This window comes from Pongo abelii, chromosome 22 (genome assembly GCF_028885655.2).
Source record: "Pongo abelii isolate AG06213 chromosome 22, NHGRI_mPonAbe1-v2.0_pri, whole genome shotgun sequence".
Lineage (NCBI taxonomy): Eukaryota > Metazoa > Chordata > Mammalia > Primates > Hominidae > Pongo > Pongo abelii.
The window spans coordinates 40,701,737-40,845,915 of record NC_072007.2 but is presented as its reverse complement, the minus strand read 5'-3'; the positions used below and the strand labels follow the sequence as shown (position 1 = coordinate 40,845,915).

The window sequence follows — 144,179 nt, the reverse complement described above, 5'->3', positions numbered from 1 at the left end:
AAAACAGGGATGGGATGAAATCAGTAAAGACAGCAAAATTTATTCTAGTATTCTGGTTCCTACTATGAACCAGACACCATTCTAAGTGTCTGGTATGTATCAAAAGATTTGATTCTCTAAATTTCCTTGTGGGGTAGGTATCATTATTACAATCCCATTTGCAGATAGGGCAGCTGAAGCATGTAGTTAACAGTGGTCACACAGCTATGGATAGTGGAGGTAAAATTTGAGCCTAGAAAGCTCATTACAGATATTTTACTCTTATTTACTATACTCAACTCACTCTTATAAAGTCATCTTACTAAGAATATATGTCTAGAGGGCTATTTGACTTAATCATTCAATTTAGCTCTGATCTTCACTGCTTTGAAAAAAGATTAGGCTATAGTAACATGTTCCTCATGGTCTCATATTTTGCCAAAGACTTCTTGTTTGATGGTGGAAATATACTAGGTTGCATGAAAAGATACTTTTGCCAGTATTATTGTTTTAAATATGAAAATACCTATACTCACTTTTGAGCCAGAACACAAATACAACAAATGCCTTGAAATTTCAGGAAAATTTTTTATAAAAATACAATTTTATAAATAAAATGAAATCTCATTGATTACGAATTTGAAACTATGGGAAACAACTATTGTTTTAAAACAGTCACAAGAGGAAATATTGATGTGAGAAAGAAAAGTATAGTTTTCTCATGTCTGGTATTTTAGAATTTCAAACTATTGGCTTTGTGTCAACAGTCTCTGGAAGCTGAGTGACACTTTCCGGCTTTTAAAAGAAAACCATCTCTCATGTGAAAATGAGAAGAATTCCTAAAGGAAAACAATGGGTTTGGAGCAGCAGGAAAGAGATGGAGAAACTCAAGCTCAAGGGAGATTACCATGACCTATTGAATGTCAGCAAAAATAAGGTAAAATTATTGATTGTTTAGAACAGGTCAGTTTGTTTACTAAAATGCTATTTCTTGCCGTAAAGGCTGGTTGGAAAATGGTAATTTGAATGTCTGGTATGAGTAGAGTTTTAAAGATCAGACAGCTGATGCTCATTAAAGATGCACAAATGTTTCAGATGTGGCTAAACAATAGAAAATGTTCTAAATGCCACAAGGCCATGATTGAAAACCAAGAGTCAACAAATTACTCATGCTGCTCCTTCAAATTAGCCAATGGCATGACTTGTGTGTGGCTCCCACCCACATTGAGGCATATAAAAGGCTCTCTGCAAAGGAAGTGTTTATATTGAAGTCACCTACACTTCCTCCTATCCAAGAACAACCTCCACAACCAACACCATGTGTGGCAGCTACTATGGAAACTACTATGGCACCCGTGGCTATGGGTGCTGTGGCTATGGAGGCCTGGGCTATGGCTATGGAGGCCTGGGCTGTGGCTATGGAGGCCTGGGCTGTGGCTATGGAGGCCTGGGCTGTGGCTATGGCTCCTGCTGTGGCTGTGGCTTCCGCAGACTGGGCTGTGGCTATGGCTGTGGCTATGGCTGTGGCTATGGCTATGGCTCCCGCTCCCTCTGAGGCTATGGCTATGGACACGGCTCTGGCTCTGGCTACTATTATTGAGGATGCCATGGGAGACTCTCACCCTCTATCCTGTGATACTGAGATTCACTAATTCTGAAGCCCACATGTTCTCAGATTTTCCCTTGAGTGATGATATCCTGCAATGGAAGTCTAATATGGTCTGTTGTTGAGCTACCATCTAACCTACAAATATCTTGAATTTCCATCATGAAACGGGATGAAGTAAAATTCACCTGTCAGTTCTCCTTTCATCAGAATGATGGTGTCACGGCATCTGCCTTGATGACTTTTATGATGGAGCTTTTCTCTGTTCACCTAATAAACACATTTAATCCAGAAGAGAAACCTGGTGTTTATGTCAATCATTTAATATTTAAAATTTCTTACCAATAGTTTTTGTTTCGGTTTGCATGAAAGCTAACAATTAAATTCTTTGGGAGATACTTTTCTTACAATTTCTAGAGAGGTTTCTTTACCAATTCAAAGTTCAATTGTTTTAGATAAGTAACCTTTTTAATAAATTTCAGTTTCCTCCTTTGCTTCTAGGGGAAGAATATATGTTGTGCTGAGTAATTCTCAATACTAAATTAAGTACATATCATTTATATGTTGGGTTATGCATTGCCTGCTGTCTGTCACATAACAAAGAAAAAATTTAATTTTCCCAAGCTTGCTTGTGCATATCTCCCAAAATAAATGAATGCTTGTTACTATATCCTTCATTTGAATCTTCCATTTTAAAGAAACTATTTTTTAATGAGACATAACCAAAGGAATAATTTTATAATCTAGTATACTCTAAGCTAGTAATAGGTTATAAAGCTATTTGACCTGCATGGTGGGCCATAATAATTAAATAAAAACACTATTTCAGGTATAAACCAAGAAGCTTCAAAGTCTCACAAGGCTGCAATTCAAGATCTTAAATGGGGCTGTGATTGTACCCAGGGCTTAGCTGGGGAAGGATCCATTTACAAAGTCATGCCTTTGTTAGCAGAATTCAGTTCCTTGCAGTTGTAGGACTAAAGGGCTCAATTTCTTGTTGGCCATTTGTTGCAGTGCCTTGCAAGCTATCTTTTGGAGGCTACCCTCAGCTCCAAAAGGATGCTCACAGCTCCTTGTCAAAAAGGTTTTGAAACATAGTTGCTTGTTTTTCAAAACCAGCAAGGGAGGGCAAGAGACTCCAGCAAGATGAGTACTATAGTCTTATGTAACATAATCACATAAGCACACATAATCATAAACATTCACCATATTCTATTGGCTAAAAGCAACAGGTCTCACCCTCACTCACAGAGAGGGGCTTACACAAGAGTACTGACATCTGGAGGCAGGAATCACTGGGCATGTTGATTCTTCTCACTGCAAATTCAATGCATACAGTAGTTTTCCCTTAACCATAATTTCAGTTTCTGTAGTTTCAGTTACCCAAGATCAGCCACTGTGAGAAAATATTAGAATATTTTCAGAGAGAGAGAGAGAGAGATGGGTAGGGCGAGAGAAAGACCGTATTTACATAACTTGTTTTTACAGCAATTGTTATACATTCCTTCTATTATTAGATATTGTTGTTAATCTCTTACTGTGACTATTTTGTAAATTAAACTTTATCACAGGTGTGTATGTATACAGAAAAAACATACTATATATAGGCTTTGTTACCATCATGGTTTCAAGCATTCACTGGGCATCTTGGAACTTATCCTTTGGGATAAGGGGGGATTACTATACACCCTTCATAATAGGAATTAGGAAGTTGTCCTTCATTTTAAGTGCTCTTTGACAATTTGTACAATATTGGGATTGCTTTGTCTTTAAATATTTGGTAGAAGTCTCCTGAGAAATCATCTGGGTTTGGGCTTTTTTTGTTGTTAATTTTTATTTTTCTTCTTTATTTAAAAACTCTGTCCCTTAAAGTCTTTTTTAAAAAAACTTTGGCCGGGCGCTGTGGCTCATGCCTGTAATCCCAGCACTTTGGGAGGCCTAGGAGCGCAGATCATGAGGTCAGGAGATTGAGATAATCCTGGCCAAGATGGTGAAAGTCTTTCTCTACAAAAAATACAAAAATTAGCTGGGTGTGGTGGTGCGTGCCTGTAATCCCAGCTACTCGGGAGGCTGAGGCAGGAGAATCGCTTGAACATGGAAGTCGGAGCTTGCAGAGAGCCGAGATTGTGCCACTACAGTCCAGCCTGGGGAGAGAGTGAGATTCCGTCTCAAAAAACAAACAAACAAACAAAACAAAACAAAAGCAAAAACAAACAAACAAACAAAAAACACTTTTATTTTAGGTTCGGGGTACACATGCAGGTTTGCTACTTAGGTAAATTTGTGTCACAGTGTCATAGGGGTTTGTTGTACAGATTATTTCATCACCCAGGTAAGAATCTAGTACCCATTAGTTGTTTTTCCTGCTTCTCTCTCTCCTTCCACCTTCCACCCTCCGCTAGTTCCCATTGTGTGCCCTCTATGTGTCCATGTGTTCTCATCGTTTGGCTCCTGCTTATAAGTGAGAACATGCAGTGTTTGGTTTTCTGTTCCTGCGTTAGTTTGCTGAGGATGATGGCCTCTACCTCTATTCATGTCCCTGCAAAGTGCATGATCTCCTTTGTTTTTATGGCTGCATAGTATTCCATGGTATATGTGTACCATATTTTCTTTATCTAGTCTATCATTGATGGACATTCATGTTGATTCCAAGTCTTTGCTATTGTGCATAGTGTTGTAATGAACATATCCATGCATGTGTCTTTATAATAGAATGATTTATATTCATTTGGGTATATACCCAGTAATGGGATTTCTGGGTCAAATAGTAGTTCTGTATTTAGGTCTTCTAGGAATCACCAAAGTCTTCCACAATGATTGAACTAATTTACATTCCCACCAAGTGTATAAAAGCATTCCTTTTTCTCCACAACCTCGCCAGCATCTTTTATTTTTTGACTTCTTAATATTAATAATAGCCATTCCGACTGGTGTGAGATGGTATCTCATTGTGGTTTTGATTTGCCTTTCTCTAATGAACAGTAATGCTGAACTTTTTTCATATGATTGTAGGCCACATATATGTCTCTTTTGAGGAGGGTCTGTTAATTCTTTTCTTTAACTTTAAGGAAATGAATCTGTTTATGATTTCGAAGTTGAAAGGTGTCCATTTTGGTCATCTGCACTTCGCCAGGACATTATCAATTTCCGTACATAGAGCTCTGAAACCCAGTCTCATATAGTATTTCAAATGTCTTCTGTTTCAATGTTTATCTCCCTCTTACTATTAATTGTGCATATGGTTTCTCGATTTTTTTCCTTGATCAAGTTAGCAGGTAGTTTACAAGTTTTGTTAATCTTTCAAATAATAGCATTTCATGTCATTACATGTATTTTTTTCTTTTTGTACCTCACTAATATCTCCTCTATTTATTATTTTAATCTTTGTGTATTTTTCATTTACTTAATTGTCCCTTGGGAAATATTTGAGCTAAAATATAATTCATATTACATAATTAATGAAATATAATTAATATTTCATAATATTAACTTATTTTCTTCTATTTTTACTGATAACATGTCAGTGCTATGAATTGTTCCTAACCACTTTAAAAATATTTCTCATAGGCCCTGTTACAGATTATTTAAACTATCATTAATTATTGAAAATCTGTAATTATATTTGTTTGTCTTCTTTCAACCAAGAACATTTTTTTAAATATAAGGCTTGTTACTTTCCAGGTTAAAGAATTTTTCTGTTCTTTGTTCTTGTTAGTAGTTATTAATATTGTTGTGTGACATCAGAGAGTACCTTTCCCATTATTTCTGTTTCATAAAATGAATTTTTTCTGCCAGACATTATGTATGACCTTTGTGTGGATGTTCTATGAGAACTGGAGAAAAAAGGTATATTATTTATCATCAGGGCATAAAGATCATTATTATCAGGGCATAAAGGTCAATCTATATAAATGAGAGCTACCTTTTGAATATATTGTTTAGATCTTATCTCTGCTTGTTTATTTTTTCCACTTGATCTGTCTTGTTCCAAGAGTGTTGCTTATTAGTGTGTTTCTACTTATATCTCTCAGTGGCATGTATCTGGTATCTGCGTCTTCATAAAGAGGGTCTTAGCGTTATTTGGTGCATAAATATACATATATATAATAGATATCTTGTGATTTGCGTGTCTCTTGCTTGGTAAGTTTTCTTCTTTATCACTTTTAATGCCTTTTCCCTCATTTCTATCTATCTGATAGTAGAGTTGTTATGTTTTTTATTGGGACGTTTTTCCCAGACACCTTTGTGCATGGCTTTAATTCTGCATTTTGAAATCATTTTGTTTCAGGTGTTTATATAAAACACATAGTTAGGCTTAGTTCAGCAGCCAAATTTAAAATGTTTATTTTAATTAATTAAATTCACATGTATTGCTATGACTGGTATGTTTGGTCCTATTCTTTATGCTTTAATGAATACCCACAAAAATAAAAAATAAATTTAAATGGTATTTTGATGGTTGGTAGTTATATTAGTGGCTATCTGGTTACCTTTGTATATATACTAATTTTAATGTTCTCTGTTCCCTCTTTTTAAATTTAACATTTTATTATCTGACACAATAGCTTATATTAATATTATTTAACTTCCTCTCTTGTCTATGAAACAACAATTAGCTTGTTCTCTTTTCCTCTTCCATTCTTATTCTATTATCCCTTTGTCATTTAGGTGGATTATAACTACTTTTCCATCACAAAATATATTATTTACATATTATTAATCCTCCCATCTAATCCCTATATTTGGTAGCACACCAAATTCATATCATCACACACATACATACACACATATATTCATACCAAAACACATATGTTTGTATCCCCACACACTGACAGACACACACGTACACACATATATATTCAATACTTTGCTTAACACTTCCCATTCATCCCTTGATTGGATTATGCTCACCCTCTAGGGTGTTACTGTATATGGGCTTGTGGATGCAAAAATGTCTACTTTTTGTATGTAGGAAACTGTTGTTCTAATCCATTAACACATGGAGGGCGGCTTTGTTAAATATGAAGATCTTGGATAATGCTTTCTTTTATTAGGTTCTTTAAAATGCTTTTCTTTTTGTCTTTCTTTGAATGTCACTTTTGAAAATTCCGATTAATAGCCTAATTATTTTCCTATTGTAAATTATGTAATTGTTTTCCTGAGAGCTTTGAGTGTTTGTCATTAAAATCTAATATTTTAATAGTGTTTATATTATAATTGGTAATTCTAGATTAATATTCACTGTCCCTATTTAGGACATGTCAATAAGTAATTCAAGTGAAAGAATAAAACAAAACAAAACAAAATTAACACCCCAAATATCATAGTTAAACCGTGAAAAGTAAAGACAAAGGAAAAGATCTTGAAAGCAGCAATAAAGGCCAGGTGTGGTGGCTAACACCTGTAATCCCGGCACTTTGGGAAGCGGAGGTGGGAGAATCACTTGAGGCCTCGAGTTTGAGACCAGCCTGTATAAGATAGTAAGACCCTATCTCTAGTAAAATTACAAAAATTAGCCAGGCGTGGTGGTGCAAGTCTGTAGCCTCAGCTACTCGGGAGGTTGGGGCAGGAGAATTTCTTGAACCTGGGAGGCAGAGGTTGCAGTGAGAAGAGATCATGCCACTGAATTCCAGCCTGGGTGACAGAATGAGAACCTGTCTCAAAAAACAAACAAACAAACAAACAACCCAAAGCCACAAGAGTTTTGAGTTTTACTTTTAAGTCCTTAATCCATCTTGAGTTAATTTTTGTACAAGGTGCAAGGAAGGGGTCCAGTTTCAATTTTCTGCATATGGCTAGCTAGTTCTCCCAGCACTGTTTTTTAAATAGGGAATCATTTTCCCATTGCTTGTTTTTGTCAGGTTTGCTGAAAATCAGTTGGTTTTAGGTGTGTGGTCTTATTTCTGAGTTCTGCGTTCTGTCCCATTGATCTTTGTGTCTGTTCTTGTACAAGTACTATGCTGTTTTGATTACTATAGTTTTGTAGTATAGTTTGAAGTTGGGTAGCATGATGCCTCCAGCTTTGTTCTTTTTGTTTAGGATTATCTTGGTTATTTGGGCTCTTTCATTGTTTCATATACATTTTAAAATAGTTTTTTCTAATTGTGTGAAGAATGTCAACAGTAGTTTCATGGAAATAGCATTGAATCTACAAATTACTTTGGGCAGTATGGCCATTTTCACATTATTGATTCTTCCTATCCATGAGCATCAAATGTTTTTCCATTAGTTTGTGTCCTCTCTGATTTCTTTGAGCAGTGATTTGTAGTTCTCCTTGAAGAAGTCCTTCACTTCCCTTCTTAGCTGCATTCCTAGATATTTTGTTCTCTTTGTAGCAATTGTGAATGGGAGTTCATTCATGATATGACTGTCTGCTTGTCTGTTGTTGATATATAGAAATGCTAATGAATTTTGCACATTGATTTTGTATCCTGAGACTTTGCCAAAGTTGCTTATCAGCTTAAGAAGCTTTTGGGCTAAAACGATGAGGTTTTCTAAACAAAGCCTCATTCTTCAGTATGCCAATTGTATTTTTCAGCTCCAGAATTTATGCCTGACACTTTTTAATTATTTTAATCTCTGTTAAGTTTATCTGATAGAATTCTGAATTAATTCTTTGTGTTATCTTCAATTTCTTTGAGTTTCCTCAACCCATCTATTTTGAATTCTCTCTCTGAAAGGTCACATATCTCTGTTTCTCCAGGCTTGGTTGCCAGTGGCTTATTTAGTTCATTTGGTGGTGTCATGTTTTCCTGGATGGTGTTGTCGCTAGTAGGTATTCTTCAGTGTCTGGGCATTAGAGAGTTAGGTATTTATTGTAGTCCTCACTGCCTGGGCTTATTTGTAGCTGTCCTTCTTGAGAAGGCTTTCCCAATATTTGAAAGGACCTGGGTGCTGTGATCTAAGCTGTTTCTACTTTTGGGGGCACCTCAAGCCCGGTAATGCTGTGGTTCTTGCAGAATCATAGAAGTACTACCTTGATGTCTCCCAGACAAGATCTGGGAGAGTTCTCTGGACTACCAGGCAGAAACTCTTGTTTTCTTTTATTTTTTTCTCCCAAATATACAGAGTCTTTGTTTCTGTTCTGAGTCACTAAAAGCTGGGGGTGGAGTGACACAGGCACCACTATGGCCAACACCACTATGACTGCACTGGGTCAAACCTGAAGCTAGCACGGTGCTAAGAGTCTCACCCAAGGCCTGCTGTAACCATTCCCTGGCTACTGCCTATGTTTGCTCAGGCCCTGGTGCTCTTCAATCAGCAGGTGGCAAAGCCAGCCAGGCCTGTGTCCTTCCCTTCAGGTCAGTGAAGTTCCCCAGGCCTCAGGTGGGTCTGGAAATGCCATGTGAGAGTCAAGGACTAGAGTCAACAACTTTGGAAGTTTTCCTGGTATTCTATTGTATTGTGGCTGAGCTGGCACTCAAACCACAAGACACAGTCCTTCCCACTTTTCCCTTCCTTTCCAAAGATGAGGAGCCTTATCTTGTAGCCACTGCCACCCCTGGCCATGAGGAGTATTGACAGAGTATGTCCTATATTCCCCTCAGGCTCAAGTTTCCTTAAGTCAGCTGTGGTGAATGCTGCCTTGCCTAGGACTCACCCCTTAGGGCAATGGATTCCTCTCTGGCCCGGGGCAGGCCCAGCAATGCCATCCAAGAGTCAAGTCTTAGATTCAGGGACCCCCAAGAGCCTGCTTGGTGCTCTATCCCCTTGTGGCAGTGTTGGTACCTAAGGTGTGAGACAAAGTCCCCTTTACTTTTTCTTCTGCTTTTCTGAAGCTGAAGGAGTTTTGCCCTGTAACCACCACAGCTGGGAATGTACTGAGTCTCACCTGAAGCCAGCAAATCTCAGAGGCTCACCAAGGCCCTCAATGTAGTACCTGGGTATCACTGCTAGTTATCCAGTACTCAAGGGCTCTTTAGTTAACAGGTGATAAATGCTGGGTCTTTTCCTTCAAGGCAGTAGTTTCCCTTCTGACCCAGGGTGTGTCTAGAAATGTTGTCTGCAAGCTAGGCCCTGGAAAGGGGGCCTCACAACTCTGCTGCCCTATTCTGCTGTGGTTGAGCTGGCATCCAAGATACAAGACAAAGTCCTCCCCTCAAAGAGAAGGAAGAGGACTCTTTTGGAGCTGTGAGCTGTGTAGCCCCTAAGGTTATGGAAGAGATGAAGCCAGCATTCCCTTCGCTGCCCAAGCAGTGTCTCAGTATGTTGCATTCTCCCCTCCCCTCCAGTCCACTGGCTCTTGGCCTGGTTCAGCCCTAGGACTTTCCTAGAAGTTGCAGTCCTTATGGCCTTGATTGCCTTTCAAGTTTACTTAGAGAGAGAGAACACTTTGGCCCTTGATGGAGAGGTTTGCAGGCACTCAAGTTTGGACCACAGGGATCGGCGATTCCTGTCTGGTCAGGGCTGGTGTAAATACTCCCTTGTGTCTGTGAGTGTCAGATGAGTTTGCCCTGGCTTTCCTTTCTGCTCTAACAGAACAGCACTGAGTTTAATGCCTCACAATTGCTGTGTTCTCAGTCCTCCAGCACCCAGAGAAGCTCTCTGCACCAGGCTGCCCTTGTTGGGGATGCGGGGAGGTTGGCATCAGCAATCCAGGACTGTCTCTTCTATCTGTTCAGTACCTCCTTCAGCAGTATGAAGTTAAAACCAGGTACTATGAGTGTTTACCTTATTTTTGGTTCTTATGAAGGTGTTTTTTTTTGTGTGTGTGTGTAGATAGTTGTTAACTTGCTGTCCTTGTTGGGGGAGGGGAGGCAATTGGTGGAGCTTTCTATTTTGCCATCTTGCTCTGCCTCTGACTCTCATTTATTTCTTGAAGCATTGTTTCCTTTTGTACTTTGAACATATGTAAATGGCTAAAATATTTGTCTGGTATGTCTAACATCTGGATGCTCTCAGAGACAGTTTCTGTTGCTTGATTTTTCACTGGCATATGGGTCACATCTTCCTGTTTCTTGCATCTTCTCTCTCTTTCTCTCTCAACTGGACATTTTAGATTTTATATTGTATAAACTATAGATTTTTCTCTCCCTCCTGCTCCAGAGCTTATTGTTTCCTTATTTGCCTACAGACTAGGCTGGGCTATGTTATTGAGTTAAGCGTGAAACTTTTGATGTTATTCCTTAAAAGGCACAGCTACAGCATGTGTACTGTATTTCTGAAGTTTTGTCTGAACCCTCTTAGATTTTCTCTTTCCTTCCTCTCTCTGATAAGCAGTTGGACTTTGTTGGTATTACACTCAGCTGTTAGGCACAATAATTTTTAGGGGATTGTGTCATTATTTTTGACAATGCTCTTGGATGTAAACCGCTTCACAATCTGATTCAATTACATTTAGACTCATAACACAATTTTAGTATAAAATACATAGTTATTGTTTATAGTAGCTATACTGTATATTAGATATCTTGAGCTTATTCATCTTATAACTGAAGGTTCATACTCTTTGAATAATATTTTCCATTCTCTCAACTTCCAGTCCTGGCAGCTACCATACTACTCTGTGTCTTATCAGTTTACTAACAGAGTAGATATTAAGGGTTCTCACCACAGGGGTGGAAAAGGTAATCATGTAAGGTTATGGATATATTAATTAGGTTGTTTGTGGTAATTATTTTAATATATATGTGTGTGTGTATAAAATCACATTGCATAGATTAAATACATACATTTTTATTTGTCAATGACACCTCAGTAAAGCTGGAAAAAATGAATAAATTTGAATTCTTTGTCAAAGTTTTTGAGCCCAGTCTGAAATCTGCTCTGAACCCAGAAGGGCTTCTCCTGGCTATCTTTTCTGGTTCTCTCTGATACACTTGCTGGCCTATGGTTTAGTTGGTTGCTTTCAGGGTATATTAGTCCGTTCTCACACTGCTGATAAAGACATACCCGAGACTGGGTAATTTATAAAGAAAAAGAGGTTTAATGAACTCACAGTTTCACATGGCTGGGGAGACCTCACAATCATGGCAGGAGGCAAAAGGCACGTCTTACATGACAGCAGACAGGAAAGAATGAAAGCTAAGTGAAAAGGAAAACCTCTTATAAAATCATCAGATCTTGTGAGACTTATTCACTACCACGAGAACAGTATAGGGGAAAACACCCACATGATTCAATTATCTCCCTATGGGTCCCTCCCAAAACACATGGAAATTATGAGAGCTACAATTCAAGGTAATATTTGGGTGGGAACACAGCCAAACCATATCACATGGTGAAACCAGTTTTCTCTTAATTACTTATCACCAAAATCGCCATTGTTTCAAAGTATAAACTTAAGTTAAATCTTCTACACACTCTTCTACATCAACTAGTTCACTTGAGAAAAGATTCAGATCTCTATGTTCTTATGGCTTGCCTTTTGCCTGTGCAAAATATTGAAACAACTACTCCAGAACTGGGAATAGGAACAACTACTTGCTTATTCTCTCATAGAGACATAGCATCATTACTAGCACTCTCTGGGTTTGGGCAGCAGCCTCTAGTTTTTTAGGCTTGCAATATCTGTCACGAAAAATCTCTCTTATGAATGATCCGGGTGGTAGAGAGAGTGATAGGAGCTTAAGATAACGGGCCTGTCATACCTTTGGTAGATCCCTGGCACTACAAGTGGGAAAAAGGTAGAGGAATGGAGACACACACCTCTTGGTCAGATTCACTTGGACTTTAGCCACTGCTACACAGAACTGGACAGCCTGAGATACGCTAATCACCTGCACACAGAGCAGAGATACTGTAGCCCTTCAGATGGGGAGAGAAGAAGCACTATAAATTGTTCTCACTACCCAGAGTGGTGGGTCTGTCATGGTGAGCTGGAGGAGGAAGTATGAAAAGAGCTGATTGTGAACAAGTGAATGAAGTCTCTCACTAACCCTGTATTTAGTAGATTTTCTTGAATAAATGTGTCTTTATTTGCTGTGTGGCCTTAGGATAATTACCAAAGACTTAATTTTTCTAAAGTATATAATAAGTCTGATGAGGGCCTGATATTTGATGAGCAGTTTTCTGAGTATGATGGGTTATTGAGTCCAAAGTCATAGGTTTTACAGAGTTCTTACTCAGGCTTTATTGACCATGCTAAAATAGGATATTATGGGAATCTGTCTCTTAAGATTCCTGCCCACTATGGTAGGACAAAAGCCAAGGCTGTGACAAAGATGCTTTCTTCAGTCTCCCTTCAGTTTCACTGCCTGTGAATACTTGGAGATGTCAGAGTGACATGGCTCTATATGTTGTCTGTCTTTAATTGATGAAGATTTTAAAAAAATTCTTCATTATTGTTTCATCTAGATGTTTTAAAAAATCAGGTATTTGGGGCCGGGCATGGTGGCTCACGCCTGTAATCCTAGCACTTTGGGAGGCCGAGGTGGGCGGATCATGAGGTCAGGAGATCGAGACCATGGTGAAACCCCGTCTCTACTAAAAATACAAAAAATTAGCCAGGCGTGGTGGCAGGTGCCTGTAGTCCCAGCTACTCGGGAGGCTGAGGCAGGCGAATGGTGTGAACCTGGGAGGTGGAGCTTGCAGTGAGCCGAGATCATGCCATTGCACTCCAGCCTGGGCGACAAGAGCGAGACTCCGTCTCAAAAAAAAAAAAAAAAAATCATGTATTTGGAAGCTAGTTAAAGAGTTTAGCCAACTTCATACTGTAATAGCCATTAACAAAGTAATTTTAGAATTACTCCAAATTCTAACATTAGTCACTAACAGATTAGAAGATACTTTTGCTTTATATTTTTATCAATGTCGACTGATAAATAATAAGTAGAGTGAATAAAGAACAGCTTTGCTTAACTGGAGCAAGGCTGGCAAACTGAAGTCTATATTTTTCAGCTTGCATTTTGGGTCAGACTTGTGTTTTCAAGAAGAAAGTATTACCTGAGGTAGCAGATACTGACCTTGATAAAAGGTTCACAGTAACATACTTAAATTTGATGGACTCTCTGTGGCCACACGGGAATGACACTTGCAAGTGCTGTCTATGCAGCCACCAGGCATAGGATGAGTTCAAGAGTATATTTTGCCAGAGTTAAAGGAAACAGCCATAATATAGGATTTAGAGAAAAAGTTACAGCTATCTAGAGCTAAAAATGCAACTAAGTATCAAGAAATGTAATGTATGTGCAACAGAATAAAGTAATGAGAAAGGAGGTACTATTTTTGCCAATGATTTTAGTCAAACATTGGATACACTGAAGATAAGGCATTGATAGATCAAAGTAAATTATAGTACCACTTGGCTCAGCCCATGAAAACACATTTTATCAAAGTACTATTGGTCAGACCTAACACATCCACATAATCAACTGTAAGTTTCCAATCGGTCAGCAACTTTACATATGTGCTCATGAACACACACATACAATCACAAATAATATAGGTAGTCTAGATAAATAAATATAGGTAGGAAAATGCTGTAGGTTTGCAAAATAGATTACCTTTGATGAAAAATAAATTTAGACTTTTTCCCAAATTAAATGCTTAAGATTATTTGTACTTAATCATATACTAGTAACACAACATCAAAGGTTCTTTTTTTGTTTGATTAAATTGTTGGAACTTCCAGCTAACTGATCAAACAAATTCTGACATGGCAATGTGGGCTAAATTTTAGTTGTCACTCTTTGAACAGAAAAAAACATCGTTATTATAAATAACACGGGAAGAAAACATAGCTTATAAGGGAATGGCCTAAACAGATCAGCAATCTCTAATTTCTCAGAAGCAGCCAGAAAACCAAGATCTTTCATAACACCATGGGCAGTAGCAGGCATAGCCATAGCCGCTATGACCACAGCCATAGCTGCAGCCCAGGCCTCCTTTGGCATAGCCCTGGCCACCATGGTAGTTGTTATCAAAGCTCATGGTTTCAAGAAAGGTAGGCTCAGTTGTATAGCAGGATCAGATTCTAGAGTTTTAAGTTTATAGAGTTTTAAGTTTAAAGATTTAAGCTTATAATAAGGGGCTTAAATACCACATGAGTGGTATGTGGGACAAATCACAGGCACTGTTATATTCACATTCCACACTAATTAGCATTGAAGCCATCTAAAATATTCCTTGTAACCAATACATCCAAGACAACATTGCTGTTTCTCAGGAATGTTGAATATAATGAAATAATGTACCTTTAATAAGAGATCCTTCTCCTATTTTGATGACTTGTTTATTTCAGATGTCATATTTAAACTACATTACCAGCAACCAAGAGTAACCCACGTGGCTTCCACTTTTTGTTGTTGTTGTTGTTGTTGTGAGACAGAGACTAGCTCTGTTGCCTGGCTGGAGTGCAGTGGCACAATCTCACTGCAACCTCCGCCTCCTGGTTTCAAGTGATTCTCCTGGATTCTCTGCCTCAGCCTTCTGAGTAGCTGGTGTGTGCCACCACGCCCAGCTAATTTTTGTATTTTTAGTAGAGATGGGGTTTCACCATGTTGGCCAGGATGGTCTTGATCTCCTGACCTCATGATCCGCCCACCTCGGCCTCCCAAAGCCTGGGATTACAGACGTGATGGCTTCCATTTTTTAAAAATCCTACTTTCACCCAATAATATCCTTCAGCCTATCTACATATATGCAGACTTGGGAATAAGAGTGTAGCTCCAAAGTGATAAGGAAGAATGATAAGCGTGTAAGAGAAGTCATGGTGGCAGCATTCACTTGTAAAATGTTGAGTGATAAGGTGTTTCATCACTTTTTGTGGAGCAATATCATTCACTTTGGTTTATACTTCACATGTAGCTATCATTTTATGTATGATTCTAAACCGTGGCAAAGACTTTGATTTTTGACTTCATTGATTCTGGGTATATAGTAAGAAAAGGACTTCTATTAAAAATCTGAACTTTAAAACAATTCCAGAATTACTCAAAGATTTATTGGCATCATGACTCCCTGAGATGGCACATGACAAGAGTTACATCTCTTCCCAAATGTATAACCTCAATCTACATATGAGGAAACCTCAGACAGATTCAACTGGGGAATATTCCACAAAATATCTGGCTCTCTAAAATTGTAAGGTCATAAAAGCCAAGAAAAGACGAATGAACCATGAGCAATTGGAGGTGACTAAGAAGTACAAAAACCAAACGCAATGTGAATTGGATCCAAGAACAGAAAAAAAGAACATTAAAAGAAAAATGTGAATAGTGCTACAATGAACCATGGTCCTAGAACTTAAAATGAGTTAATAAAAACAGAAAAATGGTAAAATAAAGTCTGCAGTTAAGAATACTGTACACAGTTAATTTCTTTGGTTTGATAAGTGGATTATGATTATGAAAGATATTAATATTAGGGGATGTTGAATGATGGATATATGGAAATTTTCTATACTATTTTGACAACTGTCTCTATGCCTGAGATTATTTTAAGATAAGAAGTTAAAAGAGAATATAAAACTATTGTTCCATTTCATTGACTTGGTCATTTATTAATTCTTTTATAAATCAAGAGAATAACTTACATTTTCTTGTTCTTCTGTAGAGGTTGAACATAAAGAAAAATTAGACTCACTGGTATAAGTAGAAAAATACAAGAAATTTTTCTCAGATCTGGTTTTCTAGAATTTTTAATTAGTTGAATTATTATCAACATCATGGCTTTAGTATAGAAAAGACACTAAATCCCTGAAAAAAGTATTATTTGGATAAAGAGAGAAGAAATACTAAAAAGGCAAAGTTATTCTTTGTTGAATGTTGTCAAAAGAGTAAAATTAATCGGGGCCTAGAGCAAATAAGAGTGTAATTAACAAAAGTCTTTCTTGATGTAAAGGATGGCTATAGAAAGTCTAGTTTGAGGCAGGATTGTATGAGTGTGAGTGTGTGAGGTCTCCTTTCATCAGAGCCCTCAATCAGATAAGGGGAGCCCAAATTGCAAAGCCAAACAAAACAAGCCTCCTTAATACCTCTGCAGCATTATCTTACAATTGAGAAAAAACAAACTAATTTTATTAGTCAAAAACTTAGCCAATGGTATGCTACCTCTGCTGGATCATTCCCATCCTGAGGCATATAAAAGGCCTTCTACAGGAAGTATCCATACTTAAGTCACCTACAGTCCTTCCTACCCAAGGACAACCTCCACGACCATCACAATGTGTGGCAGCTACTACGGAAACTACTATGGCGACCATGGCTATGGGTGCTGTGGCTACGAAGGCCTGGGCTATGGCTATGGAAGCCTGGGCTGTGGCTATGGCTCCTGCTGTGGCTATGGTTATGGCTATGGATGCGGCTCTGGCTACTACTATTGAGGACACCGTGGGAGACTCATCCTCTATCCTGTGACATCGGGATTCACCAATTCCGAACCCCGTATGCTCTGAGCTCGGGGCTGGATGAAGATCATCTTATATTAAAAGTTTCTGATGTGATTTATCTGAAGACTTACCCCCCACCCCCAGTACCCTCTGGATCTAATATTTTCAACTTCCTTTTCGGCATTTAATACATGAAAATTAAAATGATGTAAAATTCGTCTTATGAACTCCTGTGGTCTCTCATCAAGATGATGCTGTTATAGATCTTGCTTTTTGATTTTCATGCAGGAACTCATTTTCTGTTTTCCTAATACACTTTTTCAATCTGGAATTACCATCCTGATTTTCTTTTCATTAGTATCCAGTATTTATCTTTTTAGCTTTTTTCCCTGTTTATTTTATCCTAACAATGTCTCAATGTAACCCATGTTATCACTGCTTCAACAGAATAAAAAACCGAGCATGAACAGAGCAGAAAACCATGCATCATTTATCGGTTGATTATTTGCATATGAAAATCATTTACTGTCAAACTTGTTCTATGTTTGACTCTACATAAATAATTTATATTTATAATCTAAATAACCATAATTAAGTAGCATTTATTAGCCGTTTAGCATAGAGCAATCACTGTGCCAAGTTTTTAACGTACATCATCTCAAATGAGCCTCAGAATGAATGTATGATGCGTTAAAATTTTCTCCATTTTCCTGTAATCCCACCACTTTGGGAAGCTGAGACGGGTGGATCAGTTGAGGTCAGGAGTTCAAGACCAGCCTGGCCAATATGGTGAAATCCCATCTCTATTAAAAATACAAAAAACCAGCCGGGGGCCGTGGTGATGCACACCTGTAATCCCAGCTACTTGGGAGGGTGAGGTGGGAGAATCGCTTAAACCCGGGAGGCAGAAGTTGCAGTGAGCCGAGATTGTGCCACTGCACTCCAGCTTGGGCAACATCTTTTTCTTTTCAAGAAAAAGAAAAAAAAATTGGCTGGTCATGGTGCCTCACGCCTGTAATCCCAGCACTTTGGGAGGCCGAAGCGGGTGGATCACAAGGTCAGGAGATCGAGACCATCCTGGCTAACACGGTGAAACCCCATCTCTACTAAAAATATTTAAAAAATTAGCTGGGCTTGGTGGCGGGCCCCTGTAGTCCTAGCTACAGGAGAATGGCATGAACCCGGGAGGTGGAGGTTGCAGTGAGCTGAGATAGCGCCACTGCACTCCAGCCTGGGTGACAGAGTGAGACTCCATCTAAAAAAAAAAAAAGGAGAGAAAAAAACTTATCCCCATTTTAGAGCTGAATAGAAGTAAAGAGAATGGAGTAACTTTCTCATTGGCAGGTGTGGCAAAAGAGATATTTCATACCCACCTGTTTGTTGTCTCTTTGTAGATTCATCTAAAGTATTTATTTTCCTTGACTCTAGATAATTGCAGGGATTGCTTAACCACTAAATGCAAAGTTATCTCCCAGGATAAGCTTAGTTATTACTGTCATTTAATGTTATTGACTTAAATTAAAATTATCTGAAGAACAATTTTGTTTTTTACCTCTTTACCCAACGAAAATCTTTCATTCCACTTTTCTCTACTTTTTAAATTTATGCTTACCACTCTATTTATGAAATTTCAGCTCACACATTAGACTTTTATAATCTTTCATGCACATCTTTTACTTTTTGGCACAGTCTTTTTATGCCGTTTCTCCAAATTCTAGGAAAATTTCTCAATCCCTTTTCCCCATCTCATCTCTTATTAACTTTTGTCCCTTCAGCATTTTTTTCTTTAAATTAACTTTATCATGACAAATACATATTGCCTCTTTTCAGATTTTAATAATTGCTTATATAGTTGCTGTAGCTCTATGCATTTCAGGGCTCTCAAATATTATACATTTTAGAATTTGAAAAAAATGTGTTGAAGAGGTTTTCCTCCTTTTGCAACAGTACTATTTTTGAAAAGTAGGCTCATTGTGAGTGCTTAGACTGATCTTTTGATTTTCATAGCTACTTATTTCATATGGTTTTACCGTTAAAAAGAATGATCTACTACTTAGGATAAAGATTTGTTCCATCAGAACGTTTGTGTAGATATGCTAAATCTTTTGCATACAAACAATTGTAAAGTAAAAGTGTTAATACTTCTAATTTCATTTTGCCTGTTTAGCAATACCCATCACTTTCAACGGTGATCATATAGTGTGAGCAAGTGAAGGTAGTCATTTCCAATACCATGTAACAGGTCTTTCTGTACATGTTTGTTGTGACTGATCCTGGTTACACGTTGGTGACGTTCTACTTCAAATTCCTTCAATCTTCTCCCTAGGTGTTTATCTTTCTTATATGAAATTCTAATCTATTGGCATTTTTTCTCATCCAATCTTGTCAATATGTCAAGAAGAAATACTCTCAAGATTATTATTTTTATTTAATGGATTAATATCCATTTTATACTATATGTAGACTTATGGTAAATACTATAATTTATTTTTAAATATTACAATAGTTTTTAGATGTATTATACTGAGTCTTTAAACCACTTTATTGAAGTATTATTGACATATAATAAGCTGTACATAATTAATATATACCATATGATGAGTTTGAAGATAAATATACATCTGTGAAGGCATCATCTCAATCTACGTTATAAACATATCCATGACCACCAAAAGTTTCCTCCCACACTCTCTATTATTATTGTTTTGTTTTGTGATAAGAACATGTAACATAATATCTACCGCATTAACAGATTTTCAAGTAAGATAACAGGAAAAATTACAAATCCATGGAAATTTAAAAACAAAAATACACTTTAAGATGATTCCAAACACCGTTATTTGAAATAATTAACATTTATAAACCACTTGCTAATGTTCTTAAGAAAAAAGAGAAAAAGCACATACAAAATAAAAAATAGCAAGAAACAAATATTGAAACAGAAGAAACTTTAAAAATTATACGAGAATACTTCACAGATCTTCAGGAACATAAATTTGAAAACCTAGTTGTAAAAAAAAATCTAGGGGGATGCATATTACCAAAACTGATAACGCTGGATTTAGAAATTGACAAAGGGACTAATTTCCTTAGAAGAAATACAGAAAATCATTAAAGAAATGTCTTGTAAAAATGCCCCAGATTCATATTTCTCAGGAAAGTCTACCGTCTACCAAATCTTCAGAGAAAGACTAATCTCTAAATTCCATAAATTTTTCCAATGCACTGCAGGTAAAGGAAAACTTTATAATTTCTATGATGAAGGATGTACAACATTTATTTCAGTGGTGGGCAGACTATTAAGGTGCCTCCAGGGTTTCTGTTCGTTGATGTTCAATGACCTTGTGTGATCTCCTCTCCTTGAGTGTGAGCAAAGCCTGTGACTTGGTTCAACCAAATAGCATATAGTAAAGGTGATTGAATATGCAGATATATGTACATATATATGATTGTATGTTATTGCCACAAAAGATTGCAGCACCCATCTTGTTAGAATCTCTTTCTCCCTCTATTCTTTGATTTGAGAAAGCAAATGACCATATTTAGCAACCCACATTGTAGGGAACTAAGGAAGCCTCTTGGGTTCTCCAGCAGACAGCATGCAAACACCCCCAGACAACAGTCAGGGCTGAGACCTGCAATTATTCAACCACAAGGAACTGAATTCTGCCAACAAGTACATGCGCTTGGAAGTGTGTCCTTCCTCAGGTGAACCTCAAATAAAACTGCAGACCTGACCAACACCTTGATTGCTTCATTGTGAGACCCTGAAACTTTCAGTCTATACCTGAAAATGCTGCTTTTATCCAGTTATTATGGTCCATCATGTAGGACAAACAGATTTACAACCTACTACTACCTTATGAAATAATAGATTGTAAAAATATTCCTGAGGTGGTTTTTCATTAAAATATATTTTCATATTATAAAACAGAAGGATATCACAACAACATTCATTTATTTTGGAGATATCATAAATATGAAAATTGTGGAAGTTATTTTCTTTGTTATTTACCATATGCCTTACAATACTTAACCTAAATTGTACCTAATATTGCATATAGTGGTAATACTTATTCATATCACAAATATTATTCCTTGATAAGGAAGGAATAATAAGAGAAGGAAATGGAATTTTACAAAACTTATGTTACTTTTCTCAGACAACTTATTTTGGACCTGAAAAGAAACTAACTTGGAAATAGTAAGAAAAAAAATATCTCCATAGGGGGACAATTCACTTTTCTGGCAAAGTCAGTCCAAAAACTGTCAGAACTGGAAGTCCTAGCCAGAGCAATTAGGCAAGAGAAAGAAATGAAAGGTATCCAAATAGGAATAGAATAAGTACAATTATCTCTTTTCTTTAAAGATACTATTCTGTGCCTAGAAATCCCTAGAGACTCCACCAGAACCCACCTACAGCTGATAAATGACTTCAGTAAAATTTCAGGCTACAAAATCAATGCACAAAAAATCATTCTATACACTGAAAACGTTCAATCTGAGAGACGAATCAAAGATGCAATCTTATTTACAATAGCCACTCGTACAAAATAAAATATCTTGGAACACATTTAACCAAGAAGGTGAAAGATCTCTGCGAAATATTGCTGAAAGAAATAATAAATGATACAAACGAATGAAAAAACATTGCATGCTCTTGTATGGGAAGAATCAGTATCATCAACATGTCCATACTGCCAAAAGCAATCTACAGATTCACTGTCACTTCTATAAAACTACTAACATCATTTTTCACAGAATAAGGAAAATATACTCTAAAATTTATGTGGAATCAAAGAAGAGCCTTTCCTTTCTTTTCTAAGGAAAAAGAACCAAGCTAGAGGCATCACACTACCCAACTTCAAACTATGCTGGAAGGATATAGTAACCAAAACAGCATGATACTGGTATAAAAACTGATGCATAGACCAATGTAATAGGATAGAAAACACAGAAATAAAGCCACACACCTACAACCATCTAAACTTCGACAAAGTTGATAATGACAAGCAATGGGGAAAGGACTTCCTATTCAATAAATGGTGATGGGACAACTGACTAACCATATGCAGAAAATTTAAATTGGTGACCTACATTCCCCCATATACAAAAATTAACTCAAGATGAGTTAAAGATCTAAATGTGAGACCTAAAACTATAAAAATCCTAGAAGAAAACCTAGGAAATATGATTCTGGACATAGGCTTTGGCAAGGAATTTTTGGCTAAGCTCTCAAAAGCAATTGCAACAAAAACAGAAGTGGACCTAATTAAACTAAAGTGCTTCTGCGCAGCAAAAGAAACTGTCAATAGAGTAAACATATAGCTACAGAATGGGAGGAATTATTTACAAACTCTGCATCCAACAAAAGTCTAATATCCAGAATCCATAGGGATCCTAAACAAATCAACAAGCAAAAAACAAATAACCCCTTAAAACATGGGCGAAAGGCATGAGCAGGCACTTCTCAAAAGACTATAAAATCAGCCAACAAATATATTTTTGTATATATTTGTTATATATAACAAATATATATATAAATTATATATTTGTTATATATACTTGTTATATATAACAAATATATATGTTAATGCATAATGTTAGTGACCAGTCAAAATAGTTATTATTAAAAAAGTCAAAAACTAAAACGTGTTGGTGAGGTTGTGGAGGAAAGAGAATGCTTATACACTGGTGATGGGAATATTAAATTATTCGAGTCACTCTGGAAAGCATCTGGAGATTTCTCAAAGAACTTAAAGCAGAACTACCATTCGACCCAGCAATCCCATTACTGGGTATATACCCAAAGAAAAAAAAATTGTTCTACCAAAAAGACACATGCACTTGTCTGTTCATCGCTGTGCTATTCACAAGAGCAAAGACATGGAATCAACCCAGATGTCTAACAACAGTTGATGAAAGACAATGTGTTTCATATGCACCATGGAATGCTATGTAGCCACAACAAAGAGTGGAAATCATATTCTTTGCAGCACCGTGGATGCAGCTGGAGGTGATTATCCTAAGCACATTAATGCAGGAACAGAAAATCAAATACCACAGGTTTTCACTTATAAGTAGGAGCTAAAAATTGAGTGCACATGGATATAAACATGAAAGCAATAGACACTGGGACTCTTGGAGTGGGGATGGTGGGGGGTGGTAAGGGTTGAAAAACTACCTTTCACGTATTACCTCAGTGGCACGCAATTCACCTATGTAACAAATATACACATATAACCCTTGAACCTAAAATAAGCGTTGAAAAAAATAACGATAAAAGCAAAAAATGAAAGAATACGAAATTTTGGACAATAAATAAGATACAAACACCAAGATTTCTCTTGTGGATTAAATGTGTTTATTAGATCAGCAGAGAAACAAACTGCAGCATGAAAGTCATCAAAGGAGTCACTGTGACACCATCATCCTGATAAAAGGAGAAGTGACGGTGAACTTCACCTTATCCCACTTCATGAAGGAAACTCAGGGTATTTTTGGGTTAGATGGTAGATCAACAACAAATCATATTAGACTTCCACTGCAGGATGTCATCAATCAAGGGAAAGGCTCAGAGCATGTGGGCTTCAGAATTGGTGAATTGCAATGTCACAGGATAGAGGGTGAGAGTCTCCTGTGGTGTCCTCAATAGTAGTAGCCAAAGCTAGAGCCACAGCCAGAGCCGCACCTATAGCCACAGCCACAGAAGGAGCAGGAGGCATAGCCATAGTCACAGCCATAGCCACAGCCCAGGCCTCCATAGCCATAGCCCAGGCCTGCATAGCAACAGCCCAGGTCTCCGTAGCCACAGCACCCATAGCCACGGCCGCCATTGCAGTTTCTGTAGTAGCTGCCACACATGGTGTTGGTTGTTGAGGTTGTCCTTGGGTAGGAAGGAGTGTAGGTGACTTCAGCATGGACACTTCCCCTGCAGAGGGCCTTTTATATGCCTCAGTGAATCAGAACATAGCATGCCCCCTGCAAAAATATCTCTAAAGGCCTTTCATTGTGCTGACAAGTTCTGGCCCTTAAGTATCTCTCTGATTTCATATCCTGCTACCCTCCTCCATTTATCTATAATGCTCAAACTCTGCTGGCTTTTTGACTTTTAAAATGCAGCAGGTTTCTTCTCACAATAAGGCCCTGGCCTCTGCACTTACGATTTCTCTTTATTAAAATAATACCAGGAATATTTGACTCATTTTCTATTTCAATTGAAATGTTAACTTCCCAGAGAGACTTTTAATGGCCACCTTATATTAATTAGTCTACCTCCAGTAACTGAATTTAATGTAACTCACTGAGTTTTATTATCCTCACAGGATTCTTCACTGTTAGGATCTATTTCATTCATTTTTAAAATCAGTCTCTCTACCCCTTCTGTCTCAATTGTAACCTCCAGAAAGTAGAGACTTTGCCTATTTTGTTCATCTGCTCAATCTGCATTTCTTATAACAGTGCCTGATACAGCAGATTCTTAATAAAGATTTGATGAATTAGTGAAAAAATAACCAAATGAATGACGTGATGCAACTTTCTATACTCAAATTCTGTGTAGAATAATCACAATCTTTGTTCTATGCTTGAGGTAACTGGGGATAAATTCATGTACTCTGGGATCCTTTTGGATCATATGCAAACCAGTGGAGGAATTTATCACAGTGATTTTTTTCTGATTTGAGAATCCATGCCTTTTCCGATTGTTAAGGTGGTGGTATATATCCACTAAGTTTATGAACTACTGTGTGCAGTTCCGAAATTCTGACTAAATGTTCTACTTGCCTCTTATTGATATGATACTTTGCCAGTCTCATATTGATCTACAAAGTGTGATCCCTATGTTGATCATTGGTAGTTCTGCTACATTTAAGAGTAGCAAATGAATGAATATGTACTATTATTTGTTTATATTTTATTCTCATTGCTTTATCATAATTAATGACTAATAATTCATTAATAATATTTAATAAGTGGATAGAATAAACATGATAAATTATCACAGGGAGCTTCATAGAAAGTCAACTCTCATAATTAAGGCTATCACCAGAATGCATTTGGGCCAGAAATGTGGTTTGCAAGATGTTATTCTATCCAAGTCACCACTTTAAAAAATAGTAGCAGGAATTCTGTTAGACGATGAAAAGTATCTTTACAATACTTTTGGAAATTTGGAATTAATACATTTTAAAATAAGCAAATTCATTAAATATAAAAAGAAGTTAAAATATGTGAATATTATGTGTCAGGAGAGGAAAACATGAGTTTTGAGACACAGTGGGTAATTGTAATTGCTTTCTCAGATGCAAAGAGAACACCACAACTAATAATATAACCAAAGTGAGGATGATGGAAGAGGAAAAACTTTACTACTCCAAGAACATAAACTACATATGAACTTGGAAGAAAATTTTTAGTCCCATTGATTAAGAAATAAATTAATCAAAACACACAGGCATATTTGCAAGTAAATAAAAACATTTTCATCGGCTTCCTCACTGCATAGCCAACCTTCCCTAACCATTTCTGGCCACTCTGTGGTTTAAGGACTGCATTTATGGAGGTAGAGGAGGATAATGAAGAAGAAAAAAGAAATGTTTCAAGAGGCAGGAAATATAAGCTTTATGTGATCACACAGAAGCTAATCATCAAGTTTAAATTGGGATTTTAAGTAAGCAAAAGCCACAAAATTAAGAGAATATCTCCTTAAGGCTCAAGATTTTACTTGTTGGCATCCTGACACATAGCAATATTAATATTTTCCTGGACATATGGCTAAGAGATTCTTGAGGTTTTTTTTATCTTAATGCAAATTAGTTGTGAGAATGAGTCCAGTGTAGATTGTGGTTTGCTTCACATATAACTCAAGTTGGATAAAATCATTTGTACAAATCAGGAGAGTCAAATTTCAGAAACTACTATCTGCCTCAATTGAACTCCATCTTCTGACACCATGTGCTACTACCACAACTAGTATGGTAGCCTGGACTATGGTTGCAGCTATGGCTCTGACTATGGTAACTCTGGATATGCCTGCAACTTTCCATGAGTCAAATTTCAGAAACTACTATCTGCTTCAATTGAACTCCATCTTCTGACACCATGTGCTACTACCACAACTATTATGGTAGCCTGGATTATGGTTGCAGCTATGGCTCTGAATATGGAACTCTGGATATGCCTGCAACTTTCCATGCTCCTATGGAAGATTCCTATTGGCTTCTACAAAGAAATTCTGATTGCCGATCACTTTGAGCTGTTTTCCTGTGATGCACTAATTGCATCAACAGGGTTATTTATGGATTCATTATTGTCTCTCCAATTTTAACTAAGTCTAATTATTGATTACCAAAGGTCATATTTGCATTGGATTAGAGGAATTTCCTACCAGTTAGTGGGAAAATCCTTTGATATTTTGTTACTTTTATGTGTTTGTTTATGTCTGTTATAATATTAACAATTTCCATGCAGGAAAACTTATAAATTTGCATTTTAATAAATATAATCACTTTCACAATATGTATTGCTTATCATATATATTCATTCCTCTTTAACATTTGTGTATTTGTGTGTGTGAGAGAGAGAGAGAAAGGGAGAAACAGAAAGAGAGAGAGAGTAAAATTGCTACGTGGCTATTTTAGTTAGTGATGTGACAAAACAGGCAAGGCATGACTGATGTTTTTCCAATGTTTGTGTAAAAGTATTTGCAAGTGCAGTTTCAAGAATACTGTTCTCTATATTGATCTAATGCAAGTTTCATTTTAGAAAAATTCAATGTTTCACCTAGGTAATTGGCAAAACCAGTAGCACTATTACCCACCAAGCTATTTTCTACTGCAATTTTCTCTCTCCTAATAGTCTACATTTAAACATGTGCTTCTGTGCTGATACAACTCCAGCCCTGCATTGGGTACTGTGACCCCTTTTCACTCACTCTTATAGATAAGAATCCTCTATATGAAGCTGGTTGGTATGCCTGATAATCCTGTGTTTCCACAGCAAAGATTACCTCATTTAGAGATCTAAGTGACTCTTTTGAGTTTTTCTAACTCTGATCATCTTCTAGCAGAATTCCTGCTACTATTTTTTAAAGTGGTGACTTGGATAGAATAACATCTTGCAAACCACATTTCTGGCCCAAATGCATTCTGGTGATAGCCTTAATTATGAGAGTTGACTTTCTATGAAGCTCCCTGTGATAATTTATCATGTTTATTCCATCCACTTATTAAATATTATTAATGAATTATTAGTCGTTAATTATGATAAAGCAATGAGAATAAAATATAAACAAATAATAGTACATATTCATTCATTTGCTACTCTTAAATGTAGCAGAACTACCAATGATCAACGTAGGGATCACACTTTATAGATCAATATGAGACTAGCGAAGTATCTGCCAGCCCCCAAGTGCAGGCTTTCTGAAAGCACACAGAAGTGAAAACACTGTATTGCTGTCTATTCCTTCCTCCCTGGAGTGAAAAAGTCAATCCATTAGCAGTTCCAACCCGACTTGCCCAACCAGTGGGGACTGGGCAGAGAAGTTGGTGATCATTCCTCTGGTGAAAAATGAAAATAAGAGGGAAGTGATTCCATTTTTACTAAGATATAGGTTGGGCCTCTGCTCATTATTTGCATAAATTATCCCATTTAATGGATTAACAAATTTAAAGGTTAAACATTTTAATTTCTATTGCAGTCATGCTAAATTAAATCAACTTTTAGAAAGGTAAAACTGAAAGATTCTTGGTGAGATTGTGCAGGATTGAAAATTTGTGTTTAGTCCTGTACACAGTTCTGATTCTCGATACAAGTTAGTGCTCTAGAATGATGGAGGCTGCTATATTTTGTATAGTATTTCATAATTATTAACTTATTGTGCAAATGGGTATCAATGCATTCATTCTGGCAGTTTGGAACACCAGATTTAAAAATCAATAAAAAATTATGTATCAAAAATGAAACAACATGCATATCAGTACAAAATACACACACCATATGTTGTTATTTATTTAGAGTTATGGGAAGCTCAAAAAAAGAACAAACTAATCAGTAATAAAAGTGAGAATAGTGGTACCTCTGGGCAGGAGGGTATTGGATAAGAAAGGGCACAGTGGAATCCTCTGGGTGGAGGAAATGTTTTGTATTTTGATCTAGCTAATGGTTATATGAGTGTATACATACATAAAAATCCATTAAGTTGTATATGTAAGATTAGTGCACTTTACTATATACATATTAGGAATGAATTAAAAACTGAAACAGTGAAATGAAATGAGAGATTTAAAACTATGGCACTATCATAGGACAGAAAATTAAATTAATTAATATAGAAATTCCAGGAGAAAAAAAGATGGACATTTTGGTAAATAATGTAAGAACTGTCCAGCAGTTTGATAAAGTGTGTGTGTTTATGTATGTTTGTGTGTGTGTGAAAAAATATTTTTTTCTTCCAGTAACAACCATGATTTTCAGGGGTAATAAATATCTAAACATAAGAAAATAAATATTAACATTGCTAAAATTCTAGGAGTGACCTGTCTACTGAAAATGTAAAATCCAATCACTCTAAGTTATTGATTGACTTTATTTTATAAAAATATTAACTCTTTCCTCCATTGCAAAAGTCAGTTACACAAGACTAAAAGAAAATCCTGGATTGTAAAAAGTTAATTATTATGTATCAGCTATTTTTAAAAGGGGAACAACACACACTGGGACCTTTTGGAGGGTAGAAGGTGGGAGAAGAAAGACGACCAGGAAGAATAACTAATGGGTACTAGGCTTAATATCTGGGTGATAAAATAATTGTACTACAAATCCCCATGACACAAATTTACCTATGTAACAAACCTGCATTTGTACCCCCGAGCATAAAATAAAAGTTAAAAAAAGATAATCTCTATAACATATAAAATTTACAAAAGGAAAAGATGTGAACAACCAACAATTACATGCAAAGGTTTTTACTCTATCTAGTAATAAAATATACTGATATTGAATCACAGTACAAATTTTTTTCTACTGACTGGTTAACAATTAAAATAACTGATAATACATAAAAGCACAGAGAGAGGAAAATGAGTGTTTTACTGTATTTTTAGACATAGAATTTTATAAACAGGTGGAGCCAATTTTCAATAATTATAGCTATTTTATTTATTATTTACTTATTTATTTATTTTGAAACAGGTTCTCACTCTGCTGCCCAGGCTGAGTGCTGTGATGCAATCATAACTCACCACAACATCTAACTTTTAGTCTCTGGAGATCCTCCTGCCTCTGACTCCTAAGTAGCTGCAATTACAGGCACAAGCCACCATGCCTGGCAATTGTACCTATTTTAAAGAAACATTTTAGGAAGACCTTCCAGAGGAGCATTAACAAAAGAATAAATATTATATATGAACACATATATATAATATATACATATATAACACATGTTATATAGACACATTATACACCGTATATATGTCTATAAATGTATATGTATGGCTTATTCATTTAGGAAAATACCAGAAATTTGAAAATAAACTTTATTGGAATATGGTTTATATAAAATAAAATGCACTTTAAGATCAGATTTTTCTGAACATAGACAAATATATAACTGTATAACTGTCACCACCAACCACCACAATGAAGATATCAAAATTTTCCATAATCTCAAACTTTCTCTGATACATCTTAGAAGTAAATCCTTACCCTAAACCAGTCCCCAAGTAGCCACTGATATGATTTGTACCACGATAGATTACTTTGGTCGCTTCGAAAAGGACATAACAATGATATAATGCATAGTACTTCTATGATTTATTCTTATTTTGGTATGTGTCTGTACTCCTTTCGTTATTATGGTTGAGAAGCATCCCATTGAATGGATTAAATATTTATCCATTTACCTGTTTCTGACTTTTTTTTAAAGGTTGAAGTTAATATGAATATGATGGACATATGGTTTTTTGGGGGGTGGATCGTACGGTAAAAGTATGCTTGACTTTACTTGCTAAGTTTTTATTCAGAGGATGTACAATTTGCATTCCTGAATCAATGCATGAGCATTCTAATTCCTCCACATTCTCACCATCACTTGGTATTGTCATTCTTTTGCATTTCAGTCATTTCATAAAGTGTTTAGTGTTATTTCATTTTGGCTTTAATTTGAAGACTCAAAATGTTGTGCATCATTTCATATGCACATTGGCCACCCACATATCATCTTTTGTGAAGCACTTGTTCAAATCTTTTGCCCTTTTTTGTTGAATTGGTTTTCTTCTGATTATTTGGTTATAAAAGCTTTAAATAAGGGGGAAAAAGGAAAGAACAGGTGAGCCAACAAATAAGTATAGATTATTTTCTAAGTCTGTGGTTCATCTGTTCTTTCCTTTTTCCTCTTTTTCCTGTTTTTATTTGGCTTAATTGATATTTTAGCATTTTGTTTTTGCCACTATTTATTTATTAGATATGCCTACATTTATTATAGTAATGTCTGCTTTAAGAACTATGATATGCATCTTAATTAACACACTGTGCCATTTCATGCTTGATGTATTAACTTTGTAGCAGTATGCTTACTTCCCATCACCCTTTGCTATTGTTGTTATAAATTTTACTTTTATATGTCATAAACCCCATAAATCATGATTATTCTTTTTGATTAAGGTTGATTATTCAAGAAACTAGACATTTTATAAAATGTTTTCATTTTACCTGTATATTGATTATGATAATCTCCGTGTGTGTGTGTGTGTGTGTTTGTGTGTGTGTGTGTGTGTGTGTGTGTGTGTGTGTGTGTGTTCCTGTTACTTGGTTCCTGTGGAGCTTCTTTGGTCTTCAGAATTATAAGTGTTTTTTGGGAAATATTTCAGCCATTTATTTTTCAAGTACTTTTTCTGATCCCCCTCTTCTAAATATACACAATGTTTCATTTTGTGTGTCAAGTTGATTGGGTTAAGGGATACTCAGCTTACTGGTAAAATGTTATTTTGGGTGTGTTGATGAAGGTTTTCCAGAAGAGATTAGCATTTGAATCAGCAGACTGAGCAAAGAAGATCCCTCTCAATGGATCTATGTCTCAATGCAGGTGGACATACATCAGTCTGTTCAGGGACTAAATAGAATAAAATAGCAAAAGAAAGGCACATTCACTCTCCGATTAAGCTGAGACATCTGTCTTCTCCTGTGCTTGGACATGAGTGCTCCTGGTTCTCAGAGTTTTGGACTCAGACAGAGACTTATACCGCGCCCTCTCACCCTAGTTCTCAAACCTTTAGACTTGGACTAAATCTTGCCACTGGAGTTTTCTGACTGTCCAGCTTACAGATGGCAGACAATGGGACTTCCGAGCCTCCACAGCTGTATGAGAGACAGTTCGTACAATCAATCTCTCTTCCTCATTCTCAACTATACATAAATAAATATATATGTACATATATAAATTGTCCTGTTTCTCTGTCCTGTACATGTTTATACAAGGTATAAACACATAGTCCACTAGTCAATATTGTTCCACAGATAACTGTGGATCTGATCATTATTTTTGTTAAGTTCATTTTTTCTCTCTGTATGTAAGTTTTGGTAATCTCTGTTGCTCAATTTTCAGATTCACTGATCTTTTCTTCTGCAGTGTTAAATACAATTTTAATATCATCATTTGAATTTTTGTGTCAGTATGACATGTATTTTTGAGATGTAGATTTAAAATATTTTTATCTTTCACTTATTTTCTCATTTTCATGAATTCCTTTACATCCTTCAGCATATTTATAACACTTCTTTTAAGGTCTCAATATACTCATTCTATCATCTCTGTTATTTCTGGTTTTGTTTTACTGACTTATTTTGTTTCCAAACATTCACAACTCTTTTCTGTTTCTTTGCTTGCCTAATAATATTTAATACATGCCAACGTTAGTGATACGTTGTTTAGAACGTAGATTTTGTTGTCTTTCCTTAAGTAGCGTGGATGTCGGTTTTGCTGGTAGTTAAGTTACTTTTGTATTCCTTGATAGTTTCACAACTTGGTGCATCCAATGTAACCTTCACTGCAATGCCAGTTGACCTAACTAGTTAGGTGCCCTTTTTTGGGGGTCTGCTTTTCAATAAAGTCTCTCCACTCTGATTCGAAGAACTCATATGTATCTCCCAGTCTTCCATGAGTTCTGGAGATTATTTAGCTTGCACACGCTCAGCTGTTCTTTTCTCCTTCTCAGGGAGTTTCGCTGTTCACTTTGTGTCTTAGTGTTCAACAAAGCTTGCTCGTGAGGACCACTCTGTAAATAACTAGATTTCTTTCTTTGTGCAGTCCTTTTTTCTGTTCTTACTTTAAATGTACAGCCACTCTTTAGACTTTGACATCTTTGTCCTCAACACAGTAAGATCATTGTGCTGTCACTGGGTTTTCCCTCCCTGAAATGTAGGTGCTGTGATTTGAATGTGTCCCCTGAAGTCCATATATTAGAAACTGAACCATCAATGCAACGTTATTGCGAGGTGGGACCTTTAAGAGTTTGTCAGGTCATGGGGGCTCATTGGTTGATGAATGCTGTTATTGTGGGAGCGGACTCCTGATAAAAGGATGAGTTTGGTGCCCTTCTTCACTCTCACATGCCCTCTCGCCCTTCTGCCTTCTGCCATGGGATGGTACAGCAAGATCTTCCTTGCCAGCTCCGCGACCCTCAACCTTCGACTTTCCAGTCTCCAGAACTGTGAAAAATGAACCTCTGTTCTTTGTAAATGCTCCAATTTCAGGTATTCTGTTAGAGGAGCACAAAATGAACTAAGGGAGTAGGCCTGAGAGAATTATGGGTAGAAAGCTTGGTGATTTTAGGACTTAAATAGCTTGTTTCCCTTTTTAGGGCACTGTTGTCCTAAACTACCTGAGGTACAATTTTTGAGAACAATTATTTCACATATTTTGTCTAGCTTAATGTAGTGGGAAGGCAAGTCCAAGACTAGTTATTCTGATGTGGCTGTAAGTTACAGTTTTTCTTCTATATACTTTTTAAAAAATAATGAGATAGAATTCTATTATCATTATTTTGAAAATTACATTCTATTTTAAGTCAAAAAGCAAGTTGAATAATACTATGTAAAATCACACAATTTTCATAAAACAAATGTAATATTTAACATTTATTGAGACATAATTCATATGATTGATTCCTTAAATGGTAATAAGATGTAATTCTTAGAACAAGAGGGTAAATGTCAAAAAGTATTTTTTTGTCCTTTATTGATACATTATTTCTTACCAATATTGAGCCTGTTCTCTCTTTACTTCAATAACTCTGCATGAAGACTGGCTTTTCCAAATGTGTCTAGCATAGGAACAGCATTTATCCTTCATTGATTAGGGTTGTCAGCAGAAAGACTTTCACACTGCAGCTGAGACTCTGAAAGTTAAGTGAGTTCATGTTCTGAATAGGGGGCCTTTGTCAGGCTCTCCTCATTACCTTCTGTTACAACAGATGTGGTGTGCCCTTGTTGACATCCAATTTCAACTCTCTTATTTCATGTGGTATTCTAAAGAGCATCGTTAAAATTCTTTAACAGAAAAAATGTATATAATCTGCAGGTGTTTCGTTGTCTTCTCCCTCAAAGTTTTCTGTCTTCTGGGAGAAGGAAATGCCCATCTTGGAGCAGCCTGCTAATTAATAACAGAAAATTGTCACAGATGTTCGTCTGTTTAAATGAAGCAACAAACATGGCTCAGTGTGACGACGGTAGGTACTGTCCCCAAAGGGTCATTTCCTTGTTGTTTGAGATATAATGGTATTCCACAATATGGGATTGATTCAAAAATCATTAAATCATAAAATATTTTGGGAATCTTATACAGTCAACAGAATGATCGTTTAGAAAATGTTGATGCCACTAGAAAATATTAATACCAAAGAAAAAGCCCAGCCTAAAAATGTGTATGCAGAATAATTTCAAAATATGTTAAAATAGAAATAGAAAAATATAGGAAGAATATACATGAAAATATTGGTATTGATTATTGTAGGGCAATGGAAATGTAAAAGTTTTACTTCCTTTTCATTTATTACGTGGTGCGAAAGTTCTTGAGGTTTTTGCTATTAAAAGTAATGACATAAAGCGCAATAACTTTTGCACCAATCTAATATTTTCTATTTTTTCCTAAAATAAATCTCCACATTTTACTAATCATAAATTGTACTTATTAAACTCACACATCAGCCTTAAATTTTATTTGAATTTAAATGACAACACATTACATACCAGAAAATATAGGAACCACGATATTACACATTAAAATGAGATTCTTCTTATTGATACTAACAGTTTTTTAACTCTGTATAAGCTGATATGAGCAAAATGAATGTTGGTTTGTACTTATTTACTTCTTTTTCTTATAATCTTTTTTCTTGGGATTTTAAAGTTCAATAAAATATTTATAGATGTAAAATATATCTTCTATTTATTCACCTTTTCCTCCAGAGATAACATCACAAGAAATAATAGTGGATAAAACAAGGAATTTAATAGCTGGGCATGGTGGTGCGTGCCTGTAATCTCAGTTACTCGGGAGGCTGAGGCAAGAGAATTGCTTGAGCTCAGGAGGCAGACATTGCAGTGAGCTGAGATTGCATGGCCCTGCACTCCAGCCTGGGCAACAGAATGAGACTCTGTCTCAAAACAAAACAAAACAACAACAAAATAACAAAACAAAACAAAAACAAAGGAATTTCATTTGTTGACATAAAAATGAAGTTAATTACATAAAGTTTTTAACAATTTAATATCTAATAATTTATGATTTATTTCTAGGACGTTAGTTATAGCATATTAACCTCTGATAACACTTCAAAAAGTTGACTAAATGGAAAAATAACAACAAAGGCACAGTAATGCATTCTGCTTCATGATCTCTTCATCTGAAGCCAGAAGTTCATTTCCAGCTTTCAAAATTATTACAAACCAAAATTCTACCAAATATTTTGTACTGTGTAAAATGGGTCAACATTTTTCCACCTTCCACTTAGAGCTTTCTCTCCTGCCCACCACATTAATCTAAAAGCACTTACAGATATCTCTTTTTAAATATATGAACATTCTACCTTTTGTAACAATTTCTGCATAGTAAGCTTTGCTCAGGTGACAATTTCAGCCTCACAGCTAACTACAAAAACAAGTCATTGTTTTTCACTCATGTTACATGTTTGGGTCAACTGCTGTGTGTCTTCTTTTCCTGTTTTCCCTTCCTGGGACCCAGGCAGAAGGAACAGCCTTGCTTGAGGACATTTTGTGGCAACAGAGAAAGGCAAGATTGCTGGCAAAACTTGTGGTATCTCTGAAAGCGTGTGTTCAGATGTGATGTCAATTACATCTCCTTGTATTCCTTGAGCAAACAGGTCACATAATAAACCTAGCTTCAGCGGAGTTCTGAATGTATACTTTTTTTACAGAGCAAACAAGATAGAATACTTGGGAATAATGATACGATTTACTACACTTGCACCTTCATGTGCAGCTGTAGATGATGGTCTGGTGAAAGTTTGATCAAATACACTTGCGATGTGGGTAGCAATCTGTCTACACAGCGACTTCTTACTGTTCACTTAAAAAGCAAATCCTCCAGGCATCTGGGCCTCAAGTGCTCCTTGGTCTCTTCTCCGCTTTTTCCCATCTAATCTATTCTCCAGCTGCTGCCTTCTCTTCCAGCCCTTTCTACATTGACTTTGGGTATTCACAACCCACTCAAACATAACTCCCTATGTGAGTGGCACATGCAAACTCTAGGCTAGCGAGAGGGAAAGGTTTGCAGACCCAACACTCAATGTGTGATGACAAATGATGGTGATGATGATGATGATAAATGGTAATACCTGCCACATGGCACTTACTATTACATGCAAATCTCTCATCTAAGTGCCTGACATCTATAAACTCATTTTATATTTTCCATAACCCATTAAATCCAAGTATTATTGTCATTTTATAAATAAGAAAACCAAAGCACAAGTGTAAAAAACAATGGTCCAGATGACACAGATTAGCAACCTGTGGTAGGAGAGCAGAATGGAGAATGATTGTTTTGTTCTCTACTTTTAATGTTTACCTCTTCAACCACAAACTAGCTGCTTTCTGTACCCTATGCTGAGTCAAAAAGCAGGGAAGAAGGAACAGTACGGGCTAGGACAATCTTCTTTGGCTGGCTGCCTTTGTTTTCTCTGTGCTTAGCAGATGGATAAAGCTGGCATACAGGCTTGGGTTTCCTGGCAGATAACAAAGATGACTTTCTGCTCATTGGGCACTATCAGGCTTTTCTTTTAGGTACCTTATATATTTACTTTATTTGATCCAGCACCTTATCACAGTTTCCAGTAACTGCCATCTGTTATACCACTATCACAGTCTCTAATTCACATACTTCAAAAACTATCACACTGGGCTCCAAATTCTATTCTTACATTTAGTTCATCAAATTATCAGGTAGACAACCAATTTAAGCATTCTGGCCTCAAAATTCCTCAATTTCATCACCTCTGTTCTACTTTAGCAAGTCATTCCCTGAGCCATACTTAATATCAGACGGTTCTCTTTTTCTAAAAATGAAACCCAAGTCAGTAAATCTCTAATTGTCCCAGTTCTTCACACCTCTATTACAGCCATGCCATTTTATTGAAATAATATAGATTGATTGTTCCTTATCTGACACCTCTTTTAATCTGTCATGTTCTTCACTTAATTTCCTATGTGTCCTTTGGTTTATATCTACTGTCCTGACATTATTTTTAATAGTGCACCACTCATATCCAGTTTAAACCATAAACTATATGGCCCTTGATCTATCCTATTTGTCTCATCAATCACACTTCTTTCAGCAAACTATCTCCTCTTCCTATTCCCTTACCCTGCAAACCTTCATCTGTGCATTAATTCAAGGCTTCTCTCCTCCAAACTCAGGCTCCTCACTGCTATTGGAGGAAATCCCAGAACCTCATGGAATGTTGCCACCATGCGTTTACAGGATTCTTGTTTTGGCTGAGTCCTTGGTGCTATTTGGGAATCCTTTCACTTGTTTTCAGGACTCTTTCTTTCTTGCTTTCAGTGCAGCTACTCCACCCCTTCACTATTATCTCTAAAGCCCCTTGTTCAATGCTTACTTCTGCCTTCTGCTCCTCGTTCTGCTTGTAACAATTGCCTCTTATTTCATGGAGAAAGGAGAATCTATCACGGGAAAACTCTATCAACTCCCTTCCCACACACTTATCTATATTTGCACCTGTCTTTTAGCCTTTTATCTTAGTCTCAGAAGAAACTATATCCTCTCTCCTCTTCAAAAAAATCATTCTTCCACTTTTGCTTTAAATGCCATCTCCTTCAACACCTTGCCTGATACATTTTCCTCTCTGTCTACTATATTTTAGCTTCTTTTTTTTCCACTGACACCTTACAGTCAGTCTATAAACATGCTCAAGTCTTTTGATATTAAAAAAGCCTGTCTCAACACCAGATCACTCCTGGCTAGCTTTCTCTAACCTTCTTTAAATCTAAGGTTTGATATAGTTTTCTCTGATGCTTCTCATTCAGTCTTCAATACACTCTTACTTGTCTCTTCCTCTCACTGTAACCCAAGGATTGTTCTCATTTAGGTCACCAATGGCCCACTAATTAGTCTTTTTGATATCTCATGTTTGCCCTTCTTGTGTCATTTGGCACTAACAGCCACTTCATTCCTTGGCTTCTATTATATGCTTTTCTTACTTTGGTTCTCTTGCATTTTTGGTGCTTCTTACTAGTCTACCTTAAAGACTATTTTCCTTCTGTCAGCTGGAGGTCTGTCCTTGGTCTTTGGCTCGATCAATTAATGCACAAAATCTGACCTTATAAGCAGGGCATAAAACTCCTTCATGATCGTCTGGGTTAGTGTTTGTATTAGTCTGTTTTCACACTGCTATAAAGAACTGCCCAAGATTGGGTAATTTGTAAAGGCAAGAACTGGCTTAGTCTCAGAAGAAACTATATCCTCACCATTCTATATAACTATATAGAAACTATTTAACACAGAAACTGTAGAACTCACAGTTCTGCATGGCTGAGGAGGCCTCAGGAAACTTATAATCATGGCAGAAGGTGAAGGGAAAGCAAGGCACATTTTACATAGCAACAGGAAAGAGAGAGCGCAGGGGAAACTGCCACTTTTAAACCATTAGATCTCATGAGAACTCCCTCACTCTCATGAAAACAGCGTGGGGGATACCGCCCCCATATCTGCCTACTTCCCTCCAAGTTCCTTCCTGGACTCATGGGGATTACAACTTGAGACGAGGATTGGGTGGGGACACAAAGCCAAACCATATCAGAGTCTGATGTCATTTTCTGCTTCTCCTTCATACACCAACAGTCATTTTATCCTGTTTTTTCTACTAAAAATTTGCTGACCATGGCATGCATTCTCAGCCCTTCTTATCTGTGGATAACTCACACCATCTATGAGAACATCTATTCCGTCTATCTGATGAGCTATAGCTGAGTCAACTGTGAAGTCTCCACTGGAGCACTGCATTATCTGAGAAGTGTTTCTTTGCCCGCCTCCCACAGAACCTACTTAGTCATGTCAGGCAGAGCCAGACAATCTCTTCACTCATTGCCCACAGAACTCTTCCCTTACTTAATTATGGGACATAGACTTTGTTTTTACCTGTTTATTTTAGGTCTATCCCAATAAGATTTATTCATTTGTTCATTTACACACATGATGTAAACTGAACATCTATTATAAAAAGAGAAGCAAGACATAATCCCTGCCATGAAAGAGCTTATAGTCTAGTGAGTTAGTAGACAGGTGAGCCTACATTACAGGTGAGCCTACATTACAGATGAAGTCAAGATGGAAAGTCATTTCATGTGGAGAAAACTGTGTACATAAAGGCACAAATGTACAAAGCAGGAAGTAGAACTCATAATTACGAATTATTGAAGCCTTTGTTCTTGCCTGATAGATGTTCATATTCTCAGCACTTAGAAGAGTCCCTGTAACAGTGTTCTGGCTCCTGAATTTGTTAACTCCTAAAGAATGAATTAACACATCAATTACAAATTATAAATATATAGGCTGGGTGCGGTGGCTCACGCCTGTAATCCTAGCACTTTGGGAGGCTGAGGCGGGTTGCTTGCCTGCTCTCAGGAGTCTGAGACCAGCTGGGAAACATGGCAAAACCCTGTCTCCACCAAAAATTTAAAAAATTGGCTGGGCGTGGTGGCTCACACATGTGGTCCCAGCTACTCAGGAGGCTGAGGTGGGAGGATCACTTGAGCCTGGGAGGCAGAGGTTGCAGTGAGCCAAGATCGCACCACTGCACTCCAACCTGGGTGACAGAGTGAGAACCCATTTCCAAGAAAAAAAAATACATATATATATATGTATATATAAAATTATATGTCTGCTAAAATACCAATACATGAATGAATGCTTTCTTCCACAGAGTGTGCATTGTTAAGAACCAGGTCCTTCATGGTACTGCAATAATTTATATTAATTAATTTTAATCATGGTAGATTTTCAATCTCACTTAGTCATTTTTGTCACAGCACAACCAATGTTATTATCCAAAACAGTAGCTTTATTTTCTTTACATACCCTGGCTTTTGGTCTTTTCAGTCAGGCTGTATGTTCGCTGCATCATTTCATGTTGAGCTTCCCTGCAGCCATAATTCATGTTTTGTACTTCACGTCCTTTTGACTGTTGTTCTTCAGCTTATTAGCAGAAGATCTGAAAAACCATGCAGTATGTCTCATGGTTTATAGCTGGTCAGCTTGTTGTAATCCCTGTTTACTCATGCCCAGTGTGGTATTCCCTTATTTGAAGGTGATTTTTAGTGAGTCTTTATAGGATAGGTTAGAAAAAAAATCTGGTATCACTCCAATTTCAATCTTTCTAAATGGTGAGTGGAGTAAATTTCAAGGCACATTGTGTTCGTGTCTGCTCTAAAGAGGTGTGCTGAGAAAACATCAAATATTTTAACCCTTGATTTTTCCAAGGAAAGGACAAGTGATATGAATGGTAGTAGGCATTTTTTTAAGTTAAAAAGAACAGATAAAAAATTAGTTTTTATAAAGCAATGCTACCGTCACATAGCTAGGTAGATTTGAATTTGGACTATCACTGTTCTCCTTACTTTTCATGTGACTTTTAGCCAATTACTCGACTTCTTTTTGCCTCAGTTTTTTAATTTGTAAAAGTGAGGATATATTTATCTCTTTGGATTGTGTGATGTTTTAATGATATAAGAAACAAAACTGTACTCAACAAGTGTTAGTTCCCCAATAGTTCTGGGCATTAATACAAATTTTTAATAAATTCAAATCCAGTGGAATAGGGAGATTCATTGTACCTTACATGCCAAGTTTGCTGTCATCGCTTCCATGCCAAGGGATAGATGACTTTGGACTTGCTGTATCACTAATTAACCACTATGGTAGAACTTCACTTTAGTGGGATGCACAAGAAGCTACTATATAGATTTTGTATTACATTCGTAAACATATAGTGCAAACATGCATCTGTTGTTTCACATGTCCTTCTTCTTAAATCAAAGCACCCCTTCTCTGTTTTGCCAGAATGAGCTGTCTTGTCATTAAGGGCTGTTAAAGGAGATGGCAAGCTGAAAAGACTCTATGAATAAAATCCAGCAAAGCCTTAGGGTCTCTGGAGGAGAAGTTACTTGCAAGAAAGAACTGCTCTTGGTCAAATGTGTTGACGTAAATAAATCAATTAGATTGAAAAGGAACCTGGGCTCTGACCAAAATGTTAGTATCTAAAGGTATGTTTCTTTAAGAAATTAACAAATAACAGACTAGAATAAAATTATTGAGCACATATTTAACAATAATTATATTTATCTTGGTCCAAGATATTTCCTTTTTGTGCCAATTACAAGTCACATTAAAATACTATGAAATGTTTTTATTTTTAAAGAAAATTATCTTATTTTTTCTGAAAGCTTTTAAACAATCTTTTTCTAATTGTTTTTATGTAAATATGTTTGAAACTTACTGAAGTATCTAAGCTGTTTAATCACAGCTATCCAAGCACCTGTCTCTTGCTTTTATCCTGGTATTAACGTCCAGGAGCATAAGGTAATGGGCTTAACTAAACATTCTATTCTCCAGATAAAAAATGACAGTAACACATTCACAACAATAACAATTATGCTTTTGAGTGTCAAAACATGGTCAGCATTACTGGAATCCTAAATATAAATTACGTGTATATCAAGATCTCATAAATGATGTTGGCCATCCAGGTCTTCGATCAATACTTAAATGTCTGAAAAAATAAGGTCACACAGGTGGAATTCATGCCAAGTAATCAATACTTGTTAAAATATAAGCACAGAGGAGAATCTTCTGGTTGTACAACAATTTTGGTCCTAATGCTACAAAACTGTTTGCCAAGCTTAGCTTTATATGCCTTCCTTCTACCTATAATCAAATAAGTACTCTAAGCTGTAAATCACCTTGTAATCTTGGATGTTATTAACACACTGTCTCCTTAAAACAGGGTTATCAGGATACATGTAATGCTGTGAAAACTACTAATGAATTCAAAAATTGAAATCTAAATGACCAAAACTTTAAAGGAGGGAAGTAATCTCATTGAAGGCACATGATTTAACTGTCAACATTTTACTACAGAGATTAGTTAATATTTAGTTACCCAGTATAAAAGATTTCCTTTTGTTTAAAATCATTCTGAGCCATTAATACATTTCTTGTAAGAATTCATCTATTCATTCACACATCCATGCATTAATTCATTCAGCAAATATTTGTTTATTTCTTTTTCTTTTTATTTTTTGAGACAGAGTCTCCATCTGGCGCCCAGGCTAGAGTGCTGTGGCGTGATCTCAGCTCACTGCAACTTCTGCCTTGTGGGTTCAAGCAATTCTTGTGCCTCAGCCTCCTAAGTAGCTGGGACTACAGATGTGTACCACCACGGCTGGCTAGTTTTTGTATTTTTGGTAGGTTTTGCCGTGTTGGCCAGGTTGGTCTAGAACTCCTGGCCTCAAGCATCCACCTGTCTCAGCCTCCCAAAGTGCTGGGATTACAGGTGTGAACCACCACACTCAGCCCACTGAGCAAATATTTAAGTGCCTATTATGTGCCAGATGCTTTGGTAGGCAATGGGATATAGGGATGGATAAGATAGAATCTGTGCCCTCAAGTAGCTCATAGATTTTTATGTGAGAAAAGAATATAAACAGTCATAACATAATAATATTAAGGTGTCAGAGTGACACAATGTCAACATGTTGAACTGTTTAAAGGAAAGAAACAGAGAAGAATTCAGAAACAATGGGTTATTCAAACAAAACATTAGAAGGCCAAGATGCTGTACCCACTACTGAGATGATGTTCAAACTAAGGAAACAAATTCCTGTCTTGGAGTTAATCCTCCACTTCTGATACCACGTGCTACTGTGGTAACTGTGATGGTGGCCTGGGCTATGGGCATGGCTGTGGGTATCGTGATATTGTTACAGTTGCTGCTACTCTTCTTGTGGTGGCAGATACTATGGATTCTACTGAGGAATCAGCCCTGAGAGCCACTTAGCCCATTGGACTCACCTTCCTGTGAAGTGCTAGCTCTCTTTCTGCCGTTCTTCATCCCATCAATGTTATCAAAAGTTAGCTTATAGCCACATTTTAAATGACTTTAGAATATTATCTGCAGGATCTGGATTGAGCAAGAGAAATTTCAAATTTTGTATCTATTCTTCTGCAATTATACTATTTTAATAAGTCCATATATTTCCACTTAAATTATTCATTTGAGAAAATTCATGTTTTTTTAAAAATGTAATATTATATGATCTTATGAAGGTGAATTTGATTTTATTTATATTTGTTGCAATAATTTTGCTTCCATGTTTTTATATTTGTTTTTGCGTGACCGATGATATTATTGGTACTTCCAAGTCAATTTTGTTTAATTACACAAGTATTTATGGAATGCTTGCTTGCAGTGTAAAGTTATCATTCAGACACTAGAAATGTACAGATGTACAAGGTGGATATGGTCTCTCTTCTCTTGGATATACAGTCTACATGGGAGGATACTGTTAATCCACTAGGCAATACAAGTTGATATTTGTTATTCTTACAATCATATAACACATCCTGTGATCATTGATTTTGAGAGGGTGAAGTGGAGGGAGTGATTTCTGACAGATAAATAGTTGAGTAGAAGCATAGAAGTAGAAGTAGGTGAACAGAAGTGAGTAGAAGCTAGATGAAGAAGATGCGTACTGTGTGTGTGTGTGTGCATGCATGCATGTGCGTGTGTGTACAAGTGTAAAAAGAAAAAGTGACAGGCTTCTCAAGAGGAAGTGACAGGAAGTGAAACAGAAAACATAATGAGTTCTTGTAACTTAAAGACATTCAATGTGAGTAGACCCTAAAAACTTCATTAAATCCTGGGCACCTATCAGGCTCTTCTTACTTTAAAGTCGAAGGGATACAGTAGAAAGAAAAGGCTGTGGTCTACCAGGCCAGATGCCGATACTAGGTAAGCACGCCAACTGCCTGAATAAACGCAAGTCCACGAGGAAAACCAATAGCCAGGACTTTCATTGTTGGCAGGAATCAATCAGAACAACTGTCTCTTAATCTTATCAAATGGAACATTTACTTTTCTTCCTTTGGGGAGTTTATTAGTCTGAGAAATCTAACTGATAAAACAAAGCCCCCATATCTCAGTGATCGCTTTCATCTTAATGAAAAAAAACTATATCTCTGTGCCTATGAATTGTGTTTCTCCTTTCCAGCCCAGGACTCTCACCTGAGAATGAGACATGTATCTATCTATCGCTACAAATCCGACATGTCTTATAGTCATCTTAAGCTGAATATGTATAAATTAAACTTCTCATCTTTATTCTAGCGAAAATTTGCTGTTTTTACCCTTTTGCCATATCAGTTTATGACATTTCCATATCTTTAGGTATTCAGGCCCCAAACTTTTGATTTTCTTGACTCTTTCTCTTGAAGCCTACTTCCAACCCATCAAAAAGTTACATTGACTGTACTTTCAAAATATACCAAGAATCCAACCACTTCTTGCCACCTCCACCATTACAAACATCAGAGTCTTTGTTCAAACTACACATAGTAGATGCATTTAAAGTTCTGCCCATATCTCCTTGGATCTCTTTCCTAGTTGTTGTTCACAATTGCTCCTAGATTACCTTCATCTCTCAACAGTCAGCACGTGTCTATTTGTAGGCAGTTGCTGAAACCTATTTTTGCCTACCCAGAGGGAGAGCTAGACTTGCCTGGTAGTTTATGCAGACTCTTCCCCACCCCCTCCTGCCACCCTCCTCCACCATGGGACTTCCTTGACCTCACCTCTTACCAGTGCCCATTCCTCTGACCACCTTTGTCCCCCTGCTAATTCTGAATATGCCAGACATATGCTTCCCATCAGTGTCTTAATGCTTGCTCTTCCTTCCAACTGGAGAGCTCTTCTCTCAAATATCAACAGAATTTGCTTTCTCATCTTTCCTGACAGTTGTCTCAAAATTTTCTTCTCTGTGTTCCTGACAGTTGTCTCAAAATTTCCTTCTCTGTGAGGTTTCCCTGACCACTCTGTAAAATTTTAACTCCCTTGCTGCACTTTCTAGCCCACTGCTTGCTGTTTTCTTCGTGTACTTTAACATCTGGTATTATTGTTCTCACTTGGAATAATGTACGGTCCATAGGAAAGGGACTTTTTTCTCTTGATATTTTTTTTTTCATTAGCGTATCCCCAAAGCTTAAAATGACCCTTTTCAGTACATGCACAATGTATATATGTTGAATGAGTAAACTTGAGAATGACTTAATTGAAAGCTACTGTAGTTTGCTCATTTTATAGTATTTTGTATTAGAGGCCAACTTTTGATATTAGCGGATATATTTTCAAAATGTCATCAGAATTTCAATATTTAATCCTATGATCTGAGGAAAAGTAATTCCATGAGTATTCCTAATATACTGTATAAATTATATATATAAATTATATATATATATACAGTAAAGAGAACACAATGTGACAATACAAACTCTTTGAAGTCAGATATTATTCTCCCTGTAACTACAAAAATAAATCGCAGGCCGGGCGCTGTAGCTCACGCCTGTAATCCCAGCACTTTCGGAAGCCAAGGCAGGCAGATCATTTGAGATCAGGAGTTTGAGATCAGCCTGGCTAACATGGTGAAATCCCATCACTACCAAAAAAAAAAAAAAAAAAAAAAAAATTAGCCTAGTGTGGTGGTGCGTGTATGTAATCCCAGCTACTTGGGAGGCTGAGGCAGGAGAATCTCTGCAACCTGGGAGGCAGAGGTTGCAGTGAGCTGAGATCATGCCATTGCACTCTGGGCTGGGTGACATAGCGAGACTCCATCTCAAAAAAGTAAATAAAAATAAATAAATACATAAATAGCAGAAAACTGTTTCTTCACATAATCCTCAACAATGGCAAATGGTATAAGGACAAATAAGTAAAATTCTATTGTGGCTGGAGAAAAAAGTTATAGTACAGACATTTAAGTCTGGTACTTTGAATTTATCTTAGGATATATTTTAAAGAACATAAAATATATTTTCTACATAAAAAAGTTGGAGCATCACATTCAAGAATCCTGTAAAATTTTGTTTCTCTAAGTTCAGACAACTATTTCAGCCCACTAAATGCGAAGTTAAATTTCTAGAGGAGTACCAGAAATTGAGGAATCTGATATTGCCATTAACTGGAAAGCCATGTACTTCAACAGCTAGTTACATTAACTGCAGAATTTTATGAAAGTCTCTGAATCTAACTCTTTTAAGAATATGATAATTACATTTGTAATACTGCAATACTGTGAACTTTGAACCAATCTGTTTTTAAAGAAAACTCAAAATTAACAACTGCGCTAATGATTTTGATGCAGTTTATATTTTGATTTTATGACACCATTTAAATGTGAACCATCTCATTATTTACTTAAGCATAATTAGACTACCAGGATACCAACATGGGAGTAATTGTCCTGGTTACAGCATAAAAAGCTTCTAATTAATTAATAGAGAACAAAGGAAAATTTTCAAATATGTAAAGCAAAAACTGAGATAGTTCTGATGGTTCGTTTATGAGGTTAAAAAGAGGCAAAGAAAGATATAAATCAGCTTCATAAATTAAACAAAGACGTCTAGTTGCAGAGTAAAATATGATATTTAACCTACAAATATTGAAATGGGAGAGTTCCCTGAATCCCCTCACAGGACATGTGACAGTGGGTGTGACTTGCTCAAACCCCAAGGGGGAGCATGCAGAGGTACAGGTGCAGAGGTCTGAGTGACAACTTTTGGGCCCCGGCCCCATAGCAGTGCCAAGGGCTGGGTGTCTGCAACTCTAGAAGCCCAAATGGGCATGGGTTACAAAGCTCTTTCAGATTTGCCATCTGCAGGAGGCTTGTGTGTTAATCAGTTCAATGGACCCTCTGCTTTATCACAAGGGCGGAGGGCCAGTGTGACAGCCTTCTGTATCCCAAGTTCTTGTCCCGTATCTTGAAATAATTGGATCACACGTAGGCTTGAAGGATGAGTACAAGGTTTTATTGAGTGATGGAGGTAGCTCTCAGTGAGATGGCTGGGAAGCTGGAAGGTGGAGGGGTTGGGGAGATAATCTTTCCCGGCAGTTCAGCTGTTGTCAGATGAACTCCTCTTGACATTCAGGCACGTCTTCCCTCCTTCTCTGCCATACTGCCTGGCTGCTTTCTGCTGCTCTCCACCACTCGTCTTGACGTTCAGCTGCTTGTGTGTGTGTCCGCTAAGGTCTCAGGTTTATATGGGCACAGGGTGGGGGTCATAATGGGCCAGAGTGGTCTTGAAAAATGCAACATTTGGGCTTGGAAACAAGAGTGCCCGTTCTTAGGTCCACGGGCACAGGACCACAGCTCTTGCCAGGGACCCCACCCTTCTCTACCCAGCACTTCCCTGCCCCCATCCCATATCAACATTTGAAAGGAGAAACTAGTAATAACAAGAGCAGAAGCAGTCTGTGGTTGGCATAGAAGCTCAGGTAATGAGACACATCAGTAAAGCGTGTACAAGGCACTGCAATAACAGATCACCTTTATCTTCGTGGTTATGTATCTTGGATAGCCCAGAACATTGCTCAATAGATTCATTAAAGAAATGAGCTGGGTAAGGATATTTTCTGGAATACCACTGATACAGAATTTAGCCCCAGGTATCTGTTGACAAAAATAATTCCATTGCATAATTAATTCTTATCTCATGGGGAACAGAGAGAAGTTTCCAGAATCTCCAGAGAAGAAAAAGTCAAATCTCTAGGAGGAGCCTCCTAGGAAAACATTAATTACGCTGAAAAATGTATCCCTATCCAAAGTCTAGCTCTTTAGCTTGTAGAGTTGCTTAGATGGCTCAGTCAGTACACTAAGAACAACTCCGTCTCTCAGGGCCTGACTGCCATTAACAAGTTAAAGTGGCTCATCTATAAAACAGAATGCCTATTCATTAATATACAACATTAAATCATTGTTACAGGAACTATAACATCTGCGTTAGCTTGATTTTTGAATTATCCCTATAGTTAACCTACGTGGAAATCCAAATTATAATCAGATCATTTTATTAATTTACAGAGACAAATTACTATCACGGGGAAATGGAAATACTCAAAGCCTATTTTATCAGCATGTCATCTTTATTTTATATGAGAAATGAAATCATAATCAGAGGCCAATTTATTAATTTACCCTGAGAAATCACTGTCAGAGTGGCCAAAGGGCTTAAACTTAATATAATTAACTTACCCTTTTCCTGTAAGGAGTGGTGAGTGTCATAGTAATCAGAAAGCTGTGTACCTGGCAAAGAATCAGAACAAGGGAAGTTATGTAAACTGAATATTTAATGACATCAGGAGAAGACAACTTATTTAATTATCCCAAGGTTATCAGGAGTATTTGAAGCTTTATTAAGGTCACCTTTGCCCTGAAAAGCACTTGAGTCCCTCAATGTGACTCCAATATGCCAAAAACATCACTAAAGCCTTGATGGCCCCTTATCAGCAAATATTTTGACTCTGTTAAAAGAATTGTTTGCCCTGTGTGCCCAGGAAACTAGTCAAGACTTCCCTTACCAATTAGAGCTGTTACTAGAGTTAAGATCCCAGTCCTAAGCTCATCAAACAATAAGAGCAATTTTCTTTCTAATAATGACTTAGATTTTCAAATGGCTAATCTACATAGTTCTTTCGGGAGGTAATGTATCTCAAAGAGTTGACTCTTAAACTGTATATGAGAATGATTATCATCCTTTTATCTATGGGTAAAGAAAAATTAGAAATAATAAGGTTATTAGTTTTTGCTACTTAGTTAAAAAAACCCTTCAATTTCTCAATCCTAATAATTTCAATGTCCCACACTAGGCATCAAGATTTCCGGCCTATGAAGTCATCTAACTTAGCTTTTAGGTTTGGATTTCAACACATAAAGCAAAATATGGGCAGACCGTTAAATATGTTTATTACTTAATTTTATGTGCCTTGAATTTTTGGTGTTCATACAGATCTCAAGATTATATTTAAAATGCTGTGTAGATATATATTTTTTCTGACAATATTCATAATTTTCAATGACTTGACTCACTGAATAACACAAAAGCTTCAGAACTTTGTGACATTGCCTAAGGCATCATTACTTTATTGGTCCGAATGTAATATTTATCTAATTTATTTATCTAATTAGTATTAGCTCTAGCCAATAATACATTTTCTCACCCACTTGTACTGTGGCCACCAAGTATCAATTGTGGTCATCTGCTTTAAACACACAAAAATAGTTAAAACAAGAAAAAAAATTGGCCAAAGATATAAAAAGCAAAGCAGGCTGAAATCAAGTGCAACAAAAGTCTTATGAAATAAAGTGTAAATTAAAAGTATTACATTGTACAAATTTTAATTATACATTGATAAGACTGCTACAAATAATAAGGTTACAAGAGCTATTATTAACTGTGAGTCAAAAAACAGAGATTGACATAATTGAAAAGCAAATATTAGAAATAAGCAAATTTAAGAGGAATACAGTGGATATTAAATAATTTATCACACTTCTATCAATTTAAGAAAACGCTATATAAAAATAATAAACATAGGTCAAATAAAAATGACAAATGATTCTGGAGAAACAGATATGTGCTTAATCATAGGTCTTTTCAACAATTTGTACAGTATTTAGAAAAACAGCAAACATAGTCTACATTCCAGAAGAATTTCAATACTTTACCAAACATTGCATTGCCAACCCACGATGCTATAAAACTAGAGATTAGTTTAATAAAATTATATCGAAATATGTATTTTAATTATGTAATGCATAGAAGAAAAAAGCCTAAGACAGTAAAATACTTATAAAATAAAGAAAATAAGAACACTGCACATGAAAATCTAGGTTGGATTTCAACATATAAGGCAAAACATGGGCAGGCCTTTAAATATGTTAATCATTTAACAGTAACAATTAAAAGAGCAAAACTGGAGATATGTGCTCATGGACCTGGCAAGTTAGGATGAGGCCAAATAGGCAACTATAAAGTACATAGAAAGATGAAATAATACAAATTAAAGCAAACACTAAAGCGTTAAAATATAGAATAAGAGCAGAATTGGTAAACTGATCAGTTGATGGGAGGAATCATGAAAATAGAAATAAATCTTGTGATGCAATGTGTATATGTGTGTGATGAAATTAAATATGAGCAAGAAGATACAACAATGGCCACAGACTTTTCCCCTGAAATTGTAGGACATTATTCAGATTGCATGCTAAGAAACTGAAACTATCTGACGAAAAGTCATACTTTACTCCAACATATTAAAATGCCTTAAATATTTCACTAAGAAATAAATAAACTTAATTAGACAAGCGATTCTGAGTCAACAAAACTATTCTCAATAAACTTTTCTAAGTTAATTTTTTCTAGACTTTCAAAGAACAGATGGAGCAATATGAAAACAACATTTTAACAAAAGTTAACATTTTTTCTTGTACTTAAACTTAAAAGAATATAACAAAATATAAAAATTTCATCTCCTGTATATTTATAAAATTTCTAAGAAAAATGAAGGATATAAACAAACAATAATAAATTGGATTTTTTACATTATATTTCAGTAAGCTGCTAATTTTAACAATTACACCATGCTGTTTAACTATATTTTAATATTTTGTGTGGGAAATTATCTTCTTTTTATCAGATAAATATTAAGATACTTTTGTAAATTTCCAAAAATCATGCTGTGATATTGACTGGGATCCTATTACATTTCTGAATTAAAATAGGAAGGATTGTATCATTTCTGTATTTTATCTTCTCATACAATAAAATGAATGTCATAATTCTTCATTCATTCAAATCATCTATATCCTTCCATAAAATTTCTGCACCAATGCCATGCACATTTCTTGTTAAATCTATTGCTCTATTTGACATTATTGAAATTGGAATAAGCTATTATTCAACTATATTTTACGAATGGCTTTTTTTAGTAGTGCATGAAAGCCTTTAACTTATGATGTTTATCTTATAACTATCCATCTAATTGTACTCTTTTGTTACCCTAACGTACAATTAATTTATTTCCTTATGTTCTGCAAGTATGTGACAATACCATCAGTTTTATAATGATATTTACTATCCATTGTTTCATCTCTAGATCTAGTTTCCCTTCCAGACGTGTTGACATACTCTACAGATAAATGATCAATAACAGTGTCAATTGTGGAAATTTTTGCCCTTATTTCAGTATTGATTAACAAATTATATGCATGATTTTCACAGTGATGGTAAGACCTGTGAGAGTAAGAATATAAACATTTAACAGGACTCTTAAACTGAAGTGATCAGCTTACACAATATAAGAATAAAAATATGATTTAATTTTCCTATAGCAAAATGTTTACATAGCTATTTAGTAATAAAAAGACATGTCTTTATCTTTTTCAATTATTATCACAATTGGAATTGTGTCAAGAAAATTATCTACAGATTTGATATTAGATATTTACAAAATCTTTATAGAAATTTAATGTGTTTTGCTTTAATAATTCCATTTTATAAGTCAGGAAACCACAGGTGCTGGAGAGGATGTGGAGAAATAGGAACACTTTTACACTGTTGGTGGGACTGTAAACTAGTTCAACCCTTGTGGAAGTCAGTGTGGCGATTCCTCAGGGATCTAGAACTAGAAATTCCATTTGACCCAGCCATCCCATTACTGGGTATATACCCAAAGGACTATAAATCATGCTGCTATAAAGACACATGCACACGTATGTTTATTGCGGCATTATTCACAATAGCAAAGACTTGGAACCAACCCAAATGTCCAACAATGATAGACTGGATTAACAAAATGTGGCACATATACACCATGGAATACTATGCAGCCATAAAAAATGATGAGTTCATGTCCTTTGTAGGGACATGGATGAAATTGGAAATCATCATTCTCAGTAAACTATTGCAAGAACAAAAAACCAAACACCGCATATTCTCACTCATAGGTGGGAACTGAACAATGAGAACACATGGACACAGGAAGGGGAACATCACACTTCGGGGACTGTTGTGGGGTGGGGGGAGGGGGAGGGATAGCATTGGGAGATATACCTAATGCTAGATGACGAGTTGGTGGGTGCAGTGCACCAGCATGGCACATGTATACATATGTAACTTACCTGCACGTTGCGCACATGTACCATAGAGCCTAAAGTATAATAATAATAATAATAATAAAAAAAAGAAAAAAAATAATAATAATTCCATTTTATAAAGACTCTGATTCTTTCTTGGGTAAACAGAGCTTCCCTACCGTACCCTGAATTATCAGCAATGATTAGATAAGGATGGAAACATATTTTATTAACAAAAATAAATGTGTTATTGGATATTATATATGGCAATAAAAAAACAAAATGTGAAACTATGAAGCAGCTCTTGGACTATTTTGTCAGGTATTTTTGTATAACAATGTGGCATTGTTCATAATTTTTACACATCTTATCATCTCTAGAACTTAAAATAGGATCGACTCTTCTCATTGTTTAATCCATATTTCACACAATCTTTGCAATATCAGATAAATACTTTTTTTTTCGCTCTTGTCGCCCAGGCTGGAGTGCAGTGACATGATCTTGGCTCGCTGCAGCCTCCGCCTCCTAGGTTCAAGCTATTCTCCTGCCTCAGCCTCCCAAGTAGCTGGGATTACAGGTGCGTGCCACCATGCCTGGCTAATTTTTGTACTTTTTTAAAGTATACACAGGGTTTTGTGATGTTGGCCAGTCTGGTCTCTAACTCCTGACCTCAGGTGATCCACCCGCCCCAGCCTCCCAAAGTGCTGGGATTACAGGTGTGAGCCACCGCACCCAGCAAGATAAATACTTTTCAATGTCTTTTCTTGAATCTTTAATATTACTAGCAACTATTTAGGAAATTAGTCAAGAGAATACAAGGAGCAATTAATTAACGTAAGGATAGGTATATTTTAGATATTAGTATACTAAACAAACATCTCGATAGACAATTTTACTACATACCTCTTGAATATACATGTTATACTAAATATAACACATATGGAAGGTGTCATATGTCTTCATATGGGCTGCCTGGCCCATATGAATCTCTCAGTAAGTATTATCTGTTATCTTTGTTTACTTTTAAAATAAAAGTACAAATTGTGTAGACAAAAATCTATCATCTTATTTGGCTTTTTGCCAATTAATGTATCATTTACATGTGTACTCTCCAGGAAGAATCATCCATAAAAATGTGTTTTTTTCTGGATTGCCAGTGAAAATACTCTGTGCTAGCTTTTGGATGGTTTTAGATGGTTATTTCACTCATTTTGCAATTATTGGGGGTACAATAATGAGGAAAGAAAAGCTTACGTATGATGACCTCATTAAAGTGGCTGATGTCCACAATCTGTTGAGTTAAAAGACATGATGAGGGAATTGGGTCTTTTCCCTTACATCATGAAGTTTCTGTTTGACGGTGTGACTGTTCCACAGTAGTTTCACAACCACGGAATAATAATGTTGACATTTACGTGAATATATTTTGTAAAATATATGCTCATTAAAGAAAAAAAGAATTGTTTTAAGAATAAGAGAAGTTCCTAATATTGATATTTGGCAAAATCTTAAAATGTGAATGCACTAGTATCTCAGAGAGATAAAAGACTGTAAAGCGTTTCTTCTCTACAGAAACCAGCGTGAGTCATAGGGTGACTGGGGTCAGTCTAGTCCTATCAGTGCCAAGTGGGAGGTCGTGTGAGCTGAGAATGAGAAGAGGCAGATGACTTGATGCTTCGTGGACAGGCAAAGCTCACATACATGTTAGCTTCACTTTTAGGAATCAAATAAAGCAGAGGACCCTAGAAAATAATTCCTAGATTGGAGGTTCTGGGATCTTCTATTACTGATAATAATATTTTCCCTACCAAGCAAATATATCTGGCTTTATCTGGATTGTGACAAGTGCTAAAGATAATAGTCTTTTTAAAAAATTACCTAAAATTATGTTGAACCTACATCTTCTTAACTGAAGCAAATTCAAATAGAGCAATTCTTTACCATTAATAATTCTCTTCAACTTGTAGGTTGCAAAGTTCCCTCAGGATGGAAATATGTAAGTACCTAGTTATGTAGCACTTTTAATAAACTGGTAAAGGAAATAAGTTTAATCAGTATAACAAAGTTCAAAAACAACCTGTATTCTTTGAGATTCCTGGATAAAGAAAATGTGGCACATATATGCCATGGAATACTCTGCAGCCATAAAAAAGGATGAGTTCATGTCCTTTGCAGGGACATGGACGAAGCTGGAAACCATCATTCTCAGCAGACTAACACAAGTACAGAAAAGCAAACACCGCATGTTCTCACTCATAAGTGGGAGTTAATCAATGAGAACACATGGACACAGGGAGGGGAACATCACACACCAGGGCCTGTAGGGGAGTGGGGGACTAGGGGAGGGATAGCATTAGGAGAAATACCTAATGTAGACGATGGGTCGATGGGTGCAGCAAACCATCATGGCACATGTATACCTATGTAACAAACCTGCGTGTTCTGCACATTTACCTCAGCACTTAAAGTATATATATATATATATATAATGTATATATAATATATATAATGTATATATAATATATATAATGTATATATAATATATATAATGTATATATAATATATATAATGTATATATAATATATATAATGTATATATAATATATATAATGTATATATAATATATATAATATATATAATGTATATATAATATATATAATATATATAATGTATATATAATATATATATAATATATATAATGTATATACACATTTTATATATATATATAAAGCAGAAGTAGCTGAGCATATATGCTAACTGGTTTCATGTCGTTTGCTTTTATTTATATTGATGATATGAAACAAAAATATAAGGCAGCTGGACATTGTGGGAGAAGATACACCCTAACCTGCAATCCTTGATTTCAAATGCATCTGCTGAACTAAGGCCAATAATCAAAGTGCTTAGGTTTTAGTCCTAATCTGCCACTAAGGTTCATTGTTGCATAATTCTGCTTGTCTCTCTGAATCCATTTTTCTCATCAGTAACAGGAACACTGAAATAAATGATGACTCAAGTCTCTTTAATTCTGTAATTATATGATCCTATGATAGTATGAAATTTAGAATCTGGACTAAGAATAAATTTGTGGAGAGGAAACTATTCATAAGGGATTGGCAGGGACTTTACGCACTCTTTAATGGTATCTACTAAGCAGGTTGGCTCTACATGAAGCATAATATTTGAGAAATTCTTTTGACATTAATTTGTGACTCTTTTAAAAATTAAATATCATCATTCCACTATAAAATGTGGTTCCCAGCTGACTTTAAAAGCACATTGTATAAAGACATACATCATAGTTGATTGCTATTTCAGAGAACAATAATGTTTCAATTTATGTGAATTCTTGGTAGAATAAAGATGACACCCTTGGCTTAGAAAAGGCTCACCAGCCATGGACTGTCAAAGGAAAGGGTACAATCAGAGGGTAAATGTAATTGCATGAGATGCAATTTGAAGAATACTTGAAGCTATAGAGATTTGTTTATGGAGTTTGAAACTCAGAAACTCATACATGTACAGTGAATATAAATGCAACTTCATTTTATTAGAGGCAAAACACTTATCTAGAAATCCAAATAAAGCAGAAAATAAAACACGTTGTATAATTTCTAAATAACTAGCTTCATAAACAAGGAAGAGAGTGGGATGGGTGTTACAAAACAACATAGTTGGCATAGTTTTCAGGTAACACTTTCTAAGGGATGACATTTAAAGGTGTGGCTTTCCACATGCATCAGAGTATATATAAATGTTCCTGTCCAGTCACAGTCACCAAACTGACCTACAACAGCTAACCACACACACCACTTCTGACAACATGAGCTACTCCGGCAGCTACTATGGAGGCCTAGGCTACGGCTGTGGAGGATTTGGTGGCCTGGGCTATGGCTATAGCTGTGGATGTGGTAGCTTCCGCAGACTGGGCTACGGCTGTGGCTATGGAGGCTACAGATACAGCTGCTGCCACCCATCATGCTATGGGGGACACTGGTCTTCTGGATTCTATTGAATAAATACTTGACATACAGTCTTCTGTGAGATTCCCAATTCTTCCAAGAAACTTTATTCCATAACCGTATGGAATTCCATATTCCATAACAAAATAGCTGCTTGGATCACCTGCCTTTTGACAATAGTGTGAAGAAAACCTGATCAACTAGATATTGGCATTTGATTAGTGATGTTCTCCAGATATTCACTTCTTTATTGGCTGGAGAGCCATTATACTCTAAGAAAGACTGTCTTTCAATATCTGATATCTAACCGTGAACTTTTTCTGATGTGGTAAATGTGTTTTGAGCCTCAAATTTTTATCACAATAAATGTGCTGTGATGCATTAATATAATCAACCATGGTAATATTTTCTTCTTATAGATAAAAAAATTACCAATATATTATATGTCATGATTATCTCTTCCTCCTTCTCCTCCTCCTCATTCTTCCTGTCCCTTATACCTTCTTCCTCCCTTTCCATCCTTTTCCTCCCCTTTATCTTCTTTTCTTTATCCCCTTCTCCTTTGTCTTCTTCCTCCTCCTCATCTTTAACATTATCAATATCTATATTTTCTTGTCCAGGCAAACAGGAATTCTACACCTAAAGGTTAAATATGCTTCTGTGATGATAAACTTCTGCTTAATCTTTTAATTCACTATCTCTTGGAGAATATCTTGATAATTTCAAAGCAATATAATAAAAGGTTTTAGCTTGCACATAGATTATTTTATAGCATTGGAGAACAACAATGTGAATGAATTATATCAAAGAATTAACAATAGCTTTATCTAGGAGATGGGAATATGATGGTTGGTGTCATAGTTATTCTTTCTTCTTTTGTGTATGTTTAAAAAATTGCATAGAAAAACTATAAAACAAAGCTCGGGCCAATTTATTCCATCCTCAAATACATATTATCTGATTAAATTAAATGTATAAAAAATGGACCCAAGAAGAAATATGAACCTGAATATTTCTATATGTCATATTCTCACTCATAGGTGGGAATTGAACAATGAGAACACATGGACACAGGAAGGGGAACATCACACTTCGGGGACTGTTGTGGGGTGGGGGGACGGGGGAGGGATAGCATTGGGAGATATATACCTAATGCTAGATGACGAGTTAATGGGTGCAGTGCACCAGCATGGCACATGTATACATATGTAACTTACCTGCACATTGCTCACATGTAACATAAAACCTAAAGTATAATAATAATAATAATAATAATAAATTAAAAAAAAAAAGAAGTCGAATTCATGAATCCATTTTGACAAAAATGCAAATTAAGACTAGATGATTTCACAGGTGAATTCTGAACAGTTTCTCTTTCAGAGAATAAGATAAGAAAAAATACTAAGACTCTTCTGTACTTTTTTTTTAAGGTTAGCTGTATTAGTTCGTTCTTCCATTTCTATAAAGAAATACCTAAGACTGGGTAATTTATAAAGAAAAGAGGTTTAATTGGCTCATGATTCCTCTGGCTGTACAGGAAGAATGATGCAGGCTGTTTGCTGGTATCCAGGGAAGGCCTCAGGAAACTTACAATAATGGTGGAAGATGAAGGGGAAGTAGGTGGAAGGCGAAGGGCAAACAACAAATCACAGTGGAGCAGGAAGAAGAGAGAGAAAGTGGAGGTGCTCTACACTTTTAAACAACCAGATCTCATGGGAATTCACTCACTGTCATGACAGCACCAAGAGGGACAGTGTTAAACTATAAGAAACTGCCCCATGAGCTGATCGTCTCCCACCATGCCCCACCTTCAGCACTGTGGATTATAATTCGATATGAGATTTGGACGGGGACACTAATCCAAAGAATATCATTCTGCCCCCTGCCCCTCCCAAATCTCATGCCCTTCTCACATTGCAAAATACAATGATTTCTTCTCATCAGTCCCCAAAATCTTAACTCATTCCAGCATTAACTCAAAAGTTCTCAGTCCAAAATCTCATTTGAGACAAGGCTAGTCTCTTCCACCTATGAGCCTGTAAACTCAAAAACAAATTAGTTACTTCCAAGAAACAATGAGGGTATAGGCAATGGGTAAATACTCCCATTCCAAAAGAGAGAAATCATCCAAAAGAAAGGGGCTACAGGCACCATGTAAGTTCAAAACCCAACAGGGCAGTCATTAAATCTTAAAGATCCAAAATGATGAGACTGAGTAATTTATAGAGAAAAGAGGTTTAATTGACTCACAGTTCCACATGGCTGTGGAGGCCTCAGGAAACTTATAACCATGGCGGAAGGCAAAGGGGAAGCAAGGCATGTCTTATATGGTGGCAGGAGAGGGAGAGCGAGGACGAAAGTGCCACAATTTGAATGAGCTCACTCATTATCGTGAAAGCAGCATGGGGGAAATCCGCAACCATGAGCCAATCACCTCCCACCAGTTCCCTACCCTGACACATAGGGATTACAATTCAAGATAAGATTTGGGTGGGGACCTAGAGCCAAACCATATAAACTTAACAAGTTGATCTAAAATTTATACAGAAATATTAAGAACCTGCAATAATCAATACAGTCCTGATGAAGAAAAATATTAAGAACTTCTAAATTCCTATTTACCAAAAGACGCAATTAAAAAATGGAAAAGACCACAGACAGAAAAAAGACAATTAGCACACAGTTATGTGGACCTGGCACACATTACTCATTTAGATATGCTATAAATTTAATAAAAAATCTAATAAAACGTTTTTTAGAATTTTCAAAAGGCTTAGCCAATTCATAAAAGATATCCAAATGTTTAATTAGCATGTATGAAGCAGTTCAGTACCATTTGTCATCAGAGACATGAACATTAAATTTTGAGTGAGAAATAGTAATATGCACTCACCAGAAAGTCATTATTAAGAGGACTTACAACATTTTGTTTATGTAGGCAGGGATATAGAACAACAGGAACTTTTGCACATTACCACTGAGAAAATGAATTCGCATAAGCCCTTTAGAAAGCTGGCCACGCCCCTGCTGCGGTGGCTCATGCCTGTGATCCCAGCACTTTGAGAGGCCAAGGCAGGCGGATCACCTGAGGTCAGGAATTCGAGACCAGCCTGGCAAACATGGTGAAACCCCATTTCTACTAAAAATACAAAATTAGCCAGGTGTGGCGGCGCACACCTACAGTCCCAGCTACTCTGAAGGCTGAGGCAGGAGAATCGCTTAGAACCTGGGAGGCGGAGGTTGCAGTGAGCCGAGATTCTGCCACTGAATTCCAGCCTGGGCGACACAGCAAGACTTGGTCTCAAAAAAAAAAAAAAAAAGAAAAGAAAAGAAAAGAAAACTGGCCATGGCCATGTCTATGAAAGCTTAGCATATATATTTTCTATGACACAGCAATTCCATTCTTGGGAACGTATCCAACAGAAATGAGTGCATATGCCCACCAAAAAAAAAAAGTGTGAGAATATTCATTGTAGTTTTATTTAGTAGCCTCAATCTGAAAAGAAGTTAAATTTCCACAATGGATATTGCAAAATGAATAATTTTTTGGTGGTATATTCCCACATAGCAATGGTAAGTAACAAAGTACTGCTGTCCTCAACGATGTAGGAGAAAGTCATAGACTTAATATTGAACTAAATAAGCAATACGGAAACTAAATAAGCAATACAGAAAACAGTATCCATTATATGATTATATAAATATATTTCAAGAAAAGCAAAAATAAAAATCTATCATAATAGATCTTAGAATTTATTCCTTCTACCCCATTGCCATCCTCCTGTCCTTTCAGTTTTTGCCCTAATCTTCTTCTGCAGGTGACAAATCAGATTGGCTTGTGGTTTACCCTTCCTTTTTTCTCCATACAAATTATTTGATAAATGCATGTTTTCCTCTTTATGTTTCTTACACAAAAGGTGCATACTATTGATATTTTATTGTACTTTGCTCTTTTTTCACTTAACAATGTGCCCTGGAAATCATCCCATATCAGTTTCGAGACATGTTCTCTATTTAAATTTTTAAACGTTTAAAGTTGGATAATTCTCTATTTTTTCTATATGCTAGAGTGAATTTACCCATTCCCTCATGCATCGGCACCTATGTTTCTTCACTATTTGCAATTACAAGTGATGGTGTATTGACTAAACTTGTACATACATATGTGTGTATTGCTAAAGGTGTAAATTCAGAGTAAATTCCCAAAGAAGCATTGTTGATTTGCAAGTTTATGTGTTAGTAGTGATTTCCACTTTCTCTTATGTATTAGTGTTCTACTCTTGCTGTAATATATTACTATACCCCAGGTAGCTTAAATAGTGCATGTTTATAATCTCACAGTTGGGTAGGTCAGATGCCCAGCACAGAGATGGTATGGCTGCATCTCTTTCTATTCCCATGCCTTTTCCTGCTTTGAGACTGCCCACATTTTGTGGCCCATGGCACCCTTCAAAGCAGCAATGGTATATGAAGTCCTTCTCATGCTGCCATCTTTACGGTTCTCCACATCAGAGAAAGATCCCCTGCTTTGAAAGACTTCTGTGATAAGACCAGGCCTGCCTGGAGAACTAGGAAAATTTCCCCATCTGAAGTTTCATAACCATAATCACATCCTCAAAGTCTCTTTGGCTATGTAAGCTCACAAACTTGGAAATGATGAGGACTAACGTATGGACATTCAACCAGGCCATTATTCTCCCTATCACCAGCTCCAGCTGGACTTTACCAATTCGCATTCCCATCCGCAACGTATACGCATGACTATTTCTCAATAGCCTTGCTGATAAAACGCATTGTCATATTTCTATTTTTTTCCAATCTGACAGGTGAGAAATTGTTCATAAATTAGTTTTAATTTGTATTTCTCATATTACAAGTGAGGTTGAACCTCATTTGTTATGCCTAATGGTCATGTTATATCTTTTGGTTGAATTATCTGTTCATATTTTGCCCATTTTTACTTCAATACCCAATCTTCATTATGTATCAATAATATGCTCCCATTTACCTGTGACATATGTTGCATGTATTTATTCTTGTTTGCTTGTCATTTTTTATTTTTTGCTCTCCTTATGGTGTTTTTGCCAATCAATATATATAGGTACAGTTATAGGAATGGATACCATGTACACAGACACAATACATATACATTTATGTATAAATTTCAATACATAACTCCAATTTAAACTCAAATTTATCAAGTATTGTATTTATTGCCTCTCGTTTTTTAGTCAGTTTCAGAAAGCCTTTTACTGTAAACTCAGTTTGTACAGGAATTCACATGTGTTCTCTCTTAGTACTGTGTGGTTTCTACTTTTACATTTTGATCTCTGATGGAATTGGAGATGGTTACATATTGGTCATGGGGAGGTATGGATCTACTTTGTGTTTTTAATGTTTTAAAAGTGGCTGTGTAGGCTGGGAGTGATGGCTCATACCTGTAATCCCAGAGGATCACCTGAGGTCAGGAGTTCAAGACAAGCCTGGCCAACATGGCGAAATCCTATCTCTACTAAAAATACAAAAATTAGCCAGGTGTGGTGGTGGACACCTGTAGTCCCAGCTAATTGGGAGGCTAAGGCATGAGAATCGTTTGAACACAGGAGGTGGAGGCTGCAGTGAGCTGAGATGGAGCCACTGCACTCCAGCGTGGGCCACAGAGCCATCTCAAAAAAAAAAAGAAAAAAAAAGTGGCTATCTAATTACCCAGCCATTACTTTTTAAGAAGTCCATTTTTACCCAAATGATTTGAGGTGCCTAATTTGTCATACATTATATTTTCATATTATTTGACTCTATATCTCAATTTTCTTTCATTCCTTGTTTTTTTGTTCATGTATCTCTACCACATTACTTTAATTATAGAGGCCTATATTATAGTTTAATATCTGGTAGGACTAGAGTTTCTTTGGAGACTTTTAAAATTAACATTTTCTTGGCTGTTCTTGTATATGTATTCTTCCACATGAACTTTGGTATCAATTTATCTATATCATTAAAAAATAAGAAACAGAAGTGATTTTATTGACATTGAATTGAATTTATAAATTAACTTAGGGAAAACTTACATCCTTAAGATATTGAATCATACATTTCATGAAGAGACAATATTTTCTTCAATTTATTCAAGCCTACTTTTAAGTCTTTCAGGAGTTAAAACATCTAATAGAGATTTTTCATATTTTTTGTAAAGTTCATTCTGAAGTGTTTGATATTATTTGTTACTTTTGTAAACAGTGGTTTATGTATCCTTTGTGCAGATAAAAATGGTTGCTTTTTTCTACAGTAATTTCATGTCATGTGGCTTAATGAATTATTCTATTTTTTGAGTTAGGTTTACCATTGACTCTCAAGAGATTTTCCAGGTATGCTGTCATGTTGGCTGCAAACAGAGGTAATTGTACTTCTTTTTATTCTTTTCCAATTCTCATTTATCTGATATTTCTTGCCCAACTACATTAGCTAATATCTATAGAACAAAGTTTAATACTAGTGAATATAATAAATACCCCTCCCTTTCTCTTGATTTTTGTGGAAATGTCTCTAGAGGTTCACAGTTAACTAAGATGCTGGCTTTAAGGCAATTTTATTATGTTAAGAAATTATGTATCAATTTCTATATTCTTAAGAGTTTCTATCCAGAATGAGTTTTCAAATTTGTCAAAAATTATTCAGCATTTATAGAAATGGTATTATGATTTTTTCTTTAATCTGTTAATATGATGCATTACATTAATTAACACCCTAATATTGATACAACTTGTCTTTTTAAAATACGTCCCATTTCCTCATGTGTTTTTTTATCATTGCATTCGATTCTATTTGCTAATGTCTTATTTAGTATTTTCGCATACATATTTTTAAGTAATACTGACCTGTAAGTTTCTTTTTATGTGTGTGCTATCCTTAGCTAGTTTAGATAAATGGTGTTCTAATTTCACAGAAAGTAATAGAGGTGTCATTCATTTTCAATGCTCTGTAACAATGTATATCACATAAGGATTATGTCTGAAGTTTTTGCAGAATAATCTTTGAAACCACTGAGGCATGTGGGCTTTTTTGGCTCAGGTATTTCTTACTGTTTTTCTTTGCTTCTTTTCAAAGAATTATCAGAATTGTTAACCCACACTTTCATATATATGTATATTATGTATCTTATGTGTGTTAACTTCATCAACTACAGTAATTTGCCTTTTCCAGAATGTCACATAATTAGAATAACATACAGTAGGTTGCCTTTCCAGATGACCCTCTTTCACTTAGTAATATGCATTTAAGATTTATTGATGTCTTTCCATCTTGATAGCTCAAATATTTTATTATTGAATACATAATATGGGTATACTACAGTTTATTATCTACTCAACTATTGAATAACATTGTTTCTAGGTGTTGTAGGTATAAATAAAGCTGCTATAAATATTCACATGCAGGTTTTTGAGTAGGCAGTTTTCAAATCAGTTGGGTAAATATTAAGCAGTGCAACTGCTGGATTATAGCTTAAAAAGCTAAACATATAGAATATGTTTAGCTTTTTAAGAAACTGCCAAACTGTCTTTCAAAGTGGCTGGGCCATTTTGCATTTTTGCTAGCAATAAATGAGAGTTCCTGTTGCTTTGCATACTTGCTAGCTATCGGCACAGCTCGTTTTAAAAATTTTATCCATTCTAATGGAAAATTATGATATCTCATTTTATATTTAATTTGCATATACTTTTATTCTTAGACTTTCTTAATCAATCGTTACACTTAGTTTTAAAAAATTTAGCCATCCTAATAGAAATATTATGGTATCTCATTTTGTATTTAATTTGCATATACTTTTATTCTTAGACTTTCTTAATCACTTTGTTTTCAATGTTTCTCTTGAACATAGTGATTCTTTCTTGGTGAGTCCAATTAAGAATCATTGTATTTTAATAGGTAAGTTAAGCTTGTTCACATTTAATGACCTGCTATTCTGTTTGGTGTCATCTCTGAGAAATTATTTTATGTTGTAATTATCATGTGTATTGTTATATTTGCCATGCTTCTTTCTCTACACATTGTGTTTTCTTTAATCAACATTTTACAAATTTCTTTAGATATTCAGAAAGCTTTAGATAGTAATTTTAGTGGTAATATAATTAATCCAATTTTTTAAAATAAAATTGTCATCAGTCCCTTATTTTCTTATTTCAACTTTTACTATTTGATTTGTCAGTATTCTGTTACAAACACTATCACCTCCTTTTGCCAGAACCCCACCCTAGCAGAGGAATATGCATGTTGCTATGCTGCTGCTGCTGCTGTTGGCACATGCAAATGAACATGGATCCCACTGTTACTGCCTGATGAAGTGCTTTGGCTGGCACCACTCTTTGGAATGTTCTGTCCAGAAGTCTGGGAAGACCTTGGCCCCTCCAATGCAACAGGTTCCTAACCTCAAGAGGCCAGAGAACATAGCCAGAAGCCCAAATACCAGCCTCCCATATTTAGAGCACACAGTCCAGGAGTGCTGAGCCGAGCCTTAATTCCACAGAAATCTGACAGAAACAAAGTCAGTTGATTGAACACACCTTATACCATCATAAAACCCCCAAGAATACCAAAGAAGGTAAAAGCAACACACACACACACACATGCACACACATTCAAAGGACAGCAACTTCAAGGATTGAAGAAACATCAGCCCACACAGATGAGAAACAGTGCAAGAACTTTGGCAACTCAAGAAAGCAAGAGTGTCTTCTTACTTCCAAACAGCTGCACCAGTTCCCAAGAAATGATTCAGGCTGAAATGACTGAAATGTCAGAAATAAAATTCAGAATACGGATAGGAATGAAGATGATTGACACTTTAAGTGAGTTGAAACCCATTCCGAGGATTCTAAGGAATACAGTAAAATGATATATGGGACAAAAGACAAATGGCCATTTTACAAAAGGACCAAAGTGAGCCGATAGAGCTGAAAAACTTATTTCAGGAATTTAAGAATATAGTCACAAGTATTAACAGAAGAATAAACCAAGCTGAGGCAGGAATTTCAGAGTGAGAAAATTTTCTTTGAGTCAAATCAGTCAGACAAAAGTAAAGAAAAAATGATAAAGGAAAATGGAGAACAACTCCAATACATACGGAATTATGTAAAGATATCAAATCTGTGACATGTTGGCAAACTTGAAAGACAGGGAGATAAGGCAAACAACCTGGAAAACATATTTCAGGAAATTGTCCATGAAGATTTTCCCAACCTCACTAGAGAGGCAAACACTAATATTCAGGAAATGCAGAGAACCCTTGCAAAATACTATACAATAAGACCCAAGACACATAATCATCAGATTCTTCATTGTCAAAATGAAAGAAAAAAGTTTAAAGGCAGCTAGAGAGAAGGAGCAAGTAACCTACAAAGGGAACTCTATCAGGCTAACAGCAGACCTTTCCAGGGAAACATTATAAGCAAGAAGAGAATTAGGAACTATATTTACCAATATTTACCATTTTTTTTTCGGAGTCTCACTCTTGCTGCTGAGGCTGGAATGCAGTGGCATGATCTCGGCTCACTGCGACCTCCACCTCCCGGTTTCAAGCAATTCTCCTGCCTCAGTCTCTCCCGAGTAGCTGGGACTACAGGTGCCTGCCACCATGCCCACCTAAATTTTTGTATTTTTAGTAGAGACGGGGTTTCACTGTGTTAGCCAGGATGGTCTTGATCTCCTGACCTCATGATCGACCTGCCTCGGCCTCCCAAAGTGCTGGGATTACAGGCATGAACCACCGCACCCAGCCTATATTTACCATTCTTAAAGGGAAAAAAAAAAAAAAAAACCTCCTACCAGTAATTTCATATCCAGCAAAACTAACATTCTTAATTAAAGGACAAATAAAATCCTTTTCAAACAAGCAAATCCTGAGAGAATTCATTACCAATTACCACCAGATCTGCCTTATAAGAGCTCCTGAAAGGAGCACTAAATATGGAAAGCAGAGACCATTACCAGCCAATACAAAAACACACTTAAGTACATAGACCAGTGACATTATAAAGCAACTGCACAAACAAGTCTGCTTAATAACCAGCTAACAACATGACGCAGGATCAAATTCATGGATATCAATACTAACCTTGAATGTAAGTGGGCTAAATGCCACAATTAAAAGGCTGAGTGGAAAGTTTGATAAAGAAGCAAGATCCAATGATGTGTTGTCTTCAAGAGACCCATCTCATATTCAATGACACCCATAAGCTCAAAGTAAAGGAATAGAGAAAAAAACTATCAAGCAAATAAAAAAGAGAAAAAAGCAGGAGTTGTCATTCTAATTTGAGACAAAACAGACTTTAAACCGATAAAGTTCAAAAAAGACAAAAAAAGCATTACATAATGGTGAAGGGTTCAATTTAACAAGAATATGTAACTATCATAAATAATACACATCCAACCTGGAAGCATCCAGATTTATAAAGGAAGTTCTTAGAGACTTCAGAAGAGACTGAGACAGCCAGAGAATAATAGTGAGAGACTGTCCCGACTGACAGTGTTAGACAGATCATTGAGGTGGAAAATTAACAAAGACATTCAGGACCTGAATTTGACACTTGACCAAATAGACCTAAGAAACATCTATAGAACACTACATCCAAAAAGACCAGAACATACTTTCTTCTCATCTGCACATGATACATACTCAATAATCAACCACACACTTGGACATAAAAGAATTGTTAGCCAATTTATAAAAACCAGATTAATACCAACCATGCTCTCAGACCACAATGCAATAAAAATTGAAATTAATACTAAGAAAATTGCTCAAAACCATGTAATTACAAAACATTCAAGAACATATTCCTGAATGACTTTTGGGTAAATAATAAAATTAAGGCCTAAATTAATAAATTATTTGAAATGAATCAGAAGAAAGATACAATATACTAGAATATCTGGGACACAGCTAAGTCAATGTTAAAAGGAATGTTTATAGCACTAAACACCCACATCAAAAAGTTAAAAGATCTCAAATTAACAACTTAATATTACAACTATAGGAACTAGGGAAACAAGAGCAACTCAACCCCAATGCTAGCAGAAGACAAGAAGTAACCAAAATGCAGGCTGAACTGAAGGAAATTTAGGTGCCAAAAAGTATAAAAGCTCAACAAAGCCAGGAGTTGGTTTTTAGAAAAAAAAATTAACTAGATAGACCACTAGCTAGCCTAGTAAATATAAAAAGAGAGAAGATCCACATAAATACAATCAGCAATGACAAAGGGGACATTACCAATGACCCCACAGTAAAAAAGAATACTCAGAGACTGCTACAAACACCTCTATGCACACAAGATAGAAAACCCAGAAGAAATGAATAAGTTTCTGGATACATATAACCTCCCAAGATGGAACCAGGATGAAATTGAATCCCTGAACAGACCAATAATAAGTTCTGAAATTAAATGAGTAACAAAAAGCCTGCCAACCAGAAAAAGCCAAGGACCAAACAGAGTCACAGCGGAATTCTACCAGATGTATAAGGAAGAGCTGATACCATTTGTAATTAAATTATTACAAAAAATTGAGGAGTAAAGATGCCTCCCTAACTCATTCTATAAAGCTAGCATCATCTTGACACCAAAATCTGGCAGAGATACAATAAGAAAAGAAAACTTCAAGGCAATATCCTTGATGAACATACATATAAAAAATCTTAGCAAAATACTAGCATACCAACTCCAACAGCACATCAAAAAGTTAATCTGCCACAATCAAGTAGGTTTTATCCCTGCAGTGCAAAGTTGGTTCAACATATAAAAATTAATAAATGTAAATAGTCACACAAACAGTACTAAAAACATAAACCACATGATTATTTCAATAGATGTAGTAACGGCTTTTGATAAATTTAATATGCTTTCATGTTAAAATCCTCAACAAACTAGGGATTAAAGGAACATAGCTCAAAACAGTAAGAGCCATCTATGACAAACCTACAAAGTACCAACATTGTACTAAACGAGTAAAAGTTGAAAGTAGTCCCCTTGAAAACCAGAACAAGATAAGGATGCCCTCTCTCACCACTCCTATTCAATATAGAAGTGGAAGTCCTGGCCAGAGCAATCAGGCAAGAGAAATAAATGAAAGTCATGCAAATAGGAAGACAGGAAGTCAAACTACCTCTTTTTGGATACAATATGATTCTATACCTAGAAAACCCCATAGTCTCTGCCCAAAAGCTCCAAGATCTTTTAAACAACTTCCACAAAGTTTCAGGATACAAAATGAATGTAAAAAATTCAGTAGCATTACTATACAAAAACAACCTCCAAGCTGAGAGCCAAATCAGAAATGCCATTGCATTCATAATAGCCACAAAAAGAATAAAATATCTAGGAATACACCTAACCAGGGAGGTGACAGATCTCTACAATGAGAATTACAAAACACTGCTCAAATAAATCAGAGATGACACATACAAATGGAAAAACATTCTGTGTTCATGAACAGGAAGAATCAATATTGTTAAAATGGCCATACTGCCCAAGCAATTTACAGATTCAATGTTAATCTTATCAGAAAACCACCAATGACATTCCTCACAGAATTAGAACAAACTGTTTTAAAATTCATATGGAAATAAAAAGGAGTTCAAATGGCCAAAGCAATCCTGAGCAAGAACAAAGCTGGAGGCAACCCATTACCAGACTTCAAATTATACTATAAGGCTACAGGAACAAAACAGCATGGTACTACATAAAAACCAGACACATAGACCAACGAAACAGAATAGAGAGCCTAGAAATAATGCCACACACCTACAGTCATCTGATCTTTGACAGTCACCAAAAACCAAAAATGAGGGAAGGGACTTCCTCTTCAATAAATGGCTCTGGGATAACTTGCTAAGTATATGCAGATGGCTGGAAATAAACCCTTTCCTTACACCATATACAAAAATCAAGTCAAGGTAAAGACTTAAATGTAAGACCTGAAACTATAAAACTTTGGATGATAACCTAGGAAATACCATTCTGGATACTGGACTGGGCAAATATTTCTTGATGAAGGCATCAAAAGCAATTTCCCACCCCACCCCCCAAAAAATTGACAAACGGGACCTAATTGAACTACAGAGCAACTACACAGCAAAAGAAAACTATCAAAACAGTAACAGACAACCTACAGAACCAGAGACATTGTTTGCAAACTATGCATCTGACAAAGATCTAATATTCAAAATCTATAAGTAATTTAAATTCACAAGCAAAACACAACACCATTAAAAAGTGGGTAAAGGACATGAATAGACACTTTTCAAAAGAAGACATAAATTCAACCAACAAGCATATGGAAAAATGCTCAACATCACTAGTTATCAGAGAAATGCAAATCAAAAACACAACGAGACACCATCTCATACTAGTCAGAATGGCTATTATTGAAAAGTCAAAAAATAACAGACGCTGGTGAGGTTGCAGAGAAAAAGGAACACTTATACACTGCTGGTTAGAATGTAAATTAGTTCACCTATTGTGGAAAGCAGCTTGGCAGTTTCTGAAAAAAATTTAAAACAGAATTACCATTTGACTCAGCAATCTTATTATTGAGCATATACCCAAAGGAATATAAATTATTCCATCATAAAGATACATGCATGTGTATGTTCATTGGAGCTATTCACAATAGCAAAGACATAGATTCAACCCAAATGCCCATCAACAGTAGGCTGGATAAAGAAAATATGGTACATATACACCATGGAATGCTACACAGCCATAAAAAAGAAATGGATACGTCCTTTGCAACATTATGTATGGAGCTGGAGGTCATCATCCTAAGCAAAATAACACAGGAACAGAGAAACCAAATACCATACTTTCTTGGTTAAAAGTGGAAGCTAATTATTGAGTACATATGGACACAAAGAAGGAAACAATAGACACTGGGACCTACTTGAGAGTGGATGGTGGGAGAAGGGTAAGGATCAAAAAACTATTAGGTACTATGCTTATTACCTGAGTGACGAAATAATCTGTGCATTAAACCCCCATGACATGCAATTTACCTATACAACAACCTGCACATGTACTGCTGGACCTAAAATAAAAGTTAATTAAAATAATGAAAAATAGTACATAAAAAATACAAACACATTATAAGATATAGTACATTAAAACATGAAGAGAAACAACGAAAGTTAAAAAGCATGTGGACAAAGTGTAGGGTTTTCATTTGTTTTCTTTTTGCTTGTTTGTGCAATCGATGTTACATTGTCATCAGTTTAAAATAATGGTATTATAAGATGGTATTTACAAGCATCATGGTAACCTCAAATAAAAAAACATACAACAGATATACAAAAAATAAAAAGCAATAAATTTAATCATACCGCCAGGGAAAATCACCTTCTTCAAAAATAAGACAGGAAGGAAGACAAGCAGGAAGAGAAGATCAGAAAACAATCAGAAAACAAATAACAAAATGACAGAAGTAAGTCCTTACTTATCAATAGTAACATTGAATGTAAATGTAACCTCTCTGATAAAAAGACATTGAGTGGAGGACTGCATAAACTAAATAAGACCCAGTGATCTATTACCTACAAGAAACACACTTCACCTATTATTATACACATAAACAGAAAATAAAAGGATGGAAAAAGATGCTCCATGCCAAAGGAAATAAAAAAGAAGCAGGAATAGCTATACTTAGTTCAGACGAATAGATCTTAAAATAAAAATTATAAGAAGAAACAAGGTCATTATATAATGGTAAAGGGCCAATTCAGCAAGAGGGTATAACAATTATAAATATATACGCACCCAAACTAGGAGCAAACAGATATATAAACCAAATATTATTAGGGCTTAAGGGAGAGACAGACCTCAATAAATGCATTTCGGCATTGTACAGATCTTCTGTACAGAAAAGCAACAAAGAAACAGCAAACCTAATCTGCACTGTAGACCAAATGGACCTAATTGATATTTACAGAACATTTGATCCAGCAGCTGCAGAATACACGTTCTTCTCTTAAGCACATGGACCATTCTAAAGAATAGACCGTATGTTAGATAACAAAACAAATCTTAAAACATGCAAAAATGTGAAATAATATCAAGCATCTTTTCTGACTGCAGTGGAATAAAATTAGAAATCAATAACAAGAGGAATTTTGAAAACTATAGAAATACATGGAAATTACACAATATGCTTCTAAATGACCAGTGGTTCAATGAAGAAATTAAGAAGGAAATTGAAAAAATTATGAAAATAAATGGTAATGAAAACACAGCTTACCAAAACCTGTGGGATACAGTGAAAGCAGTACTAAGAGGGAAATTTACAGCTTTAACTGCCTATATAAAAAAAGAATCAAACTTTCAAATAACTAACCTAACAATTCATTTTGAAGAACTAGAAAAGCAAGTCTAAACCAAACCCAAAATTAGTAGAAGAAAAAAAAAAAAAGATTAGAGGAAAAATAAATAAAATGGAAATGAAGAAAACAATACAAAAGATCGACAAAATGAAAGTTTGTTTTTAGAATAAACAAAATTGACAGACCTATAGCCAGACTAAGAAAAAAAGAGAGAAGACATAAGTAACTAAAATCAGTTATGAAAAAGAAGACATTACAATTGATACTATAGAAATTCAAGGGATCTTTAATAGCTACTATGAGCAAATATATGCCAATAAATTGGAAAATCTAGAGGAAATAGGCACATTCCTGGACACATAAAACCTATCAAGATTAAACCATGAAGAACTCTGAAACCTGAACCGACCAATAACAAGTAATGAGATCAAGGTCATAGTAATTAGTTTTCCAGTAAAGAAAAGCCTGAGACTCGATGGCTTCACTGCTGAATTCTACCAAGCATTTAAAGAAAATTAATGTGAATCCTACTTAAACTATTCCAATAGACAGAGAAGTAGGAAATACTTCCAAACTCATTCTACAGGGATAGTACTACCCTGTTATCAACACCAGACAAAGACACATCAAAGAAAGAAAACTACAGGCCAGTGTCTCTGATGAATATAGGTGAAAAAATCCCCAACAAAATACTAACAAATGATATTGAAGAATACATTAAAAAGATCATTCATCATGATGAAGTGGGATATATTCCAGGGATGCAAGGATAGTTCAGTATACACAAATCAATTAATGTGATGTATTGTATCAACAGCATGAAGGACAAAAACCATATGATCATTTCAATTGATGCTAAAAAAGCATTTGATATAACAACATTCCTTTATTATAAAAATGGGGGGCCGGGAGCAGTGGCTCATGCCTGTAATCCTAGCACTTTCAGAGGCCAAGGCGAGTGGATCACTTGAGGTCGGGAGTTGGAGACCAGCCTGACCAACGTGGAGAAACCCTGTCTCTACTAAGAATACAAAATTAGCTGGGTGTGATGGTGCATGCCTGTAATCCCAGCTACTTGGGAGGCTGAGGCAGGAGAATCACTTGAACCCAGGAGGTGGAGGTTGCAGTGAGCCGAGATTGCGCCATTGCACTCCAGCCTGGGAAACAAGAGAAAAACTCCATCTCAAAAAAAAAAAGGGCAGGGGAGGGAGGAACTGAGAGTTTTTTCTCTAATATCTGGAACATGAGGTGGGTGACCACTTTCACCACTTTTATTCTACATAGTACTGGAAGTGCTAAACAGAACAGTCAGACAAGAGAATGAAATAAAGTACATCCAATTTAGAAAAGAAGAAGTCAAATGTCCTTGTTTGCAGATGATATAATTTTATATTTAAAAACACCTAAAGATTCAGTCAAAAAATTATTAGAACTGATAAACAATTCGGTAAATTTGCAGGATATAAAATCAACATACACAGATCAGTAGCACTTCTATATGCCAACAGTGAACAATGTGAAAAAGAAATTTAAAAAGTAATCCCTTTTACAATAGCGACATGTAAATTTAAATACTTAGAAATTAGTGTAACCAAATAAGTAAAAAATGTCTACAATGAAACTATAAAATGCTGATGAAAAAAATTAAGAGGACACAAAAAATGGGAAAAATATTCCATGTTCATGGATTGGATCGATATTGTTAAAATGTTCATACTACCCAAAGCGCTCTAAAGATTCAATGCAATCCCTATCAAAATACCAAAGACACTCTTAACAGAAATAGAAAAAAAAATCCTAAAATTTTTAAGGAGCCAAAGAAGACACAGAACAGCCAAAGTTATCTTGAGGAAAAAGAACAGAACGAAGGATCACATTACCTTCAAATTATATTACAGAGCGATAGTAACCAAAACAGCATGGTACTATAATAAAAACAGACACATAGACCAATGGAGCAGAAGACAGAACCCAGAAACAAGTCCATATACCTACTCATTTTTGACAAAGGTGCCAAAAACATACACATGGGAAAAGACAGTCTCTTCAATAAACGGTGCTGGGAAAAACTGTACATTCACATGCAGAAGAATGAAAGTAGTCCCCTATCTGTCGCCACATACAAAAATCAAATCAAAATGAATTAAAAGACTTAAATAAAACTAAACTATGAAACTGCTATAAGAAAACATTGGGGAAACTCTCCAGGGCATTGGTCTGGGCAAAAATTTCTTGAGTAATATTCCACAAGCACAGGCCACCAAAGCAAAAATGGACACATAGGATTACATCAAGTTAAAAAGCTTCTGCACAGCAAAGGAAGCAATCAACAAAATGAAGAGACAACCCACAGAATGGAAGAAAATATTTGTAAACTATGAATCTGACAAGGGATTAATAACCAGAATATATAAGGAGCTCAAACAAATCTATAGGGGAAAAAAATCTAATAATCTGATTACAAATGGACAAAAGAACCAAATAGATGTTTTGGAATCCTCATACGCTATTAGTGGGGATGTAAATTAGTACAACCACTACAGAAAACAGTTTGGAGGTTTCTCAAAAAACAAAAAATGAAGCTACCATATGACACAGAAATCCCACTGCTGGTGCTAAACTCATCTTTAGCACCAAACCCAGTCTCTAGTCCCTGACATCATGAGCTACTACAGCAGCTACTATGGAGGCCTGGTATACATCCAAAGGAAGGGAAATCAGTATATCAAAGAGATATGTGTACTCCCATGTTTGTTGCAGCACTGTTCGCAATAGCAAAGATTTGGAAGCAATCTAAGTTTCCACCAACAGATGAATGGATAAAGAAAATGTGGTACATATACACAATGGCGTACTATTCAACCATAAAAAATAATGAGATCCTGTCATTTGCAACAGAATGGATGGAACTGGTCGTCATTATGCTAAGTGAAATAAGTCAGGCACAGAAAAACAAACTTTGTATGTTCTCACTTATTTGTGGGAGCTAAAAATTGAAAACAATTGAACTCATGGAGACAGAGACCAGAAGGATGGTTAACAGAGAATGGAAAGGGTAGTAGGTGGGTGCAGGGAGGGATGTGAGTGATGGAGGAGTAGGGGTGGTTAATGGGTACAAAGGAATAGAAATAATGAATAAGATCTAGTATTTGATAGCACAAAAGTATGGCTATACTAAGTTATACTCTTAGTTATTTTAAAATGTATAATTAAATTGCATTTAAATTAAATTATTGATTTAATCGAACATTTTAAAATGAGAGTATAATTGGATTGCTTTAACACAAAGGATAAATGCTTGAGGGGATGGATACCCTATTTATCATTTACTAGTAATTATTACTCCATTAACCAGTGATTAGTATGCATTGTCATGTCTGTATAAAAGTATTTCATATACCCCATATATATATATACACTACTATGTATTCTTAAAAATAAAATTTGAAAAAAGAAAAATAATATTTAATGGAACTTCATGGGAAAAGTGTATGCAGAGGAAAAGGTACACTTTTGAAGTTAATGGATGAATAAAAAATTGGGAAGAAGCCTAACAAAAAATTGGCAGAGGAAGCTAATCGAAGCTTTCTCATAGAAATTAAGGCAAGAAAGCTTTACAAAAGCATGAATGGATGGAAAGTCAGCAATGTCAAAGGTCAATTAAAGTTCAAATGAGTCAAAAACTAAGGTTTCCTCTAAATTTGACTACTGGAAATCACTAATGACTTTGTGACTATGCCCTGACTACCATGAAAAGAAGTCCTTGGGTTGTGGGAATGAAGTAACCAAGACGATGGAATGCAAATTAAAAAGAAAAGCAATATGAGGTTGTGTAATTACAGCGTTACTGGAAGCTATCAACCCGATTAGACCATTTTAATTAGAACACCAGCCTGGCCTTTGAAGTGGCTATAATCATTTTTCATCTTCAAAATATTTTGTTCTTAGGAATGCAAACTAAAGACTAAAAGTCTTTAAATAATAGTTTGGACCCTTTGCTACATAAGAAAAGAAAAAAATTAAACAATTGTTAGACTTAAAATTATTCTGTTATGTGGAAATAAGATCACCTGTCATTGTTGTTCACGACACCCACTACTGAGAGTATAAAATCATTCTGAGAAGTTAGAGACACCTACACTCAGGAAACTCATCATTAGCATCAAACTGAATCTCTAGTCCCTGACACCACGAGCTACTATGGCAGCTACTACAGAGGCCTGGGATATGGCTGTGGAGGCTTTGGTGGTCTGGGCTATGGCTGTGGCTGTGGAGGCTACAGATATGGCTCTGGCTATGGAGGCTATAGATATGGCTGCTACCACCCATCATGCCGTGAAGGATATGGATTCTCTGGATTCTACTAAAAAACTTGCTGATTCTCATACTCTAACTCCAAGATCTTGCCTGTATGCTTCAGCAAGGCGAACACTTTTCTCAATGTAGAGAAAATACCTACCATTTGTTGGCTTCATGCTCCAGAAGGAACTAGCCATCAGTTTTTCTGGAAGAATCTGGAATCATTACATTGAATCAGGGTTTCACCTATTATTATTTAGTCACTGACATCTGTTGTGACATGTATTTTAAAATAGTTTTAAATAAACACGTTTAACTTGAATAGCAAACATGGCTTTATCAATTCATTTTAGTACATTTCAAATGCGTTGAGATTTCAATCAAGCTGTTTGTCTTCTTTCCTCTGAATTGGTGTTTTTATTTCAATAATGTTTTGCCTCAATAATATATTTTATTCAACATATATTCACTGTGTGTCTCCAAATTTGGGCACCATTCTAAGTCCTGAAGATATAAAAGAATAAGATGGACAAAACCACTGTGTACTTTCATCTGTCTTTACTTTTTATCTGTTTTCAGTGGTTTTGTGTGTGATTTTGTTTTTAGAATATGATTATGTACACTATTATTTTTATGACTTACTTTTAAACAATAACTTATTGCAATCTTCATTCGAATTGTGTGTTTGTACTCTGAGGTTTATCTCAAAGCACAGTAATTCTATATTAATCAATGAAAGCGAATTTTCAATAAAACATTGAGTTAATATAAATAATATTTGTAATAATACGTAAGGTCTAAGGAATGCTCTCAAAGCTCGCATGTACCCAACACTGACTTATCAAATGTATCACGTCCTTTATGTATAATCAAGTCAATTTTAAACTATTGAACATATGAGAATCTACTCCACCTCATTGACAAGTTAAATTACTTGTCTTTCTGTTTTCCTACCTGTAGAGTTCAAGGCTTGCTTCCCAAAAGATATTATTTCTCAAAAGTAAACCTGAGGGATATCTGAATTAAAAACACCGAGAGAGGCCAGGCGCGTTGGCTCACGCTTGTAACCCCAGCACTTTGGGAGGCCGAGGTGGGTGGATCACCCAGGGTCAGGAGTTCGAGACCAGCCTGGTCAACATGGTGAAACCCCGTCTCTACTAAAAACACAAAAATTGGCTGGGTGTGGTGGCACATGCCTGTGGTCCCAGCTACGTGGGAGGCTGAGGTGGGAGAATCGTTTGAACCTGGGAGGCAGAAGTTGTAGTGGGCCGAGATTATGTCACTATACTCCAGCTTGGGTGACAGAGTGAAACTCTGTTTAAAAAAAAAAAAAAAAAAAAAGAAAAGAAAAGAAAAGAAAAACCCCATGACAACATTTTTACCAATTTAATTTTTAATTTTCTGGAGGATAACTTAGATAATTAGTTTTCATTAGTTTTGCTATTGGTCTGCTGACTACTAGTCAAAATTTCCTTGAAAATAAATAACTATTCTAGATAGTACTCAAGGTCTCTTAAATTTCTTAAATTTCAGTAATTCTTGATATACATTTCTACTCCTACCATCTTCCCAGTGAGCAATGTTTTTGTAGCAGCTTTCAGGTACTTTCCACTCTATGTCATGTAAGAGTTAGCACAAGACGTTATAAACCTGGACGATGATTTGGAGGAGATTTGATGTAAAAATAACATCTAAATACAAAATAATAAACTAAAATAGTACCATGTTCCTCTAGAGAGTTCATGTTATGTTTAGTTCAAATAAGTGATTAATAATGATGGGAATGGTACTGTTCTGTTTATATGTTATTATTTTTTGTTGTTGTTTAACTGCCTTTTTTGCCTATAGGTATGGTCATTTGATAGCCTTTTGGAAGCATCTGCCTAATGCTAATTATTCTTTCTAAAATTATTTTTAAAGTTTTATTTTTAATTGACAAATAGCTTTATACGTTTATGAGGGCACAGTGTTATATTTTGTTATATGTTTACATTGCGGAATGATTACACCAAGCTAACTCACAAATCTACTATCTAACATAGTTATTTTTTAGGGTGGCGAAAACATTTAAAATATACTCTCTGATACTTAATTTAACATATACACACTTGCTAAAAAAATTGAGTTGCAGGCAAAATTGCAAATTATGTAGTCTTAAAAAGTTAATTTACAGGATTGAAAATAAAACTGGCAAGTAAATTTCTCATTCATCAACCAGGCTTTATGCTACTGCTGTCTATTTTCTTTCAAGTACAAAGGTAGAGAAATCACCTTGAATAAAATATTATAAAATAAACAGCATATTCTCTAACCCTTTAGATACTGAAGAATGTATGTACTTTTTAAATCAATAGTTAAGTGTGTCAAATTATTGTGAAATAAAATGGAAATTTCTTATTGAGAAAATTAGTTTGGAACAACAGCGAGTCATCCCAAGTTTATTTTCTAGATTGGGGAAATATAAAACAGACTTATTAGTGCCCATTTTAGTTAATGATTATAGATTGTAATATGATTATTAGTTTTTGTATGCGATTGTATGCGTTTTGCAGTCAGGATCTTTAGGTGTACCTTGCATTAATATGATGCCAAACACACAGCAGGTGTTCAATGAATATTTGTTAAAAGAAAAAGAAAACATCAATAACATAATAGAATATTGGGATTCAAGGAAGTTATTGATTAGGACTGATTAGGACCTTCAATGACAAAGTTAAAGTACAAGCTGAAAATGGGAAAAACACTCACAAATTGATTTTCAAACCATTTTTACAAACAAAAATATTTTAACTATTATATTTCTGTTTCATAAAAATTCATTTTTGATAGATTCTCTCTAGACAAACTTGATTAACAGCAAAGCTATATAAGTCACCCAAAGCCTCAGTTATTTGCTAATATAACCTTAAAAAATCTCTGGGCCTTTTATAATCTATTATGAACTTTCATAATTCTACTTCCAAATTCTATTTTTATTCTATAGATGAAAAGCATATTTGTAAAATAAAGAAAATCATGTTTTCCAGCAAAAATTCAGAGGCTTGTTGATAAGACAAAGGATGATATACATGTTTTTATAAAACGACTCATAGAGCTGGGGTCCCATCTGTAGAAAACCTGCAAAGAAAATCTACCTGTTCTTAGTGACACCGAATCCTTTTCATTGATTTATATTTGCTTTCACTTAAAACATCCAATAGGTCACAGACAAGTAACACACAAGGATAAAATAACATACCATTCCAGTTACATTTTTCTAAGGAATCAGAAAAAGAGTCTTGTGTTAGAAAAAAATTATTTTTCTTTGCAGATAATTTTGAAAACTCAGGGTCAGTGTCAAAAACAGGAATTTTGTGAAACTCATATATCCCTGATATGAGTCAATTAAATATGGAAATTTAATGCTAAAATTAATTCTTTGAGAAGATGTTAATAAATTAAGTGTATTGTGAGCAAAAAAATACAATTTCTTTTTTTCTGAGACAGAGTCTCGCTCTCTCGCCCAGGCTGGAGTGCAGTGGCGCGATCTTGGCTCACTGCAAGCTCTGCCTCCCAGGTTCATGCCATTCTCCTGCCTCAGCCTCCCGAGTAGCTGGGACTACAGGAACCCGCCACCACGCCCAGCTAACTTTTTGTATTTTTAGTAGAGACGAGGTTTCACCATGTTAGTCAGGATGGTCTCGATCTCCTGACCTCGTGATCCGCCCGCCTCAGCCTCCCAAAGTATTGGGATTACAGGCGTGAGCCACCACGCCTGGCCAAGAACACAATTTCTTAAGAAGAGAGTAGATATATAATGATGGCCACACTTTTAAAGAGCTCAATTTTGTTTAAAAACATGTTAAAAAAAACTTAGAGTAAACTGGAAAAGTGGCCTATTTTGGGATTTTGAACAAGTATCATCAGCTTGCTTTAGTTTTTTCTGGCAAATAAGCTGTAGTTTCTTATGATATTGCCTTCATTCAATAAAGAGTGTATCAATTATTTTGATGAGTAATGAGATGCTATGATGCCTGGCTAAAGAATTTTAGAGATGGCAGTCAACTCCTGTGTGCTCTTTGAAGATACCATAATCATTGTCAACATAGACACAGTGCATTTTATTGGAATTTGGACAAATGGCCCTCAATTAGACGTCAAAAAGATTAACGAGATTGTCTTTTATGTCGTTGAGGTCATGGATTAAGGATTATTCAAGTTCATTTTTGTTACTACACCCTTTTCTGAGGTATGCGAGAGTTCCTGGGCACATGATGTCATTTACACTTCCGAAACACAGCTTTATCATCAAACAAAATCCCCACTCTTGATACCATGAGCTGCTACTACAACCAGGACCTGGACTATCGCTAAGGCTTGGACTATGGTTCTGGCTATGGAGGCTACGCATACGGCTGCCGACAGACATTATGCTATGGAGAATATGGATTCTCCGGATTCTATTGAAAAGGAAAAATTACTTTGGTGCTTTGGGACATTGGAATCTAGGTATCACCCTACTGTTAATTTTCTCAAGATCAACAACAGCACTTCATTCCATGACATGATTGCAGATTTCACAAATTGGGTCACTTCTGACATTTCTGTGCCAATTTTTAAGAAAGCTATTTTCTTTGAATGACAAAGTCCACCTCAAATTTATTTCATAATAATGTATACTAATTTTAACATTACCACACAGGCTGAATATTTTGCCTTAGAGATTATTCTTTTTGGGATGACCTTGTAAGAGGGCTTCGTGTTATATTTTTATTAAAGGTGTTTTCATTTTTTCAAAAAGTAATCCTTAAAAGTTATGTTCTCCTCTGGTTTTTAAAACATTTTTCCATGTATTTTGTAACAAAAAATCATCCTTATAGAAAAAAGTTATTTTTTTCTTAGTTATGCTGAGAAAGCTAACTTTTCTTTGCAGAGCCGATTAGAAAGCCTTTAATTATCACACCTGAGATGGCAAGGGAAGCTGAAGTAAACAAGAATTCAGAAAGAAGGGAGAGTGCTGATTTGAAGAATTGTCTAGACTATTTATATAGGATAGGATAACACATAAGTGTGTGATTTTTCTCTCCTTTTTCACAAGTCATAATAGAATATGGATTAAAAATGAGATATTTTGTTGTTCTTTATTTCTCTGAAGATTTATACATAGTTGAGTGAAGACTAATTGAACTAAAGAAAAACCAAAGACTAAAGGGAAACCCTCTACACCTGGTTTTGAGGTTAAGCTGCCCTACAGTGAGTGAATGGTTTCCTAGAACTGAGCCTAGCCCTACAGTGAGTGAATGGTTTCCTAGAACTGAGCCTAGCACCTAATATGAGCTCAGTAAATATTTGTTAAATAAACTGAACTAGTGAAGAAAATGAGGTAATTAAAATTTCTGACCTAATATTTTTCAAATATTTTGTAAGGTGCCTTATAGATTGATAGTTATTTTAATTTTTATAATACTCTCCAAAATAGGAACTAAAGTAAAAAGTGGTATTTTAAGTCCTCAAACTACTCCAAAAAGTAGTTAGAATAGTGGAGAAAATATAAATTTTTGGACACAAAAGTGATTGAGATTGTATTTTCTATTTACTGTTAACTGTGTGATAATAAAACATGTTTGTTAATTTCACTGATACTTTCAAGATTAAGCCTGATAATTTTATTTTATTTTTAAGAAATGTTGCGAAATAAACCTACTGTCCTCCACATATGTATGCAAATACACAAGTATTATACATCATGATGCGTGACACATAGCAGGTGATTGTATTAATTTCCTAGGGCCAACAAAGTTCCATTAACAGGATAGCTTAAAACAAGAGAAATGTATTGTCTCGCAGTTTTGCAGGCTTAAAGTCTGGGATCAAAGTGTTTATAAGGGCCATACCTCCTCTGAAGCCAAGAGAAGAATTCTTCCTTGCCTCTTTCTAGCTTCTGGTGGTTTTCTGGGAATCTTTGGTACTTCCTAGTGTGCAGGTGTATAACTTCAATCTCTGCCTTTGCAATTACATGGTGTTCTTGTACTTCGCTATGTCTTCTTCTCTCTGTGTTTGAATTACCTTTTTTATGAGGACACCAGTCATATTGAATTAGGGCCCATCCTAATGACCTTACCTCAATTTGATTAAGCTTGCAAGGACTCTATTTCTAACTACGGTCATACTCACATGTTCTGGGGCGTTATGATTTCAACATATCTTTTTGAGAGAGGACACACAACTCAACCATAACAGTAATCTATATTTTGTGTTTAATATTACTTTGTTCAGATTATATAATTTATAAGTGATTGAATAGAAACGGGGATTCAACATAAGACTTTCGATTTCAGTCTTAAAATTCTTTCAACAATTCTAAGCATGTCTTTCTACAACTAAAAGAGATTTGGAAGGAGAAAATGATGTTTTTGATTTAGAATGGATTGCGTTTAAACTGACATTTAGAGGGTCATTTATAACTATCCATTAGAGAACCTGTAATTTTAATCTATATCTTCTCATAAATGTGTACAGTCAAGCAACCTCATCAACAAAAGCTGAGGCATTACCCCAAGGCAGCTTATAATTGATTTCAGAGAACTGGTTTGTGATTTTTACTATCTGCCTAAATTGACTATTCAAATTAAGATCTTTCCCCAAATGTTCATTGCCATAGAGATTTCAGCCTCTTTAATGTATATATGTGCTTTCCTCCACTTCTTTCTTCTCACCTCTTAGACGAACCTAGTCACCCTGAAAGCCTTCTTCAAGCTTTCTCCAAATGTATACTCACAGGAATAACAAAATAAATATTTACATCCAATGAAAATTAAACCTTCCCCACTTCCAAAGAATTTTTCAATTAATCTTTTGACTTTTCAATAAGAAACAGGTAAATCTGTGTGTTGGGCCTTTGAGCAAGATATTTTGTTGCTCTCTCACACATAAAAGCCATGTACAAGATTTTAACAGTTTAAAAAATTAGAATGTATTAATACAGTGCTTGTTTTCAGCTGTATCACTTTACAAAACTTAAAAAAATTCTGGCAATTAAAAATCAAAGTTAAATAAACTATCTCGGATTTGGGGTAAAGGAGGGGAAACGTTAAGATCTCTAGCACAATAGCCTTGTCTCTATACACGTAAGCAAGTCTATTGTTTTAACAAATTTCTTATCGGATATGCTCCATTGGTTGACGAATCACTGCAGAACCATCTTGTCCTGCCTTTTGATTTAATAATAGAAACTACCACTTCCCATGTACAAGGCCATTAGTATTCACGACTGGCAATACTTCCAACAATTTTGTCGGTGTAACAGTGAGAGTCATTATCCCCACAGATTTACCATTTTGCGTATTAAACTCTAAAGATTCTCTAAAGGTTCACAAGAACAGAACTTCATAACTTTAGGAAATAACTTGCTAATTACTTTATGTTATTGTTCACTTGAGAAAGCTAGAGGACAAGGAGATAAACAATTTTGCAAATGTTTTCATAATTAAGGACCCTTGGATATGCCTGATGAATGCTAATGCCATTCATGAATTGTGTACTTTGAAAACTGATTTTTAAATAATTTGAATTTGTTTTCCCTTTACTCAATCTCTGTTGATTTACATGCTTTGTTATTATTTATTTATTTTACATTTGAAATCATTTGAGACAGTTTAGAATACATGGTTTAAAAACCGCTAAATGACCATGAAGGAAATTAACAGATTAAAACGTTTTCATCACTTTTATAAAGAGGAACATAGTTTTTTGGTTGCATCAATTTTTGTAGTTTGTATACAGTTTTCTTGAATAAATTGTATGCTATTTGTTTAGCCATAAAGTAAAAATAACGTAGATAGTATACAAGATTTTATACTTTAGCAAGGCAATATAATTAATGGTTGGCAAAATGTCAGGTTATTTTACAAAACTACTTGATGTTTTGAAAGCTATTTACAAAATTCTAAACGTAGAAAAAATTGCTTTGGAGATATAACCATCATTTTTTATCATAGCCGAGGTTTCTTTTGAAGAATGTAAGCTAAGCAGGAAGAAAACTAACAGAATGCTTTTAAGAGCAAGTTCAAAACGACCTCTTCTCAGTTATGAAAGGAATGGTTTTATTGACTTGTTTGTACTATTTTTATTTGAAAGGAGAGCTTGACACAACTTTATGGATTCTTAAACCCACCCTTCAGTGGATATGAAAGTACCACATAGGTACTTACAACAGCTACTGCCCTGTTTATCAAATGAAATCCTTAATGTCTGATGTCATGACCTAAAGAAATTTCCACAGAATCCTTTGCTTTGACTGTGGGTTTGGATGTGGCGGCTTCCATAGTCTGGTCTGTAGTCTGACTCCAGATATTTTGTAGTTTGTTTTCTGGATTATCCTTAATGACTATTTTGATCACCCAATAACTGGGTCCCTGCCAGGCACAGTGGCTCACACCTGTAATCTCAGCACTTTAGGAGGCCGAGGTGGGCAGATCATGAGATCAAGAGATCAAGACCATGCTGGCCAACATGGTGAAACCCCATCTCTACTAAAAATACAAAAATTAGCTGGGCGTGGTGGCGGGCACCTGTAATACCAGCTACTCGAGAGGCTGAGGCAGGAGAATCACTTGAACCTGGGAGGCAGAGGTTGTAGTGAGCCGAGATCACACCACTGCACTCCCGCCTGGCGACAGAGCGAGACTCCATCTCAAACAAAACAAAACAAAACAAAAACAAAACAAAAACAAAACTGAGTCCCCCAAGTGGTCTTGACAAAGTAGACTGCAGACTGCAAGATAACCATAAACCTTATTGGTCCAAATATTTAACAGCTGCATATTTAAGACAACCTTTCCGTAAGATGATAGCACTACACCATGTCTTCAGACATCCATATTTGTGTATTATAACGGAGAAAAAAATAGATGAGCACTAAAACACAAAGGTTTGGCTTCAAAGAGACTTGGGTTTGAGTTTTGGCTCCACTATCCCCTAACTAGGTGAACTCGGACAAGTTAGCCTCTGAAAGTTTTCGTTTTCTGTCCTCCAAATTGTGTTTAGCGCCTATCTCACAAGGTATTGATAGTTATGTGGGACTGGTTCTAATTCATAGGATTGTCATGTTCAGGTGATAATATTTATTAAGGACTTGGCAGTGAATGATCACTATAAGTTTTGTCTTCTTAATAAGAAAGACTCAATTAAGTAGATGGAGCTCCATGTGGCTGTAGTCATAAACTTGTATAATAGAATTACTAGATTAAAAGTTTCTAATAGATAAAGAATGGGCAAAGAAAATGTGGTATATATACACAATGGAATACTATTCATATCCTAAATATATAAGGAGCTCACACAATTCAATAGCAAAAAATGGTCAGCTAAACAATGGGCAAAGGACATGAACAATTTTCCAAAGAAGACATACAAATAGCTATGATGTATATGAAGAAGTCCTCAATATCGTAAATAATCAAATAAATGAAAATCAAAACCACAGTGAGATACCACCTTACACCTAAGATGACTATTACCAAAAGGGCAAAGATAACTAGCCCTGCAAAGGTGTAAAGAAAAGGGAGGCTTTGTACACTGATGGAAGGAATGTAAATTTGTATAGTCACCATCAAAAACAATACGGAAGTTCCTCAAAAATTAAATATTGAACTACCATATACGTGATCCAGCAATTCCACTTCTGGGAGATGAAATCAGAATCTCAAAGAGATATCTGCACCCTCATGTTCCTTGCAGCATTATTCATAGTAGCCAAGATATGGCCACAATCTAAGTGTTCATGGATGGATTAATGAATAAGGAAATTTTGGAATTTTATATATGTATATAAATTTATATACATATATAAAATGTAGCCATTGAAAAGAAAGAAATTCTACCACATGGGGCAACATGGATAAACCTGGGGGACATTATACTATGTGAAATAATCCAGATGCAGAAAAACGTAGTATAAGTAAAATTTTTTAAAGTTTGATAGATCCCATGAGTAGAAAGAATGGTGGTTGCAAAGCGTGCAGGGTAAGCACAGAGGAAAGGGGTAGTGTTGGTTAAAGTGAACAAACTTTCAGTTATAAGATGAATAAGTTCTGGGGACCAAACTTACAGCATGAGTAAATGGATGTGTTTATTAATTTGATTGTGGTAATCATTACACAAAGTGTGCTTATACCAAATTAAATATACTAAACCATCACATTGAATACCCTGAAGATATGTAATCTCTGTCAATTCAGTATTTTAGAAAAGGAACTCTTGATGTTTTTACAATCTGCCTATACCCAAGCTTCCTGTTAAATATAATATCTAAGACATTCAACAAATTTCTTAAGCGCAAAACTAAGGTGTTACTCTGCATTTCTCGTTTTCTTATCCCCCTCATCTGTGTCCTATCCACCAACAAGCCCCCTACAGAGTCTACCACCATCTCTTGCCTGAATTACTATAATAATCTTACACTCTAGGCTTCTATTCTAGAACTCTTACAATTCATGAACCACACAGTAGCAAGTTATCAATCAGATCACTTCCTTAACTGGAAATCTTTAATGTCTTTCTATTACACCTGAAATTTCATTAAAGAATTATCATCAAGGCCCTGGAGCTCCTGCATAATCTAACTCCTTCCTAACTTTATCTCCCAATATTGTCTTTTTCATTAACTAAAATACAGCCACAATAACGTTTTCACTGCTCCTTCATCACGCAAAAATAATTTCACCTTTCCACTCCCTCTGGGGAGCTTTTATAAACATTGAGACCTAGACCTTATTCCAATTAAATAATAATTTATGGACATGATTGGCCTCTTCCCTCCAGGAGACAATATTAAAAGACCCACCTTTGAGAGGCCGAATCGGATGGCTCACGAGGTCAGGAGATCAAGACCATTCTGGCTAACGCAGTGAAACCCCGTCTCTACTTAAAATACAAAAAAAATTTAGCTGGGCGTGATGGCGGGCGCTGTAGTCCCAGCTGCTCGGGAGGCTGAGGCAGGAGAATGGCGTGAACCCGGGAGGCGGAGCTTGCAGTGAGCCGAGAGCGCGCGCCACTGCACTTCAGCCCGGGCGACAGAGCGAGAGTCCATCTCAAAAAAAAAAACAAAAAACCCCAAAACCCACAAGCAAACAAACAAACAAACAAACAAACGAAAAACACATAGGTGGTGACATCGTGAGCTTCTTTGAATCTACTGTGGTCGCCTGGGTTCTGTCTCTGTCTCTGATCCTAAGTATGGATTAATGGTAACAGTACATATGGCTGTGGTTTCTACTCTACCTTTTTCATGAAACGTAACTGTACCTTTTATTCTACTAAAATAAATTTCGGATATTTTATGAACCTCAGATCTTTTATATTAATAGAGTCTAAGCATTCTACTGGTTTCTTTAATGTTATCAATGTAATTTTCTATTTAGACTTATTAATCTCAACTACTTTATTTAGAGCCCAGCTTTGTCTATAAAAATCAAAAACCCACCAAAACTATTCATCCTGGAACAAGGTTCAATACTAAGGACTGATTTTTCTCATTATTGAGGCTTATTTAAATGGTGCTACTTTCCTTACTTTAAGGTAATAATTCTATTCATACTTCTAATAAACATTTTATTGCCATTGTAAATTTGATTTCTTGTCCATGCATTAAGAAGAACCTGTTTTATATAAGTTTTGCAATATCTAAGCGATATATTTTTATATCAAACAATTATTTTCCTTCAGGATTGTTTTACCTAGGCCAAGTCTTTGGATATTATTCTCATAATAATTTTGCTAAGACACTTTTTTGAAGTGCTTTTAGGACTATTAAACTTTTTCTCACCCTTGACAAATACTCTAATTTTAGGTGTAAGTCTTGACTAACTTGAATTTAGCTATTTTTTCGCAATTTACGTTCACAAGTCTTAGGTCTCCACAATTTCTACTTTCTTGCTCTAAGTAACACAGAACTGTGAACTTTGGGATTAATGTGTAACAGGTACCATTATGTACAGTTGACCTTGAACAATATGGGTTTGAACTGTGTGGATCTACTTGCACAAAGAATTTTGTCTGTAGCTGTCACCCCTGTGACAGCAAGACCAACATCTTTTCCTTCTCCTCCCCAATCTACTGAATGTGAAGACAAAGATGAAGAACTTTATTATGATCGATTTCCACTAAATGAATAGTAAATATGTTTTCTGGTGTTTTGTTTTGTTTTGTTTTTGAGACGGAGTCTCGCTCTTTCGCCCAGGCTGGAGTGCAGCGGCGCGAGCTCGGCTCACTGCAAGCTCCACCTCCTGGGTTCACGCCATTCTCCTGCCTCAGCCTCCGAGTAGCTGGGACTATAGGCACCCGCCACGGCGCCCGGCTAATTTTTTTGTATTTTTAGTAGAGACGGGGTTTCACCGTGTTAACCTGGATGGTCTCCATCTCCTGACCTCGTGATCCACCCACCTCGGCCTCCCAAAGTGCTGGGATTACAGGTGTGAGTTTTCTGTTCTTTATAATTTTTTAAATAGCATTTTTTTCTTCTCTAGCTTACTTTATTGTAAGAATATAGCATGTAATACATGTAACATAAAAAATGTGGTCAACAGTAGGTTATGTAAGTAGTTAAGTTTGTAGAGTGTCAGCAGTTACAGGTGGATTTTTGACTGTGCAGGGTTAATGCTCCTAACCCTCATGTTGTTCAAGGATCAACTGTAAAATGTTCTTTTGGTCTCTGACTTACAAGGACTTTTCACTCATCTATCAATCTATTGAGGGCTCTGCCCTCATCATCCTGCCATAATTTTGAAGATTCTGCTGGGAATAATTGCTATCAAGTAAATTCACTGCGGCTGTACACAACTAGAGAATAAGTGTGTGTGTTTCCTTAGCTTCCAGTTATTAAGAGTGCATTTTATATAATTAAATCCTTAACTATTCAATATTTCATTAAAAATTATCATCATAATAGAGATAAGAATACAGAAATAGTTTAAGTACTTTTTAAAGGTCAAATAGTAAGGATACAGTAGCAGCAGAGTTTGAAAGAACCTGAGATTGAGAATTCTGACTATGAAAAACATTAAATGAAATAAACTGTAATAAAATTTAATCACAGCTTAAAATAACAAAGCAGCTGAAAACTTGTTTTGTGCATTTTTCTTTGGAAATTTACAATAAATCTTGGTAATTTTGGCCACTCTTCTCAAAAATGAATTATAGCTATACTTCTGTGGTTGGTGTTCTTTGGACTCAGAAGGCACCTTCACCATCAAAACTAATCTCTAGCCCCTGTAAGCCTCGATGGTAACAACTGCAGCAAATGGGGCTATGATGGGTCCTGATGATTTGATGGTCTGAACTAGGATCTGGTGGACTTTATGGCCACCAACTACTTTCTTTCTGTGGAGGAAATTGATTCCTTACATTCCACTCAAATATTTGTTGGTCTTGTAATCCTTCAGACCTTCATTATTTTGTTGATTGTGTGCTTTTTTTATTCCTTCAGTGTCATCAAAACCATGCACAGTCTTGGCCTCTTTAATAACAACTCCTTTTCTGATAGCCTAGCATGAACCCCTAATGAAGCAATCATACTGCAGACTGCATACTCAAGGCCAAGCTAAAACTAGAGGTTCTATTTCTCTGATTTAGAATTTCATTAATCTAGTTAAAAAATTTTCATCATTGCTACATTAGTAACATTGTGCTAACTTCCTTATTCCATGGAAAAAAATATCTGTACGTGTTTCCAATAAAATTGCTTTATTGATATAGCAAACATAATTTAAATTTTATTTATTCACCTCAATAGACATTTTTCGTTTAAGTTTTGACAATATTTTTGCAGTTAACAATGTGTTTTCCTTTTGAATTATATTTCTTATTAATGCTTACTTATAAAAGACTTAATGTCTTTCCTTCTTAGAGTGATACTCCCTTATTGTACTTCAAAAACTTTAGAATTAAGCACAGATTTTCCCAATAATGAAAAGGCCATTGTCCCTTTATTTACATTTCTTCTTTCAATTTGTGCACATTTAAGGACCCTCAAAGCTATATAAGGAGGTAAACTTTCACAGTGGAATATATTTTTCTTTTATATAATTACATTTGTGAGCTGACAGAGAGGTAAGTTATGAAGGGTTTGTTGCTCTATGCTTAGGGGGCTTTGCATCAAATGTCGAAAACAGAGATGTAAATTATTATTGTCTCTGCACATATATGAAAATAGATATTTTAGGAGACTGAGAATCTCACTCAGGTGGGTAGAAACAGGACTTTGAAATAACAACAGGCATTGCTGCATATACTGGGCTGTCAACCAATGTGCTCTAACACCTTCAAACTCATTCCAATTAATAAGTAGGAAACTGTAATTTCTGGGTTAGGAGGAGAGCTGTGGTTCTTGATAAAAGGAGAGAATGAGAGACAAGGACTAACCAAATTAGATATGATGCAAGAGGTCAGATTGCATCAAGTAATCCAGTTAGGCTATGTTAAGCACAGTCACAAGCTTTGAAGAATTGGTAGTCATTACCTTTTATTACAAGAGCTGACACTAAGAAGTCCAGAGAAAGCAAATAAGTAAATATAATTATACATGAGTAGCATTAAAACTTCTCAAATTGGCCGAGCGCGATGGCTCCTGCCTGTAATCACTTTGGGAGGCCGAGGCCGGCGGATCACGAGGTCAGGAGATCGAGACCATCCCGGCTAATATGGTGAAACCCCGTCTCTACTAAAAATACTAAAAATTAGCTGGGCGTGGTGGCAGGCACTTGTAGTCCCAGCTACTTGGGAGGCTGAGGCAGGAGAATGGTGTGAACCTGGGAGGCGGAGCTTGCAGTGAGCCGAGATCGCTGCACTCCAGCTTGGGTGACAGAGCGAGACTCTGTCTGAAACAAACAAACAAACAAACAAACAAAAACTTCTCAAATCACAAAGCAAGAATATACTTAGGCTGTTTTGCACATTAGTGAAAGGAACAAAAATGAGAAATATCTATGTAGTACCCCCCCACCCCCGAGAGAATATAAAAGTCTAGGCGTGGGTGGTGATATTTATTCTTAGGAAATTCAACTTCACCATCAAACCAATCTTCAACCCCTAACATAATGAGCTACTACTACAGCAAGGACTACGGTGGACTTGGCTATGGCCTTGGTGGTTTTGGTGGTCTGGACTATGGCTATGGGTCCAGCTATGGGCTTGATGGTGGTTATGGCTGTGACCATTCTTATCCCTCTTTCTATGAAGGATATTGGTAATCTTCACTCTTTTTGAAAATATAGTCCATTGCAAATAAATTCAGAGCTTTTATATTATTTTCATCGTCATTCTTTTGTTTTCTTCACTGTTATCAGTGACATCTTTCAGAACCAGTCATGAGCTCCTGAAGACATCATAATGGAGACCAATTCTCCAAATCTGCAGGGATTTGTTTCCCTTAGCCGGAATCTTAGCACCAGTCTAGTCGAGGTATCCGTATTCCCACTGTGTTATTAGCATGAAGCTTTTCTTCTTTATCCCTTTGATGATATTTCCGGACATATTCCCTAATAAACTTTGCTTATGGGAATCTAAAACCATGTTCCTCTTTCCATAGAAGTTATTGGTCCTCTGGATTCTACTGAAAAAAAAATTGATCATCACGTTAGAACTCAAAATTTTAGGATTCTTTCCCTGATAGAAGGTTTTATGCCCTTCAGTATCTCCAGTGATATTTTCTGAGGGCTTTTCTCAATGAAGATCTCACCATGCAAAAGGCACATTTGTTTCAGTGTGGACCTGCTTTTCTGACCTAGAATTTCATCACTCAAGCTAGGTATTGTCTTCTCTGCTACAATAATAAAATGCCACTGACTTCATTCTTATGTGACATTTCCGGAGATACTTTCTAGTAAATTTTCTTTATAGGCCTATAAAGCCTGACATTATTTTTTAATTCATTCCAATGCATTTGAGTTTTACATTTAAAAAAAAACTCTCATTTAAAAAATTTTCCCTATGAAAATATGTACTTTATACCCATTATTCCTTATCTTTGAAGGCCATCAAAGTTTTAAGAGCACACATTGTTTAGTTAATGTGGTTTGTTGCTAAGAGCAGACTTCCATTATTATACGATATTCATGGAAACTAAATAATTTAGACATTTCAAATTCCAGTAAGTTTGGCATTTCCCTTCATATACATTTTTTTTTCATTGGTTTGCTGAGGCCACTTCATACCAGCTCACAAAAGGCAATTTTGAGCATCTCTTTCCAGTTCTGTGTTTAGAGGCGTCACATTGCTAAGTTGAAAGAGAACATGATGGGAGTATTTGTACTACAGAGATCAGCAAATGCTACAAATTAGACTTTTTTCAGAGAGCCTTTTTTTTTTGTCACCAGTGATGACATGTATTCTGAATTAGGTACAATATTGAGTTCCTAAAAATCTTCATTATATAAGAAGAGGGTGATGTTGTGATGTTTTCCGTGTGGATTTTGCATTTCTCCCATAGTCATTTGTTTGCTTAGTTGTGCAAGTGAAAGATAACTTCTGCGTCTTTTCCTGGTGAGACAGAATATTATATATGCAATAAGTTACATGAAACAGACCTGTTACTTACAGATAGGGAGCAAGGGACAATGGAAGTCCAGGGTTCATTGTAAGTTCATCCCCCAAGTCTCAGAAAAGCTGCCTGGAGAAGATAGAGTCTTCACTGTATGTACCCCACTTGTACTAACAGCTGAGGAATCCCCCAAAAGCAGCCCACTCTGAGTTTTATACCCGAGGGTCACATTAATCACGGGAATAAAGCATGGAAGGACCTCTTGTGTCTAGGGGAATCAGTAACAAATCCCAGGCTGTTCTGGATGGCTAGGGAATAAATGTGGAAAGGGAATAAATGCTTTCTCAGACAAACAACAACAACAACAACAATAAACAAAGAAATGTAGTACCAGTAGGCTTCCCTGCAAGAAATGTTAAGAAAAAGATTTTCAGGCATAGGAAGATGGTTAAAAACCTTGGATCTACGTAAACAAACGAGGAGCAACAGAAGAAATGAATGGAGAAGAAATGAAAGAATGTAAAGTAAATTGTTTAATTTTTCTATCCTTAATTGCTTTAACATAACTGTTCAGTTAAGGCAAAAAATAGTCACAAAGTATTGGTTAAAAGAGAATATAGATAAGTGAAACATTATAGAGATAGGTGAAAGAAATTTGGAATACTCTATTAGTAGGTACATGTAGTAAATGTGAATTGCTATGATATTATTTGAAGGTGAACTTATATTAGTTAAGAACATATATTGTAAACTCCAGGGAAAACACTAAAAATAAAAATAGAAATAATTGATATACCTTTCAAGAGGGCAGATAAAATTCAATCATATAAATTATACATTTAATACCAGAAAAGAAAGAAAACACAGGAAAATAGAAATAAAGACCTAATGCTATGAGTAGAAAATAGTCACAAACATAACAGATATCAATCTAACTATATTAATAATCACCTTAAATGTAAATGATATCAATAAAGCAATTATAAAACTAAGCTTGCCAGCATGGGTTAAAAAAAAAAGAAAAAGAAACTTTATACACTCAGGACCCAACTACATGGTGACTATAAAAGAAAAACACACTTTGACTACCAAGATTCAGGTTGCGGTAAAAGTATAAAAAAAAATTCCATGAAAGCATTAATCGAAAAAAAAAAGCTGAGGTTCCTATATTAATTTCAAGTAAAGAAACTTCAGAACAAGGAAGGTTGTCAAGAGAAAAAAAAGCATTAAATAAAGGTTAAAGGATCAATTCTTTAAAAAAGTGTAACAATTTTAAACTGTATATACTTAACGTAAGAGTGTAAAAACATATAAGGCAAAAACTGATTAAAGTGAAAGGAGAAATTGACGAATTCAATATTGTAATTGGAGACTTCAGTACCCTTCTGTCAATAATTGATAGATTGAGATAGCAGGAAATCAGTAAAGATACAGATGGTGATATTGTTTTGTTGTGTCCCCACCCAAATCTCATCTTGACCTGTAGTTCCCATAATCCTCATGTGTCGTAGGAGGGACCCAGTGGGAGGTAATTGAATCCTGGGGGTGGCTACCTGCATGCTGTTCACACGATAGTGAGTGAGTTCTCATCACATCTGACGGTTTTATAAGGGGCTTTTCCCAGCCTTTGCTCTGCACTTCTCCTTACTGCCACCATGTGAAGAAGGACATGTTTGCTTCCCCTTCTGCCATGACTGTATGTTTCCTAGGGCCTCCCCAGCCCTGTGGAACAGTGAATCTATTGAACTTCTTTCCTTTATAAATTACCCGGTCTCAGGTATGTCCTTATTAGTGGCATGAGAACAGACTAATACAGATGGTGTGAAGAGTACACATAATCAATTTGCTGTAATCCACATTTGTAAAGCATTCCATCCAACAAAAGCAGAATACATTTTTTCTCAAGCTTACTGAGAACATTCATCAAGATAGGTAACACTGTGGGCCATAAAATATATCCTAACAATTTTAAAAGAATAGAAAACACACAAAGTATGTTCTTAGATCACAGAATAAATAAACTAGAAATCAATAATGGAAAGATACATTCCCACATATTTGAAAAGTAAAGCAGCACATTTATAAATAGCACACAAATTTTTTAAAAGTCTCAAGTGTGTGTGAAAAAAGATACATTGAAACAAATGAAAAAAGACACTGGAACTTGTTAAAATGTGGATGTAGCAAAAGTAGTACTTAGAAATGTATAGCATTATATGTATGTATCAGAAAAGAAAAAAATAAACCTTACAATCAATAACTTCAATCTACCTTAGTAAACTAGAAAAAGAACAATTTAACCCTAAAGCAGATATCACTAAACTTGTAAACAGAATAACAATAGGAAAAAATCAACAAATCCAAAAGCTGTTTCTTGGAAAGATCAATAATTGCTAGGCCTCTGGTCAGGCCAGACAAGAAAAAACATTAAGAAAAAAATGACTAATATTAGAAATGAAACAGGTGTCGTTACCACTAATCCTGTAGACATTAAAAGAATAATAAGAAACTTAAAAACAATTCTATACCCACAAATTTATTTATTTTTACCTTTTATTTTACGTTCAGGGGTACATGTGCAGGTTTGTTACACAGGTAAACTCATATCACGGAGGTTTGTTGCACAGATTATTTTGTCACCAAGGTACTAAACCAAGTAACTAGTTTTTTTCTACTCCTCTCCCTCTTCCCATTCTTCACCTTCAAAGAGGCACCAGTGTCTGTTGTTCCCTTCTTTGTGTTTATGAGTTCTCATCAGTTAGCTCCCACTTATTAGTGAGAACATGTGGTATTTGATTTTCTATTCTTGCGTTAGTTTGCTAAGGATAATGGCCTCCACTCCATCCATGTTCCTGCAAAAGATGTAATCTTTTCTTTTTAATCTGTGCTCACAAATTTAATAACTTAAATAAAATGGATGAATTCCTTTAAGCCACAAACTACCAAAACTCACATGAAAGGAATAGATTATATATATATATATTTATATATATATATATGTAACTCAACTAATAATTGAAAACTTTCTGAAAATAAAGCACTTGGTCCAGTACCTCCATGATTTCACTGGGAATTCTACAAAACATACAACAACAACAACAAAAAATACCAATTCTTCATAATGACTTCCAGACTTCCAGAAAATAGAAGCAAAGAGAACACCTACAAATTTATTCTATTAGGACAATATTGTTCCATTATCAAAATCAAAGACATTAGTAGAAAAGAAAATTACGGAACATTGTCTCTGATATTTGTTGTAAAAATCCCAATCAAATAATGGCAACTCTAACTTAACAATCTTTAAAAATAACCTTATGACCAGATAGGATTCACTTATGTATGCAAGACTGATTCAACATTTGAAAATGAATTATGTGACCCACCATATTAACAAGCTAAAAGAGAAAAAATTAGATTATATCAGCAGATGCAAAAAAGTTATTTAAACATATGATTCCCTATTATGTCAAAAACTTTTCTCAAACTAAGAATTAAGGATAACTTCTTCAACTTGATAAAGTTAAAGAAAACTACAGCTAATTAATCAGGAGAAACTACATACTTCATCTCTAAGATGTGAACAAAGCAAGTATGTCCTTTCTTATCATTCCAATTCAACATCATATTGGTGGTTTTAGCTACTGCAGTAAGATATACAGATCAGAAAGGAAGATATAAAACTGTCTTTACTTATATATGATCTGATTGTCTAGTATATCTAACCCAAAATAATCTGCAGAAGAAACTCTTGAGAGTAGTAAGTGAGCAGAGAAAAATTACAGGGAAGTCCCATATATTAAAGTCAATTGCTTTCATACAAATGTGTGCATATATATTTGCCATTAACCTCAATAAACAATTGACATTTGAAATTAAGAGGAAAAAAAACGACTTACAAAAACATTCACAAATGTATAGGAAGTTATGAGAATCTCAGGATGGAATATAGATGTAACAAAAGAATCTGTTTGTGAAATGTGTGAGATAATCTCCCTTAAGGGAATAGGTGGAATGTTGACCTTAGATGATAGACTGCATTAAGAAAATGTGGCACATACACACCATGGAATACTATGCAGCCATAAAAAAGGATGAGTTCATGTCCTTTGTAGGGACATGGATGAAATTGGAAATCATCATTCTCAGTAAACTCTCGCAAGGACAAAAAACCAAACACCGCATGTTCTCACTCATAGATGGGAACTGAACAATGAGAACACATGGACACAGGAAGGGGAACATCACACTCTGGGGACTGTTGTGGGGTGGGAGGAGGGGGAAAGGATAGCATTAGGAGATATACCTAATGCTAAATGGTGAGTTAATGGGTGCAGCACACCAGCGTGGCACATGTATACATATGTAACAAACCTGCACATTGTGCACATGTACCCTAAAACTTTAAGTATAATAATAATAATAAAAAAAAGAAACTTTGCAAATGAGGGGAGTTTCAAGTCCTAGCTATTTCATGAGTCCTCCTGTATCCATTTGTTGATTGAATTAATTATTTCCTTCTGTTTGAATCCACTGAAATATTTTGGCCTTTTTCAAGAACACTTATTACAGTTTTCCTTCATTAGATGAGGTTATACTCATGTGTCTCCCTTATTAAATTATAATCAACTGGAAGAAAGGGAGTTTTTCTTTTGCATCCTGTGTTATCTATAGAATTTTCTTTACAGAGTCATTCATGTGGCTATATTATTCTTTAATCAGGCCTCAAATGGGGTATACATAATATTTATAATTTAGCCTTCTCTGAAAAATTCAATTCAGATGGTTACATAGACTATGCCCATACCAGTCTCGATATTTATACTGGAGATGATTAGAAAATCAAATGGTCTTTGATTTCACTGTTATTCTTTTTTTTTTTTTTTTTTTGAGTTGGAGTCTCGCCCTGTCGCCCAGGCTGAAATGCAGTGGCGAGATCTCAGCTCACTGCAAGCTCTGCCTCCCGAGTTCATGCAATTCTCCTGCCTCAGCCTCCCGAGTAGCTGGGACTACAGGCGCCCGCTGCCACGCCCGGCTAATTTTTTGTATTTTTTAGTAGAGACGGGGTTTCACCGTGTTAGCCAGGATGGCTTCGATTTCCTGACCTCGTGATCCACCAGCCTCGGCCTCCCAAAGTGCTGGGATTACAGGCGTGAGCCACCGCGCCCGGCCCTTCACTGCTATTCTTAACTGATTCAAAGGAAGATTTCCATGTGACAAGGAATAATTTATTGTTCCTCTCATTTTTGTGTTCACTGTGAGTTAAAGTAAGGAGATTTTCCTGATAAATGTCAAGTGAAAATATCTGATACACATTAAATTCTTCATCTTTCCTGTTTGCTAAAATTTTGTTTCCAAATTCTATGTCTTCAAAATGAGCTCTGTCTTAAGCCATGCCCCCCAAAGCACAGAAACTCATAGTGGGTCATTTTATACAGATGGACTCAGTTGCTCCTTTGGGGAATAAAATAGATTTCACACTAGGTTTGGATGCTCAGAGGCTTTTTTTTCCACAGCAGTTAATTTTGAAAAACTATTGAGATGCTTTTTTCCCAGAATTTCCATTGTTCACATGACTTCCCATTCATGTTGGTTCCATATTACAGACTTGGGTATATTATTACATTACCTCTATTTCTCCTAGGCCTATACAAACAAACAAATATTGCCAAATCTCTTTTAATATATCAAGGCTACTTATTTTTCCCGTTACCTACCAACTCTGATCTCTCTTTTAAGCATTTCACAGAGGTATGAAAAGAGTTACAAAATGGAAACATTGAAGACAATAAGTTATTTCAAGGATGAATCTCACTTAAAGGATAAAAAGCCAAGTAATTCATATTCTGATTAATTACATATTGAGTAGACAATCTGCTGGGATATTAGAAGTTTCTTTACTTAATTAAAGAAGACTCGGTAAGATTGATTATGTACTTCTCCTAGGATACCTTTGAGGGCTTTCCCATTACCTGGAGTAAGAGTCTGGCAAACTTTTTCTGTAAGGGGCCAGGCAGTAAATGTTTTAGAATTTCTGGCCAAATATTCTCCAGCAAAACTATTCAATTCTATTGTTGTAGTAAGAGAGCAGTCGTAGATGATGTACAAATAAAGAGCATGCCTGTGTTTCAATAAAACTGTATTCATAATTATAGGGACTGGCAGGATTTGACTCTCGCTATAGTTTGCTGACTTCAAACCTAGATGATAAAATTAGAAAAAACTAATGGACATACAAATTTTTAAAAATGTGACCTTTTTTTGCCTCATCTTATGCTAATTTCTCACACACTCTGTATTCTATCATTATTTAACTCTATTCTACGTACTTTCGTGGCTCCACAGTATGCCACTTAACTTTTTCTCTTATTATGAAAGGTCATTTTTCCTTTTTTACCCCCAACCTGTTACATTCTTATTCATTTTTCCTGGAAGATCTAATGCATTCATAATTGGGTTCATAGGAAGTTTTCTGGGTTGACTGTCTCATATATGAGTTACTTCTTGGGTGACCAATCATCCCAGTTTACTTGGGTTGAAAATCTTTCCAGCACTTGATATAGCCAGTGCTCAAACTGGCACAGTCCCAGCAAAACCAGGATGGCTGAGCACCCTAGCTGCTCCACGTTCAGCTCTCTTAAATATTTAGATTTTTGGATTCTACCACAACTTTGACAATATTGAATTATAATTCACATACTTTATTTCCTACTGATTTTAATAATAGTAAACTCTGTAACAGAAGAACCAGGTATGATTCACCTTTTATTGTATATATATATACATATATATGTGTGTGTATATGTATGTATATGTAAATGGCATTAGAACAAAGTTGAGAGAAAGGATAGAAGGAAGAAGGAGGGGAGAATAGAGAAAGGGAGGAAGAAAATAATATATTTTAGTAAATAAACTATAAATGAAATAATAAAATATGTTTCACTTCAATAACCAAATAAAACATAGCAAAATTATTAAAGTGTTTTAAACTTGTAAATCTAAAGAAATATTTTGGAAGAAACAATTTACTTTTTTACTACTTTTTAATATGAGAAATAGAAGTATCATTGACAGAAGAATATGAAAATGTGCTATTTCTTGATTTTACCTGAACATAAATCATAAATATTAAATAAATACTAGTCTTACTGCTTGCCTACTAGAATTTGAAGCTCAAAATTCCCACCCCTAAAATACTTTTACCCAAAGATTAAAACATGATTCAGGAGATAAATGTAAAAATGCAACATGAGCTGTTTTACAAAATTTGAACAACAGAAAACTTGTTACATTAAATGCCATATCAATGAAGCACATTATATAGCACTGCAACTTTAAAGAATAATAGGCCTCAGACGTGTCTTAGAAATTGAAAAGATAGAAATAATGCACATCATTTGATCTAGAGAAAAATAAGTGATCAAGGAAATAAACTGAATTGGGAGCCACACCTCAGGTGATATAATCAGAGGGCTACCTGATGTCCTGAAGACTCACATGGAGTTTCCTGGAGAATTAAGTCATGGTTGACTTTGCAAAGTCCATCAACTTTACTCATTATGGGCATAAGAGGTTTGGTGGAAAGCAAGCTCAGTAGGAAAATTAAATTAAAAATTTAAGCTTCCTTATTTGAGTCTCTTCTAATTAAGAAAATAGTCTAGTTGAATTTCTATATTACAACAGTCTTGAATAAACTTGAAGTAAATTAGTGTGGTTTGCCACATCTGCCACTGAGGGACTAGCAAAGCAGCTGTGCAGGTGTTAGTTCACATGCAGAGGAACTTAGACAACCTTCAACCACACTCACAGACCTTGTGACACTATGGACTACTATGTAGGCCTGGGTTTAGACGAGAAAGTACTCTGGTACTTGCTGTAGTGTGGGAGCATCTGAGGCTTAGGCAGTGGCTGTGGCTCTAGCTAAGGAGGTCTTCGCTATTGTTCTGGCTTCAGGAGATGTGGATTTGACTTCTATTGAAAAATTTGTTCATGTTTCTTGACCCTAGAAACAGAAAGCTCAATTTCTAGATCCTTTAATCTAAGGAGTTTTCTAGTAAGTTCTTTTGGATTCTATAAAAGCCTACATAACCCTAATTGGAAAATTCCACAAGAATTAGGAGTGGCAACAGCTGCAGTCGCAATAGAGTGAACAGCACGATTGTGGATCCTATAGTCAAAACTCATATTTATCTCAGAACTCTTAAATTACTAATATGTAGTTATTGATTCCATCTCTGTAGTGATGTTTCATTAAAGCTTTTAATGAAATCATAAGTTCACCCCTCTCCCCACTGATGAAAAATAAACAACATTCCCAATTGGAAAATTAAATTTCCCATTTGGAGTGGGATTTTTTTTTCCCCCAGAGTTACTTCCTTGGACATCACTCTTTCAAGTGATTGAGGCAAGATATTCCAAGGAATATTTGGACTTTGCTTATTTGATAGAACTTAATTTTTTTAAAGAGTTACAGATTAAGAATGCTAAACATTTAATGTGTTTGGAATACAAGTAATAGTAATATTGACTCTTACAAATACACTTCAGGTTTCAGGTGATCCTTCTTTTCAGTGTTAAATAAGGGTAAATAGAAAAATTGTGGCACTAAAAGAATTCCAGTTTTGGTGCATTCTTAGCAGAGTTAGAGAAACTTTGTTAAAGAAAATGCTCTTCCTTAGGAAGTTAGAAGCTTAAAGAGTAGGAAAGAAGATGTAAGCTCTTGCATTTGGATGAAGGCTTACTATTCTAGGAATGTGTATTAGTCCATTCTCATGTTGTCAATAAAGACATACCCAAGACTGTGTAATTTACAAAGGAAAGAGGTTTAATGGATTCACAGTTTCACATGGCTGGGGAGACTGCAAAATCATGGCGGAAGATGAAGGAATAGCAAAAGGATGTCTTAGATGGCGGCAGGCAAGAGAGCTTGTGCAGGGGAACTTCCTTTCATAAAACCATCAGATCTCATGAGACTTATTCACTACCACGTGAACAGCATGGGAAAGGCCCACACCCATGATTCAATTACCTCCCACTTGGTCCCTGCCACAAAACATGGGAATTATGGGAGCTATAATTCAAAATAAGATTTGGGTGGAGACACAGCCAAACCATATCAGAACGTCAGAGAAAGAAAGTTTGACTTTTCCAAAGCAGAGCATTGGTGAACTTCTAGTTGAAAAGCAGAAACCCCTGTGATATGGTTTGGCTGTGTCCCCACCCAAATCTCATCTTGAAATCCCATGTGTTGTGGGAGGGACCTGGTGGGAGGTAATTGAATCATGGGGGCAGGTCTTTCCTGAGCTGTTCTTGTGATAGTGAATAAGTCTCAGGAGATCTGAATGTTTTACAAAGGGGAATTTCCCTGCACAAGCTGTCTTTTCTTATCTGCTGCCATGTGAGATGTGCCTTTTACCTTCTGCCATGATTGTGAGATCTCCCCAGCCACATGGAACTGTTAAGTCCATTAAACCTCTTTCTTTTGTAAATTGCCCAGCCTCGGGTATGTGTTTATTGGCAGCACGAAAACGAATTAATACACCCTGCCTCTCAAAGTGCCGAATACACTGTTATGGTGATGTAGAATTGTGTACAGGTGTCCCTCTTTATCTGCAGTTTTGCCTTCTTTGGTTTCAGTTACTTGACATCAACTGTAGCTAAAAATATTAAATGGGAAATTACAGAAATTAACAATTCATAAGTTTTAAATTGCCTGCCAATCTAAGTAGCATGATGAAATCTTGTGCAGTCCTGCTCCATCCAGCCCAGGACAGGAATCCTCTGTCCAGGGGATCCAGGCTGTAGATACTCCCCACCTGTTAGTTACTCAAGAGCTCTTTCAATGAAGAGACCAACTGTGGGCGTATCACAGTGCTTACATTCAAGTGACTCTTACTTTACTTCATAATATCCGCAAAGCACAAGAATCCTGATGCTGGCATATTGCTACAATTGTTCTATTTTATTATTAGTTATTGTCGTTAATCTCTCACTATGCCTAATTTATAAATTAAACTTTATCATAAGTTTGCATGTATAGGAAAAGAAACATAGGGTATATAGATTTCAGTATTATCTGTGGTTTCAGGCATCCACTGGGGATCTTGGAACATATACCCTGTGGATAAGAGGGAGGGGAATTCTCTATATAATCAAATCAAATAAATCACATTCATTTACTCAGAAAGACATATTGAACACATACTTTAGGTTGTAGGCAGTCTGTGCATAAATGAGAAATCCAATACACACTCTAGTAGATCTACTTATCTGGTGTTTAGAGATAAGTAGTAGATGCTGACATGTCTCAAATACCCACAACAAAACATGATATAATCAATGAAGAAAGGTAGAGAAGACGAATGAGTTTGAAATGGGAGTTAAATTGACACTAAGGATTTTTTTTTTCTAAAAGTAAAATTACAACATCATTTGTGCTGTGAGCACAAAATATACCAGTACATAAATTCAGAGTTATCACAGCTTGCTATTCTAGCCATCTGCTTTTTCATACATGCTTAAGATATTCCATCAGAGAAAAAAATTCAAAATAACATTTTAAAGCATGGTATCATGAGCCCCTCAAAGACATGAAAAATACAACATCTGAACTCACAATGAGCATGTTATAAATAGTAATAAAACTTAAGAGCACTAGTTGGGAAATATTAATTGTTCTGCCAAAGCAAGCCAAGGGTTCAATAGACATGAGGCCCCCTCCTTACATAAGGAGAAACAAATCACTGAGATTGTTTCATGTGTACTCTTTGGTAAAAATGTTATATAGAGAGTATCTAAGACTTGTCACACTATCACTAAAGATGTTTAAGTATCTTTCAATATCAGACTTCAACTCTAAACAACGGGCTATTCTGGCATCGATGATGGAGGGCTGGGGTCTGGCTTTGGTGACTTTGATGCACAGAGCTATTGCAATGTCTGTGGATGTGGCAGATTCTGCAGAGCAGGATATGGATATGACTCTGGGTATGGTGGTTATGGATACAATGCTGCCACCCAAATTGTTATGGAAGATACTGGGCCTCTGCTTTCTACTTGGGGTTGGGACCTAAGATTCTTGGGAAAATGATCCAATAACAAAATACAACTCTTCAAATGTTGTGTCCTATCAAATATATCCCCTGCTCATAGCAGGCAGGGAAGATGAATTACTGGCTTTACAAGCTTGTTGGCATAAGATTCAAGAGCTGTCTGTGTATATCCAGCTGTTCAATAGCAATTTGTATTTATTCTATAAATACTGGGTATTTTTCTACAACACTTATTTCTCCTTTCATTCTCAAGGGTACTAATTTGTCATCTGGATTTTCTGTGGTGTATTTTACATTGGGAAATGCCTCTATAATCATTTTCCAATAGATGTGTTTAATGTGACATTGCAATGTAGTCTTAACTTTAGTCATATATCTTAATAAGTGTCTCCCATTTTATGATATTTGAAATGAAGGCAACTGTTTTTCTTCTCGAGCATACCATTTATTCCTATTGTTAAATGAACAAAAAACAAATATCACAGATTGAGTTTGAAGGAGAGACATAACTGGTCTCTCCCAGTTGCTATTCTCCTTCTCCCGGATTTCTGGTCCCAAGAAAGCTTATCAATCTTCACTGAAGGTACTTATTTGACAGTAAATACGACTTAAATGACTTTTTGAGTTCTTAATCAAAATTTATGTTGGTGTGAACTCTAATTTATGGCAATAATATTTAGATGTTACAATTCCTGGATTGAAATAATATTCTTGATCACAACTTTATTTGGTCACTTGAACTCTGGTTACATTCATTATTCTGAATGACTGAAGGGAAATTTATATCAAGGAGCTATGTGAAGCTTCATATTATACCACAAAACCAGAGTCTACTAACCCTATCACACATTCCCTACTATTGATTCTGTTTTGACTAGCTGCCTTGTGAGTCGTTCATAGGGTGAGGATAATGTAATCTGCTCATTAGCCAGCACTTTTGGGGACTGCTTTCCTTTCCCATGGACTCTTGTTATTTTCACTGTTTTATTGCTTTAAATTAAGCATGTTAACAGAATGTATTGAAGTATGATGCTATGTACCAAAACCTTGGATTTACTCTTTTGGGAATCTAAGAGAAAGTCATAATTTCAATTCAGGCATTATCATTGTAAATGAGTGGAAAATTGCACTAATGCCTGTTAGAAACATTTTGAAATTAACCTGATGGGAAATTTTATATAAATCATGATTAATCTAAATCATAGATTACTAATTTAAAAAAACCTTTTATTTTTTCATTTTAGCACTTCTAATGGGTGAGTAGTGTTATTCAACTGTGGGTTTTTTTGTTTTGTTTTTGTGTGTGGGGGGACAGAGTCTTGTGTTGTTGCCCAGGCTGGAGTGCAGTGGTGCAATCTCAGCTCACTGCAACCTCTGCCTTGCAGGTTCAAGCAATTCTCCTGCCTCCCAAGTAGCTGAGATTACAGGCGCATGCCACCATGCCTGGTTATTTTTTATTTTTATTTTTGGTAGAGACAGGGTTTCACCATGTTGGCCTGGCTCGTCTTGAACTCCTGACCATGTGATCCACCGGCTTCGGCCTCCCAAAGCGCTGGGAATACAGGTGTGAGTCACCTGTATTGGTGGTTTTAATTCACAACCATCTTGGAAAATGTGGTTTTAATTCACATTTTCCTAATAATTCTGATAAGTAATGATGTTAGACACTTTTTATTTATTGGATATTTGCACATCTTGTTTTCAATGAGCCCAAATCATTGGGATGCTTTTCTATTGATATTTAGGTTGTAGGAGATCTTTACAGGTGATATCTGTATCTATATCTATATCAATTTATATACTCTTAGTTTTTTTATTCTACTAATCTGTGGTTTGCTGTTAATAAAATTCATTTCACAATGTTTTATTTTATAGCCAGTGCCTTCAGTGTCCTATAAAATTCTAGAAGCTTCAGCAGTTTAGCTATCATGCTCAGATCTATAATACATTTTGAGTTAATTTCTGTGTATAGTATTAAGTAGTTATTAAGGCTAATTTTTCCTTGTTCCATGTTAATATTTCATTGTTTTAGCACCATTTGATGAAGTCTTTTTTTTTGCTTTAGAGTCTTTGTAGAAAAAAGTCTATTTCCAGACTCTAATTTTTCCCGTCGATCTATTTGTGTATCCTCACATCAATACTGCACTCTCTTGATAATTCTAGTATAATCAGTCTTGATATCAGTTAATATAAGTTGTCAAACTTTGTTATTTTTTAAAGATTGCATTGTGTATTCTATGTCCTTTGGATTTCTTTATACATTTTAGAATATTTTGTAAATATACAGGCAGTTTGATCGTGATTTTGCTAAATATATAATTTGGGAATATTTAGTCTGTTGTCAATATGTAGACATGGTATACCCTCATTTTAAAAGTTCTTATGAATTTCCTCAAGCATTAATTTGTAATTATCAAGGAATATGTCTTTGTTATATTTACCCGTATTTTATGTTGTCTGACACTCTTGTTAATATTTTTGCATTTTATTTTCCAATTTTTCATTTATTATTGCATCTTGAATTTGTAGATTGAGAAAAAAACTGTGTAAAATTACTATTATTTCTTTTAAAACAGTTGGTAGAATTCACCATGTTGACCTGCAGTTTTCTTTGTTAGAAGTCTGCCTTTCTTTTTTTTTTTTTTTAATTTTTATTTTTTGAAATGGTATCTCACTTGCTCTGTCACCCAGGCTGGAGCTCAGTGGCCTGATCACGGCTCACTGAAACCTCTGCCTCCCAGGGGCATTATTTCCCATTCTTCTACCTCAGCCTCCAGCGTAGCTGGGTTTACAGATGTGTGCCACCACACTCAGCTAATTTTTGTAAGTTTTAGTAGAGACAGGTTTCACCATGTTGGTCAGGCTGGTCTCAAACTCTGGACCTCAAGTGATTCACCTGCCTTGGCCTCCCAAAGTGCTGTGATTACAGAGGTGAGCCACTATACCTGGCCTGCCTTTCTTGTTTTTACATAAATTTAATTTTTTAAAGAGATGTAGTACTTTACAATTCTTTATTTCTACTTGTGTTAGTTTTAGTTAACTTTTATTTTGAGGAATTTGTTGACTCCTTCCATGGAGTTTGAGTGTATTTTGGTGCAGAAAGCAGTAGAGAACATTTAATTCCTATCTTATTTGGCATTAGTAAAGACTTTAGAAAATCAGGCTAGTTTATATTCTGTTGTATTAGTCTTGCCTGGGGTAGGGCCAGCACTAATGTTTTGGTTGACTTGGAATTGTGCTTGTAACTAGAATTTTGGTATATCTCAATAGAATCCAAAATTGAGATAATAGAATAAAGTCAGAACATGAAATGTTTTGTGACTTTTTATATCACCCTAATTACCTCAATGCTGCATGGTGATCTCTTCCTGGGAAAACTTCAAATACATCCCAAGTTATTATACAGTATGTTCTCAAAAATGAAATGTGGATACCAGGCTGTGGAATATCAAATGCCCATTGGTATCATGTGTAAACCCTTAACAAAGAAAAATATATATTTAATCTGATATAAAAAACATGAGAGACACTTTTAACAAGATGGCTTCCATGTGGACTCAAACTGCACAGAAGTCAAGTAAAATTTGTTTGTATATTAATATTATAACTACCTGACATTTAAGTGATTACAGTTTTGAAAGAGGCATGGATTTAAGGTAAAATTAGGGCCCTGCTTATCTCAAATGATAAGGCGTAGTCATGAACATGAGAAATTACAGAAAGCATATGCAGGAAAGAAGTATCACCTTGATGACGATGTCATACAGCTGTTCGACTGGATTATAGAGATGCTCGGAAGCCTATATTAGGTGGAGATTATGTGTGTCCTGATGTAAGAATAGTCTTTGAAATTGCAAATGACATTTCTCATTATAGACACAATTTAATCAGGGAAATCATAATTGAACTAGAAATTAATTTAAAAGTTATATTGCAATGGAAGGTAACTCCATGCATGCTAAACAAAACAGACAGCCAGTAATATGTGTTTCATGTAATTTATCCTGAGTAATGAAAATGAGGTAAATCTGAATAATTTACCACATCCATAACATAGGATATAAAACCTCTGCACAGGTGTGGAGATTCATACTTAGAAAGCACACCATCAATAGCAAGCCCAGCCTTTAACTCCTAACCCCGTGAATTACTAAGGTAACTATTACAGAGGTCTGGGCTAAGGCTGTGGAGGCTTTGGTGGTCTGGGATATGGCTATGGCTGCGGATGTGGTAGCACTGTAAACCAGGGTATAGCTGTGGCAATGGAGGCTATAGATATGGCTGCAGCCACTCATCCTGTTAGGGAAGACATGGATTCTTTAGCTTCTATTAAAATTCTTCCTTATCAATCTATATCTGATTCCATGAGTGAACTTGATAAGCCTGATTTCAATCATTGGACCTACCTTTCAAAATTATGCCAAGTCTATTTGTTCAAATTAATTAGCACCTAAGACTTTCAGTACATTTATAATTGTGCAAGTTTGTCTCCATCATTTCTCCTGGATTTCTTTAATGAAGTCTCTTGAGACACAGCAAATACAGCTTTTGTTTAATTCATTTGGCTCAATTATATATGTTACTAAGTATAAATACTACTCAGCTTTCAATGTGAAAACTGAAACACTATCTGTGTGTTAAATATTTATTTCACACATTGATAGATATATGAAAAGGACAGTAACTTTAGACTGAGTTGAATGATGATTCCTTTAATATATGTAATTTTTTTTTTAGAGTGTCACTCTGTTGCCCAGGCTAGAGTGCAGTGGTGAGATCTCAGCTCATTGCAGCCTCCACCTTCAAGGTTCAAGCAATTCTCATGCCTCAGCCTTCCTAGTAGCTGGGATTACAGGCATGTGCCAACACAGTTGGCTAATTTTTGTATTTTTGCTGTAGAGATGGGGTTTCACCATGTTAGCCAGGCTGATCTTGAACTCCTGGCCTCAAGTGATCTGCCCACTTCGGCCTCCAAAAGTGCTGGGATTAAAGGTGTGAGCCACCATGCCTGGCCAAATATAAGTGATTCTTATTTCCTAGCTTTTAATTAGATAATTTTTGGATTTAAACTCAACAACAATAAAAAATTCAACTCCAACATTTTGGAACTGTATGTTTATGGTAATAAATAAAAAGGATTTACATGGTTTTAATTCTATACAATTATATTTATCAATGCAGTCCAAATACATAATAATCCATTTCTTCTTTTAAAATGTGTTGCTTATTCAGCCCTTTTGTGGTAAGAAAGGAAGAGTGATAGAACAAAATATTTCTCTAAGCTTCCAGGAAAGAAAATATATATTTCATGGCTTTCTTGATTCTGTATAATCTTCTTTGAACTATTCTCTATTGCCTGTCATTTAACTTAGAATTATCATGAAAATGGTTGTGTTATAAAGTTACTAAAAGTTTTTCAAATTAGGTGATTAAAATATATGTAGTATTAAAAATAATTGTTTTAATTAGTTTTTTTATGTCACAGTTCCTCTGTGGCATCCAATAATATGCTTTCTTTTTACAATCATCATCATCCTCATGACACTAAAGCTTTTTACAATTGCAAATGGAAAATAAATGGCTGGATATAATCAAGAAATTGGTCCCTCTGCACTTTGCAGCTTTAATTGATGACAGTCATCATTCATCCAAAAGTCTTATTGTTTTGTTTTGTTTTGGTAAAGTAGATTTTTAATCAATTACCATTCACCAGAAAGCAATTCTTTCTTTTTAAAAAAATTTTACTTTAAGTTCCAGGATATATGTGCAGAATGTGCAGGATTATAACATAGGTATACATATGCCATGGTGGTTTGTGGCACCTATCAACCTGTCATCTAGGTCTTAAGTCCCACATGCATTAGGTATTTGTCCTAATGCTATCCCTCCCCTTTCCTCCCACCCCCTGACAGGCCCCCGTGTGTGTTGCTTCCCTCCCTGTGTCCATGTGTTCTCATTGTTCAACCCCTACTTGTGAGTGAGAACAATGCGGTGTTTGGCTTTCTGCTCCTGTGTTAGTTTGCTGAGAATAATGGCTTTTGGCTTCATCCATGTCGCTGGAAAGGACATGATCTCATTATTTTTTATGGCTGCATAATATTCCATGGTGTATATGTACCACATTTTCTTCATCCAGTCTATCATTGATGGGCGTTTGGATTGGTTCCAAGTCTTTGCTATTAAATAGTGCTGCAATAAACATACATGTGCATGTGTCTTTATAGTAGAATGATTTATAATCCTTTGGGTATATACCCAGTAATGGGGTTGCTGGGTCAAATGGTATTACTGGTTCTAGATCCTTCAGGAATCACCACACTGTTCTCCACAATGGTTGAACTAATTTACACTCCCAACAGTGTAAAAGTGTTCCTATTTCTCCACACTCTCGCCAGCATCTATTAATTCCTGATTTTTTAATAATCGCCATTTTGACAGGTGTGAGGTGGTATCTCATAGTGGTTTTTATATGCATTTCTCTAATGATAAGTGATGATGAGCTTTTTTTCATATGTTTGTTGGCCACATAAATGTCTTCTTTGGAGAAGTGTCTGTTCATATACTTTGCCCACTTTTTGATGGGGTTGTTTGTTTTTTTCTTGTAAATTTGTTTAAGTTACTTGTAGATTATGGATATTAGACATTTGTCAGATGGGTAGATTGCAAAAAATTTCTCCCATTGCCTGTTCACTGTGATTCTAGTTTCTTTTGCTGTGAGGAAACTCTTTAGTTTAACTATACCCTGTTTGTCAAGTTTGGCTTTTGTTGCAATAGCTTTTGGTGTTTTAGTCATGAAGTTTTTGCCCATGCCTCTGTCCTGAATGGTATTGCCTAGGTTTCCTGCTAGGCAAATAACTTAGAAGCAAGAGCAAACCAATTCAAAAGCTACGAAAAGACAAGAAATAATTAAGATCAGAGCAGAACTGAAGGAGATAGAGACACAAAAATCCCTTGAAAAAAATCAATGAATCCAGGAGCTGGTTTTCTGAAAAAAATTAACAAATTAGATATTCCAGTAGCTAGAATAATAAAGAAGAAAAGAGAGAAGAATCAAATCGACACAATAAATAATGATAAGGGGGATATCACCACTGATCCCACATAAATAAAAACTACAATCAGAGAATACAATAAAAACCCCTACAGAAATAAACTAAAAAATCTAGGAGAAATGGATATATTCCTACACACATACACACTCTCAAAACTTAACCAGGAAGAAGTTGAATCCCTGAAAAGACCAATAACAACTTCTGAAATTGCAGCAGTAATTAGTAGTCTACCAACCAAAAAAAGCCCAGAACCAGACGGATTCACAGCCAAATTCTACCAGAGGTACAGAGAGGAGCTGGTTCCAGTCCTTCTGAAATTATTCCAAACAATAGAAAAAGAAAGACTCCTCCCTAACTCATTTTATGAGACCAGCATCATCCCGATACCAAACCTGGCAGAGACATAACCAAAAAAAAAAAAAAATTCAGGCCAATATCCCTGATGAACATCGATGCAAAAATTCTCAATAAAATACTGGAAAACTGAATCTAGCAGCACATCAAAAAGCTTATCTACCATCAAGTCGGCTTCATCCATGGGATGCAAGGCTGGTTCACCATACGCAAATCAATAAATGTAATCCGTCACATAAACAGAACCAATGACAAAAACCACATGATTATCTCAATAGATGCAGAAAAGGCCTTCAATAAAATTCAACATCCCTTCATGTTAAAAACTCTTAACAAACTACGTATTGATGGAACGTATCTCAAAATAAGAAGAGCTATTTGTGAGATACCCGTAGCCAATATCATACTGAATGGACAAAAGCTGGAAGAATTCCCTTTGAAAACCAGCACAAAACAAGGATGCCCTCTCTCACTGCTCCTATTTGACATAGTATTGGAAGTTCTGGCCAGGGCAATCAGGCAAGATAAAGAAATAAAGGCTACTTAAATAGGAATAGAGGAAGTCAAATTGTCTCTGTTTGCAGATGACATGATTCTGTATTTAGAAAACCCCATCGTCTCAGCCCAAAAACTCCTTAAGCTGATAAGCAACTTTAGCAAAGTCTCAAGATCAAAAATCATTGTGCAAAAATCACAGGCATTCCTATACACCAACAACAGACAAGCAGAGAGGCAAATCATAAATGAAATCCCATTCCCAACTGCTACAAAATCAAGAAAATAGCTAGGAATACAACTTACAAGGGACGTGAAGGACCTCTTCAAGGAAAACTACAAACCAGTACTCAAGGAAACAAGAGAGGACACAAAGAAATGGAAAAACATTCCATACTCATGATAGGAAGTATCAATATCATGAAAATAGCCATACTGCCCAAAGTAACTTATAGATTCAATGCTATTCCCATTAAGCTACCATTGACTTTCTCAGCAGAATTAGAAAAAAACTACTTTAGACTTCATATGGAACCAGAAATGAGCCTGCATAGCCAAGACAATCCTAAGCAAAAAGAACAAAGCTGGAGACATCATGCTACCTGACTTCAAACTATACTACAAGGCTACAGCAACCAAAATAGCATGGTAATGGTACCAAAACAGATATATACACAAATAGAACAAAACCCAGACCTCAGAAATAACACCACACATCTACAACCATCTGATCTTCAACAAACCTGACAAAAACAAGCAATGGGGAAAGGGTTCCCTATTTAATAAATGATGCTTGGAAAACTGGCTAGCCATTTGCAGAAACTGAAACTGGACCCCTTCCTGGTGAAATTCAATAATATAAGGACAAAAGAAATGAGAGCTGGACCAAACGTTAGATTATTACAGATTGTACCGTGCTGCCCCCTATAGTACAGGTGAGGAAATGCCGAACAGTTAAGTGATGCCTAGAGTTAAAATCTAAGCGTCAGAATCAAGACCAGAAAGCAGTTCACCTGAACCTAATGCTCTAGTCCATCATTCTGTGTCTCTTTCACTGCATACTTCCAAATCTGAATGCCATCTGGAAAGTTATTGTAATAATACTGTGGATGATTTCAATTTTAGAGCAGTGTATATGGAGACTAATTTCATCTCTTAGATTAACTATGTTTTGTTGCTGTTGTTTTTTAAATTTTTCTTGTTAACTTTTATTTTGTTATATATAACACATTTCTGAATTCCTAACTTAGCTTTACTTGAAAGCAAAAACAGAACAAATAAGCTCAATTCTCAAGATTATTTATTTTTATGAGAAATACTTGGGTTTGTTTATGCAATGTAAAGATGAAATATAAACAAACAACTCAGACAAATCTTGTTATTTCTCTCTGTAGATGCTGTACCTTCACAAGGGGAGGGCAAGGTAGATAAAGTTTGGTAATTTCATTAAAGGAATTTTGACCCTATAACTGAATTGCAGGTGAAACTGCTCTATTCTCATACAGGTAAATATCCTCCCAGCCTGAGTAAAAGTATTAAAAATTTGCAATTAAAAGAAAGATCAATATAATTATAATGAGAAAAAGCACTTGTGGCATTGCTGGTATAATTCAGTATTAACATATTTTTGTAACTTACATTTTTGTACATTATTGGTTTGTGTCTGAGTTAAACGAAATCTTTGGAATTTATAACAAAAGCTTTCTTTCTTTCTAGGTAAAAGTTACTACTTATCCCAAGTAAAAACATATTTTCTTCTTCCTTATCCATTATCATAAGGTTATTAACATATATTTCAAAGTAAACTTCCTAAAAGTGAAAAGAAGGAGAAAATATAAAACATCATTGTTCTATCAACTTTGGGTCTAATCTACTTTGAGTCTAACAATCTCTTTAAGCATAAAACCAATATCACTACAAATGAATATATGTCTTCATTTTACAATGGATGCTTTCATTTTACTATTTGTTCACTTCGAAGAAAGGACAAAATATTTGTTCTATATATTTTATATATAAAATATATAGATTTATAGTTTTTATTTTAGTATTAATCATTTACTGCTTATGATCATTAATTGGTCTTGTGGAAAATTATCACATAGTCTATTTCTTTAAAGCATTCTAATTCTTATTTGGCTATTGAGGTTTTCCATTTATATCTTGTTTGGTTTTATATCTCAGATGTATGCATTGTTTATGCATCCCAAACAAAAATTAGCTATTAAACACTCTTACATTATCAGGCTGATTTATATGGACAAACTGTGATATCCTTAATACAGTTATTTGTGATTTTATGGCTTCGAAAGGACTCACTGAGAACTCAGCTTATTGACTGTTTCAAGTTCAGATAAGAAATAAGAATGAACCAATATTTGGATATAAGAAATGTAGCAAATATTGGATTAAATCCTACTCTACAAATTGAAAGACTTATTGAGCTATTTTTCTGTCTTAAAAAGGTAGCTCACTAAGGCGTAGTCAAGGTTGTGCACAGATTGTGGTTGCTGTGGTAGTTACTGTCAATTTACTTAGAATTTCTTCAATAAAGAATTTTTAATTCCCTACTCTGTTGCTTAGAAGAACTGAAGCATTCCTTTTAGGAAATTTATGTTTGATAAAATACTTATAAATCTCACAAAAACTCACCAGCATGTTCAAAGTCATGTAAATTAAATGAATTTTTAGTTGTCGAAGCCAAGAGACAGGTGCTGCATGGAGATTAATCAAGAGTAGGCTCAATGTTGTATCTGTTCCACTAACTCAACGAAGTCAGCTGAGGAACTCTATGAAGCCCAGGGCAAATTTCTTTACATATGTTTCTCTATTCTGTGTCATTTCCGCATGGTGCCTTTATTTTGAAAACTTTGAAGACGATTTCAATTTTAGGATACCTTTTAAATTTCAGAAAGCCATAGGAGTTGGAGTACATTTTTAAAAACCCATCCCCTCAAGTATTTATCTGTTGAGTTACAGTCTAATTTTACTCAAGACATTTTAAAATGTACAAATAAGTTGTTATTGACTATAGTCACCCTATTGTGCTATCAAATAGTAGGTCTTATTCATTATTTCTAAGTATTTTTGCTGAGGTGGGGAGTTGAGGATGTTTAGTAAGTACAAAAAATAGAAAGCTTTAAAAATGATACTTTAATGAACTATTAACAGATCAGTAGTCGGTGGTTAGAAATTACCTCAGAATAAATGAGTACAGGATAGACATAGAAGAACATCAGGATCACGCCTGTAATCCCAGCACTTTGGGAGGCTGAGGCGGGCGGATCACGAGGTCAGGAGATCAAGACCATCCTGGCTAACATGGTGAAACCTCGTCTGTACTAAAAATCCAAAAAAAAAAAAAAAAAGCCAGGCATGGTGGCGGGCGCCTGTAGTCTCAGCTACTGGGGAGGTTGAGGCAGGAGAATGGCATGAGCCCGGGAGGCGGAGCTTGTAGTAAGCCGAGATGGTGCCACTGCAGTCCAGCCTGGGCGACAGAGCGAGACTCCGTCTCAAAAAACAAACAAACAAAAAATCAGGAAAGATGTTATAGTGAATACAAAGAGGAGATAGAAAAAAAAAAAGCATTGAGATAAGTGGATGGAAGACAGAGGGGGTTGGGGAAATGTATGCAATAAACTTCTACCTGGCTGTTTCTATAGACATTGAGAAAATGGGAAGAAAAATAAAAGCTGAAATGAGAAAGGAAATAGAGGTCATATATACACTATTGAAAAAGGATAAAGAAAGAAAATAATTGACTGGAGTGTGCAAAACAGAGGCAGATGCAATCTGCAATTTTACCAGGACTTTGAATAAAACCAATTATAAAGGAGAGTTTTAGGACTTGAATGGAAAACTGAAGTGCTACTCTGATAAGCCTGCGTAGGAGAAAGATTTTGTGCCTTCAGTTTCTGAAATTAATTCTTATGTATTTTGCAACCAAAAGGTTCTGAAGCTGGTGTGCAAAGTCAAAAATAGTATAAAAGTTATTGTGAATAAAATGCTAAAAATCAGCATACGCTCTATTTTTTTTAGTCCTTTGGCTATTGTACACAGCGGGGGCATTAAAATCATTTTGATTTCAAATGTTTTCCTGTATTGTGAATATAGGCACTTTCTGAAGACCTCACCTTGATAAATAAGTTTGCTTTTTAAAACTACAGATTTAACATCTGTAAATTGAAAAAACAGCTGTAAATTTAGTTGAATATGAAGTTATCAGTTTGGAAGATGATGGACAAAGGAAATTATTCATTATAAAAGGAATACCATAAAGTGTACATGATGTAATACACCTGGTAATAGGCAATTCTGTTGAGCATTTGGAATGTGCATATTTTGAACAGTAAGCCATTTCTTCTCATAAAAGCAAAGCAGTAAGTTCAATCGTGTCCTGAATAAGACATTAAGTAAGCTGAAATATTTTAATGAGAACGAGGGCCTCTCCCTACATCAGAAGACAATAGATAAATGAGTTGTGACATCAAACGTGATACAAATAACTATAGCAAAGGAGAGTATACAGATGACTCATCACATGCTCTGACCAGGGTATATAAGCCTCCTACACATGCTGGTGTTCACATTCAGGATCTTGCCTTGAGCAGCATACCAACTCACCACTCCTGACACCATGAACTACTACGGCAACTACTATGGAGGCCTGGGCTACGGCTACGGAGGCTTCGATGACCTGGGCTATGGCTATGGCTGTGGATGTGGCAGCTTCCGCAGACTGGGCTATGGCGGTTGCTACGGAGGCTACGGATATGGCTCTGGCTTCGGAGGCTATGGATACCGCAGCTGCCGCCCATCATGCTATGGAGGATATGGATTCTCTGGATTTTATTGAAATCCTTCCCTGACAACCTAACATGAGAGGACATAAGAAGATCACCCAAACCTGACTGCAATAACAAACAAACGAGGTCACCCTGGATCAAGCCAAGATCAAGAGCAGTTAGCATCTAAGAGGTTTAAGAATACCTATCATTCCATAATTCTTTGCTTTATGTCTCTGGATGTGTCTTACTTGTACCTTTATAACTGTGGGGTTTCTCTGTTCCTTTTAGAATAAATTATGCTAACTGAAAGCAAATATATGACTTTTGTTTTTTGCTGGACTCAAAATGGCAAAGTGGTTATTTGTAATTATATCCAGTGAAAAAAGAACAAACTACTATACATATAGAAGTATATTATATATAACAAAATAATTTTGTATGTACATGCACCTAGCTATATAGCTGTTTGTATGTGTGTGCATGTATATATTTACATTCAAAGGTCACAGTTGACCCTTGAATAATGTAGGGGTTAGCGGCACTGATTCCCCCATGCAGTTGAAAATCCACACATAACTTTTGACTCTCCAGAAACCTAACTACTGGTAGCCGATTGTTGACTGGAAGCCTCACTGATAACATAAACAGTTGATTAACACATACTTTGTATTTTATATGCATTATGTACTGTATTCTTACAATAAAATAAATAAGAGAAAAGAAAATGTTATGAAAATAATAAGGAAGAGAATTTATATTTACTGTTTGTTAAGTGGAAGTGACTCATCATAAAGGTCTTTATCCTCATTGTCTTCATATTGAGTAGGCTGAGGAGCAGGAGGAACGGGGACGACGGTCTTGCTGACTCAGGAGTGGCAGAGGTAGAACAAAATCTCAGTATGAGTGGATTCACTCAGTCCAAGCCCATGTTGTCCAAAGGTAAACTGTACATGCACAAATGAAAACCATAACACTCAATTAAAAAGTAGCCTTTTTCTTTGGAACACCGTGCCATATTGACCATATCTTTTTTATTTCAATGCTTTCAGTGAGATCATGTTAGTGTTTAATTCAGCCCTGAAATACCAACTTCATAAACTTTCATATCTAAATGGAGACCAACATGAAGATCATGTATTTCTATAATTTATTCAAAATGTATGTTTATATGGCCCCTTTAATGGTAAGAAAAGTACTGATAAAACAAAATATATATCTGAACATACACTGAAAAAGAACTTCTTCTTGTGACTTTTTTTTTTTTTTTTTTGAGATGGAGTCTTGCTCGGTCACCCAGCCTGTAGTGCAGTGGTGCAATCTCGGCTCACTGTAAGCTCCACCTCCCAGGTTCATGCCCAGGTTCACGCCATTCTCCTGCCTCAGCCTCCCAAGTAGCTGGGATTACAGGCACCCACCACCACGCCCGGCTAATTTTTTGTGTTTTTAGTAGAGAAGGGGTTTCACCGTGTTAGCCAGGATGGTCTCGATCGCCTGACCTGGTGAACCGCCCGCCTTGACCTCCCAAAGTGCTGGGTTGACAGGTGTGAGCCACCGCGCCCGGCCCTTTTTGTGACTTTCTATCATGTTCTGTTCCTGGTCCATCGTGGTGTGACACGAAGTTGTACTTTCATATTATCAGCACATTTATATTTTGCAACACACTTAGGAAATATAGAAATCATTGCCATCACTTGTGAAGTAATTCATATTAAGGCTGTGACTGACCTGAAGCTCTATACACTCTAGCCAAGTCTCTTTTAACCTTTAACAAGCAAATATGGGCCTTTTCGTGTTGGTATTTCAGAAAAGTATCTTGCCCATGAAAAATATGCAATAACATATTATTATGTTTCAAGAATAATATATTTCAGTACTGAAACAAAAGTGAATGTCTTTTGTTTGAGTCAAGCAAATTAAAAAATGCCAGGAAAATAATATAAAAGAACTGTGGAGCGTGCAGGGGAACTACTATAAAGTTTTCCCAGTGCTTACCCCTAATACCATCTTGAATGGGAAAAGATCTCCAAAAAGTGAAATCATTTGCTAAGGATCAAAAATGGCATGAGAAGGAGAGCCCAGACCAGAACACAGTTTGACTGAATATCAGGCGTTCTACTTCCCCATGCTCACTGTTCCGTTCATTTTTTACTTCTCTTCTTGTGTGTTGTCACATGAAGCATCTTGAGGGCTCTGTTCATGTGCATCTGAAGAGTCTAATTATCATGGCCAAATGACCACCTCTATCTATTTTCATTTGTAAACACTCTGTTGTAGAATCTTGAACTTAGCAATTTCCAATGTAGCTTTATCTGTGTAAAAACAACTTGTTAATAGTGAAAATACAATATTTTAATATTTAAAAGAAATCCTAACGCATTTGAGAAACTCTGACTTGTTTACTGAACTTATGGATGGATTTGCTTAGCCAGATGCTATGACCAATTATTTCATTCAATTCAAGTGAGATGTTGCAGTTTTGCCATAAATAGATCTCGGTAAAAATATCTTAGTGTCTCCATTGCAGGGCTGTACTATTTAGTTTTACTGAGTATGACAGAATTTCACATGAAAACTTTTTACTCCCTAAGTGGTCAATGGCATCACAGTCTGAAGAAAGGCTGTCTATGTCAAAAGAAGAACAATTAATATGACCATTTAGAGAAAGTATCACTTTAGTTTAATGCAATTTTATCATATTATTACATCTCTAGTTGTTAGATTGTATTGATTTGTGTTGAAATTAAAAGAATGCCTTCAGAATACATTTCCTTCCAAGGGAAAGCTGTCACCTGGTCTAGAGAAAATGCATCATAGGATCATCAGCCCCACAACTGAGCAAAGATCTGACAGAGCAAAATAGGCAGTGTGACAACATTAAGCCTGTTTATTTGTGATTTTATAGCTTCCAACTGAAATAATGAGAATTAAATATTCAAATTAGCCACTGTCTTTTGATTTAGGATGCTCCATAAAAATGGAACAGGTTCTGAAAAGACAAGACAAAGAAATTAAGAATAAGATGTAAGGTAACCAAAAGTTTCTCAATTAGGACGAAAAAGCATTAAACACAAAATACAAATATTAACAAATTGTATCTGATATTAAGATAATCTATTTACATATAAACATGATTTTAAAGTGAAAAAACCAACCACATGTTGGGAGAAAATATTTTCAAAACCAAACTTTTACCAAATACCTGTATCCAAGTATTTAAAAAGCTCCCACAAATCAATGCTGGAATATAACAAACCCACTTAAAAATGGACGAAATACATGAGCAGGTTCTTTTAAAAAGAGAATATCTAAATGGCCAATACACATATAAAATGGTGGTCAGTATCATTACTCATCAGGAAAAAACTAAATTAAATCAATTCTTGGATATTACTACATGCCCACAAGAATAGTCAAAATTAAACAGTCTAAAAATGACAAGCATTGTCAAAGATGTGGAACAACTAGAATTTTCTTACATTGCTCATGAGACTATACATTTCTTACATTGCTGATGAGACTGTAAATTTAGAATACTATTGACAAGATCTTTTGAAGCTGGTGTTAAAAACTGGAAAGAAGGTTATCTCTAGGGAATGATATTTACCGTAATGGAACAATGGAAACATTTTGGAGATTAGAGTGTGCTTGGTGTAGGCAGTGTATGCACATATGCAAAAATTCATCAAATTCATCACACACACACAGACACACACACACACCTTTTTCTTCTCAGGAAATACCATGCTAGTCTACTAAGTTGTTAAATGTTTATTAAGGTATATGATATATAAAAAGATAATTTAAATCTAAGGGCTCTTTGGAATTAAATAAGATACCGTTAACATTAGAAATGTTTTCAGAATCTCCAAAATGTAAGTATAATATTACAAGATAACAGGCAGAAGAAATAACTGAGGGTACAAGTCCTCAGTTGACTCCAAGAATTTAGTCACATACAGCCACAGGTGACCCCAAATTTTGTTAATTTAGCTGTGCCCTTAACTTCAACTTTGAGCTTTTAAGTACTTTTTAACCTTATACGATCTCAAATATAGTGATCAGTTATTTTTAGTCTTATAAGTAATTTCCAAATGTTGCGCTTTCACAACTGAATTTGTATGCCTCTTTGCAATAATTACCGTGTAGTAACAACACAGTACATAAATGCTGAAAGGAAGAATAAATTCTAAAGTCTATGCCTCTCAAAGGCATGAGTAATTCTCTGGCTACATCTGAACAATAGGGATTTAAAGACGAAATGAAGGCTGGGCGAGGTGGCTCATGCCTCTAATCCCAGCACTTTGGGAGGTCGAGGGAGGAGGGTCACTTGAGCCCAGGAGCTTGAGACCAGTCTGGGCAACATAAAGAAGACAAAGAAATGAGCTCCAATAGCATCTGACTTTAGAGGAACATATAACCTTCATTTTATTTCATTTGTAATATGCAATATGTCTAGCTATGAAGAAATCTATTTAGGATCTGGTATGCCAAGACCTTAGATACAGCAATTTCTTCTCATTAAGTGGTGTGATAACTTTTAAGGGCCACTCCAATTCAGCAACAAAGCAAACTCAAACAATTTAAAGATTGTGAGGGCCTCTCCTTGTGCCAGGGAACAATCAATGACTTGTGTTAAGTAACTAATTTAAAACACACACATACACACACACACACACATAAACACACACACAAAACAAACAAACAAAAACCAGGTATGCATGTGACTCATCACATGCTCTGATCAGGGTATACAAGCCTCCTTCTACACGTGCTGCCATTCACACTCAGGATCTTGCCTTGAGCAGCCAACCAACTCACCCCTCTTGACACCATAAGCTACTATGGCAGCTATTACAGAGGTCTGGGCTATGGCTGTGGAGGCTTTGGTGGCCTAGGCTATGGCTATGGCTGTGGATGTGGCAGCTTCCACAGACTGGGCTATGGCTGTGGCTATGGAGGCTATGGATATGGCTCTGGCTTTGGAGGCTATGGATATGGCTGCTGCCACCCATCATGCTATGGAGGATATGGATTCTCTCAATTTTACTGAAATCCTACCCTAAGGACACAATATCAGAGGTCATAAGAAGATCATTCAAATTAACCAAATATTGAGTCAAACAAGGGCACACTGGATCAATCCAAGATTTAAAAAAAAATTAGCACCTAAGATGTTAGGAATATTTATTATGCTATAATTGTCTATATCATGTCTACTGGCATCCACTACCTACACTTTCCTAACTGTGGAATTGCTTAGTTCCCTTTGCAATAAATTGTCTCAATTTGAAATGGCACACATGGCTTCTGTTTATTTATTTGTCTATTGGTTTAAATGCTGACTCTCAATTCCATTGCATATTTCTTTTCTTGAGTGCTTCCCAATAATCTTAAAATTCTGGTCTTATGTTCGTGTAACAATCACAGCTGAGTTTTGAAAATTAGTCTACTTTCCACAGTTTATGCCTCTTCTTATTTAAGATTTTGATGAATCTTGAACCTCTTAATTTCTAGCATATCTAGATCTAAATAAAAGTTATTAGTAAGTAATGATAAATTCAAATGGTATAAAAAATCAAGAAGAATTAGAAAGACTCAGACTTGTTTACTAAACATAAGAATAGGTTTATACAGCCAGCTAGTAAGACCCACACTTTCAGTCAGACTAGTCAGAGTACATACACTCTCCATTGACTGGGTCAATTGATTCTATTTGAGGACGACACTACTTAGTTTGATGGAATATGACAATAGCTCTTCCATTTTCCTAATCGTTAGTGGCATTTTCTCACAATACAGGTAAAGGCCTTCTGTAGCTATGAACAAGTATAATAATCAATTTAACTACTTAGAAAAAGCGTTTGATATTTCCAGTACAATGTGGTATGATCAAATTATTAGAACTTGAATTTATTGATTTTATGGATCGCTGAAGGATTTAAAATATTTATTCCAGAATATCTTTACTTTCAGGGAATAGCTTTGCTTTTCTTAGGAAGAATACACTACAACAATACCATAAGCCCCCAAACAAATGCATATTTGGTAGACTTAAATAGGCAGTATCTGAAACCTGTTTGATTTATTTGCGATTATGTTGCTTTAGCCTGAGTTAACAACACTGTAATATTCAAATCATCAACTGCCTTTAAAAAAATCACAAAAATAGAACAAGTTTTAAAGAAAACAGACAAAAGCTTTAAATAACAATGTGAGAGGTAGTCAAAATTTTTTAAATTAGGACCAAAAACATTAAACATAAAACAAAAAGATTTTAAAATGAGAGTTTACTATATTATTGCATTTTATTTATGTATAGACACCATTTTAAGATAAAAAAATCTACATGGTGGATGAAAATATTTTTGATACATAAATCTGAAAAAAACACCTGTGCCCAAACATGTAAAGATCACCTGAGAATCAATAATAAGATATTACTAGCTCAATTAAAAGTGAACAAAATACTTCAAAAAAATCTAAATGGCCTATAAGCACATGTAAAGATGTTGAATATCATTATTAATCAAATAAAACCATATTAAAACAATAATCAGTTATTATGTATTCACAAGAATAGTCAATTTTTTAGAATGTGCAAGTAATCAGTGTAGGTAAGGATGTGAAGCAACTGGAACTCTCATATGTCCCTGTTGGTACAGTAAATTTAACAACTGGTAAGTGTAATAACTGTATCTTGAGATTGGTAGAATCTGTGGAAGCTAGTATATATTATATAATATATAACTGTTATTTATGATACATAATGATATATAATGTGTAAAATAAGTATAGATATGATGTAAATTAGCAATTCCTATCCCAGTTATAAGAAAGGTATAGGAAAGCCTAGGTCTAAAAATAAGGATCTTAGCTGGGTGTGGTGGCTCACTCCTATAATCCCAGCACTTTGGGAGGCTGAGGCAGGTGGATCACTTGAGGTAAGGAGTTTGAGACCAGCCTGGCCAACAAGGTGAAAACCTGTTCTACTAAAAATACAAAATTATTTTGTATTTGGGCATGGTGATGCACGCCTGTAGTCCCAGCCACTCAGGAGGCAGAGGCAGGAGAATCGCTTGAACCTGAGAGACAGAGGTTGCAATGAGCCGAGATAGGGCCACTGCACTCCAGCCTGCGTGATAGAGTGAGACTCCATCTCAAAAAAAAAAAAAAAAAAAAAAAAAAGAAAGAAAGAAGAAAAGAATCTTTATAAAAAGGTACAAAACAGCTTTCTTTTCTTTTCTTTTTTTGAGATGGAGTCTCGCTCTGTCACCCAGGCTGGAGTGCAATGGCGCGATCCCTGCTCACTGCAAGCTCCGCCTCCCGGGTTCAAGCGATTATCCTGCTTCAGCCTCCCGAGTAGCTGGGACTACAGGCACCCTCCACCACTCCCGGCTAATTTTTTGTATTTTTAGTAGAGACGGGGTTTCACCGTGTTAGCCAGGATGGTCTCGATCTCCTGACCTCGTAATCTGCCCGCCTCGACCTCCAAAAGTGCTGGGATTACAGGCGTGAGCCACCGCGCCTGGCCAACAGCTTTCTTTACTGACTCTAGCAATAAAAAACCAAACCAAACCAAAACTGAAACCACCAAACTCAAATATAGGCCTACCAGAGTAGAATCATAAATCAGTTGTGCTCTATTCATGTAGTAGACTACTTTTCAGAAATTAAAACAACAGAATTCACATTACATACGACAGAGATCTACCTAATAGTGATACACAGAAGAATTGGGGATGGAAATGGGAAGTTTCAGTATGCTACATGAGACCACCTAAGTGAAGTACAGAACAAGAAAGCCTCAAGTAGGATGTTAATAGTTACTCTACAAGGAATAATATTGATGGGTAGAGTCAAGTGACAGACTTTGGGAATTAGAGTGTGCTTGTTATAGGTGGTCTATAAATATAAGAAAAATATCACCAACTTGTATACTTAAGATTTAAGTATTTTTAAATATGCCTTAACAGCAACAAAAAGCAAATGAAATGATAGGTTATTTGTTCCTCTAAAGAAAGAAAGCTATTTGAGCTAATTTCTCTTTTAAATTCTTATTGTTGGATACATTCATAGCATTGTTCGTTTCTATGAGATGTAAGATTTTTACCCGTAAGAACTTTAGAATTCATTCATCTATTCAACACTTATATATTGAGTTTCTGTTGCATGCTGGTCATTGAACTGCAGCCAGCAAATCTATCTGGAGAAATGCACAATTTGAAAATTGCTTATGAACTCATCAAAAGCTGAACAGTATATTCAAAGTAATAAAAATTCAACAAGAAATTATATATTTAAGCTTAAAGTTAAGGACATATGTGGGTGGGGTTTGGAGTCAGCCTTGGGTCTAGGTGACTAAATTCTTAGAGTCAGCTGAGGTACTCTTTGTCTTTAATTATTATTTTCTTCATCCTGTCTTTTTATATTATACATTTTTTAGGGGATTCCTAAGACATTCACAATGCTAACAGTCTCTTACTGAATTCCCCAGGGTCTTTGGCGATGGCATCTATTTTTAATATCTAACACTTTAATAAATACCTAACATCTTAGTAAAGATTAGTTAGCTATTTTCTTTTAGGAAAAAAAAGAAACACACAATAGGTAAAGGTAACATAAAGGCAAAAATATTTGAAAAATTGAAGATTTTATATATATATATATATATGAATTTAAGGAAGTATTAAATGAAAATTGATGGGAGGCAAAGAGAATTGCATATATTTCACCATCTCACCTAGTCCCAGACCCTAATGGGAACTGAAAGAATATATTGAAAAGAGGAGGCCGGGCGTGGTGGCTCACGCCTGTAATCCCAGCACTGTGGGAGGCCGAGGTGGGTGGATCACGAGGTTAGGAGATCGAGACCATCCTGGCTAACACGGTGAAACCCCGTCTCCACTAAAAATACAAAAAAATTAGCCGGGTGTGGTGGTGGGCGCCTGTAGTCCCAGCTACTCGGGAGGCTGAGGCCGGAGAACGGAGTGAACCCGGGAGGCAGAGCTTGCAGTGAACTGAGATCGCGCCACTGCACTCCAGCCTGGTTGAAAGAGCGAGATTCTGTCTCAAAAGAAAAAAAGAAAAAAGAAAAGAAAAGAGGATAATTGTGTGGATCAGGAAAAAGGAATGAATGGTGTTTATAAGAGAGGAGGGCAATACAATCTATATTTTTGGTAGCACCTTGGATGTCTAATATGCCAGTAAGGGAGTCAGGGTGTGAAAAAAATTTTGAACAGTTTGTAAAGCTGCTTAGGAAATAGATTTTTGATTAATGTGATTTGACTTTAATGTTTGAGCAATATTCTGTTGTGTTGTTAAATCAAAATGGTTTTTATTTTTTAAACTAGTAAAACCAAAAAAAGATAATATTGGTTATGATGGCCAGTGTTCTAGAGTAATAGATGAATGACGGCTTTATTTTAATTTTTTTAACCCCATGAAGTTCTTTACTGTTAGGCACAGCAGGTGAGCAGATGGCTCCAGTCTTTCAAATGTTTGCTTCCCTTTAAAAAGGGACCTCACCTGAGGTAATAGATACCTCTGGAAGAATATGATAAATTTCAGAGCATTGAATTTAACCAAAGTCTCTTATTTAATCATAAATGAAGTAAAACAATTCAAGGAAAGCCAGAGATGAAGCAATATTTAATTTCAAAACATAGCATTGCCAACTATGTAATGCAGTATGCCTACGAAGAAGTCTACTTAAGGTCTGGTATGCACAGACTTTGAAGCTACAGTAATTTCTTCTCATAAAAGTGATGCAATATGTTAAAGGGACAGCATGACAAGACAGCAAGGCAAATTCAAACACTTTAATGATTTGAGGGCCTCTTCAGATGTCAGGATGGGGTCGGGTAAGTGTAACATATAGAACTACACTAAAATAGGCAGCAAGTGTTTTGTCACGTGATGTGTCAGGGTATATAAGCATGCCTGCACAGATGTCAACATTCACCTTGCCTTGAGCAGCAAACCAAACTCACTACCCCTGACACCATGAGCTACTACGGCAGCTACTACGCAGGCCTGGGCTATGGTTGTGGAGGCTTCGGTGGCCTGAGCTATGGCTGTGGCTGTGGATGTGGCAGCTTCCGCAGACTGGGTTCTGGCTGTGGCTATGGAGGCTACAGATATGGCTCTGGCTTCGGAGGCTACGGATATGTCTGCTACCGCCCATCATACTATGGAGGATATGGATTCTCTGGATTCTATTAAACTACTGCCCCAGCAACACAATGTGTGAAATTATAAGAGGACTCTCCCAAAGCTGACTTCACTCATTGGACAACCAAGATCATGCTGGAGCTATTTGCACAAAAGAATTTAACATCTCAGAATTTCAGGCAATTTTTTTCTCTGTATACCCACATCTCTATCATAATCCTAGTATTCTCTACTTTTGCTTTTTAAAACTGATTGAATTATCTATTTATCTTCCAATAAAACATTCTATTTTCAAAACACAATATGGTTCTGTTTTGTTCATGAAACTCAATTATATGTAAGTGATGATGTCAATGAGAGAAGCTATCTCCTTGGCTGAGAATCTATGTTTTTTCATATACCTCATAAACATGCATGCAGATAGATAAATACATCAATAGCTCCAAAGAAGAATAATTCTAGATTGAAATGAAAAGAACTGCAAAATGGTTAGTAATCTGATATTTTTCAACATTTTGCTTTTATTTGGATAGTATTCAGATTTAAGTCAACAACAAAAAGGAATACCTACTTAACATGTCTTTATATTTATATATCAAGCATATATGTTTAATTTAATTCAGGTCACATTTGTCAACTCACTCCGAATGTGTAATGAATTCTTCTATCCATTCAAAATTTCTTTCTTTTTATTGTAAGAGCAAGCAAATGGTGACAGATCAAACGATATTTCTAGGTTAATTATGAAAGTATATTATCTTTCCGAGAATTATTGTATTTGGTATAACCTCACCCTATCATACTCTTCTGTCCATTAATTTATTCGACATCTTCATTGAACAACTGATGTACATAAACATTAAATTAGTATAGAATTTTTTTTCACATTGGATTAACATATTTAACTCAAAATATTTTAGATAATTTTTTCAGCTAGCTTTTCTATTATCTTACTTGGTCTTCATGGTATGATATGGCAAAGTCATGGCATGATATAGCAAAGTTATCATTTGGCCAGTAGAAAACTTTATTTTCATTATTTCACACATCAACACAGGATCTGAGTGTCACAATTAACTCATGATCTTCCTGGAAAAATCTCCCAAAAATAGCATAACAGAGAAATAATTGTGCAAGTCATTGAGTCCACTGAATTAAGAGAAAAAAATAAAAAAATAAACATTTCTCTGTTTCCAAAGTTAATTGCTGTCCAAAAGATACTATAATTGTTCTACCTTTTAATTAGGAAAAAAGCAGAAGTATTTGATTTTTTTGGTTCATATCTTTCACAGCATTATATGATCATATTTGTGCATGTATATATATATGTATATTTGTATATCACAATGAGATATATCTTATTATTTTGTTATTTGAAAATACATAGGTAAAGCAGGGCATATTTTATTAAATAATATTTTATTTGTAATAAATAATAAAATTTGCCTTTAATTTGTAAAATCTATTGGATTATATTTCTCTTGGAGATGGTTATATGCATCAGAAACAGCAATGTACATTAGCCTTTCATGAGGGTTAGAAAATCTTGCAGGTTTACCCAAGAATTCATGAGATTTTTAAACTAGTTAGACTTACTTATTATTGTTTGTCTTCAACAACTACTCATTGAGAATTTAAAAATTGTCCAGTTTTCTTTTTCAGAACGAAAATAAAGGTGGAATTAATTTTGATAAAGGAGAAAACAACCATGGCAAATATTGAGTTAAATATTCATTTAAAACCTGAAAGCCATTTTGAGTGCATATTCCACCTTAGATGTGCACTACATGTTGAGGCAGGCAAAATTCATTCTTTCATTTATCCAACAAATTTTTTGGAAGAATAGTGAACAAATCAAGTTGAGAAAATGCATTATCAAAAATGTTGCTTATAGACCTTAAAACAAAGAAAACAGAAAACAAAACAACAAAAAATACCCTTGGCAAAATGTTTAAAGTCTTGTAAAGCAAAGTATTGCTTAAAGACCCAAATCCAATATATGGTCATATTCTGGTGGAGCTAAATTTGGGATTGATTTACTATCTTCCTAGAGTAAGCACAGAAAATCTGTGGAGCATGGCCAGCCCTCCTCACATCCTTGCTTCCTATCTCAATTATTTCACCACTGCACATTTGCATTTGAGATTTTCGAGGCATCAGAATTTTAAGAGACTGTTAGATAAATTATATGACTCTAAGAGTCATATAAAATATTATTTAAAAATGTATAACCTTAATAAATAAATAATGTCTTATGTTTGCTGGTTGAGAGAAAATAAGAAGGTGAGGCACACACAATTGGAAAAGAAAACATAGGGACAAAAATATTGTGATAAAATTAAATATATGGGTAGAAGGATAAAATACTGATTGGGAAAAAATGGATAAGAACAAATACCTACTTGGCACTAGTACATATTGGGAATGAATGCAGCATAATATGAAAAGGTTTGATAAAGAGAACTGATACATACACAGTGAGGAAGAGTAGGAAGTGGAAGAAAAGTGGTATCTGTAAAGCATGAAGCCAAGATCATCTGAGTTTCTATGTAATACTTTATTTAGAGCCAATTCTGGAAAATTTTGTAACGATAAAAATAGATTTGATTGTTTCTGTGTGTGCGTGTGTGTGTGTGTATGTTTTAGACAGTTTCACTCTGTTACCCAGGCTGGAGTGCAGTGGCACGATCATGGCTCACTGCAGCATCGACCTCTCAGGGATCAACCAATCCTCCTACCTTTGCCTCCCGAGTAGCTGGAACCACAGGTGTGCACCCTCACACCTGGCTACTTTTTAATTTTTTTGTAGAGACAAGGTCTCCCTATGTTGCCCAGGCTACTCTCAAACTCCTGGTGATATAGTTTGGCCGTGTCCCCATCCGAATCTCAACTTTAATTGTATCTCCCAGAATTCCCATGTGTTGTGGGAGGGATCCAGGGCGAAGTAATTGAATCATGAGGGCTGGTCTTTCCCTTGTTATTCTCATGATAGTGAATAAGTCTCATGAGATCTGATGGGTTTTTCAGGGGTTTCTGCTTTTGCTTCTCCCTCATTTTCTCTTGCCGCCACCGTGTAAGAAGTGCATTTCACCTCCTGCCATGATTCTGAAGCCTCCCCAGCCATGTGGAACTGTAAGTCCAATTAAACCTATTTTTCTTCCCAGTCTCAGGTATGTCTTCATCAGCAGTGTGAAAACAAACTAATATACCTGAGCTCAAGCGATCCTCCCACCTTGGCCTCCAGAATTACAGGGTTGAGCCACCATGCCCACCCTGAAAAGAATATTTTTGAACTGCTGTACAAGTTGGTGTAAAAGTGAGTTTGTTCTCTTGGATAATATTTCAGTTTCTGAAATAAATTTTGTTATGTTGATAAGCCAAAACAATGTTTTGCAAGCTGGTATAGAAAATTAAAGTAGTTTTATATTATGTCTACATACATATTTTCCATTACTTTGTGTTTACCACGGCTGATAAGAAAATTTATTTATTCAAAAACTTCCTTTTCTTTTGAAGGAGGAATAGCCTTAATTTCTCAACCCAATAAAAATATTTGATATTTGAAGGCTTTACTAGATTTAAAAGTTTTAAACTTGATCAATTTATTTGAATCTAGGTGGAGGTAAAATATAACAATCTAAGCAATGATATAAAAATGAGAAATGAGAAAAAATTTAATAAAAACAGTGTCAAATACAAATAATTCAATATGCTTAGTGATGAAGAATTTAGGATTTTTAAAAATTGTGTAACTTTGAAGATGCAGACTATTTTGTCATTAAAAAGAATGTATCAGCTGGGTGCATTGGCTCACGCCTGTAATGCCAGCACTTTGGGAGGCCAAGGGGTGTGGATCACCTGAGGTCAGGAGTTCGAGACCAGCCTGGCCAACGTGGTGAAACCCTATCTCTACTAAAAATATAAAAATTAGCTGAGAGTGGTTGGCAGGCACCTGTAATCCCAGCTACTCAGGAGGCTGAGGCAGGAGAATCACTTGAACCCAGGAGGTGGAGGTTACAGTGAGCTGAAATCACACCATTGCACTCCAGCCTGGGCGACAAGAGCAAGACTCCATCTTAAAAAAAACAATGTAGTAAGTTCAAGGGCATTCTAACCATGCAGCTAAGCCAGCTCAAAGGTTTTAATGAGTTTGTGTCTCTCCTTGTGCTAACAAACAGACTGATTATTTATATAGAGTAAATAAATAAATTGGGATGCTGCAAAAGGATGGTCACATGTTTATCACATGTTCTGCTCAGGGTATATAAGTGTTCCCTAAACATGCTGATATTCACACTCATGACCTTGCCTTGGACAGCAAACCCAACTCACTATCTCTGATGCCGTGAGCTACTAGGGCAGCTACTGTGGATGTCTGAGCTATGGCTGTGGAGGCTTTGGTGGCATGGGCTATGGCTACAGCTGTGGATATGGCAGCTTCCACAGACTGGGCTATGGCTGTGGCTATGAAGGATGCAGATATGGTTGTGACCACAGAGGCTGTGGAGATGGCTGCTGCTGCCCATCATGCTACAGAGGATATAGATTCACTGGCTTCTACTAAGCTACTGCTCTAGTGATGCAGCATCTGTTATCTTGAAAGGATTTAAAAACAAGTTACTTACTTCTAAGATACAATGGGGGTAAATGTGTAAATGTGTAAATGCTCCCATTCCAAAGGGAGAAATTGACCAAAACAAAGGGGCTATAGACCTCAAACAAGTCCAAAACCCAGCAGGGCAGTCATTAAATATTAAAGCTTCAAAATAATCTCCTTTTACTGCATGTCTCACACCCAGGCCACATGGATGCAATGGGTAGACTCCCAGGGCATTGGGCAACTCCACTTCTGTGGCTCTGCAGGGTATAGTCCTCCTGGCTGCTTTCACAGGCTTGCATTGAGTATCTGCAGCTTTTCCTGGCACACAGTGGAAGCTGTTTGGGGATCTACCATTCTGGGGTCTGGAGGATGGTGACCCTCTTCTCACAGCTCTACTAGGCAGTGCCTCAGTAGGGACTCTGGGGAGGAGGCTCTAAACCCACATTTCCCCACCACATTGCCCTAGGAGAGGTTCTCCATGAGGGCTCCACACTTGCAGCAGACTTCTGCCTGGAAATCTAGGCATTTTCATACACCCTCTGAAATCTAGGCAGGAGCTCCCAAGCCTCAATTCTTGCCCTCTGTGCACCCACAGGCTTAACACCATGTGAAAACCTTGGCAGCTCCTGGCTTGCACCCTTGGGAACATCAGCCTGAGATGTATCTGGAGCCCTTTTAGCCATGGCTGGAGCTTGAGTGTCTGGGACTCAGGGCAACATGTCCCAAGGCTGCACAGAGCAGTGCAGCCCTGGGCCTGGCCAACAAAATCATTTTTCCCTCCTAGGCCTCCAGGCCTGTGGTGAAAGGGTTGCTGCAATGGTCTCTGAAACAACTTGGAGGCATTTTTCCATTGTCTTGGCTATTAACATTTGGTTCCTCTCTACTTATGCAAATTTCTGCAGCAGGCTTGAATTTCTCCCCAAACAATGAGATTTTGTTTTCTATGACATGGCTGGGCTGCAAATTTTCCAAACTTTTATGCTATGTTTCCCTTTTATGCTCTGGAAATATAAGTTCCAGCTTCAGATAATCTGTTTGTTCAAGCATATGAGGGGATGCTGTTAGAAGCAACCATATTACATCTTGAATGATTTGCTGCCTGGAAATTTCTTCTGCCAGATACCCTAAATTGTCTCCCTCAAGTTCAAAGCTCAACAGATCCCTAGAGCATAGGCACGGTGCTGCCAGTCTCTTTGCTAAAGCATAGTAAGTGTGACCTTTTCTCCAGTTCCCAATAAGTTTCTCATCTCCATCTAAGACCACCTCATTTGGGCTTTATTGTCCATGTCACTATCAGCCTTTTGGTCACAACAATTTAACAAATCTCTAGGAAGTTCCAAACTTTCTCCCATCTTCCTGTCTTCTTCTGAGCTCTCCAAACAGTTCCAACCTCTGCCTGTTACCCAGTTCCAAAGTCGTTCCACATTTTCAAGTATCTTTATAGCAATGTCCCTCTTCTCTGGTACCAATTTTCTGTATTAGTCCATTGTCACACTGCTATAAAGAAATACCTGAGACTGGGTAATTTATAAAGTAAATAAGTTTAATTGGCTCACAGTTCTGTGGGCTGCACAGGCTTCTCCTAGAGAGGTCTCAGGAAACTTTCAAGTATGGTGAAAGGCAAAGGAGAAGCAAGCACATATTCACATGGTCAGCAGGAGAGAGAGGTCAAGGGAGGTGCTGCTACACACTGTTAAATAAGCAGATCTCAGGAGAACCCCATCACAAGACAGCAGTAGGAGGATGATGCCAAACCATCAGACATTGCCCCCATGACCCAATCAACTTCTACCAGGCCCCTCCTCCAACAGTAGAGGTTATAATTTGGCATGTGATATGGGCAGGGACACACATCCAAAGCATTTCACAGAATCAATAGGATATACATAGATATACAGAAGAACATTTACTGTTAGGGAAGAACTCATGCAATTATGGAGGCTGAGAAGTCTCATGATCTGCTGTTTTCAAGTTAGAGGCCCAGGAAAGCTGGTCTAGTAGTTCCAGTCCAAACCCAAAAGTCAGAGAACAGGGGAGTCAATGATGTTAAGTTTCAATCTGAGACCAAATGCTCTAACCAGGAATGCTGATGTGTGAGGATAGGAGAGGATGAAGATCCCAGCTCAGAGAGCAAACTTCCTTTGCCTTCCCCATTTAGTTCTATTTAGGTCTTCAACAGATTAAATGATGCTCACATACATTGGTAAGAGTGATCTTTACTCAGTCTACAGATTAAAATATGAATCTCTTCTGGAAAAACGCTCACAGACAACCCAGAAATAGTTTACCAACTATCCTAGCATCCCTTAACTCAGTCAAATTGGCACTTAAAATTAAGCATCACAACATTCATATCATTAAAACTGTGATTAAAACAAACTTTCTTCTCACAAATCTTATAATCTATGTCCCTAAAACTTAAAGAGACATGAACTCTCTTTTTCTATGAATCTTTGCATTATATATAATCTTCCTTTATTCATAATTTTCTGCTTTCATCTAGTTTGTTATGCATGTAAAATGAGCCTGACCTAAAAGTCCTTGATAAACTGGATAATAAAATATGAATTGTAGTCATTCAACTCATTTCACTTGTCTTTTTATAGGAATATTGTGTTCTTTATTATCATCATTATTATACTGAAGGATTTGTAATGCAGTAGGGACTATAAACACACAGAAACATTATTATGAGACAAAATATTGTGTAGTTTCAACTGACTAAAAGTGTCGTTTAATATTTAAATATATAGAAGTATGTATATTTAAATATATAGAAGTATATATTTAAATATTACATAAATTGATATATTAAATATAAATAAATATATTTTTATATTTATATGTATTATGAATAATGAATATTATTTTATTTATATTTCAATATGATTATTGATAATTTGTTATTTATATTTATTAATATATAGAAGTATATGTTTAAATATTAATGAAATGTTAATTTATTTATTATATATAAAATTTATAATACATACATATATAGTATATATTGTATATAATATATATTTTATATAATATCATTTTATATATTTCTATATGTCTTATATCAATATCATTATGTATATATACATGTCTCTCTCTCTATATAGACACATATATATACATACATATATATATATGAAGATAAATTTCAGTGAAACCTCATCCTTTCAAGAAATGGCCAAAACAATATTGTTTTTCTAAAACGGAATTTCAGGCAATGATATGTGCCTACAGATGTTTTGTATAAGCTCGCCAAATGTAATAAAATGAGGACAAAAATTAAATCACACAAGGAGCAGAAAGAGACATTACAGTTCTGCAACGCTGTATTCCAATTTTGTAGGCACAGAAATTCAGAATATGTTATTTTGGTTATAACTGGTGCCAAGACTAGGATCAGAATCATGCCATCCTGAGTCCCAGGTTTTAGACTGTACTTTGCAGACTCACTTTTTATGTATTTTCTTCTTTATTGTTGTCAGATAACCATTCTGAAAGTTCTGGTCATAGCTGTAAGAAAAGCTAAATTATCTCAACTGCTTTTATGAAGGTTGGTCCTTTTTCTTACATTAACATTGATGTTTCATTTTTATTGTTGTGATATAGAGAATTAAACCAATCAAATTTTAGTTTGTCTACTTCTGATTGTAACTAACCAATGAGCAACGTTAAAATCAGACTCTAAGTTGACCTCTTCTTTGAGTCAATGCTCTCAGGGCATTCTGTGTACTACAACAATGGGCTGAACAGGGGAAATACAGCTAAGTAACTCTATGGGAGGTCAGCAATATTGTCTGACCCAGTAGAATAGGATTTCACTAGAAGCATTGTCTTCTCTTTTGGGTAATGTCCCAGGGATAGTTTCTATAAGGCTGAATATCAATATAGCAATATCAATATAATTATTACTGCTATTGTTATTAGTATAATCAATATTATTACAATTTCATGCTATTTAAGGTTGTATTGAACAATTTCTGAGATGATAGAAAATTTATAACAAAAATTTCCTTACTTCCAGGAAAAATGTGAGAACATTTTTCACTCTTCCACCTATCAACATGAGTAGAAAATAGGGTCATGAGCTAACAGTTCTTAAAAAACAATAATGATCCAAATCTACTTTTGATCCAACAAATGGATAGAAAAAGAATAACCCCTCAAAGGAAATTTCATTGAGACTTTTTTCACTTGCATATACAGAAAATAAATCAGATTTTTAACATATTCTTCAAACTTTTTTTCTAGTTTACATGGCTAGTGGACAAAATAAGCTGTGCATGTCATAGTCATATGTTTTATTCTTTTTTATGTATTTTTAATACAGTTAGTGTTTATTGTACTATTGAAGTTTTGCATTTGTGTCTCATATTATTTCCATCTAGAGACAGTTTTATGTATCAAAAACAAACAAAATAGCCTTTAATCATGGTTACATGCTCTGACAGAGCTACACAAGAAAATGAAATTCTTAACGCTATGTAATTTATTCATAATTCTAAGTGTTTCATTAGAAATGTATATATAAATTGTATCACTTGACTGATTTTCTGAAATGGAGAATAAAAATGGAATGAAATTGGGTTATAGTAACACAGACATCAAAGAGGAAGGCTAGTGTTGGGTTAAATGCTACTCTGACAGCAGGAATCTTGTTGGAACTTGTGTTCAGCCTTACAACACCTCCCAGAATAGCCAGTAAGTTGCTCATGTTATGCTATTCATGGCCCTCGCATTGATGTCAAAGTCATATGCTTCATTCAAATAATATTTTTGAATGCCAACTAAATATGAGACTTTGTTTTGACACTCAGCAGGTCAGAGAAACACCACATTGTAAAAAAAAAAAAAAGAAAAGTGTCACTTGAACAGAAAGTCATTATGTTTAGGGAAATAAACAGGCACAGAAAGAGAAGTATCACATGTTCTTACTCATAAGTGGGAGATAAAAAAGTTAATCTTATGAATGTAGAGAAAAGAGTGATAGATATCAGAGGCTGGGATGGGTGTGTGGGTGCAGGAGAGATAAAAGTTGGATGAAAGGTATAAGTTCTATTGTAGAGTAACTATAGTTGACAACAATATACTCTATATTTCAAAGTAGCTGGAAGAGAGAGCTTGATTTATTCCCAACATAAAGAAATGATAAATATTTAAAGTGATGGATATTTCAAATACTCTACCTTGAACATTATACATTCTATGCATGCAATTAAATATCACATGTATCTAATAAGTATGTAAAATATGTATCAATAAAAAATTTAAATAAAATAAACATTTTTAAATGTGTCATTCAGTTACTCATAAATCTCAAAAAAATCTTAGTAGCATGATTATAGTCATATAAAACTGATACCTTTCTGGAGTTCCAAGTTTCAAGATATAGGTACATCTGGATGAGGCTTAATCAGGTATGAGGTAAGCTTTGGGCATTTCTAACTCTATGGGCTGAGCTGAGGGACTCTCTAGTCAACTCTCCCTAAAGAGCTACTCCTTTTCTGTATTTTTCACAATTGTGCCTTACATTTAGAGAATTTCATGTTAATCTAAGTTGCACAAATTTTTTTTAAATTTCAGAAAATTTGAAGAGTTGAAAAATGTTTTAAACAAGAAACACCATAATCAATATCTTAGAAGATTTAGTTGATTTCTCAGGAAAAGCTAACTAGAAAGCGCTTAAAAACAAAGCACAAGAAAAAACGTGGGCACAGAATAGGCAAAGACAAGGGCAAATATTGACTATGGAGATCTAAATGGAAAGAATGAATGTTGATTTGAGTAAATAGGTTTTAGCCAGAACATTTTACCTACTTCAAACTTTTACCCGGATATAGTAGTGAATTGCGGAGGAAAGGAAGTTGGGTGAAGTTTGAAGTGAGATCAGCAAAAGATACAACAGGGATGAATTAATGACAAAAGGTAGAGAAAGAGAAACAATTCTGTATGAAGGCAGATTATAATCTTCATTTTTTGGTAACAGTAAGGTTAGAACATATAATGGAGAAGACACTTGAGATATAAATAGAAAACTCTGGAAAGACTTCAGATGAGATGGGCTTTTAATCCCTGTAAGGGTCTCTCCACTTGTGACTACAATTGTGCTATGTTCTTAAAACAAAACAAATATTTTGCATGCTGGTGTGCAAAGCCCAGAATAAATATAACAATTGTGCATGATCAAAGTTTTAAAAGTCTACAAATTAGGTGACATTTGTTTCTTTCAGGTACATACACAGGTGAATCAAATCTTTCTTGCTTCTCACTCTACAAAATATGTGTGCTTTATGAAGAAATTGATGAATGTAAGAGTCTTGACCTTGGCTATTTCTTGAAATTTTGTAGAATCAATTATAACAATGTCCAAAAATGCTTGTGATGAGAATATATTTGAATAGAAATTCAAGAATTTTTAATGTGAGTGATGTTAAGTGACTGGTAATAAATAATTCTATTTAAGGTTTGGTATGTTTTAGACTTTGAAGAAGCAGCAATCCCTTCTAATAAAATTAAAGCAGCAAGCTCAGGGACAACCTAACTAGGTAGGCAAACAAGCTCAGGCATTCTTACTGAGTGTTGTCAGGGGACAATAGATTAACGAGCTGCCTCAGGCAAGTATAATTCATGGAATGACACAAAAAGAGGGGCACATGTTTATCACATGCTCTGACCAGGGTATATAAACCTCCTACACATGCTGGCATTCACACTCAGGATCTTGCCTGAACAACAAACCAACTCACCACTCCTGACACCATGAGTCACTACGGCAGCTACTACAGAGGCCTGGGCTACTGCTGTGGAGGCTTCGGTGGCCTGGGCTACGGCTATGGCTGTGGTTGTGGCAGCTTCCGCAGACGAGGTTCTGGCTGTGGCTATGGAGGCTACGGATATGGCTCTGGCTTTGGAGGCTACGGATATGGCTCTGGCTTTGGAGGCTACGGATATGGTTCTGGCTTTGGAGGCTACAGATATGGCTGCTGCCACCCATCGTGCTATGGAGGATACGGATTCTCTGGCTTTTATTAAATGAATTGCTGAAATTGGAAGCAGAGGAGAAACCTCCAAATGTGTTTGGTCCTGTCCTGTGCTTTCATTCCAAAAATCCATTCTATTGCCTTCAGCATCAATGGATAGATATTTAGCGATGTTAAATCTTTAAAATAGATTTAAGCTGCTTCTGTGAATATTTGTTGTCTTTTTACTTTCGGAATCCATCATCTGAAATCATATTCATGTATAACTACTCTAGTTTGTTCTTCTAAATTTGCTTTATTTTTCTTACCACCATTACCATGATGTTGTCTTTCTATCAAGATCCTAGCAAAAACTTGTATTTTGCTTTTATCTAATAAATGAAGTAAAGTATAAATATTTTGGTTCTTGTCAATGTTTTCATTGTTATATTTAACATTTTATTTTGCAACTACTATAAAAAGTTTACTTACGAGGCAGTGAGATCTGTGGCTCCATGGTGGAATATGATGAAAAAGTTTCTCGTTTACTGTGTTATGGAAGCTTGAGAACAAATAAGATATCATATTAACAAGAGATAAAAATAACTTGCCTGTCCATTGACTTAGGATGTCAGCCCCTCTCAAGTGTCCCTCAAGTGTTCCTGGAATCACTAAGGACAGTGTCATTCTCATATTCTGCTGTGCAACGTTGGTTGCTGTTAGCTGAATGTCTTCTTGGTACCACTGTTCTGGCCAGTCATGTCTTTGCTTTTTTTCCACCTTCAGTTGAGGTTGCGGCAAGGAGATTGGGAAGTTTCACTCATTTCCTACTCAGAACTACATTCTATATTTAGCATCTCCCTGAAGGCCATTGTCCCATATTTGACAGATGCAACTCCCACTGAAATGCGGCACTGAAACCCAGTGGCACAATGTTGTACAAAAAATTGGAGGTAGTTTGCAAATGTGTTCTCCAATTCCGTGAGTTGTCTCTTCACTTTGTTGATTGTTTCATTTGCTGTGCAGAAGCTTTTTAACTTTATGTGATCCCATTTGTCCATTTTTGCCTTGACTGCCTGTGTTTACTGGGTGTTACTCAAGAAATTTTTGCCCAGACCAACATCCTGGGAGTTTCTTGTGTTAAGTGAAATAAACCAGGCACAGAAGGACAAACATCATATGTTCTCACTTATTTGTGGGATCTAAAAATCAAAGCAATGGAACTCATGGAGGTAGAGAATAGAAGGACAGTTACTAAAGTCTGGGAAGGGTATTTGGGGAGGGGACTGGGCTGGTTAATAGGTGCAAAAAAAATTGAAAGAATAAATAATGACTTAGTATTTGATAGCACAACTAGGGGACTATAGTCAATAACAATTCAATTGTACATTTTAAAATAACTTGAAGAGTAAAATTGGATTGTTTGTAACACAAAGGATAAATGCTTGAGGACAGGGCTACCCCATTTCCCATGATGTGATTATTACACTTTGAAAGCCTCTACCAAAATATCTCATGTACCTCATAAATATATGTACCTACTATGTCCCCACAAAAGTCAAAAATTTAAAAAAATTTAAAAGAAAGAAAAATTGGGGTAAGCCAGAGGGATGCTTTCTGATTTTTTTGTTGCACCCTATTAGAGGCTCTTAATAGTCTGTATGGTTTGTTGTGAACGGATGATGACACAAAGTCACATGAGAATAATACATAGGAGGCTTTATTGATAAGAGCCCTTCGTGGCTGTCAACTCTGGCTTCATTTCTCAGTCAAGTTCAAGGAGCCTGGCTCTCTTTTCTCTAGGAATTTATTCTCACCAAAAAAATTCTTCCGTTCCTTTCAGGCTTGTTTTACAAGTTCACCACCCGTGGCCAGGCATCTTGGAACACCAACAGTAAACACAGATAGAACCGTCCTCTGCTATGTTTCTCAGTCAACTTTCAAAGTAGCGAGAGAAGCCTGTTTCACCAGTTCGTCTGACATGACTAGCCATGTCTGAATCCACTTAAATTCAAATTTGGACCCCTACTATTTATCTTAGAAAATCTTTTTATCCTCTTGTAAATCTAAAAGAGGAACACTATTTATAAATAATTTCTCATAGAAAAAGTGTTACCTTTTTGTCTATGCTATAGTTTTGATTTCAAATTAAGAAACTAAACAACAGAAGCAAAAAAATGGAGAGAAGAAAAGAAAGAAGAAAGAAATCAAAAAAGAAAGAGAGAGAAAAATTCATAGGTTAAGGGCCCAAATCACATTTAGAACACATTCCATGTTTTATTTTATTTTATTTTTTAATTGACACAATAATGGTATGTATTTATGGGGCACAGAGTGAAGCTTTGATATATACAATGTAATCAGATCAGGATAATGAGCATGGATAATTGATCTTTTGTGAAGCTGAAATGAGAACCAGATATAATATCTGTCCAAGTGCTGTTAAACTGAAAGACAGTGATTTAAAGACCCTTCAGCAGATACCCTTTGCAAATACTTAATTTTGCTAGTGAGGTTTTGCAATCTAAGTTTTAGTATGTTCTAAATTCCTTGGATAACATAGAAGAGTTAATTAATTATTTAATTAAGCTAATTTTTAGCTTTAGCTAATTATTTTATGTTCTAACAACAACAACAAAAAATCTACAGAATAGCTCCTAGCCCCTGTAGATTATAGGAACTGTAGTTACTATTCTATATGATTTCTATCTTTGATTTTTTTATTGTCCTTTGTCAACTCTAAAATTTAACAATGTGTGAATTAGTCTGCATATTTATATTTGCTCTATGAGGGTTGTAAGCATATATAAAGCTTTCCTTTATAAACATATAAAAAATGGTGGGTGCTTTTAGAGAACAATTATTTAGAACATACAGTATGTGACTAGTCAACCTAATTTTCTCCAGACAGACATTATATCCTACTAAAGATGACCTTGTAGATAGAAAATCTGTTACCTTTTTACTACACCACACTTTCTATTTCAAATTAGAAAACTAAAGAAGGGAAGCAAAAACAACAAAAATAATCCTTATTAGATTTAAGTGCTGGCCTTACTTGAAGGTCTTTTTGATTTCCGATCTGAACTGTCCAGATGCTGTTAAATTTGATTTGTACCCAAATATAATTTGTGATGCTCCTGAATGTCATGGCTTTTAAAAGTATAGTGCAAAAGATGTTTTTATTCTTGGTTAGATTGTTAAAGAATTGGAAGCTGGGAACGTGAAAGATATTTCTAAATTGCAGTCACTAAATAGTTCTGCTGGGAGAACTGAATTTCTGTTGATGTCTATTACAGTATATCAGTAAGATATACTGTAGAACTCACCTTCAAAATTTAAAATATACTATAGAACATATATTTCTTATGAATGCAAGTAGAGGGGGAATTTCCTGATGAAAACTGTAGATTCTAATTTTGAGGAAGGTATAATAGTGTCATGTGTACCTAGTCATGCTTGTGAATAGTGATTGCATAATTTAGGATCCAAGATTAATGTTAAAAGATAAAACTGGAGAATGAATAATTTCTTGAAACGTGGATACAAAAAGTAAAATTTCTTTCTTCCACCAAATAAGTTTTTTCAGACATAATAATCATGGTCACATCTTATTACTGCACTCAGATTGGTCACAGAAAACTCTAATAATGCAAATCAATATAAAAACTCTTTAATCAATTAAAAATTCTCTATTAATACGAAAGATCAGTTGAATCAATATTGTATTGGATATGTGTGTAGAATAAAAATTCAGGATACCTGAGCAATTTGGTAATCTGAATAAAAATATTTCCTTTTATTGGAAATATGTTTGACAAACATCACTGCCGGCCTCTGAAGTTTAGAGGACTAGGTTGAAGCTATGAATCCATCTATGGTTTGAGCTACTAACTTGGAGATTCTGAGGCTTAATATTGTTATATATTTAGTTATGTTTCTGCCAAGCACCTTACTATGGGTTGTAGAGACCATGTGGATTCTATTGTTTAATTGGTTGACAAGGACAACCAATTTGTGATCGCTACAGCCACACAAGTCAGAATATGGAGAAGCTTCTCATATCTCTTCTGTCATCTCCATAGCCAATTGGTAGCTATTTTGTGCTATCTTCTTAACAGATACATACAATATATAACTATTTATAAATATATTCAATTTCATTTTACCTTTTTTCTAATGCTCATGGTCATAATTTGCCACTTGGACTATGGCTGCACCTTTTCATCTATTCCTATCTGATCTCCGAAACTCAAAACCTGCCACCTTTCTTTAGTCCCTTTGTTAAAAGTTATTTGTTTAAAATGACTCCTTATATCTCTCCCTGGGATGACACATAATGCTGCTATTATGATGAAAACAATGAAGTGCTCAATATGCTGATATGGAAGGAAATTTCATTAAAAGGCAAGTTACAGAAAAGCCAGGACCATGCAGTTGGCTCATCAGGTATGATATGACACTCAGCAAACACCGACTGAATTAATATGTGTATTTACCTAAATGATCCATAATCTTGTTAAATATCTGCCTTTATACTAGCTCCTCCCTTACCTTGGATGCGCTGCTCTTCACTTCTCATAAAGAGTTCCTACTTACCTTCAAAATTTAACTTAAGGGATTTCTGGGTCAAATGGTATTTCTGGTTCTAGATCCTTGAGGAATTGCCACACTGTCTTCCACAGTGGTTGAATGAATTTACACTCCCACCAACAGTGTAATATTCCTATTTCTCCACACCCTTGCCAGCATCTGTTGTTTCCTGACTTTTTAATAATCACCATTATGACTGCTGTGAGATGGTATCTCACTGTGGTTTTGATTTGCATTTCTCTGATGACCAGTGATGATGAGCTTTTTTTCATATGTTTGTTGGCTTCATAAATGTCTTCTTCTGAGAAGTGTCTGTTCATATAATTTGCATGCTTTTTGATGGGGTTGTTTGGTTTTTTTCTTGTAAATTTGTTTAAGTTCCTTGTAGATTCTTGATATTAGACCTTTGTCAGATGGGTAGATTGCAAACATTTTTACCCATATACCCAAAGGATTATAAAAAATTCTACTATAAAGACACATGCTCATGTATGTTTATTTCAGCACTATTTACAATAGCAAAGACTTGGAACCAACCCAAATGCCTGTCAACAATTGACTGGAAAATGTGGCATATATACACCATGGAATACTATGAAGCTATAAAAAAGAATGAGATATGTCCTTTTAAGGGACATGAATGAAGCTGGAAGCCATCATTCTCAGCAAACTAACACAGAAACAGAAAACCAAACACAGCATGTTCTCACTCACAAGTGGGAGCTGAACACTGAGAACACATGGACACAGGGAAGGGATCATCACACACAGGGGCCTGTCAGGGGTTGGGGAGCAAGGGGAGGGAGAGCATTAGGACAAATACCTAATGCATACAGGGCTTGAAACTGCAATGTTGGGTTGATGGGTGCAGCAAACCACCATGGCACATTTATACCTATGTAACAAACCTGCACGTTCTGCACATGTATTCAGAACTTAAAGTAAAATAAAAATTTAAAAAATTTAACTTAAGTATCTTCTCTTGCGATGCCTTCCAGATTCCAGCAGTCACTTGACAGCATCATGCACAAATGTCACTTTTGCGTAGAGGTCTTCCCTGAGACGCTATTGGCCTGTGGTCCTTTATATAGCCTTTTCTTCACAGCACTTATCACCAAGAGATGTTATACACTTGCTTGTATATTTTGTATCTCCCCAGGAAATGGAAGCTACATATGGGCAGAAACTTAATCTCTTTTACTCATCTGTGCATCCACAAGGCCTAGAATAATGCCTGGCTTACAGAAAGTATTTCATAAAATATGTGCCAAATAAATCTATCATAGTGCCAAACCATTGGTTATTAATTTATATGCCAGTATCCTCATTGAATCCTGTGTCCTTTTCTTATAGTAATATGATCCTATTGATGAAAGTGTAAAAAAGCTCTACTTTTATGCTAAATTAATATCATGCTTTATTTATCTTTTCCACAGGTAGACATTAAGTACCGCAATGTGCTGGATGCTCTGTTAAGTATATAGGCATAAACGTAAGCTAACTGCAACTGCAATATAGCTAGTAAAGATAGCTCATATTTATTTTCTCTCTTTCCCGACATGTCACACATAAACTTCAGACATTATAAGGTATATGATTTTGTTATTCCTGTGGAATAGGTGAGGAAATTGCACTTTGGAAAATTTAAATAACTTCCACAAACCATGCAATAGTGAGTTGTGAGGTATTACAACCTGTGATAAATTTAAAAGTATTTTGACTCTAAGCATAAGTTTATGCACCTGAGCAGTGAAGGCGAGGCAAATGCCCCTAAAGAAGGTCCAGTGTTTTAATCATAGGATGTCACTGGTCACATTTAAGAATTAGAGGCTCCGGTCAAAATTCTTCTATGGTATGATCAGGAGAAATATACCTTGACCTCCCTCTCTCACTTTGCAGATTTATGTTCACCCATTTTTTGTTCTCAACTGTCTCTGAGAAAGAAGTTTTCCTTCTCCCCTGTAAGACTTGAGGCACTCATTTTTCCTGTTTTTCTCTTTCTTATCTTCTGGCTTGTTGTTTTATTCACTATTACCTATCCTTCTATTTGCAGTTTCCACTTGTAGGAAGACACTTGAAATTGACCTACCTGGAACCACCATCTATATTCTGGGATACTGTGCTTTAGTCTTTTAAAAACTCTTTGAGGTATTTGTATGCTAAAAAAGTAAAGCTCAGAGAGGCTAAAAAATTCCTAAAGTTGGATGTTTATACAAGGCAAAGCTGGGTTTTCAACTCAGCAAGTCTGAGTGCAATATACTATCTTCAGACATACACAAAGTCCTATGAAAAACACAACCAAAGAAACCAAGGTTAAAACCTCAGTGTCATCTTCATCTATCTTTAAGTTGACTGTCATCTCTTCCCCTTTTCTTCATGTCACTGAATGATCTAAAGGAATACCTGCACCCCCTCTGCATT

The 144,179-nt window shown here is 35.8% G+C and overlaps 10 protein-coding genes and 1 long non-coding RNA gene across 16 annotated transcripts; 8 read left to right on the top strand and 3 right to left on the bottom strand.

The window, feature by feature from the left end:
• Positions 1–14,175: 14,175 nt before the first annotated feature.
• Positions 14,176–14,489, bottom strand: LOC112130524 (keratin-associated protein 22-1). The gene has a single exon (XM_024239558.3). It carries the CDS (start codon positions 14,453–14,455, stop codon positions 14,309–14,311), a length of 147 nt encoding a protein of 48 aa, XP_024095326.2. The 5' UTR covers positions 14,456–14,489; the 3' UTR covers positions 14,176–14,308.
• Positions 14,490–23,501: 9,012 nt separating this feature from the next.
• Positions 23,502–24,210, bottom strand: LOC129052364 (keratin-associated protein 6-3-like). The gene is made up of 2 exons (XM_054542743.1): positions 24,158–24,210; positions 23,502–23,784 (listed from the first exon to the last, which is right to left on the bottom strand). The coding sequence occupies exons 1-2, from the start codon at positions 24,208–24,210 to the stop codon at positions 23,502–23,504; spliced, it is 336 nt and encodes a 111-aa protein (XP_054398718.1).
• A 1,745-nt stretch (positions 24,211–25,955) lies between these two features.
• Positions 25,956–26,092, top strand: LOC112130469 (keratin-associated protein 22-2). Its single transcript, XM_024239261.2, is given in 2 exon segments — positions 25,956–26,016; positions 26,019–26,092. Coding segments are annotated over 2 exon segments (135 nt in total).
• Positions 26,093–33,109: 7,017 nt separating this feature from the next.
• On the bottom strand, positions 33,110–141,530 carry LOC129052303 (uncharacterized). Of its 4 annotated transcripts, XR_010138879.1 has the most exons (7): positions 141,335–141,530; positions 137,658–137,727; positions 116,202–116,383; positions 47,688–47,738; positions 42,457–42,565; positions 39,466–39,598; positions 33,110–33,250 (listed from the first exon to the last, which is right to left on the bottom strand). It is a non-coding gene; the product is annotated as an uncharacterized LOC129052303 (long non-coding RNA). The 4 variants fall into 4 exon arrangements; XR_010138881.1 differs by lacking the exons at positions 33,110–33,250; positions 39,466–39,598; positions 42,457–42,565; positions 47,688–47,738 and adding an exon at positions 89,872–90,039; XR_010138880.1 differs by lacking the exons at positions 33,110–33,250; positions 39,466–39,598; positions 42,457–42,565; positions 47,688–47,738 and adding an exon at positions 90,187–90,773.
• On the top strand, positions 55,358–55,865 carry LOC112130516 (keratin-associated protein 19-7). Its single transcript, XM_024239548.3, has one exon. It carries the CDS (start codon positions 55,392–55,394, stop codon positions 55,581–55,583), a length of 192 nt encoding a protein of 63 aa, XP_024095316.3. The 5' UTR covers positions 55,358–55,391; the 3' UTR covers positions 55,584–55,865.
• Positions 64,211–75,334, top strand: LOC103888874 (prisilkin-39). The gene is given in 3 exon segments (XM_009233871.4): positions 64,211–64,373; positions 75,068–75,249; positions 75,251–75,334. Coding segments are annotated over 3 exon segments (429 nt in total).
• Positions 115,238–115,722, top strand: LOC112130509 (keratin-associated protein 19-5). The gene has a single exon (XM_024239527.3). The coding sequence runs from the start codon at positions 115,289–115,291 to the stop codon at positions 115,505–115,507; it is 219 nt and encodes a 72-aa protein (XP_024095295.3). The 5' UTR covers positions 115,238–115,288; the 3' UTR covers positions 115,508–115,722.
• On the top strand, positions 119,888–120,554 carry LOC112130534 (keratin-associated protein 19-4). Its single transcript, XM_063720948.1, is given in 3 exon segments — positions 119,888–119,921; positions 120,245–120,474; positions 120,477–120,554. Coding segments are annotated over 3 exon segments (342 nt in total).
• LOC112130514 (keratin-associated protein 19-3) lies at positions 125,442–125,660 on the top strand. Its single transcript, XM_024239545.2, has one exon. It carries the CDS (start codon positions 125,442–125,444, stop codon positions 125,658–125,660), a length of 219 nt encoding a protein of 72 aa, XP_024095313.1.
• Positions 129,927–130,319, top strand: LOC112130466 (keratin-associated protein 19-2). Its single transcript, XM_024239259.2, has one exon. It carries the CDS (start codon positions 130,015–130,017, stop codon positions 130,171–130,173), a length of 159 nt encoding a protein of 52 aa, XP_024095027.2. The 5' UTR covers positions 129,927–130,014; the 3' UTR covers positions 130,174–130,319.
• Positions 136,916–137,581, top strand: LOC103888873 (keratin-associated protein 19-1). Of its 3 annotated transcripts, none has more exons than XM_024239520.3 (2): positions 136,966–137,050; positions 137,147–137,238. In XM_024239520.3, the coding sequence occupies exons 1-2, from the start codon at positions 136,966–136,968 to the stop codon at positions 137,236–137,238; spliced, it is 177 nt and encodes a 58-aa protein (XP_024095288.3). The 3 variants fall into 3 exon arrangements, with proteins under 3 accessions (XP_009232145.3, XP_024095288.3, XP_024095287.3); XM_024239519.3 differs by having other exon boundaries at positions 136,966–137,092; positions 137,174–137,238; XM_009233870.4 differs by having other exon boundaries at positions 136,916–137,581.
• Positions 141,531–144,179: the final 2,649 nt, after the last annotated feature.

Bases quoted from the DNA above. Each gene is read 5' to 3' on its own strand.
- LOC112130466 (XM_024239259.2), top strand. From the start codon at position 130,015: ATGGGCTATGGCTACAGCTGTGGATATGGCAGCTTCCACAGACTGGGC.
- LOC112130509 (XM_024239527.3), top strand. From the start codon at position 115,289: ATGAACTACTACGGCAACTACTATGGAGGCCTGGGCTACGGCTACGGA.
- LOC112130516 (XM_024239548.3), top strand. From the start codon at position 55,392: ATGAGCTACTCCGGCAGCTACTATGGAGGCCTAGGCTACGGCTGTGGA.
- LOC129052364 (XM_054542743.1), bottom strand. From the start codon at position 24,210: ATGAATGAAATAGATCCTAACAGTGAAGAATCCTGTGAGGATAATAAA. The intron at 23,785-24,157 runs GTGAGTTACATT...GGCCCTCTGCAG, and splicing joins TGTGAGGATAATAAAACTCA to GGGAAGTGTCCATGCTGAAG.
- LOC112130514 (XM_024239545.2), top strand. From the start codon at position 125,442: ATGAGCTACTACGGCAGCTACTACGCAGGCCTGGGCTATGGTTGTGGA.
- LOC112130524 (XM_024239558.3), bottom strand. From the start codon at position 14,455: ATGAGCTTTGATAACAACTACCATGGTGGCCAGGGCTATGCCAAAGGA.
- LOC103888873 (XM_009233870.4), top strand. From the start codon at position 136,966: ATGAGTCACTACGGCAGCTACTACAGAGGCCTGGGCTACTGCTGTGGA.